The following is a 122075-nucleotide window of genomic DNA, read 5'->3' on the forward strand; positions in this document are numbered from 1 at the left end:
TAAAATATTAATATTTTATACTAAGTTAAAATATGTCATAAGTTTTTGTACTATTTGCAAATTTAAAATTTAGTCATTGTACTTCTATTTTGGGAATTTAGTCATACTTTTTATATTTCAAAATTCAGGTTCAGCTATTGACACTATTAAAAATATTTTTTTAAATTCAGGTTCATTACAAACATAATTTTTTAGTTACATGATTTCAAAGTGCGTATTTTTTATTTAAACATGTCACATCAACAAAATTACCAGAAAAAATGTTAATACTATAACAATCGAACTTGATTTTCAAATCTAAAATATAGAGGGATTAAATCTTTGATAATAAAAGTATAAATACTAAGTTTTAAATTTTTGAAGAGTATACAGACTTATGACATATTTTTAACATTTATACTATAAAACATTTAATATTAATATATTTATATTTGTTATATATATTTATTATTAATATATTAATATATGAAGGATATTATTTTAAATTATTATTTTTAAAATCTATTATTAAAATAAAATTATAATATTAAATAATTTATTAAAAAATAAATTATATTAATCATTTATAAATAAATTATTATATTATTAAATATAAATAATTAATATGTATGTTTAGTAATATTGAAAAGTATAATATTTTATATTAATATTTATATATTTTTAAAATTAAAATTAAAATTTTATTATTAATATAATAACATTAAGCTTGATTTAAGTTAAAGTTTATATAAAAATTAAATTACTCATAAATGATTTTTTTTCAGAATATGAGTTGTACTTTTAGATTTGTAAGTCATTTTTCGTTGACTAAATTGTCTTCCATGAAATAAATACAAGAAAATATCGAAAATATTTTCAGAGTGTTAATAGTTGAATCTGAATTTTAAAATTTGAAAAAGTAAATAGACTAAACTCAAAGAAATGAAAATACAGGGATTATATTCTAATTTTTTGAAAAGGATAGGGACTTGTGATATATTTGACCCTAATATTTGTTACTTTGTTTTTTTTTTTAACAATATTGGGATTGGGGATGAAAGTAACACAATATGAATGTATGTCTGATAAAAAATTTAATGACCGCTTCATACAAATTAGAATAATATTCCTTTGCTTTATAAAATAAATAAATTTTTAATAGTTTTACAACAGAATAAGAATTCCATTGATAAAATAACATTAATTTAATTAAATATTTAAATAATAGAATTGAGTGTGATGGATGTGGATCAAGTAAATTACATTGCCAATTGTCAACTCAAAAAAATAAAGGAAGAGAATATTTTTGAATCCATAGATTCTGTGATCTTAAAAGTCCAAATATTTTCTTTTAACTGAAAAAGTCTGAAATTATACAATTTATGGTTAATTTAAGTTTTTTTTTTCACTAAAAGAGAAAATAAAAACCAATACCCAAAAGGACTCTCCCACATTACATAAACCACAAGCTGTCTCATAAGAGCCGGCTCAACATACTTCTAATTCACCAAAAACTCCTTATTCAATAACACTACACCTCCCTCGTCAAGGGTGGGTATAATCGTCATTTAATAAATCCCAAATTTTCATTGCCGATCAAAACACAGAGAAAGGGGGGAACGCTTTCGACCTCCATGGCCATGTACGAACTTTCCCACTCTTCGATTTAGAGCTTTCAATCAAAATTACGTAAATAAAAAGCCAAAATTCGTATCCCTAATTCAAAGAAAAATTTTAATTATTTTCTTATAAAAAAGTATAGCCTCCGCCATCGAATCTTGTTTGTGATTCATTGAAGGTATATTATTTCTATATACTCACATTCTTTGATTACAAGCTCTAGGGTTTTCTTTTTTTAAAAATTGTTCTTCTGCGATTTTTTTTCTAATTGTTGTGGTTCGATTAATGAAGTATGATTGAGATGTAAAATCGTGGAGTTTAGAGGATTCGATTTTGAATTTTTTTTTTTTAGTTTAGAGTGACTTTTACTGTGTAAGATAGAGCATTTTTCGTCTGATGAAGCTGGGTTTTGTTGATTAGTTGAATAATGAAGCAATATTGTGGAAACTGAATTATTATTTTTTTCTTGGATTTCTATGTGACTGAATTTTAGATTGGGTTTGATTGAAGTAAGGAAAGTTAAGTTGAATGCAATTATATATGTTATCTCTGGCTTAGTCAAAAAAAAGGGAGAAACAGAAAAGCAATGTTGATTAGGAAATAATTAAAATGGAAATACTGCTATTACTGATTGCTATGTACTAGATGTCACTGGCAGCTGAAATCAAAGTTAGTTTCATTAGTTAAATAATGTTTGTCCTTCTAGATCTTATTTGGGTGAGATAGATATTTAGTGATATGATATATAGAATATTTTCAGCTGGAGCAGCTAGTTAAATAGTGGCAGCGTTCTTTGGTTCGAGTTTAATTAATTTGCTGAAATTGACCTGGGGCTAACTTTGCGAACTATGATTCTATCAGATAAAACAAGGTAAATTATTTAATATATATAATTTTTCATGATGAGGTGATGTGTGCACCCTCATGAATCAAGGTGAGATAGTTAATGAAGCCAGCCCCGTATTTTTACGATCATTTATTTTCTTTTCCATATTTGTTTAATTAGTTCTAATTTGATAATGTAAGGTTTTAAAAAATTTTCCAGCACTTACACTCTGATTTGTGTGTGTGCACAATCTATGATAAATGATACATGATGTGGCTGTTTTGCTACTTGCACTCCATAAAAGATTTATGGCACAGGCTGTTGAAGGTGATGAATGCCATTTTAGTTCCATGGCCAGTGATATTTCTTTATAACTACTGGGGATTACTTTACGACTTAATTTTAACCTACTGCTTCTAGTTGTACTTTTACATGTGCATTATGCATAAAAAAGCATGAATTTTGAAGTAGTATTCAGTGGATTTGGGATCTAATACAAAATTTATATGCTCATCTTCAGTTTTCTCTCCTTTGCAGATAGGCTGTTTTTGGTTCTTAAGAGTTTAAATCAGCCTTTATGTGCTGTTGTACGGCAAATTTGTCATGCACCACTTTATTTATTGGCCTTGTAAGATTGTGGATTTTCAAAACCTGATGCAATGGCAACGTCTAGCAAGTTTGATCTGCCTTCTGATAGCCCAGATAGGCCACTGTACACTAGTGGGCAGCGTGGAGCCCACTTAGCTGCTCAATTAGACAGATCAGGTAGCTTTCGTGAGACCTTGGATAATCAAATTCAATCTTCTCTGGCAAGTATGTCGAGGAGCACTTCCTTAGTAGCCCAAGGAGACGTATCCAACTTCTTCCAGTGCTTGCGTTTTGATCCCAAGGTGGTTGCTGCTGATCATAAGTCTAGTCGCCAAGGAGACTTTAAGCGGCACATTAATGCTGCTCTTGGCATTTCTGCTGATGAAGCTCCAACTCTGTTGTCAAAAGGCAAGCTGCTGCCTTCTCCCATACCTGAGGAAATCAAACGAGTTAAGACTGGTCTACGCGATTGCTCTGTCAAAGCGAGGTAGTTCTTTGTTATTTTTGTTTTTTGGATTGTAGTTGTCTTTAGTTTTTAATGTAATTGGTTAACAGGGAGCGCATGAAAACTTTCAATGAAGCCTTATCAGTCTTCAACAAGTTTTTCCCAACCATTCCATCTAAGAAGAGATCTCGATCAGAAAGCTTTAGTAGTGACCGGTCTAATGCTTTGTTATCTAGTGATCGGTCAGTCTTGGGGCCAAGTATTGGTAAGATGGGAATACATAATCATTCCATTGCTGGAGGTTTTGAATTTGAACAGCAGAAGTCAGAAGAAAGGCCTAAAAGTGCTTTTCCTAATAAACGTACTCGAACTTCTCTGCTGGATGTTAGGGTTTGTATCTTTTATATCTTTCATCTTTATGGATTTTCTGTCATGATGATATTATATCTTCTATTGTGCCTAGATACAATGTATTCAGTAAGTTTGTGCAATGGCTGTTTTACGTGCCATATTCAAGTATGATTGCAATCGAAGAGTGTCGTATCCTAGTGTGTAATTACTGCTGTCATTATTGCTTATTTTTTTCCTTCTCTCTAGCTTTCCCTTCAATTTTCTATATTAGTTCATTTCTTTTTTTTGTCCATTTGTCACTGAGTCAAACCTTGCTTCTTTCTCTCGATCCTGTGAGATGATGATAGGTGGTTTGTTCCCTTTACTGTTCCTTTTCAAAAGATTTTCTTATGTATTTCAGTTGTTGAGTTAGTACTTATATAAGTGATTGGAAAACCATTTCCTGTTACACAAGCCCACATAATATTCTGTTTTACACATGCTCTGGTATGAATTTGGTCTTTCATTGCATTTTCTTCTTACTTTTTTTGTGTAGTTTTTTTATCTTTGGTGTCATCTTGGTGCTTGGTGCCCAATTTACATGTGTGCGCCCTTTGTGCTTTGCTATCTCTTGTATAGAATATTTAACATTAGTTCTAATGAATCTAGATGGATATTGCAGAATAATTCTCTAGTCAGGCAGCCTGGTAATGCAGATAGGGATAGGGAAATGCTCAGAGTTTCAAATAGTGCTGCAGTTCAGGGTGAAGATCGAACTTTAGCCGGTGCTGTTGATGGATGGGAAAAGGCAAAGATGAAGAAAAAACGATCTGGGATAAAACCTGATGTATCCCCAAGTATGGTATCAGCTAAACCCATCGAAGGTTACCGGGAACCTAAACAGGGAATACAACAAAGACCTGTTTCTGATGCTCGATCAAGATTAAATAATGACTCCAATGAGTTCAGGTAGGTCTTCTGAAAGCTCTGCTATTGTGCATATGCCATGGTGATTGAATGGTTAGCTTAATAACCTCTGTTATAGTATTAAATAAGTTTAGGTGTTATTTTATTGACTTTTTGTAAGTTCTAAGAGTTGAACCCTTGACCACTTCCCATTTCAATTGATGGGTGAACCCATCGAGTAGAATGCGTGTTTGGTTTTTTCATAAAAAAAATTAATGCATGTTTTGGTTTAGTACACTGTATTTGATACTTATTTCATGCTTTTAGCATTAACATTAGAGCAGCAGGTTGAAAGACTTGCACCAGCAACCCTCCTGTTCAACCTCTGGTCTGATTATTAACATTGATATGATGGTATGATCGATATTTTCAGCCCACTGCCCAGAGAATTTTAGGAATAAGGGGCTTCAATCATAATTATGATGGCAGTAGCAGCTTTTTTTCAATATTACTGCATTCTTTGTTCCTTTGTTTTTAATTACCTTTGTTGTGGAGAATATAATGAATTACTGATATCAAGCTTGTATTTTGTGCTTCTGAGGTCCTTTTCTATTTCACTTCCTAGTTTTACATTTAATTTTTGAGGTTCTTATTCTATGTTGAGTATGGTATTAATGACACTATCTGCGTAACACTATGTTTATGGTAACCCTTGTACATTCTTGTATTAATTTATTTTGCTTTACTGAATTTTTATATTCCTTTGCTGTACTATCCTTATTTGGCATGCTGTTCTGCTTGAGATCTAAAATCACCTAGATGCGTGGTATGGAGCTTTTAGATTAAGCGAAATTGTTTCTGCCTTGGTGCTTTGGACATCTAACAAATTGCCTTAATTGATCTTGCATTTAATGTTTGAGAGGTAGAGTACTAGTCATGATTAGACCTAACCTATTGATTAAAGATCGAATCACATGATATTCTGACACATAAAGAAAGAACTTTTATTGGGGTCTTCGCCTCAGACTATAGATGGATGCTCTTTCCTTAATAGAGGATTATTGTGGTGGTTGTAGAGAATAGGGAAATTGTTTAGTACTTCAGTCCTGACCTGATCTCACCTTCTAAGTTCTGATTAAGATCCAAGCATATATCACTTTGAGAGATACAACGAAAGAATTTTTATAAGAGCCTTTGGATCAGACTATAGAGGGACGCACTTTCCATAACAGACAGTCATAACGGTGGCCGTAGGGAAATTGTGTTAGGGTCTTTCTTGAGTGCCTTTTCTTCAAATCTTGTATTTGGAATACTCCATGTATTGAACCTTGCCTTACATTTTTTAAACTTTTGATGCCTCCTATTCTTGATTTTCTATTAATAAATAAATTAACCTGTTATAGGTCAGGAATTTCTAATGGATCTGCTGGAGTTGGAAAATCAGAAGGTATCTCGCTGCCGACAGGCTTGGGTCCACGATCATCTGTCCCTAGGACTGATCTGGATAACAGTTCCCTTCGCAATGATAAGAGAGATCGTCCTGTTGCTTCTGATAAAGAGAGAGTGAATCGAAGAGCTGTTAACAAGTATGCATCGTTTTCCTAATACAGATTTGCATTTTTTGCCTAACTATTGCTGGCTCATTTCTATTTAAAATTTTTTCTGTGTCTTGGTGTGCTTCTTTTAGGATTTTTCTGCAGTATATGTACTTATTTGCATGCCTTTTGTTCTCTAAAATATGCAGGATGAGCTTTCGCGATGAGTTTAATTCAGCTAGTCCTACTTCAAACACCAAAATGAATGCATCTATTCGTGGTCCACGATCAGGTTCTGGAGTTGCCCCAAAGTTGTCACCAGTTGTTCATAGAACGGCATCAAATGACTGGGAGCTTTCTCACTGTACAAATAAACCACCCACTGCTGGTGGAGTGAATAATCGCAAGCGCACAATATCAACTCAGTCTTCATCACCACCTGTTGCTCACTGGGCCAGTCAGAGACCACAGAAGAGCTCCCGAAGTGCTAGACGAACAAATCTTGTTCCTGTTCTTTCACATAATGATGAAACTCCATTACTGGATACAGTATCTGATATGCCTGGAAACGAAATTGGTTCAGGATATTCTAGACGCTTGTCAAGCGGTTCTCCCCAACAAGTTAAACTAAAAGGTGATGCCTTATCTTCAGCTGCTCTTTCCGAGAGTGAGGAGTCTGGGGCTGCTGAAATTAAATGTAAAGGGAAGGTGACAAAGTTTGATGAAATAGATGAGAAAGCTGGACAGAATGTTCAAAAAGTTTCAAATTTGATCCTTCCATCAAGAAAGAATAAGCTGATAAATGGAGAAGACATTGGCGATGGTGTGCGTCGACAAGGGAGGACTGGGCGGGGTATTACTACTACAAGATCTCTTATGCCAATGACGGTTGAGAAGTATGGAAATGTGGGAACAGCTAAACAGCTCAGAAGTGCTAGGCTTGGCTTGGATAAGGCTGAGAGGTTAAATACTTCTTCCTACATGCCCACCTGTTACCTCTTTCACTAATAATATTTCTTTTGTTGTGGTCTTGAACAACCACCATTCCTTCTGATTGAAATCTCATATTTCGATGAATATTTTGCTCAGCAAGGCTGGTCGTCCTCCAACTAGGAAGCTCACTGACCGCAAGCCCTATGCTCGCCAGAAGCATGCAGCAATCAGTGCAGCTGCAGATCTTCTTGGTAGTTATACTTCAAGCTAACAAATTTAAATTTCCTTGGATTTTATATAACAATGCTTAACAAAATTTTCTGAATTTCTAAATCTCCTGCTACATGGTCGTGGCTTCTAATACATTTTGTACACTTTTCTTAGTTGGTTCAGAGGATGGACATGAAGAATTGGTGGCTGCTGTAAACGCTCTTACTAGTTCTGGTAGTGTATTCAGAAATCTTTAGTTTTTTTGGTTCAAAATCATGTTATTTTCTTTGGTTCAACATCTACCTTTTTGTGTTGGTTGATTTTACTGTCATTGCAGCTCGTGCCTTTCCGAATACCTTTTGGAGGCAGATGGAGCCTTTTCTTGGTTTCATATCTGATGCAGATATTGCCTATTTGAAGCAGCAGGTATTATTGCTTGTCTCTCCGATTAAGATTGATAGTTGCTGTTACCATAAGACCTTAGCATATTTTGATAATATCTTGTATGACTCTTAAAACCCCTTAAGGTATTCCCTTTTCGGGAGAAAGGATTATTGGAAATCATTTTAGATTAAATCTTTTATTGAAATGCTTTACACATGACTTATTGGTTGCCATTTGTGTTTTATTTTTGGTCAGTATAGGGTGATTTCTTTTCAACATGGTAGGATAAAAAGTGGAATTGAACCTAGACCTTGACCCTCCGTTGTCACTACAACAGGCATGGGTTATTGTTTTCATCAAAATCTTTTAAAACAAGGCATGAGATAAATGAATAAATTCTTGTTGTCTTGCTGATATATATTATATAAATGGCTGTCAAACCAAGTGACTAGTTTTCTAGAACTCATCTTATTATTTGATTTTGGAATTAATAGTTTGCAATCCTGTGCTACCATGCCAAATTTATATATTTAACAGTAAAAATAGTTAGGACTTGTGTTCAACCACACTTCTTCGTGACACTGCAACACAATTGTAAACATTTCAAAAAGTGGATGACAACAGAGTGCCTACACCTTCTTTGGATGCACTATTTTCATTGAAAATTGTAAAAGTAACTTAGTGAGGATGTACTTACAACACTGTTTCAGATTGAATTTCATAAAATGCTTTTTGTTACATTATGATTTAAGTTTTAGTCTCAAGAACTCATCTTTTTCATGAGTATATTAGTCCCTCTAAACTCTTTCCATATCTTTCAGGGAAATTACGAACTTAACAAATTGGGATCAACACCAGTTCCTTCTATTACAGATGGTTGTAGTACCCCCATCAATGGGTTTGAATTGCTTGAACATGAAAGAGATGTTGGAATCTGTGCTGTAGCATCAGTTGATGAAGTTCATTCACAACAGTTGCTCCTGGATACAAGGGACCATAATGTGATTCCCCTTTGTCAAAGGTTTCTATCAGCTTTAATTCCAGAAGAAGATATTGACAGTGGAAATGAAGACCTCCCATTTGATAGTTATGAAACTGGATTTGAGATGGATGGAGAATTGGGATGCAATGGTTTGACTCATATTAACTTCCAATCTACTGGGCATGCTTCTTTCGATGGTTATAGGATAACTGAGAAGCCAGAACATGATGATCCTGGAATTGATATGTTGGGAAACATAGGAACTAACTCAAATTTTAGTCATTCCCGGAATGGCAGTTTCCCAGACCAACAGATGCCCGGCATGGTTTGTTCAGAACTCCAGTATGCGAGTATGACTACAAATGAGAAACTCATTTTGGAGGCTCAGAGTATTGGAATTTTCTTAGAACCACTGGTTGGTCTTCTTCTCCATGTATATTTATATGAATTGCTGAATTGTCTGTTTTGTCACATAATATTATGAAATAGGCAGTTGATATCTTTCTCCCTTTCTCTTTGTTGTTTCAAAATCAATAACTATTATGATCTAGCGGTCTGGTCTGTGCTCCTATGTTATCTGAATTGTTGGTTGTCCAGTGGTTCATGTATGTCCAGTCTTATTATCTTGAAGGGCTATTTTTTTCATGTCTGTCATGGTTTACTTCAGATGCTTGTGTCTTTCTAGTTTCTTCTCTATCTCCCTTGACATTAAGGTTGTTAATGCATTTAACTTCATATGTTTCACTATTTTTCAGCCTGACATAGCACAGATGGGAGATGTTGAGATTCTTGAGGACATTAGTAAGCTAGAGGAGAAGCACAAGGAACTGGTACTTTCTTGATGGAATGATTGAAGCTCTTATACAATCTGATATTTCTTTCTCTTTTCTTCTTGCATTATTGTTTCCACCTTTCTGTCTCATGATAACTGTCATTAAATATTCAACAAGCTCTTTCTTCTTGGCTGTGCTAATTATTGTTGGATTTTCCATCATAAAGTTCAAAGCTTGTTCTGAGAAGTTCAACTTGTAATATTGTTGTGAATTGCATAGGTTTCAAAAAAGAAAGGCGTACTTGATAAACTGTTGAAAGCAGCCTCGGAAACAAGAACAATTCAGGAGAAGTACTGTTTTACCCTTTCTCTTCATGGAGTTTTGTATTCATTTGCCTTTTAACATAAAAATCTTTGGTGCCATGTGCATCTATAACCATATCGTTTTTTTATTTAGGGAATTTGAACAATGTGCTCTTGACAAACTTGTCACGATGGCTTATGAAAAGTATATGGTAATTTTCTTAATGCTCATTCTCCTTTTTGTTTTGGTTTTCAATTGCATGCACCTATTATCATAATGTTTAAATTTTTGGGTACCCAGAGCCAAGCATGTTTTTTGCCAAATTGATCTAGGGAATCCCTTTAGCATGAGAATGTAGAAACTAAGCTCTGGTCCAGAGGAAAAGTCAAAGGTATTCAAGGAATTAGTTGATTGTGTGGACTAAAACTTGCATAAAAATAGAAATAATCAGATGCAAATGGATAGGATAGCAATATTTTAATCTTAACCAACTGGTCCAAATATAAAGGAAAGTGCCAAAGTTGGTGAAAATCTTCAATGTCGTAGGAAAGAAATACCTCCTATTGGGCAGTTCAAACTCCTCATTTTATTCAGATAGTGAGGAGACACCATCTCAATGTAGACAAAGTCTTGGTTGCTCACTAAGTCCCAAATGGATGATGCTTCTGCAGTTCTCCTTGATCTTATATATGGAATCTGTTTCACCATGATCATAATGTGCTTATATGTTGCCTAATTTGAGGCTGGATATTTTGTCCTTCTCCTTTCTGGTACATATGCTTAGGTTTTCTCCTTGATGCTCTCAAGAAACAATCACATGTAACCTTTTGAGTCTCTGGGTTTTGATAGTGGAAAGTATTTAAAGCCTTGTGAAGAGTGGTCAACAGAGATTTTCATCTAATAACTCTTAGGTTTTTTTCTCATTTTTTTTCCCTTTAGTTGCATTAATGACAAGGGTAGTTAAAGTGGATAAGTAACAGGGTACTTTTCTTTTTGTTGCAAATTTTATATTGTAAATGGGATATTGTCTTGAAATTTGAGTTTTCTTCCCTAGTTTTCTCCAGAGCTTTATTTATAGGTGGATAAATCTGCTTGTTCCGTCTGTGTTACAGCTTTCCATTTTCCATTGAGAATTTTTAATTATCTAAGAACGCTTATTTACCCATTTCTTATCCTGTGCTGATATATTATGATATGATTCTGGAATTCTATTTTGATGATCTATTCATATTCTTTTAATAGACTTGTTGGGGTCCTAATGCTACTAAGGGTTCCAGCAACAAAATGATCAAGCAAGCTTCCTTGGCATTTGTTAAACGGACATTAGATCGATGTCATAAATTTGAAGATACAAGCAGGAGCTGTTTTGATGAGCCCATGCTTAGAGACATGTTTCTTTCTGGGTCTTCCCACCTAAATGGTGCGCAGTCAGTAGATTCGCCAACAGATACTGAATCTGGAAAGCCATGCACCAAAAGTTCAACCCGCTTTCTGGAAGCCAGAGCTTCAGGTATGCACTTGATTCCTATGGAGAGAGTGAAATTCCCACATGTAGTTGTGTCTGTGTTGATGTGTTTGATCCCATATAATGTATTCAACTGCCAAATGTTCTTGATGGTAATTTTTTGCAGTCTGTTGAACTTTCTCTATCCTCTCTCCTTTTTCTTTTTTTGGTCTTATGGTGCAAATTTAATAGTGGATTGTCACTTCTGGCAGGTCAAAATGGGGATAGCTATGCTGTTAATTTTTCTGATCTGCTTCTACCCTCAAATCGGTCATCCGATCAAACTACTGTTAAAGATGACTCATGGTCTAACAGGGGGAAAAGGAGAGAGTTATTGCTGGAGGATGTGGTTGGTGGTACTTCTAGTGCCCAGCCAGGCATTGGAAGTTCTTTGTCAAGTAGTACAAAAGGAAAGAGGAGTGAGAGAGATAGAGAAGGAAACGGACATGGTAGAGAGGTTTTATCTAGAAATGGAACTAATAAGATTGGTCGACCAGTATCCAATGCAAAGGGGGAAAGGAAATCAAAAACAAAGCCTAAGCAGAAAACAACTCAGCTATCTGCTTCTGTAAATGGCCTTCTTGGCAAGATGTCAGAACCCAAAACATCAACTTCTGTATCAAAGTCAAGTGAGATAACTGCAAATAATAATGCCAAAGATAAAGATGAGTTTGCCCTGGATGTATTGGATGACTTACAATTACCAGGACAAGATCTGGGTTCATGGTTGAACATTGACGATGATGGTTTACAAGATCATGACTTCATGGGCCTTGAAATCCCCATGGATGATCTTTCCGACTTGAATATGATGGTTTGAGTTGCTTTCTTTGTATAGTCTTGTTCATTATACGGTTAAAAACAAAAGCATAATCTCTGTCATCAAGAAATGACGGTACATGGATGGTTCTTTGGCTGTCCGGTCCCCAATTAGGTTACGATAGATTCTTTGTAGACTCATCCACAAGTTGACTTTTGAGTGAACCATTTGGACGTTTTGAATTTTTCTTTCAAGTTGGTGACTTCAGCTGTAAAGATCTTTTTTTGTTCCTACAAGTTTGTATGTCTTAGCAATTATATCTTAGTAAACACTGTATCCTGGCTGTAGCGTTTACAAATCTGAGAGCAATGTACATACATTTATATTCCGAATAAAATTAGTTTTTGTTCTGTGTAACTATTTATACTTGTGAACATAACAAAATAGGGTTCTCTTTCCTGGTTTCCCAGTTTATGGATCTTTATTTTCACTTTTCCAACTTCATCTGCAGTTAAAAATCGTACAGGTGTAGTAATTTCCCTGTGGTTTTTTCATGAAGAAGTTTCTTCTGAGACAAAGAGGTAAGAATGTTCAATGAAGATTTTGATACAATAAATTTGGCTATGTTTTTTCATTTAGAAAAGATGATTTTGGCACGAGTAGGTGCTATTAGCTCTGGATGTTCTCTGCTTTATTACATGAATTTGCTGGTTCAAACTTCAATGATCTCAGGAACTACAGTAAGATCTTTATCCACTGCATTTATTAACCTCATTCTAGAAAGTTGCATCAAATTCAAGCATCTTTTTGCTGTGTATCTGTACTAACTTCTTAGTGTCCTATTGATAAATGCTTATGGTTTTAACCTCATTCTAAGATGGTTGCAGGTAAAATTGCTCTCTTGTATTTTCTGATCTAGATCAAGCGCAATGCCACTTGTGACATTGTGATAAACTTGCATTACTTCTGAGGTAAATCCTGAATACCTTGTTCTAGTCTTAGATATAGACTTTTCCATGCATTTGTCGTTTGTTTACTATTATTTCTGAGAGAATATATTATACTAGGAAAAGCTTCACTTGTACAGTGTAGAATGCTTGGTAGCAAAGGCTCATGTCCTGTAATGTTCATCCACCACGATTTAAAGTTTACATTTGATTTAGTGTTTATGATTCTCAACTTGCTTTATATAAAAGATTTAACGTATAGAACAGGGCCTATCAAGAATCTTGTCTCGTTCATGTTGAGAGTTACTTCCCATATAATTTCTTCCTTAGAACATATTTTAGGCTCGAGTATACCTTTGCTTTTGTTGTTATCATCCTGGCCAAGGTCTTCAGTTTGGAACTCTAGAGCTATATCCTAATTACTTAATTCTTTTTCCCTGTTTTCATATTACAAAATTTTAATGCTCCATGACATTCCAAATATCCTTTGCCAAATAAGTGTTGGGTGTAGTAGTAATAAGGCACATTGCACTCCCAAAGAGAGAAAGCAAGTTCTCACTTTGGAGATAACATTGTTGAGAGGGACAACCACGAACCCTGAATATGGAAGATACCCAAAAGAAATAACATTTCAAATGTTCTCTGATGCTTCACTTCATGTAACAGGTTTGCATTTAATGCTTATGCTGGCTCTCTGCACAATGCTAGTCCTCAATTTGCATGTTATGAGAAAGAGTCGTGAATTTCGAATGAAATTTTTCAATGCTTAAACATCAGAATTTTGTATGTGTGTTATATACACACACACATATAGATAGGGATGACTGACTATTGTCTCTAATGAATTTTGTTTAGATTAGATTCTTGAGATAAATCCAGTGTGTTATGGTTCGAGAATCAAGCTGCAAAACAAAGGAATGAAATTATTAAGGTTGGTCTGTTTTTCTTCGATCATTTCAGTAGATAATTTGGAGACTGAGTGACTATCCTCCGTTTTGCATACTACACATATAGATATGGCTGACCTCGCCGGTCTGGTTGGTTTTGGATTAGGTTAATTTGGGTTGGATTTATATTTTTCAGTCATTGCAGGCTCAAATCATTTTGGGTTCGAGATAGTTTCAAGTTATTTCAGGGTTTCAGGTTTTCCGATTTGGGTAATTTCAGGTTCAAGTTAAGCAAGTTATGATTGTTGACAATTTATGGTTGACTCAGGTTAGAGATTCGGATTGGAATTTCTGAGTTTGGATCAAAATTGATAGATCCAATATATACATGCATATATACACACACAAGCATGCATGCATATATATACTGAAGCAAGCAAAATCATCTTGAAAATAGCATCATACTATGGCGCCATTAATTGTGAACCAGGGGTATTTCTTAATGCCATTTCAGGGTAAAACTTGAGCCATACAAATAGCATTATTTCATCTACATTTTAGTGTATTGAAAGTGCTTGGTTTCGAAACTGTATTTACTTCACTGTAACGAGTAATGTTGTAACACTAAGTTTATTACACTAAGTTCAGTACAACATTTGATAATAATCTAATTTACTTAAGCATACTAAGCATATTTGCAGTTTTAATTTTATATAGCCAATATTGTAAGATAAAAAATGAAACAAAATATAATAAAAAAATCCACAAAAAATGAAACTTGGAAGTCTGGTTTTTTGCTTTTTAACTGGTCTTTTAGTTCTTAGTTTTCGATTTTTTTGCCATTTCAAAATGCTTTTAATTATTTTTTATTATATGTCATCGATTAAATCAATTAAATCATCTTCTCATTTTCAACCAATTATTGTAATTATTGAACTCTCAAAATGTGAAAAATACAAGTACTCAACTCTAAAGGATTAATAGTTACATCTAGAACGGCAATTATCATAATTTAATGTATATCCAAATTCCTTAAACATCTATTTATTTTAAAATATCTAGTCTTTTCTTTTACAAGTTTATCTTATTGCCCAATCTCAAAGTAAATATAGAATAATAATAAAAATATTACAACTAAAAAATGGTCAACATTCACAAATAAAATTTCACATACAAATATCTTATCTCATATTGAAGCATTGCAAGCTAAAAGGCCACGTTTATTGAGATACAATACTTGCCATTTCCTTTTGTTTTTGAATTAAATGTGCAATTATTTAAATATTTGGGTAAATTACTCTAAGATCACTGAATTATTAATAAGTTTACATTTTAAAAAAATTATAGAGTAGCTATTAAATTATTCGAATATTTTTATTTAAGTCATTGATTGCTATGGGTTTCTTTTTTCTTTTTAAAGTCCAATTAGGGAGATCCAAGCAATGATTTGGTAATCTGTAGAGTGGATCAATATTTATCGACAAGTAGAAGATCTAAGTTGATTTGACTGTCCATGTCTAAAATTAGAGAAGAAAGTTGTTTTGGTTCAAATATTCATGACATTCCAAGCTGTATCATGAAAAAAAATATACTGAATTATAGAAGAAAAGAGGAAGAAGAGCTTGAAGAGCTTTCAATTGGTGCAGATGATGCAAACAGAAAAATTCATACATCAATACTTTTAATAGCTCAGTAACTTAAATGAAGATTTTAAGATAGTTCAATTACCATTTTGTAACTTTTTAAAATTATCTGATTAAAATATAAATTTATTAATAAATTATTAATAAAATACAGGAAAGTGTTAGCCAATAACATTTAAGGTCGTGTCCTGGCTGGTAACACATTAATTTATTATTTCAACATTACATCCAATAAATAATCTAATAGTAAAAAGAAAAAAGGAACTTTATAAAAAAACAAAAACACGTGGTGAGAAATAAGAGGGTGGCAAAAAAAATCAATTACGAAGAATCCAAGAAAAAAAAAAGACCTAATAGTAAAAAAAAAAAATAGGGTTTGTCAGTTCATGAATCCATTTATCAACCCTACCAAAAAAATTTAAAAATAATTAAACCCACCTTTGAATTTGATCTACATTCATCTCCCCACCCCCAATTTCTCTCTCTAAATTAAATAATTAAATAATAAATACAATAATATTTTTTGAGCCTAAAAAATAAAATAAAAATAAAAAATTCTAAAATACTAAACATAAACTTTGCACGTCACTCACTCTTTTCAATTTTTTAATTTTCTCTCTCTTTATCACTTTGTTCTTTGGTCACCAACCTGATTTTCCATATCTTTTTACGTGGCAAAATCCTGCATTGGACTTGTTCACTTTCACATGTTCTTTATTTTTTATTTTTTAAAAAAATTGTTTTAATTTAATTGCTACCAGACAATTACTTGATGCTTTTCTCTTTCTTTCAAACATTTAATGATAATATATTTAGTATTTAAATAATCTATTTAAGGGTTATTGTCACCAAAGGCTCCTGAATTGTGTGTAAATTCTAAATTGGCCCTTTAAATTTCAAAACTTTTCGATTGAATCCTTCAGTTAAAGTATCTGTCGGGTCTAGTTATGGTTTGAATCCCTTTGCTATATTAAATTTTGGGATTCGATCTCTTTAATTTGGCGTGATTTAATCCTTTAACTTTTATAACGTTATTAGTATGTTTAAATTGATAACGTCATTACTTATTTCTATTGAAGTGAAGACATGATTTTATTTTTAAAACAACAATTTTTTAGGGAATAAAAACAATTATCTTAAGCATAGATTGACATGAAATTTATTATTAATTGGACATGATTGATTGGATTTTCACTTGATCTTATATAATCGTTTTGTCCACAGTAGCTAAAGATATCATCAGCTTTAATCAACTAATAACATTATAAAATTAGAAGGACAAAACTATGCAAAATAAAAGATCAAATCTCAAATTTCAACACAACAATACTAAAATTGTAATTAGACTTATCATGCAAATCAAATGACTTTACCTATCTAAAAAATCAGTTTAAATATGATGCATTTTCTTTTTCTAACACATAAGAATTAATAACTATTCTCGAATACCTCAAAACTAAGTTAACATTACATATAAAAGGAAAAAAATCGAGCCATACATAAGATTCATGTAGAGGTGTTTATGGGTCGGGTCTTAATAGAATTTTAAGTCCCTTTTTTTAGACTCAACTCGATCTGAAAAATGGGTTTAAATTTTTTTTTAAGTACGGTCTGGATGAAAATGCTAAAATTTGAGCCTGGCCTGACCAGCCTGTACTAAATTTTTTTTATATTATTGTTTTTATATAAAAACAATTTAAAAAATATAATACAATAAAAAACATTAAAATAAATTTTTCCCAACAAATTAAAAATAAATTAAAAATTATTTATACTTAAATAACACTAATATAAATGCAACTTAGCAAGTAAATACATTTAAAATAGTAACAAAATTAACAATAAAACAAGAGTTATACAATATCCAGATAATAACAACAAAATAGTAACAATAGAATTGCGAAACGACACCAAAACAACACCAAAAAAAAATTGTTTTTTTTACAAATTCAAGCTGGATTGGGGCCGAAAAAGCTTATCCAAGACTCGACCCGTTAGAAAACGGATCCCATTTTTCGGGCCAAGTGGCTTAACCTATGATCAGGTCTAGTTTCATGATTCAATTGAAATATTTCAAAATTTAGTACCCAATCCAAAATTCAACCATAATTCAGAGGACTGTAATGAAAATAACCAATTTAAAATAATTGTTGGGGATATTTCAAACTTTTTATTTTTTCTTCATGAGCATACGTGTAGATTCTTTAGGTTAGTTTAATTCGTTTCTCTAACATTATCTAATGTTTCTTTGTCGACTAATATAGGACAGGTGTTCTTCTTCATTATGTTCTTCCTCCATTTTCTGGCATCCATCATTTTCACTTTCTTCTTTTTCTTTTATTTTTATATTTTTATATTTTTAATTTTTTTTTTTGGGTTTAAGCTCTGATATATTTCAGTGTTTCATACAATCAAGCAACTCTCACCTTCATAAACGCTTACAGTTTGTTTGTTCTTAAATTCTTTTACGTGTCCTTTGTGCTTTAAAAGAAATTTTCATCACAGGTGAAAAGATTAGTTAGTGACTCATCTTTGCTTTTTGGAGTGGAACGAAGGCTGACTTAGGCATAAGAAACACACCAAACCTTGCATGAGGCTGTTATGAATTGCCTTCCTTACAGGAAATGCAATTTTATTATTTTTTTCCCCCACTTTTTCATGATCTCTCGTCTGCTTTTTAGTTCTTTGAATTTGTTCAAAGTTAGGATTTAAAGAACTATTTTTTTTTTTGGATTTTTTCATCATATATTTCCCGTTGCATAGAGATCAAAGTCTTAAAAGATTTGGTAAAAAAAGAAGTCACCCACCATCTGTTCGATCTTTTTACTAAAAGGAAGTCCAGATATGAAAGTTGTATTTTTTAGAATATAGAGACATCCAACTTGTAGGTTTTTATAATTTCAATTTGTAATTTCATTCTTAGGGATTGTATATGATTGAATAAGAAAAGGGTGGTTAAAAGTGATGAGTAAATAAATTTGAATGATGGAAGAAGTATCTGGTCCTTGTGCTGTTAGTTTAGTTGAAGTGATTCGAAATAATTCGAGAACGACGACACGCGCCGCCGCCGTCGTTAATGGTTGTAAACTTGTTGCGGAGAAGGGGAGTTTGTTATCGGAAAACGAATCGGATCAAACTTGTAATAGAGGGGATGATAGGGTCGTTGAATTGGATCGAGTCAAGTCGGATGATAGTTGTATTTCTAGAGAATATAATCAAGGAAATGAGGAAGATGGATCTATATCATCTACTCAATTTGTAGCTAGTGATATTAGTAGTATATCTGTTGAGGAAAATTCTGGCTTAGAGGTTAATTCCGGCAACAAGTCCGACGAATCCGATAAGAAATCATCGGAATCGGACTCGTTCCTTGACGTACCGCAACAAAAGAAGGTAAGAAAAACAGAAACCAAGTGTCTGTTTGAATTAGGAAACATGCCCCTTTGGGGATTTACATCCATATGTGGTAGGAGACCAGAGATGGAAGATGATTTTGTGGCTATACCTCAATTTTTGCGAGTCCCTAGTCAAATCCTCAAAGCCGAAAGTGTAACAAACGGGATGAACCGTGACCTAACGGCTCATTTCTACGGTGTCTACGATGGACATGGAGGGTGTCAGGTATGCTTGGGTTTCTATCTATCTATGTATCTTGCACGTAATATGCATGTAGGAAATATGATCCATTGCTATATCGGAACTCTATGTGTTATTCTGAGTTGGTTGATCTAAAAGGAGACGATTTCTTGCATAGGTTGCGAACTATTGTCGTGAACGTATGCATTTGGCTTTAGCCGAGGAGATAGAAAAGGCGAAATCCTGTATCCGCGAGGGAAATATCAGGCACGATTGGCAGGAGCTATGGAAGAAAGCGTTCTCCAATTGCTTCATCAAAGTCGATGCTGAGATCGGAGGAGTTTGTAACGGTGTGAATGATACCGATAACAAACCTATTGCCCCCGAAACTGTCGGTTCAACCGCTGTAGTTGCGGTTGTTAGTCCAACTCATATAATCGTCGCCAATAGTGGCGATTCGAGGGCAGTTCTCTACAGGGGAAAACATCCGATGCCGTTATCAGTAGACCACAAAGTAAGGCATGCTTATTTCAAGTTATTTTTCCGCAAGACATACAATTTTCAAAGACATTGTTGTTTATATTGAGCCTTTTCTACAGCCTGATAGAGAAGATGAACATGCAAGGATAGAAGCTGCAGGAGGCAAGGTCATACAATGGAACGGATCTCGTGTTTTAGGTGTTCTAGCAATGTCAAGGTCCATTGGTACGTCTTTACTATCAATAAAAGTATCGTGGAAGCCCTAGTATTAAAAAAATGGACAAATTAGTCTTTGTACATTAGATCAAAGAGCAAATTAGTCTTTTTATTAAAAGTTTCATCCATTTCTATTGTTAAAAATTGGTTACTGTTTGATTATTCTATCAACTAAATTAGTTTTTAATTATAGAAATGGATGAAATTTTTAACAAAAAGGAGTAATTTGCTCTTTCAATTAACGTACAAGGACTAATTTGCTTTTTTTTAGTAGGAGGGGCAAAATTCAACCCAACTCCCAGTACAGGAGCTTTCATGATACTTTTTCCCCTTTCACTGGACTCAAAACATTTCGATTTCTAATTCCGAATCCTTTTTGTTCAGGTGATAGATACTTAAAACCATGGATAATTCCCAATCCAGAAGTAATGTTTGTCCCTCGAGTCAAAGAAGACGAGTGCCTTATCCTAGCCAGTGACGGGTTATGGGACGTAATAAGCAACGAGGAAGCTTGCGAAGTGGCTCGGAAACGGATCCTCCTTTGGCATAAAAAGAATGGTGATAAATTACCTGCAGAAAGAGGTGAAGGAATTGACCTTGCTGCTCAATCTGCAGCAGATTATCTCTCAAAGCTTGCTCTTAGTAAAGGAAGCAAAGACAATATTACAGTCATTGTCTTGGACTTAAAAGCACAGAGAAAATTTAAGAAGAAAACATGACGGCAAAAGGGTACATTAAAAATCTCAAAGACCCTTTTTGACACATATATATTGTTGTGTTCTATATCATAAGGCTTTTCTTTTGTTCAAATGATAGAAACAAATGCATATGATTTAAGCCAAATTAACCTTTTTACTTGGCTTATTTGTAATGTTAAAAATGTTTATCTTTGTATACTGAATCATGCAATATATATACTCAATTAACTTCTTAATGACCGGGAAAGTCAGGGTAGAGTTGGAAGTGTTGTAAGTGAATCGAGTTGAGTATATATATTCAAACAAAGATAAACTTTGTTAAAAAAAGTTAAGCATTTACTAAACGCTCCTTTGGATTTGCCTCTAATGTTTTGAATTTTTAAGTGAACATACAAGGTAAAGTACGGTAGAAAATTTTATATTAAAAGTTGGATTATATTTTGCTCTTTTAATTTAAAAATTATAGTTAGATTAAAGAGTAAAGTAATTATTTTGTTAAAATTTTATTTATTTCTACTATTAAAATTGATCTCTATATATCAAAATAAACTACATTCAAGCAAACTCAAATGATTAATGAGCTTGTTCAGTGTAATTGAGCTTTTACCGAGTTTTTTTTTAGATTTAGTTTTATTTTTTAGAATTTAAGTGAACATATGGGTAAAAATACAATATAGGCATTGTATTGAGTGTTGACTTACATTTTGCCTTCTTTACTAAAAAAAGGGGACAAATTAGTTATTGCATATTAAATCATAGAGCAAAATATTCATTTTTATTAAAATTTCATTCATTTCTACTATTAAACATTGGTATGGCTGATAGAATAACCAGATAGATACACTTGATGTGTCTTGTGTACTTTATTCTTACGTATAGATATCAACTTTTAACCATAAAAATTGATGGAAATTTTAACAAAATAATCATTTTACTCTTTGATCTAATATATAGAGATTAATTTACAATTTTTTTAATTAAGAGAGCAAAATACAATCCAAATCTTAATATAAAAGTTTCCATGATAGTTTTACCGAACATATGGATAGAAGAAAAGGCAAACAAAGGAACCAAATCAAGGGCCAAGTTGATTGGCATATAATACTATGGATTTGATGATTTATACATGTTTTGCAGTCAAGCAGCTCTTCGAGGTTAAAACCCTAAATCCTAACAATACATCCATACACATTGTTGCTACAGAGATTGTCAAATTTATTCTTCATCCAAGAATCAACCAGAATATGGCTAACACACAACATTATCTTTCAAATATGGGAATATTAACACACAGCAATAAGTTTTACCTCCGATCCGATATTCAACTCATCTGGCAATGGAACTTTTTTTATTTTCTTTGATGCTTAACTTCGGGCCTTGCCATCATGACGGCTGCTCGAATAAGTCCTGCACTTTAGTGACAACGAGAACTAAAAATCGTCCGTAGTTCTAAAACTTTGGGTTTTGTTGACATTCTTTCAGGCCCGATCGGCTATTTGTGCAGCCTGAACTCTGTCAAGAAGAAGGTAACTGTTGGTTTTGATTTGAACAGTTACTTGCAATCGAAGCATGAATAGCTCCTCTTGTTTTCCAAGCACAAAGATAAAATATTTAAAAAAAAAACCTTTTTAAGGGTAAAAATACTATGAAGCCCTTATACTAGAAGTTAAGTTGTATTTTATTCTTTTTACTTAAAAAATTGATAAAGTAATCATTATACATTAGATCAAAAAGTAAATTTGTCAGCTGGGGTAGCTAACAGAACAATAAAATAGTTTTACATGGCATGACATGTGTATCTTATTCTGATATATATGAACCAATTTTTAACAATAAAAATAAATAATTTTTTATAACAAGAGGACTAATTTGTTCTTTGATCTAATGTGGACTAATTTACTTTTTTTTTTTAGTAGAGGGGAAAAATGTAGTCCAATATTTAGTACAAGAGCCTCTAATATAACCCCTTTTAAGGGAAAAAAAGAATTAACAAGACTCAAACCCCCAGCCCCGGTTTAAAAGGCATGGAGCACTTTATCACCAATTTCATTATTTGTATCCTAAGCTAATACCATACATGTATGAAGCAAAGACAAGATAGTTTTCATTTCATCAAAGTGAAAACAAGTTCTTCAACAATAAGAAACGAAAGCCTTATGACCGGTTCCAGATCAAAGTATTTGAACTTTTAATTCCGAAGGCCGAGTCCTGAAGTAGAGGATAACAATCCCATATTTAGAAAATTTATACCATCAAACCTAAGCATAGACATACCACTTAAGTTCTAAAGTTGTGCGAGTGGCGATCCGGAGTTGTTGAAGTAAGACGAGAGGTCCACGTCCAAGTCATTGTACATGTTCAAGAATGGAAGTGCCTACATTCACATTGAAACTCACATGTAAACATATATGTAATGAATTTCTTGATGCTTGAAACAATGGTGTGCCATAGACGAATCCGGACGTTTAAATACCAGCAATTCGGGTGCCGACTTTCTTTCTTTCGGGTCCTTTCGTACACTGCCATGGATAAAAGAACCCCAAGGTCGGGTGATGTAAACTCGTATGGTAAAAAAATTCAATAAAATCCAAGTGAAAAAGAAAATAAACGAGCAAAATTCGGGAGAAACGATCTAACCATGCAGAAATAAACGAGCAAAACTCGGGAGAAAAATCATTTGAAGGTGCAGAAGGTGGTGGCTGTTGAACAATTTGTTCCATGAGCTCATAAAAATTGGTCCATCCTTCCGCCTGGTCGGGTGGGGAATACGGGAACTCACCAGTTGCACACTCAAGCAACACTAGCCCCAAGCTCCAAATATCACTTTTATTGCCATAATTACCGCCAATAATTCTCTCAGGCTAACAAATTAAGTATATTAGAAATTAACAAGCTAACATAAATTTTGAACAAATTATAGTAAAATAACATTATTGATCTACTAATAATTTGAATTAAGGAATAGATTTTAGAAGGATAAAAGTAATATGGAGATCTTTGTACTAGGGATTAAATTAAATTTTATCCCTTTACTAAAAAAAGAACAAATTAATTTATATACATTATATTAAAGAGCAAACTAGTCCTTTTAATTAAAAATTTCATCCATTTTTATTGTTAAAAATTAATATGATTGGTTGATAGAATAACCAAATAATTACACGTGACGTGCCATGTGTACCTCATTCTGACATATATAAACTAATTTTTAAGAATAAAAATTTTTAATTGAAATAACCAATTTACTCTTTAATATAATACACTCCATAATACTTTTACTATACTAAAAGCTTTAAATGATATCCTGTTCAATTGTAAGAATCAAGTTCATAACATTGTAAATGCTATCACACATACAATCGTATTCAATTTGATGGGATTTATTGATCTTAAAAGGTAAGTTACTTACCGACATATAGTTGTACGTTCCAACAAAAGAGCTTGCTAGTCCCGAGGTGCTTGTCATTATTGCACTAACACCAAAGTCAGTAATCTTGACTTCTCCTCTATGATTTATTAACAGGTTAGACGGCTTTAAGTCGCGATGGATAATGTGTTTTTCGTGATGAAGATAGATCAAGCCCTTGAGCACCTGCGTTAGCGAGAGCCATCTTCAAAATGCATACCGAAATAACTTGATATAGTTCGAAGTTTCGAGTGTACCAACCTGCTTACATATTGCAGCAAGATAGGGTTCGGGAATGGATTTAACATTTTTCAGAAAATCTGCTAAGGATCCTCCATCCATATACTCCAAGATGATCGAAATGGCACCGTTGTTAAAGAAAGACTTGTAACAAACAACAACATATGGACACTGAGAGGATTGGTTTATTTTCAGTTCTTTTGCTATCTGCTTGCGAGCCGACTCCTCGATATTCATTTGAATAACCTGATAACAATGGAACAACAATATCTGCTTCAAAAGAATGGCTTCTATGATATCAAGAATTCATAGCGGTAACAAAACCAACAACAGTTGCCTTTCTATAACAGGAAATACATCAATTCTGTAACCCAAATCACTCTACGTATTTTGCATCAATCCACTTCGAATGGTAGGTGCATGCTCACAGTTAAGTAGGACAATCGTGATAAATGCCTACTTCATCCGAACTGTAAGGACAATCGTGATAAATGCCTACTTCATCCGCCCTGTCGGACTTCTAAGATCACTATTTTACCCCTTATAATCTTTAAATGTATTTTTTATATATTTAGTATACATATATAAGAGTCATAGATATGTGAATATGTTAGACATACTTTATATATTTATATTATACATATATACTAAAAAATTATATATCAAAATTATGTTTATGAATAAATTAAAAATACATAATGCTGTTATGGATATATAAAAGAAAGGGTAATTTGTACTAGTAATCACCCAACTATTAATAAATTTCTTCTTTGATCATTTAATTATGAAAAATTACGAAATGATCATCAAATTATTCAATTTTTCTTTCTTGGTCACCCAAATTATACAATGTGTAAATGTTGAGGGTTAGATATTTTTAGAATTAAGATTAAATTGACACAATATATTAATGTTGAGGGTTAAAATTGCTATTATACCTATTTTAAAAGTTGCCCTATTAGTCAATTGGTGAAAAAAAGAAGAAGACAAAATTGAATAGTTGACCACCCATTTAATAACATTTCATAGTTCATAGTTGAGTGAATAAAAAAATATTTACTAATAACTGAGTGACTACTAGTGGAATCTACCTAAAAGAAATCTATGGACATGAATGCTTTCTATGCAAAACCAGGGCGGAGGTTAATGAAGCAATCCCTGCTTCACCTATCCCAAATTGAATTATATTGAAAGGGCAATAATTTTTGCTTCTAAAGAAACAAACATAAAGTGTTAAACCAGGCATTTTGACAAATACCTTTAATGCAAAGAACTGGAGAGTCCATTTGTGTTGGACCAATTGCACAATTCCACCATTACCTTTGCCAACAACTTTAATCGTATCCATATCTTCCAAATTCAACCGATTGTCATTTTCAGCTTCTGATGGCTTAATTAGCGAAGGCTTTGAAAAAGAAAGAAAGAAAAGAAAAAGTTACAAAATTTTGAAACCGGAAAATAACAAATCAAGCTTATGTAAAGCAACCCGGCAATACATTTAGAAAAAAATCTGAATAATAAAAATCTCTTTTTTAAAAGGTCAAGATGTGCTACTAGTCCCTGTACTTTGGTAAAGTTTAAGATTTAGTCCCTATACTTTTCTTTTAATTTAAAAAATTCTAATCCAATCAATTCATAAAAAAACATGGTAGCCTAATCAATGTCATTGACAAATTTTGATATAAATTATTAATAAGTTTGATAATTGAATTAAGATGTTTAAACAAAAAAAATAAGAGAATTTTTTTATTTTTTAAGTATAAGCCATGAGGAATAAATCTCAAATTTTGTAAAAAAGTAGAGGGAATAACAGCATATTTTAACCAAATTTCGTTTTGAAGAATCATACAAGTTCATGCTCGGATTGAGAGAGAATTCGAATTCCGTCCTTGTTGATGAGGAGATCACCGTCTTTGAACGTACCACTTTGTGTTCTGAAATGGAAAAAAAATCATCACCAAAATAATTTTTTTTAAAAAATAGTATCAAGTTTGAAAAAAAAATAAACAAATAAAAGGACGTCGTAATAATTAAATTAAGAGATTACAAGAATTTAGCGAAGGAATCGTCAGGTGGAGGAGGAGAAAGAGAGAGCTTCAAATTAGGGATTAAAATTCCCTTTCCTTTCTTCATCATTCCCGCCCCCTTTTTTTTTTCCTTTTCTGATTGCTCTTTGTTAGCTGAGGGGGTGACAATGAAGTCTTCCTTTCTTATAAATGATCTTAGATTTTACACGGAAGAGGAAAAAGAAAAAGAGAAAAATTAGTGTTTTGAAATTAAAATTATTTAAAAAAAATTAGAAGGTGGAGAGTGTATTCATGGTTGATGAAGAGGACCAGTCTCTACCTTAACATATAGAACATCCACGAGGAAGATGACTTGACTTCATTTTCCCTTTTACTTTTCTTTAATTTCCCCGCGCCTTTTTCTTCTTTTCTTTTTCTTTTAATTATCTTATCCTCAATATCATATATATAATTAAGGGTAAACTAAACTTTTAGTAAATTTATATTTTAGTTACTCAACTTCAAAAAGTTATAAAATGATCATTGTATTATTTAAAAGTTTTTATTTAAGTCACTGGGTTGTTAACTTTTTTAAAAAATTCAGCTGGTGAATACAAGCAACAACTCGACAATCGGTACGATGGATCAATACTCATCGACGAGTAGAAAAATATACCTTAGATCTAAGTCAATATGATGATCAGAGTCAGAGATTGGAGAAGAAAATTGTTTAGAGTTTGGTTTGTAGATTTGCGACATTCAAGATATTTCATAAAAAATGAATTTTAGAAGAGAATGGGAATAAGAGCTTTCATTGGTGCAGGCGATGTAAACAGCAAAGGCCATACAACAATGATTTTAACAATTTAGTAACTTAAATGAAAACTTTTAAATAGTTTAATGACCAAAACATGAACTTACTAATTGTTTAGTGACATTAAATATAATTTACCCTAATATATTTATTATATATATAAACTAGTTTTCTTTATTGTATGTATTAATTATATTATATTTAATTATTTCTTAAAAGTTTTCTTAAACCTTGTAGCCTCGGTTAAAAAATTAAAATATAATAATATATAATTTTAAATTTATAATATATAAAGAAAATACATGATAACTTTTTAAATCCGTTTTTTCTTTTTGGAGTTTTAAATATTTCAATTGGGAGGATTAGGTTAGTTTTGCTATTGAACTAGAGTTTTAAAATTTTTAAGTTTTTCGATTTGGATCATCTCAGATTTGGACCATTTCAAATTTGAGTCATTCGAGTTTTAGTTAAGAGTTTTAGATATGGTTGATTTGGATAATGTTAATTTGGTTTTAATTTTTTTGGTTCATTCCAGTTTGATTTAGTTTTTGAGTCGAGTTTTTGAGTCAAATCAATTCAGGTTCTAGTTACTTTGGATTGGATCATGAGTTAGTAATCGGGGTAATTTTGGGTTTGTGGTTTTCTTTTTGTATTTTCAAGTTCAAATTATTTTATTTTTGAATCTTTTTTCTGATCATTTTGAGTTCATGCCATTTTTAATTCAAGTCATTTTTATGTTCACATTGAGCGAATTAAAATTTATTAACTTTTGACTGTAGAATTAAATTGAATTAAATTTAAATTTATATTAATTGAGTTGACTCAAAATATATAACGTTGACTATGCCTTTTTTTTAATTATTTCTTGCAATTGTTTTAGAAAATCATTTCTATTCATATAAATTTAAATATTGAAAACTACTCCTCATAATTAGTTTAATCAATCCGATTGAACCAACAATTTAAGCTTTTTCACAAGTTTATAGTGTTTTGCACTATTTTCGATCATTTATCATTGGTCAAACCAATCGAATTATTAATTCTCGATTTAATAGGCCAATCGAATTTCATCCTAAAAACCTAAATAATGTTTTTTTCCTGAAAATAAATCCAATATAATTTGTTTACTACTTGTAATTTTTTAAAGCAAATATATTATAATTGTAAATGTGAAACACTATAAGTTATAAGTGTAAAACCAACCTTAAAAAAAGTCATAATGCATGCAAAGTAGTAGTTGAAAAGAACACAAATTTATTAAGTTGGATTATTATTATTATTATTATTATTATTATTATTATTATTATTATTATTATTCACATCGACTAAAGTCAGTAGAATCAAACATATGTTTGACAATAAAACCAATGGAAGACATAATTAGGTTAGCATTGCTGTCTTTTTACACAAAATTAGAATTATTTCCACAAAGATCAATTTGGCGAAAGGGAAATTAAAAAGAAAAAAAAATGGATTCCGGTACACGACAATAATTAATTAATTAATTAATTAATTCAGATCCTGAATATTTAAATAAATTAAATAATAGTTTAACTATTGAAATTGTTACGATTTTATGTTTTTGACAGAAAATATAAATAATATTAATAATTACGTGGTGTATTAATAATTAAATTTTGACAGAAAATATACATAATATTAATAATTAAGCTAATTTTTTAAAATAAAATAAAAAATTTAATTTGTTTAGAAATCTAAATACTTGTTAGCTGGCCCGCCTGTCCAAGTCAATAAAAGAAGAGGTTTGGATTTTTTAGGCTTTTTTTAAGTAAAAAGATGGTGGATGTCTTTGTCGTAGAAGTAGATTTATTTTACCTTTTTTTTTAAATTTGATAAATTAATATATGTACGTTAAATCAAATGATAGTATGATTATTTTGTTAAAACTTTTACTTATTTCTACAATTAAAAATTAGTTCATGTACATCACATGAGGTACATATGTCATGTCACATAGGGTCAGAGCTAGATATTTTAGATTTTAGGGTCAAATTTTTTAAAATTAAAACGTTTATAGTTGTAACAACCCGGTTTTGACCCTAATCAGAATAGTGGTTTCGGGACCACAAATCTGAATCAGAAAAATATTTTAATATTATTTTGTGTGTTTATTTTGTGTGCATTCGATGGTGTGAAATTTTCGTGTTTTAATTTCGTTGTTTAAGTGTCCGATTTAATTAAAGGGCTTAATCGCATAAAATAAAAATTTGATGGCTAAGTATGAAAGTGCTTAATTATTTTTATCTTTATAATTTGGAGGTTTCATGTTGAAATTTAGCCAATATTAATGGTAGTGGACGGCAATGATGGCTATTATATATATTATATATATATTAATTATAAAAGTAAATAACAATGATATAATATATTGAAAATAATAAAACTTAAAGATAAAAAAAAAAGCCATGCATGTTGTCTTTCTCATTGCCGAATATACAAAAGAAAAAGAAGAAAAAATAGCAAGCTAGGTTCGGCCCTTATTTTGCTTGATTAAGGTATGTTTTTGCTTCGGTTTTTGATGATTTTTACGTTTTTGAGATCGTTGCTTTAAATACTTCAAAATCCATGTCTTAATTTTGTGAATTGATGAATATTTTGAATTATGCCATTGATGAATATTTGTGTTTTGGGATGTTTGATGATGAATAATGGAAGATATGTCTTAGATTAACATGTTTTGTATTGGTATTTTTGATGAATTTGAGTATTTAGGGCTAAATTGTGAAAATAAATTTTTGAGGGACTAAAATGTGAAATAAATGCAATGTGTGGACTTGTATGAGAACCATGAATATTCGGCCCTTGTGTGTTATGGGCAAATTTTGTGTATTTTGTGTTTTGTGCAAAAAGGACTAAATTGCAAAAAGTGCAAAATGTTAGGGGCAAAATGGTAATTTTCCCATTTATGTATTGTTGGACTCAAATGAATGTTTTGATGAATAAAAAGGTTAAATTTGACTATGTTTAGATCAAGGAACGAAGAAAACGAATTTGGATCGGGGGAAGTCGAAGGTAATCGAATAGTCGATCGTGTTTGCTGTTATCCGAGGTAAGTCTATTAGCTATTTAATGTCATAAAATCAGTATATAAATAAGTATATGAGCTGTTTTTGGATGAATTATAATTAAAAATATGATAGTTGAAATAATTAAAAGTATGAGTGAATTATATATATTATGCAAATCTACATCTATATGTTCTCGTATTGAACTTAGGTATGCCATTTATACAAGTTTATAAGGGGTTCGACTATGCAACTATGCATGTATATGTTCTTGTGATAAATTTAAGTATGAAACTTATATATGAAAAAGGGAGATTCGATTAGGTATGTATGTTCTTGTAAAGGTTCTTGAACGGGGTTGAAGAGATGAAATTATTAGCTTGGATTATCTTAATGTGTTCGAAAGTACGATATTAATAGTATGCTTCAATGTGTTAAGTTATATATATATATATATATTCGGATGTATAATTTAGATATTGAGTTGAATTTGATGACTGAACTTTTTATACCGATGTGGGTTAAGGATATAGTTTATAAATTATTGAGCTGAATTTTATGTGAATTCTATATACCATTATGATATACAACTCCTATGAATAGAGATTCTTTTGTTAAAGCTCAGTATCATTCGGTTTATCGTTAGTGACATAATTCAGACTTTACGTCTAGCAGGCTTAATGCCGGTGAAATTATTCAGACTATAAGTCTAGCAGGCTTAATGCCGGTGACACATTTCAGACTATAAGTCTAGCAGGCTTAATGCCGGTGACACATTTCAGACTATAAGTCTAGCAGGCTTAATGCCGGTGACACATTTCGGACTATAAGTCTAGCAGGCTAAGAGCCGGTGTATTGAATCAGGTTTTAAAACCTAGCAGGCTAAATGCCGGTGAATCCGTTTAAAGCATGTGATAATATACAATTGATACCTCTATAATTTTGATTATATGAAATCGATGTATACATAAATGTTCAATCACATGATTTTAGTCATATTAACTTGATGAGCATATATATATACATATATTTGGTCTAAGCAATTGATAGATATGTATATATATATATATGTTGCATTCGGCATAGGTGGATATATTTATGTGTATGCATTCGGCATAGGTGAAAATAAGTGTATGTATCTATGCATTCGGCATAGATGGGTATAGATGCATATGTGCATTCGGCATTTATGGATGATAAGCATAAAAATTTGGCTTTTGATATATGTAGTTGAATAGTTGTATTTAAATGGATTCGATGAAGTGCGAACAATAAGTACTCTAGAAATCAGTATATGCTGTTAAGGATTATGCTAGTAACTTGATTATATGCTTATAATGTATATACATTTGTCCGTTTATGTGTATTAGATAAATATACATCCTTTTAGACTTAAACAAAATGACTCAATAAAGTAGTGTTTGATTAGTAATCATATTTGATGATTGTAATTTCAATAAATTTACTTAAAGAATTATATGATTCTTTTATATGTATTTTAGATATGCTGTAGACTTACTAAGCTATAAAAGCTTACTTTGTTTGCTTTCGTTCATTCGTTTTTATAGATTTTTTTTTGGAGACGCGTTACGAGCTCGGGGATCATCAGCACCGCCCATCACACTATCGACTTCTTTTGGTATTTTGTTAAATATTTGAACTCGATCTTATGGCATGTATAGGCTTGATAATGTTTTGGATAATTTTGAATCTTATTGTGTAAATAGCAATGCGAAAAGAGTTTAACTTCCATGCTTGAATTTGATTATATATGTTCATGAATTGGACTTGCATTTGGAATTAGATATTAAAGTTATGTTTATGTGAGCTTGGTTTCGTAATGCCTCGTAACCCTGATTCGGCGGCGGAGACGGGTTAGGGGTGTTACATTTTATTGGTATCAGAGCTACGGTTTAGTCGATTCTCGGAACTAGCGTAGCGTGTATGAGTCTAGCTATACATGCCATATTTTTTATATCGAGATAGTGTGATGACTGCTGACGTCTAAAAATGTGTTTTCGTATAGTAATGGATCCCGAACGAGCCGTAGCTGATGATGTTGAGAGTATAGCGCCTGCTCCCGCGCAAGGGACAGAGCCAGTAGATTCTCGACCAATCTCGAGTAACCAGGAGAGAGAGGCTAAACAAGCCTTCTACCAAATGATGAATGACTGGTTTACTCATTATGTCCGAACTAATCCGGTTACACAACAACCTCCACCCCCGACTAATCCATCTTCGATTCCTGTTATACCCCAAGTAAGTGATCCGATGAGATTACTTAAGCCTCCGGTTGACAAAATTCGAAAACACGGGGCCGAAGAGTTCAGAGCTACTGATGATGATGATGCTGAGCGAGCTGAATTCTGGCTTGATAATACTATTCGAGTGTTTGATGAGTTGTCTTGCACCCCTGATGAGTGCTTGAAATGTGCCATATCCTTGCTACGGGACACTGCATATCACTGGTGGAATACACTAGTATCGGTGGTTCCGAAAGAGCGAGTGACCTGGGAATTCTTTCAGACTGAGTTTCGTAAGAAATACATCAGCCAGAGATTTATTGATCAGAAACGTAAGGAATTTCTTGAACTGAAACAGGATCGTATGACAGTGACAGAATATGAACGGAAATTTGTGAGACTTAGTAGATATGCTCGAGAGTGTGTTTCAACTGAAGCTATCATGTGTAGAAGATTTGAAGATGGGCTGAATGAAGATATTAAACTGTTAGTTGGTATACTTGAGATAAAAGAGTTCGTAGTACTTGTTGAACGAGCTTGTAAAGCTGAGGAGCTCGGGAAAGAGAAGAGGAAAGCTGACTATGAAGCTCGAGATTCTCGTAAAAGATCATTCAGTAAATCATTTCAGTCGACCTCAGGGAAATTCAGAGCGGATCATAGCCAATCTAAAGCTACTGCAGGGTTTCCTAAGTATGATCGAGATCGACCCCCTGTGAGTTCACGAGCTACTTCAGTTGCTAGCGTTGGTAGTGTTCGACAAAATAGATCAGAGTGCAAGCATTGTGGGAAATGGCATCATGGGGATTGCAGATTCCATGATCGGTCTTGCTTCAAGTGTGGTTCAAAAGATCATTTCATTCGAGAGTGTCCGATGGTAGCTGAGCAAAACACTGTGCAGGATACCAGACCGAGTAATGTGCCAGTCCGAGGTAGACCGCCGAGACAATTGAGTAATGTAAGTGGTAGTCAGAGAGGAACCAGGGACACAACAATTCGATCTGAGGCCCGTGCACCTGCCAGAGCTTATGCCATCCGTGCTCGAGAGGAGGCTTCTTCTCCAGATGTTATTACTGGTACTTTCACTCTTTATGATACTAATGTTATTGCATTGATTGATCCTGGTTCGACTCATTCTTATGTGTGTGAGATTTTAGTATTCAGTAAGACTTTGCCTGTTGAGTCTACTGAGTTTGTAATTAAAGTATCGAACCCCCTGGGCCGGTGTGCTTTGGTTGACAAAGTGTGCAAGAATTGTCCGTTGATGATTCGAGATTTATGTTTTCCAGCTGATTTGATGTTGTTACCATTCGACGAGTTCGATATAATTCTGGGTATGGATTGGTTAACTCTGCATGATGCTATTGTAAACTGCAAACGGAAAACTATTGATCTACGGTGTTAGAATGATGAGATTATTCGGATCGAATCTAATGATCTGAATGGTTTATCAGTAATAATATCCTCGATGTCGGCTCAGAAGTATGTGAGAAGGGGTTGTGAAGCTTACCTTGCATTTGTTCTTGATAGTAAAGTGACCGAAAAGAAGATTGAATCTGTACCAGTAGTGTGTGAGTATTCAGACGTGTTTCCCGAAGAATTACCGGGTTTGCCACCTATTCGAGAGGTAGAGTTTGGTATTGAGTTAGTACCAGGGACGACTCCCATATCGATAGCTCCGTACCGTATGGCACCGACCGAATTAAAAGAATTGAAAGTACAGTTGCAAGAGCTGACTGATAAAGGTTTTGCACGACCGAGTTTCTCTCCTTGGGGTGCACCAGTTCTATTTGTGAGAAAGAAAGACGGAACGATGAGAATGTGCATTGATTACCGGCAACTCAATAAAGTGACTATAAAGAATAAGTATCCGTTACCACGGATTGATGATTTGTTCGATCAGTTGAAAGGGGCTACTGTGTTTTCAAAGATAGATCTGAGATCAGGCTACTATCAGTTGCGAGTTAAAGACTCTGATGTGCCAAAGACTGCTTTCCGAACGAGGTACGGACATTATGAGTTTCTTGTTATGCCTTTCGGACTTACTAATGCACCTGCTATTTTCATGGATTTGATGAATCGGATCTTTAGGAAGTATTTGGATCGGTTTGTGGTAGTATTTATTGATGACATTTTGATCTACTCTCGAGACGAAAATGAGCATGCTGAACACCTGAGACTTGTGTTACAAACTTTGCGAGATAAGCAGTTGTATGCAAAGTTTAGTAAATGTGAGTTCTGGTTACGTGAAGTCAGTTTTCTGGGCCATGTTGTATCAGCATCGGGTATTTGGGTTGATCCGAGTAAAATTTCAGCTATACTTGATTGGAAACCTCCGAGGAATGTTTCGAAAGTTCGAAGCTTTCTGGGGCTCGCTGGCTATTATAGACGTTTTGTGAAAGGGTTCTCTATGATTGCGACCCCGATGACAAGGCTACTACAAAAAGGCGTTAAGTTTGAGTGGTCAGAAAAGTGTCAGAAAAGTTTCGATCAGTTGAAAGCTCTTTTAACCAAAGCTCCAGTCCTAGTTCAACCCGAATCGGGTAAAGAGTTTGTTATCTATAGTGATGCATCTTTAAATGGTTTGGGCTGTGTATTGATGCAGGAAGGCAAAGTTGTAGCCTATGCCTCGAGACAGTTAAAGCCGCATGAAAAGAACTATCCGACGCATGATCTGGAATTGGCCGCTATTGTATTTGCGTTAAAAATATGGCGTCACTATCTGTTTGGCGAAAGATGTCATGTTTATTCCGATCATAAAAGCTTGAAATATTTGATGACTCAGAAAGATCTGAATTTGAGACAGCGTCGATGGTTAGAATTGTTGAAAGATTACGAGCTCGTGATTGACTATCATCCGGGAAAGGCTAATGTTGTTGCTAATGCCCTAAGTCGAAAATCACTGTTTGCTTTGCGTGCAATGAATGCACATATGGTTATGTCTGATGATGGTGCGATAGTAGCTGAGTTGAAAGCAAAACCGTTATTTGTTCAACAGATTTGTGAAGCTCAAAAAGCCGATGATGATTTAATTGCAAAACGAACTCAGTGTGACTTAAATGTTGATTCAGAGTTTCTAGTTGATACTGAGGATTGTTTGAGATTCAGAAACCGATTATGTGTTCCGAAAAATCCAGAGTTAATTCAGATGATTTTGAATGAAGCCCATAATAGTCGATTTTCTGTTCATCCGGGTAGCACGAAAATGTATAATGATCTGAAACAACACTATTGGTGGCATGGAATGAAACGAGACATTTCTGACTTTGTTTCGAAATGTTTAATATGTCAGCAAGTAAAAGCCGAGCATCAGGTACCTTCTGGATTGCTGCAGCCGATCATGATACCTGAATGGAAATGGGACAGAGTTACGATGGATTTTGTATCCGGTTTACCGTTAACACCCAGCAAGAAAGATGCAATTTGGGTTGTTGTTGATAGATTGACAAAATCGGCTCACTTTATTCCGGTTCGTATTGATTATTCGCTTGATAAACTTGCTGAATTGTACATTTCTCAGATTGTAAAATTGCACGGAGTGCCTATTTCTATTATTTCGGACAGAGACCCGAGATTTACATCGCGGTTTTGGAAGAAATTACAAGATGCTTTAGGTACGAAACTACATTTTAGCACAGCTTTCCATCCGCAAACAGATGGTCAATCGGAGCGAATTATACAGATACTTGAGGACATGTTGAGATGTTGCATTCTCGAGTTTGAAGGTACGTGGGAACGATATTTACCTTTGATTGAATTTGCTTATAATAACAGCTTTCAATCTAGTATTAAAATGGCACCTTATGAGGCTTTGTACGGTCGTAAATGTCGTACACCACTGTATTGGACCGAGCTCAGTGAAAATAGGATACACGGGGTTGATTTGATTAAAGAGACCGAACAGAAAGTGAAAGTGATTCGGGACAGCCTGAAATCAGCATCAGATCGTCAGAAATCTTATGCGGATTTGAGAAGAAAAGATATAGAATTTCAGATCGGCGATAAAGTGTTTTTGAAAGTCTCACCGTGGAAGAAAGTACTCAGATTCGGTCGTAAAGGCAAATTGAGTCCAAGATTCATTGGACCGTATGAGATTATAGAACGTGTCGGACCGGTTGCTTATAGATTGATGTTACCACCTGAGTTAGAAAAGATTCACAATGTATTTCATGTTTCGATGCTCCGTAGATACCGATCTGATCCTTCACATGTGATTTGTCCGACGGAGATTGAAATTAACCCTGATATGTCATATGAAGAAGAACCGATTAGCATTCTGGCTCGTGAGATCAAGGAATTACGAAATAAGAAAATTTCGTTAGTTAAAGTATTGTGACATAAACACGGAGTTGAAGAAGCAACTTGGGAGTCAGAGGATACAATGAAGGAGCGTTATCCAAACCTATTCACCGGTAAGATTTTCGTGGACGAAAATCCCTAAGGGGGGAGAGTTGTAACAACCCGGTTTTGACCCTAATCAGAATAGTGGTTTCGGGACCACAAATCTGAATCAGAAAAATATTTTAATATTATTTTGTGTGTTTATTTTGTGTGCATTCGATGGTGTGAAATTTTCGTGTTTTAATTTCGTTGTTTAAGTGTCCGATTTAATTAAAGGGCTTAATCGCATAAAATAAAAATTTGATGGCTAAGTATGAAAGTGCTTAATTATTTTTATCTTTATAATTTGGAGGTTTCATGTTGAAATTTAGTCAATATTAATGGTAGTGGACGGCAATGATGGCTATTATATATATTATATATATTAATTATAAAAGTAAAATAACAATGATATAATATATTGAAAATAATAAAACTTAAAGATAAAAAAAAAAGCGATGCATGTTGTCTTTCTCATTGCCGAATATACAAAAGAAAAAGAAGAAAAAAATAGCAAGCTAGGTTCGGCCCTTATTTTGCTTGATTAAGGTATGTTTTTGCTTCGGTTTTTGATGATTTTTACGTTTTTGAGATCGTTGCTTTGAATACTTCAAAACCCATGTCTTAATTTTGTGAATTGATGAATATTTTGAATTATGCCATTGATGAATATTTGTGTTTTGGGATGTTTGATGATGAATAATGGAAGATATGTCTTAGATTAACATGTTTTGTATTGGTATTTTTGATGAATTTGAGTATTTAGGGCTAAATTGTGAAAATAAATTTTTGAGGGACTAAAATGTGAAATAAATGCAATGTGTGGACTTGTATGAGAACCATGAATATTCGGCCCTTGTGTGTTATGGGCAAATTTTGTGTATTTTGTGTTTTGTGCAAAAAGGACTAAATTGCAAAAAGTGCAAAATGTTAGGGGCAAAATGGTAATTTTCCCATTTATGTATTGTTGGACTCAAATGAATGTTTTGATGAATAAAAAGGTTAAATTTGACTATGTTTAGATCAAGGAACGAAGAAAACGAATTTGGATCGGGGGAAGTCGAAGGTAATCGAATAGTCGATCGTGTTTGCTGTTATCCGAGGTAAGTCTATTAGCTATTTAATGTCATAAAATCAGTATATAAATAAGTATATGAGCTGTTTTTGGATGAATTATAATTAAAAATATGATAGTTGAAATAATTAAAAGTATGAGTGAATTATATATATTATGCAAATCTACATCTATATGTTCTCGTATTGAACTTAGGTATGCCATTTATACAAGTTTATAAGGGGTTCGACTATGCAACTATGCATGTATATGTTCTTGTGATAAATTTAAGTATGAAACTTATATATGAAAAAGGGAGATTCGATTAGGTATGTATGTTCTTGTAAAGGTTCTTGAACGGGGTTGAAGAGATGAAATTATTAGCTTGGATTATCTTAATGTGTTCGAAAGTACGATATTAATAGTATGCTTCAATGTGTTAAGTTATATATATATATATTCGGATGTATAATTTAGATATTGAGTTGAATTTGATGACTGAACTTTTTATACCGATGTGGGTTAAGGATATAGTTTATAAATTATTGAGCTGAATTTTTATGTGAATTCTATATACCATTATGATATACAACTCCTATGAATTGAGATTCTTTTGTTAAAGCTCAGTATCATTCGGTTTATCGTTAGTGACATAATTCAGACTTTACGTCTAGCAGGCTTAATGCCGGTGAAATTATTCAGACTATAAGTCTAGCAAGCTTAATGCCGGTGACACATTTCAGACTATAAGTCTAGCAGGCTTAATGCCGGTGACACATTTCAGACTATAAGTCTAGCAGGCTTAATGCCGGTGACACATTTCGGACTATAAGTCTAGCAGGCTAAGAGCCGGTGTATTGAATCAGGTTTTAAAACCTAGCAGGCTAAATACCGGTGAATCCGTTTAAAGCATGTGATAATATACAATTGATACCTCTATAATTTTGATTATATGAAATCGATGTATACATAAATGTTCAATCACATGATTTTAGTCATATTAACTTGATGAGCATATATATATACATATATTTGGTCTAAGCAATTGATAGATATGTATATATATATATATGTTGCATTCGGCATAGGTGGATATATTTATGTGTATGCATTCGGCATAGGTGAAAATAAGTGTATGTATCTATGCATTCGGCATAGATGGGTATAGGTGCATATGTGCATTCGGCATTTATGGATGATAAGCATAAAAATTTGGCTTTTGATATATGTAGTTGAATAGTTGTATTTAAATGGATTCGATGAAGTGCGAACAATAAGTACTCTAGAAATCAGTATATGCTGTTAAGGATTATGCTAGTAACTTGATTATATGCTTATAATGTATATACATTTGTCCGTTTATGTGTATTAGATAAATATACATCCTTTTAGACTTAAACAAAATGACTCAATAAAGTAGTGTTTGATTAGTAATCATATTTGATGATTGTAATTTCAATAAATTTACTTAAAGAATTATATGATTCTTTTATATGTATTTTAGATATGCTGTAGACTTACTAAGCTATAAAAGCTTACTTTGTTTGCTTTCGTTCATTCGTTTTTATAGATTTTTTTTTGGAGACGCGTTACGAGCTCGGGGATCATCAGCACCGCCCATCACACTATCGACTTCTTTTGGTATTTTGTTAAATATTTGAACTCGATCTTATGGCATGTATAGGCTTGATAATGTTTTGGATAATTTTGAATCCTATTGTGTAAATAGCAATGCGAAAAGAGTTTAACTTCCATGCTTGAATTTGATTATATATGTTCATGAATTGGACTTGCATTTGGAATTAGATATTAAAGTTATGTTTATGTGAGCTTGGTTTCGTAATGCCTCGTAACCCTGATTCGGCGGCGGAGACGGGTTAGGGGTGTTACAATAATAGACATATAATCTAATGTATAATATGTTTTTTTGTTCTTCTTCTACTTTACTGGTAAATTTTATTTTAAAATGTTTTCAAATTCCTATTAAAATATTTATAATAAATCTAATTCTTAAATGCATAAAACTATTTACAATGACTACATATAACTAGTAATTTTTTTTTCAAAAAAAAAGTAGTTAAGTGCTTTTTGGTGCCATGTGAATGCAATATATTATTTTTTTCAAGCACACTATTTACAATAATCACACTTGCAATAACAATTTCTGAATAAAAATACTAATTTTTTAATCAATATTTAAGCAATTCAAGATTATAAATACACTCAAACATAATTTTTTCAAGTATTTGTATTAATCAGCCTCTAAAAATTATTAATCAACGACAATATTAAGAATCTTATATAACATAAATGTTCCAAAATCATTCAATATATAAAAAACTAAATGTTACATAAAAATCCTAATCTATCGCGAGAAAAGCTATAATCCTAATTTTCTAAAGATTAATCAATAAAGTTTGAAAAATAAGAGTTATTTCCAAATTAGAGAGACCCATTTGAAAGTATTGAAAGATTGAACATCTATATTGAGAGTGTGAGAGAATAAGAAAAAATCGAAAATGAAAGTGATAAGTGTTGGAAGAAAATAAAAAAAGATTATGGATTTTTAGATTTTAGTAGGTGGAGAGAGTTTCATTTATTTTTATATAAAATAATTAATTTTCAAAGATTTTGACAATATTTTTTCAAAAGTTTTTGGGAATCAATTTTTTTATAAATCTATTTTTTAATATTTTATGGGATAAATACACTAATTATATATTTTTTAATATTTTTAAAATTTTCTTCGTCACACTTTATGTCGCTCCTTCACTGATGCCACATGTCATTGTCGGGTTATTTCGTTAGTTACCTAGATTTAAACAATACAAAGGGATGAAATTTTTAACAAAAAAAAATTAAATTGCTCTTTGATCTAATGTACAAAGACTAATTTACCCTTTTTAAAGTAGAATGGGCAAAATTCAATCTGATTCTTAGGACAGGGGCCTCCATGGTACTTTTACCCTATTTTAAATGGATTATAGTATGCACCTACAATGAAGGGTCACTACTGAATTAGATGTTTTTTTAAGGTAAGATTTCGAGTTTTATTTTTGTGAATGGAAAAATTAGTTGGGAGAGTTTTGCTACTATCTAAAAGTTCAATCGAATTCAACTCCATATTTAATCACAACCCAATATAACTACGGAGTACCAGAAGTTACATACTCTAGTTAAAATAAAATAAAAAGTTTAATACATCATTTGATATCTAAGTTTAACACTTTACTCTTACGTGGTACATGCATTTAGCACAAATTACATTAACTAATTCGAGTTGATATTGTTTAATTCGAGTTTAGGGTTAACTTGATGACAATTTATAATAACTAATAATATTAGTAATTAATTTTTATTAAATCAACTCTAAAACTCGAAAAAGTCAGAAAAAATAAAAAATAAAAATATTAATAATTAGCTTTCATAAAATGAATCATAAAATCTGAATTAAATACTAAAAAAATAATATGAATATTTTTAAATATCAATATGTATAACTTTTATCAAATACAAATATTACATAAGATAAACAAAAACTAATGTTTTCAAAATTGAACTGGTGATTAAATTGATTAAACTACTAATTTTTAATTCAACTAATTCAATCATCGATCAAATTTCAATTAAATAATTTATTCAAAACCGATGAAGTCGGATTTTGAATCAACTAGCTCTTTCCTTTACTCTAAATTGATATACCGATGGATTTCAACATCATTGCAAAAACTACAAATACTATCAAACTCGGAATCGGGCCAAGGATTAAGGAACTCTCGGTCAACAAGGGAAAGGTCATATTTATGGCCATTCACATGCTTGGGTCTTATTCTCATCTGTCAGAAAAAAAGGGCATTAGAGTTGGAAAGGGTACCTAGTGGCTGGCCCTGCTGCACCAACAGGGCTTAGCCGGCATTACTCCCCACCAGCTGGAGGTGGTACACCCGGTATTTAGTAGCTACACTTTTCTGTTTGGGTAAACTACAAAAGCAGTCACTTTTGTTTGCCTCATGTTACATTTTAGTCACTTATGTTTGAAATGTTACGTTTTAGTCACTTATGTTATTATTTTGTTACGAAGTGATCACTCTTCCGTTAAGTTCTGTTATCTCCCTAACGGTAATCCTACGTGGCAGTCCAACTAGATATTACTGAATCTGCTAATATATAATTCATCTGGAATGCATTATTAAAATTAAATTAAAATATTAAATAAGAAATAAAATTATAAAACAATATGTTTTTGGAAAATAACTATTATTGTAATGAGATACATGTTTTATTAGGTATAAGTATTTAAAATTTTGTTTTTGTAATGTGATACATGCGTAAATATATATATAATATCATATTAGTGAATCTGCTAATACATAGTTCATCCGAATGAAGTACGTATTAGCTGATTCAGTAATATCTAGTTGGACTGCCACGTAGGATTACCGTTAGGAAAATAACAAAACTTAACGGAAGAGTGATCACTTCGTAACAAAATAATAACATAAGTGACTAAAACGTAACATTTCAAACATTAGTGACTAAAATGTAACATGAGGCAAATAAAAGTGACTATTTTTATAGTTTACCCTTTTCTGATTACCCACAAATGGTGTAACATAAATGTTAAATCACATTTTTAACCTCAATTCTGTTTATAAATCACATTTTTTGGGCCCAAAACAAGGTGATATTGTTTTTTTACAAAGCCCAATTATGATAAAAAGCATCAATCCTAACTGAACTACCATTATCGGTTTCGGATATTTTGATTTTTATTCTCTACGATTTTGGTTTCAAAAATGAAAAACCGAATGAAGAGGTTCGATTCTATGTTTATCCAAAAAAACCGAATCAAATATACCCCTACATTGTACTTCCAACGGAAGAACGTATGTTTAAATTTTGAAAACAACATTGTTAGAAGGGATAGCTAAAAATCCCGAACATGACCCGTAAACAAACATGAAGAATACAAAAAAGAATATAGGTTAAAATGTGCCACAAGTCCCTATACTTTTCAAAATTTAGGAACTTAGGCCCTTTACTTTTATTTCATGAAATTTAGTCCCTCTACTTTTCAGATTTCAAAATTCAAGTTTAATTGTAAACACTGTTAACTTTTTTTGTTAAATTCAAGTTAATTACAAAGTCTTTTTTTAATTATATAGCTACCAAGTGAGTTTTTTTTAGAAAAAATATCACAACAACGAATTTAACAAGAAAAAAAATTGACAATGTTAACAGTTAAACTTGGATTTTGAAATCTAAAAAATAAATAAACTAAATTCCATTAAATATAAGCATAGAGACTAAATTTCTAACTTTTAAAAAGTACATAGACTTGTGGCATATTTTAACCAAGAGTATATTCAACCCTGACTTGATTTTCCTATCCCGTAATATGTGAATTTATGTATACAAGTTATGTAATTTATTTCATATGAAAACTAAAAGTATAATATTACATTAAATATTAAAAAATATATTATGTTTACAAATTTAATAAATAGAAAAATATTTGAAATTATTAATATTAAATAAAATCTAATATTTAAAATAAATATTAAAGAATTTAAATGGAGATTTAAGTTATTCAATTATAAATATAGAGTATTTGAACAAAATTTGAATTATATTTCAAATTGTACTTGATTTAAACAATTGTTTCGTTCAAAAAATTCATCTATTTAATTGATGAGCCATAAACCAATTCATGATTATAATAATATTATTATATATAAACTCAACTCAAATCCGATTTAACACGAAACATTGACTAATTTGCTTTTTAGCATAAAATATAGACATCCACAAAGGAGTTTAACCTGTATGCCAACATTGATTGCAACAATGATCACAAGGGAAAGAGAAATTAGTTATTCGAAATGGATTAGTTAAATCGAGTACTAATAAGTTGATTGTATTTTAAATAAAATTTTAGATCTGAGTCTTGTAAATAGAAAAAAAAAATTAAAGAGAGTTTATCTAAAGAAATTTAATATCTATCCCTTTAAATTCGAACCTAAACATAATTTTTTTGAAAACTTACAAGTACAAATACAGGTTTGAGCAACCATCGAATATAGAATCAAATTATTATAACACAAACAAATTAAAAACTTAGATAAATAATTAAATCATTACAACACAAATAAATTACAAACCGGAACAATCTAAACTACAAACTGATTAACTAAACTAAAACCCACACACGGCAACAACTTATGATGAAATTCAGAGGCCTACATATTTAATTGTGCATAGTGAATTTTGAGATCTAACTATTTAGGACCCAAAACTTTCATCTTTACCGATTCTCCCAAGACTCTCATTGACAATATAAAATTTTTTTTAAATCAAGCCAATTAAAACAATATACTTGAACATCAAAAATTAGTATAGTTTGAGCTTAATGTTATGTATTTCCTTTTGTAATATAAAACTATTATTTATATATATATATACACACACACAAACACAAGTGTTTTTTTTTTTTTGTATTTTCATGATAATTACAAAAAAACTTATAGCAGTTGCTGTACCTATAATGCCTTTATAATTTTGTTCCTATATATTCATATTCTAAATATCAATAATGTTGATGGAGTATTTGGACAGCAATTGTGGCACTCCTGATATTACCGGTCCATATGTCTACAAAAAAAAATCACAAGAAATATGGTGAAAATAAATTGTGATTTTAGTCCCTTGAATTATACTTAAATTTGATATTTAGTCCATATACTTTATTTTAACATAATTTAATATCTCTATTTTTATAATATTATTAGTTAAATTTCAAGATATGACATTGATTTTTTTATTTAAGAATACCCCATTCAACACAAAAAATCCAAATGGGCATAATGAGACTGAAGGGGTGTTTTTAAGAAAAATAATCTAGGTCAATATTTTAAAAATAATAGTTAATGTTGTTATTTATTGGGATAGAGTAATATTTAGTCTCTGAATTTTGCAAAATCCCATAGTAGTTCTGGACTATGACAATTTTTTTCAGTTTTGGCACGATATTATACCACGTCATCACCTAAAAAAGTATATTCTTTATAGTTGATGACATGGTATAATTTCAAAGTGCCACATCATAATAGGGACCAAATCTGGGGAAATTTGCTAAATTCCAAGAACAATATTGACCAAATAAAAGTTCAAGGACCAAGTTGTGAATAGATGCCAAATTCAGGGGCTAAATATTGTCTTATCCCTTAATTATTTGGATTAACTAATGATATAAAGTAAATAAAACAAGATATTGTCAAATTAAAATGCAATGACTAAATCTCGAATCCAAAAATTATAAATTAAAAATCGAATTTGGGGCAGGTCGGATGAAATTACGTAAAATAGTTGAGTCGGAGTTAGGCTCGAGTTTAAAATAAATCTGCTCCACTTTGAGATATTTATAAAAAAACCCCTTGTATATATAAATGTATGTATATTAAATTTTTGTTACACTAAATAAATGCATTTTAAGTTTTTAAGTATAAACTTAAAAAAATAATATTATTTTCTTCAATATAAAAATAAAATAATTAAAAAAGTTAATTTTATTTGCTTCAAGATTAAATATAAAATGATTAAATTAAATTTGAGTTAGGTTAAGTTGGGGTAGGACCTTCTATTAAATTTCAAGTTCGGGTTTGAGTAAAATTTTTTCTTAAGAGTTGGGGTCAGGTCAAGTCAGGTCGGATTGTTCAAGTTTCAAGTTGAGTTCGGAGTAAGCAAAAATCAGCCCTGTTGCCATCCCTAAGGCGGAGGGACATGTTCACTCCGAAAGTGAAAAACTTTCTATATAATCTCTTAAAATTTTAAAAAATCACAAATTAATAAAATAATAAAATTACTCTTTACTCCCGAAATTTATTATTAGTTTCTAGCCCTTAAATCAATCTTCTAGTTTCACCCCTTATGTTCAAGCACCAATTTAGAGTTACAATTTATAGTTTGAACCTCTTACCTTGTGATTTTCATGAACCTGGGACAACGGAACCGCAAGCAATTTTAGGTTTTCGGGTACGATAAATTTCCGACTCTCCGGCAACCGGACAAGAAAGAGTTTGGTGCACTCCTGCAATTAAAAAAAAAAAAAGAGATTCATCACTAAAAACTGAGAAAAAATACATTAAACATTGCATGCAATAAGGGCTGTGTAATAATGTAGTAACAAAATACCTTGGGCTTTTTAACAGTGGGTGGCAAGTAGGGACACAACAGTGTTTCGAAATCATGTCGCCACCACATGCCTAGACACTCTCCCATCTATAACATATTTAACAACATTTAGATTTTTTTCACGGCATATCCCAGTGGAAAAAGTAGTATTCAACAAATCACCTAATTATAAAAAGTTACAAAATTATTGTCTAACATTTTAAATTTAATTTTTTGTCATTTAATTATTTTAGATTTGGTGACTAAAAAAGACAAAATAGAATAGTTGAGTAATTATTTTTGTAATTTTTCATAATTGAGTGCTAAAAATAAAGATTATTAATTGTTGAGTAATCATTTTATAATTTTTCATAATTAGGTACCAAAAATAAAAATAAAATCATAAATGGTCACTAACAATGTAGTTTACCTATTTCAATAATGCTTTAATAAAGGGGGAATGGAGAACTGGTTTTATTATTGAAAATTTGTGAGCAGAAATGTAATCAATACGATATCATTCACGATTCAGAACATACAAAAAAATCACTTCATAAATAGGCATTAGCCTCCCTTAATTTGGTAAAAATTGTTTTTTAATCTCTTAAAATTTGTAAAATTATAACTAACAAAATGGTAAAATTTGAGTTTTTAGTAAAATTGCCTTTTAATATCTTAAAATTTGTAAAATTATAACTAATAAAATGGTAAAGTTTGTGTTTTAGCCCCCCAAAATTACAAATCCTCAAGGGAGCTAAAGGGGACATTGGCCCTCTCAAAATTTTTGTAAAATTATCATTATATCCTTTAAATTTCTTAAAAGTTTTTCGTTAGATCTCCTCAAAATTTTTATAAACTCTAATTGAGCCTTCAAAAATTTTTAAAATTTTAATTACTCTCCAAAAAATTTGAAAATTCTCATTAACCCTCTCAAAATTTAAAAAAAAAAAACTCCACTTTTTTTGGAAATTCTTGTTAAGCTTCTAATATTTTTGAAAATTTTAATTAAATCCTCTAGAATTTTTGAAAAATTTAAGTTTACCCTCAAAATTTAATGGCTCGTTCCACCCCTGCAAATCTTCCACACGAAAATATCATATATTTAAATTCATGTCAAATAAGTACATGACAAAAATTTTAAACATCATTCCATACAAGTCAGCACCGCAAAAAAAAAAAACTCTATTTATTAAGATTTCATAACTATGAAGTATATTTATACTTTATCAATAATATCAAATTTTAATAAAATCCAACTAAATATTATCAAGCACAATGTTAAATTTAGTCCTTAATGTTTGCACCTTTTGTTAATTTGACCCTTGTTATTTTTTATGCAAAATTTAGTCCTCAACTTTTTTAAAAGAATCAAATTACCTTTTTAATAAAAATACTGACCAAATTATTGATAATTTTTAATGATGTTAGCGTGGCAATCTAAGTGTACTTCATGTTGACACAATATTATTTGTTTTTAAAAATTATAAAAAAATCAAAATTGAAAAAAAAAATATATATATATAAGAAGTTTTTAAAAATTCAAAAAAATAGCATAAAGTACATGTGAATTGTCATGTGGGCTACAATTTTTTTTAGTTAATATTTCTATTAAAAAACAACAATTTGACTCTTTTTAAAATATTAATGGTTAAATTTGACTTTTTTTCTAAAGGTTGAGGCCAAATTTAGTTTGAAAAAAAATAAAGATTAAATTGACAAAAAAATATAAAAATTAGGGATTAATTTTAACATTATACCAATTACCAAATAAAACTGCAAAATTCAATATCTAATATTTACCTCCCATTCTGTTTCGTTGCCATCCCTGCTCGGGGAAAGCTTGTTGGAAAGCTTACGTCTTAGTCCATCAATATCTGCAAAATTCAGCTCAATTTTTTTGGCTCAATGAACCCTTAGAACATTGCCTTGTCGCCCAAGAAAGATTCACTCGATCAAAGTCAAGCTTCTGTTATATATATATATATATATATATATTAATATGTAGCAACTTACCTGATTCACCTGGCCTTAAACGACCACCAGGAAGCTTAAAGATGGAGTTATTAAGTTGGAGCAGCAACAAATGAGGGTGTTTGAACAACTCCACCTGATTCAACCCACTTTTGCTTAATACACTTGTCATAACAGAGCTACGCCTAGACCTCACCATGGTCATGTCATGACCCGATTTAAAAAAATTGAAGCCCAACCCTATTCTCAATATGTATTTAGGAATAACAACAAAGTATTTCATTAATGGAAATTACTAAAATTTGATAAAGATACTTATTTTAGAAATTAGATAACATTTTACCTTTTATGCATTACATCAAATGTAAATTAGTTATTTTATTAAAAAATTTATCCACTTATTGTGTTAAAAATTAGTAACTGATAGAATAAATTAAACAGTGATATGTAACATGTGATGTGTACCTTATGCTGATATATATCAACCAATTTTTAATTATATAAATGGATAGAATTTTTAATCAAAAACTTAGTTTTCTCTTTGTATAGAAACTAATACATGAACCTTTATTTTACTTTTAAATATAGGCGTTAAGTATTTCAACAAATCAACAAAATCATAACTTAACCTAATAAAAAACAGTAACCCAGAAAAAGAGTAGATAAAAAGAACCAACCAGAAGAACAGCTTCTACCGATGTCCTCAATCCATAAGCAGCATAACTGAGAACCAACAAAAAAAAAAAGAAAAGTTAAAAGCAAACCAAATGAACATATATATAAAGATGTGGGGGGAGGGAGGAAGAAGAAGTACTTGGATTTCATCCTAGTAATACGATCCGACACCGTTTCATCCTTGAAAACAATGGCTTCTTTAGATCCAAAATAGTAACAACTTAAAGGGTAAATATCCACCTCTTTCCTTCCTTCATCACTGCTACTATTATGTTCATCATCGTCTCCCATATTCTTAAATCTCCACAAAAGGAGTCATTTAGGGATCGTTTCTTTTATAAAGAAAAGAAACATGAAAACGACGGCGGATTATTATATTAATTGGAAGAGTGAAGAAGTTGGTGGAAATTTGTCGTAAAACTGGATAACGTTCATTTAACTGTTAGTTTGTCCGGTAATAAAAGGGGTGGGTTTGGTGTTGGAGCGTGGCGTTTTTGTATTTGAGAAACAACATTACAAGATGAGGTAAGTATGGTCGGTACGACAAAAGCTGACTAAAAATGTAGAAGACGATTGTGTACGTGGCGACATATGTATGGGCTTGGTTAGTTTATTTCTTAACCTATGGGCTAAGCTTCTCTAATAACGATCCGACGCATGGATTTTATCTTTAAAGTTGAAATATGAAATGGATTATGATCAAATAGTGCAAATTAATAGTTTTGACCATTATAAATTAATTTGTTTTGTTTAATCAAAAGATGGAGTTGAATTAAGAATTTTTGTTCATGTATATTTCTTTTATTTGAAAAAGAAATTATGTGTGACTTTGATTCATGGGATGTAAGATTATTTATGGTAATAAAATTATTGGAATGTAAATATGGGCCAAAGTTAGAAATTATTTTTGGGGTTGGAATTGAGTCGCTTAATTTTAAGAGAGTTAAAATGTGATTCTGTCATTGTATTAGCTTGTATCTTTATCATTTTTGAAGGACTAAATTAAAATTTTATCATTTTTGAGGGAGTCATATTATTGTGTTGATTAGATTATCTTATTTGCTTGGTTCATGAGATGTGATATTATTTATAGTAATAAGATTATCAAAATGTAAAGTTACTTAGCACAATATTACGCATGTTAAATTATCATGTTTGTATCATCTGATTAGAAATTAAGGGGGCTTTTTTGTGTTTAGTGTATAGAATGTAAAAAATCTAAAAGTACATTTTATTAAATTGTTCTCATAAAATTTGCTTCGTTTTTATTCTTTACTATGAAATTTATAATATTTTATTTTACTAACAAATGAATTCATTTATCTACTGAATTGATTTCACATCGCATTTCTTGAATAAATAAACTGCAATAGGAATGAGCAAGTTAAGACTCTCTTTTGGTCAAAGTAACAAGAAAAATAATAATAACGGTACATGTTATTCGAAGACTTGTTCAAGGGTTAATTATTTGACCAAATTTAAAGGTTTGCTTGAAATTTGTAAGGAATTGGATAAAAAAATTAAGTTCAAAAAATGAACTTAAGGCAAATATCAAGTTTATTTAAAATACGAGCAACTAATAAAAAATATAATTAAAATAAACAAGTAAATATTTTGATTCATTAATTATTATTATTTCATTTTCATTTACATGGAATAAATATAAATAGAAGTCATTAAGAATGATGGCAAAATTGTTAAAAATTTGACATTACCAAGGTATATAAGATTACTTAAGGAGGAGACATTATTAAGATTAACCCAAGGTAATGCAAGTTGATTAAATTTGATCAAGAGATCAGTGAGAAGGACGTGTTTGGACATTGCCAGGATCCTTATATCAACTAAGAGCGAAGCCAACATCCACTAAAAGGTTAAGGTCTCTTACAAGGGGAGTTAGTATTAGGGCTGAGAAAAAAATCGAGAAAATCGAGAAATCGATTCAAACTAATGTATTCGATTTGAATTTTGTATTGTTTGATTCAGTTCGGGTCGGTGTTATCACTCAAACCGCACGATTCAGTTTGGGTTCGATTTTTTCACATGAAACCAGTTTTATCCAAATCAAACCAAATGGAAAAAAAATCTATGTTTAAAGGATAGTTCTAATAGAATAATAAATTAGCCATTTCAATATTTATATGGACTAATTCATTTAACCCTATTATTATTAACTAAATATGATCATACAAAAATATAAAGTTATGGAAATATTTCATAAAAATGTAGTTTTATGTTAGAGTAAGTGAATAGTTTCTAAAATATAATAATTATAATTATAAGCATAATTATAATTTTTGGAAAATAGTTTATTAAACTTTATAATATTTTATTTATAAAAGAAATAACTTTTCACAATTATATATGTTTGATAGTTATGAATTTAATCAATTATATGGAATATTGTAATCACTCAGTTATAATGAATTAAACTAATAAAAATATGACACGGAAAAAAATTAAATATACTGATGATTCATGTATTAAATTTTCTTTTAACAACTTTTAATGATTTATCAATTTAATAGCTTAACTTAAAATGAATATTTAAATAGTCTTGTAGATTATTATGATATTAATTTAATTATTTAATTCACTTTATAAATATATAAATTAATCTAGAGCATATATTATGATGGTTGTGAAAAAAAAATAAGAATTGTAATATTAGAATTTTTTGAGCCAAAACAAGTTAATATTGTTTTTTTTTAACAAAGCCCAAAAGTGAAAAGAATCGTCGAATCAAAACTAATCGAACTACAATTATCAATTTTGAATATTTATGTTTTTATTCTATATAGTTACAGTTTCAAAAGTGAAAAATCGAATGGAACAATTTGATTTAATTATTGTCTAAAAATCGAACTGAACGTAACTGAATACATCTTTACTCAACACAATATCTTCTTTTTTTATCCATGTTAGTTGTTCTCAAATATAAATTGATTGACGATGATAGTCGACCCTGTGAGATGAAATGGGTAGAATTTAATAACCCGAATGACGCTTCAATTCCTAAAGGTGGGGCTTGTTTGGAGTTGGAGAAATTTTCATGGTATAACAATGTGAGGAAGGATGGCAATTGAGAGAAGTGAGAAGCAGATGTTGCCAAATTCACCATCGCTCTATATAGTTGGCATACTCTGTTTTACCACTCCTCTCACTCTATTATAAATATATAATTTTAAAAACTACTGCTATCTTTATGGATGTTGGATGCATCAATTTTCACCCTGCATCATTCCATTTTAATTTAATTTGTACTAGCTATTTTTAGTATTTTTGATAATTTTAAAGAGAAATAAATATTTAAACATAATATATATGAGTTTCTTTTATAACAAATTATTACAAATTTATTTTTGTAATAACTATATATATGGAAGAGTAAAATAGTAATTTTATACAGTACGGGTCGACGGAGCATGTCAAGCAATTTTAATTTCAAAAAATATATACATTTGTTTCATTTAGTGAAAAAGAAACTTTAGGGTTAAAAACTTGGAATATAATGCAGTCCAAGTCTAAGCAAAGGAAGTCCTCTCATATGCGTCCATCCTTAAATTATGGCGAGATATATTGTTTTGACGGACCAAAAGCAAATTCGTAGTGGACCCTCTTGCTTTATTATTTGGATTTATTTCCCTCATTTTCTTTTTCTTTTTTAATTATAAATTAATTTTGCAAATAATTAAATAACGATGGGCGGTGGGCTCCAACAAAACGTGTCTGCTTAGGGTTCTTTTCTCTTCCGTTCTCCGACAAATGGGTAGTTTAATGATGGATATTGTTCAACTTCTATTTGTAACGGGCCACCGATGCAATACACCGATACTGCGTATTTCAAGTTCAAGCCGGTTTTCGAGCCCATCTCATTGGTTTAAAATTTTATAAAATATTAAAATATATTTTTATTTGATATGTGATATATTTTATAATTAAATTTAAAATTTTAAAAAGTTAAAGTTGGATTCAAGCCAACTTAAAATCTAAGCCTGATTTGATTCAAGTCAGGCCATCGAGTTTAGTGGGTTGCTTAACCCTTGGACAGGTCTAAGTCCGAGTTTAAAGAGTTGATTCTAGAGTTTTAGGATTTGACAAAAGACGTTCTCGGGTGGATCTTCTTGAGATCCAATGATAATTTATGTTACTTCCTAGAATGATAAAATTTCATGCGGGTGAATTTTTTTTCGAGTTATTTAATCTACCAATATTTTTTTTATTAAAAGTGATAATGCACTCTTCTAAGCAAAGCAGGGTGGTAAGTAGATATATTCATGGATTGGATCAATGCTTGATTTAAAAAAATCTTGACCAAAGATTGAGTTCAACCAGCCTAAAAAACCATGTTTTACTAGTTATATATAACAATAATAATATATTTTTATTTAAATTTAATTATAAAAATATTTACATGAAATTCATTTTTATATTATTATAAATAACAAAACAATTCGAGTCAAGCTGATCAAGATTGAAAAGTATAAACTTAAGTACAACTATGAACTCCTCCAATGGTTATGTATGACAAAATTTAGAAATATTATTATCCAATAATTATTCCCTTAAAAACATAGGAAAAAAAAGGGCAGAAAAACAACAAATAGTTTATTGGTAGTTGGTACTATAAAATGCAATCATGGTCGGCATGGCAACAACTGGTCCATTTTGAAATTGATTGTATCTAAATTTATTTATGGGTATTGGATGGAATAGTGGGTGGGATTGAGTTTCGTCTTAAAATATTTTAGATAAATTATATTCAATATCACTAAAATATTAATAGATTTATGTTTTGATCACTTAATTTTAAAAAATTTATAAAATGGTCACTAAATTAATCGAATATTTTAATTTAAGCCATTCGACGGTAAAAGTATTATGGAGACTCTTATACTAGGAGTCAGATTACATTTTGATCTTTCTACTTAGAAAATGGGCAAATTAGTCTTTGTATGCTAAGGCAAAAAGCAAATCGATCATTTTGTTAAAAATTTTATCTATTTCTACTATTAAAAATTGGTCATTGTATATCAGCATGACGTACACGTGGCGTGCCACGTGTCACAATATGGTTATTCTATCAATCACGCTATTTTTTAATAGTATAAACGGATAAAATTTTTAACTGAAATGATCAATTTACTCTTTGATCTAATATACATCAGCTAATTTGCCCATTTTTTAGTAGAGGGGCCAAAATGCAATTTGACTCTTAGCACAGTTGTCTCCATGGTACTTTAATTGTTACCAAACTATTCGAAAGTTGTTATTTAAGTCATTAGGTTGTTAAGTTTTTTTTTTTTAAAGTCCGGCTAGTGAGTTTCAAGCAATGATTTAACGACCGGTACGGTGGATCAATACCCATTGACGATTAGAAAAACATATATTAGATTTTAGTTGATCTATTGGTTAGTATCGGAGATCAGAGAAGAAAGTTGTTTGGATTTTGGTTTACAAATTTGTGGTGTTCAGTTGTTTCATAAAAGAAATTAACTCGAACAAGTGGAAGAGGATAACTTTCGATTAGTGCGAGTGGTGAGAACAGAGAAAGTCATACAACAACAATTTTAATAGCTCAATGCCTTAAATGAAAACTTTTGAATAATTTAGTGACCACTTTGTAACTTTTTAAAGTTAAGTGGTCAAAACATAAACTTACTCATAGTTTGATGACCTTGGGTATAGTTTACACTCTAAAAATTTGGTTTATTTTTGGTAACATTTTTCACAATATTAAATTTTTTTTTCTTTCCTAAAAACCTATTTAATTAAATTGATTTCATAAATTAACTAAACAACAACTAAATCCGAAAAATACCAATAAGTGAAATTTATGTAAAAAAAAGTAATATATTAATAAAATTATATGTGTAATTTAATTTTTAAAAACAATAACTTTTAAAAATTGAACTCAAACACCCAATTATTTACCTTTTTTTATTATATTATCAATCATATTTTCAAAGTATTATTTAAATATTTTTATATTATTTTATATTTTTCACTCACCTAATGAATGTACTATAAATTTAATATAATTTAAATTAATATATAATACCTTAAATACGAATGTGATTTCCTAAAATATAGCAATATAAATACATGAAATTGTCAATTTTAATTTAGCCCTTAGATTTTAATAAACTTACTTTTATTTTTCAAATATAATAATACAATAAATTATTTATATTAACATTTCATAAAATTTAAATTTAAGTAAAAACATCCTTGTTAAACAAATACTATTTTTGTTGGTTTGTTCTAATAATATCACCTTTTAACTCTTATTGGTAAAAAAATTAAAATTTAACAAATTCTAATATGAAATTAAAAAAATATTTAAGATTTAATGATTATTTTTATTAAAGTTTTTAAAAATTAGTAAAGACAATTAATTGAAAAAACATAAAAGAAAAAGAGAGTAACCACAAATAATACCGGAGAATAGAGGAGTCAAATTATGAGATAAATCACACTTTAGTCCCTAAATTTGACATTTTTTATTAACTTGGTCCTGTACTTTTTTGTTTCAAATTAGGCTTGAAACTTGACAAACTTTCCCACTTTAGTGCTAATCATTGGATTTTTCTAAGTTATAATGACGTGACACTTTAAAATTATGATATATTATCACCTAAAATTTTATATAAAATCTATAAAAATACCAAAAAAATTTACAAAACAAAATTTAAATATTATAGTCAATTCTGCACTGGTTCTGACTGTTCTGGTGGAAGCGCACAATTCTAATAATAAACTGGTGCAACCAACTTCCTTTTCCACACCACTTAAAATTTCTATCCGTACCGGTCACACCGGTCTGTTCCGTTCAATTTTAATCACACTGGCTTGAACATTATACACTAGTTGATGCATAAATAATATTAAAAATGATAATAAATAATAAAAAATTTACCGAAACATTGTGCACCGACCAGTGCATATATATTTTATATTTGAATCTTAATTAATATAATTCATTTGAGGATTAAAAATATTTTTATACACGTTTAAAAAAATTGATACTAAAATATATTGATACTAGAATACACCAATTTCAATAATAATAATAATAAAACTACATATTTGTAGATGCGATAGTGAATACTTTGATTTGCATAGTAAAAATTCATCGTAGCTTAATAAAATTCAAATTTAAGGATTAAATTGAAAAACAACTGTGAAATTTCTAGATAAATAACAAATACAAAATAATTCAAGAAAAGGTGCACTAAAAGTTTCATTTATCCCTCCAATCAAGGGTTTAACTGTCATTTCACGGTAGCCATCGAACTGAGAAAATAAAAAAGAAATATTTAAAATATGTTTATTTTATTACAAGCAATGATAAGGATAAATAACAAATTAAGACAAGCGGCAAAAATAAAAAAATATATCTTTTTCCGTAATTTTCCACCATTATTACGGATTCAATGCCAAAAGACACAAACCAGAAGTCAAATTTTCGCTCTTCTTTTTCATTACAAAAAGTATAATTTTTCGGCCTTTGCTTGTCATCTCAAACACTCTTCATTTAAATTTACATTTCTTTTTTAATTTCTTCGATTGACATAAAGAATAATCGATCCAAAAAGCTTCACTCCAGTTCGAGTTCTTCGCAGGCAAGTTCCTCTCTTTCTTTTACTTTTTTATTTTTGGATTTTAGTGCTGATGATTTTTTTATTGTTAATCTTTTTTTCTTGTTCATCATTAGCTTGGGATTTATTTAGTAATTATTGATCCAATTAAAGCAAATTGGAGTAACGAATCATTGAAATATATTAGATTTGTAATCAATTTTTTTTGAGGGGGGTCAATTTTGTTTCTTTATTTTCCCCCAATTGATAAATATGTATATATATTCAGTTTATCGATGGATAATTTCCCAATTTTAGTTGAATTCATGAATTCTTAGGACTGATTACAGCGAAGTTTCCAAAAAAAAAACCTATGATTTTTGTTGTTTGAGAAATTCTAAGAACAAGTTGACTCTGATGAAAAAAATATATATATATTTTTTAATTTTTAATTTTTAGTTCTTAATTTGCTTTGGTGATAGTATAGCTAATTCGGAATTTTTTATATGATCCCGATAGTAGATCAAATGCCCGAACTCCCGAGCTCAAAGACATAGTCAAGCTTAGTGATAATGATAAAGATTTGCATGTGTCGACTGGGTTAAACCCGTCGGCACATGCGGTTATCATCATCACTCGAGCTCGGTTGTATTGGGCATTTGATAGGCTAGCCGGATTGCATCGAATTTTGACTGTTCTTGTAAATATGAAACAAAAACATGTGACTGAATAGGAGTTCTTTGTCATTTGAAGCAGGGAATTTGTCCTTTGGAGTGTACGCCGAGGAGTTTAAAGGCTCCGAACACATGGATCATGGTAATCTTCTTCATGTTTACTAAATTTATCTCCTAAATATGTTTTCTTTTTTTTTTTGTAAAAGTACAATGGAAGCCTGGGAGTCGGTTTTATTTTGTACCTTCTACTTAAAAAATGGGTAAATTAATCCACATAGGTTAGATCCTTGTACGTCAGCATATGACATGCCATGTATTATTGTTTGATTATTCCGTCTAGTTATGTCAGTTTTTAATGGTACAAATGGATGAAATTTTCAATAAAAGGGGTTAGTTTACTTTTTGATCTAACATGCAAAGGCTAATTTACTCATTTTTTGAGAAGAGAGGCCAAAATGCAATTTGACTCCTAGTATAGAGACTTGTATAATACTTTTATCCCACTGTTTTCATTTCTATTGGTGCAATGCTGTTCGATTATGTTCATTCCTCTTCTTTGAAAAAAGGTTGTCTTAACCTGTTATCGGAGACATTCCATCATGGCAATAGAAACGAGTAGTTCATGTGGATTTTAGAGAGAAAATAAAGCAAATGATTGAATCTATTAATTAGTTTCCTAACTACAACACTACCTCGTAATCTTGCAGGTGTTGCTGTCGAGGAGTCTGGGAGTCTGAGAAACAGCCTCGAGGTTACAAAATCACTTTCTGATAAACATCTTGATCTTTTAAGGCCGTCTGCTCGGTACTATTCGGTATTCAAAGGTATGAACTCCATTAAGCTAATCACATGTTCAATTGGGGATATTTTGACCTGTACTTGTAGCTTTATCTTAATGAATAAATCATGTTAGGGCAAGCACCCGATGCAGTGGGGAAAGGCAAGTACACGCTTATCAAAGACGAGGAAGACTTCCAAACGGGGATTTTCGACAAACCTCTTCCGTGTTTTGGTTGTGGGATTGGATGGTTTTCGTGAGTACTTTTCAACTCTTCTCTGTTTTCCTTTCTTCAGTGTTTTCCATTTTCTCATGTCGTCTCTATTTCTTAACAGCTTCCTTGTAGGATTTATGTGTCCATTAATGTGGTACTATGCTACGTTTCTCTATTTCGGAAATCATTACCGTAAAGATCCGAGAGAGAGAGCTGGCCTTGCCGCTTCTGCTATCGCTGTAAGTACATCCGACCATCACCTTTCCCTTTCTCCTCTCTTATAAATAACTTTTGTATTGATCAAACATGCGTGGTCCGACTTTGTTGTAGGCAATGGCGTGTTCTGTTGTAGTGTTGATCGTAATAGTTTTTGTTTTGTTTTCGACTTAATTATGCGGAACCGAAGTGCGTTCGTACATGTTGAAAATGCATGCAAAATCGAAAGCATCAAATGCATTAGGTGCAATGAACTGAATCAACATTGTGCCATTTGCTGAGAGGATCATTGTAAAGAAAACAAATATTTGAGACAACTGGGTTTGTTTGTTTATAGAAATTTATACAAGAAATTTATCATTGCCATTTTAGAGAACCGTGAAAATGTATGAGGCTATTTGTAAGTAATTTGATGAGTTTCATTAATGCAATAAAACTTGAATGGTTGATGGGTTTCGGTATTTATGGAGCTGTTTGTCTCATTTCCTTATATAAAATTATAATTTTACCCTTTTAAAAATTTAAAAAAATTTAATTGAATCGAATTCTATTAACTTTTAAATAATTTTTAATTTTAATTATTTGATTTATTAATTGATCAAATCAATAATTTGATTAATTCTAATCAATTCAACCACTAAACTAATTTAGAAAGCATTGTCAATTTGAGGATATTAACTATTTTTTTAAGAGTCATGTTCAAAAATATAATAGCTTTTAAAAGGATTGATTTTTAAAAAAAATGTAAGTAAAAATCAAATTAAAATGAGATCGAATGAATTTGGTGGCATTAATCCATAAACAAGGTACAAAAATTTAAAAAAAAAACAGTTTCTGAAGCATTTGCAACAATTACTAGATTAAGCCTCAACCGAAGGGCCAGCTACAAAGTTGATTCTCAAGCAAAACTTACTAATAAATTACTGGTTTTTTCATTAAAATGAGCAAAATTGAATGAATTGACAGCAAACCTGCCATCGAAACCGATTACTGGCGGCATTGCCATGCTTCACACACAAAAAGAGCTTTCATAAAAAGCTCGATTTTCAGTCTTTAGCAGCTAAACGGACGTAGTTGCCATCGATCAAAAATCTGTCGTTCGAAGTAATCTGCATTACAAGAGAAAAATGAAGATTGTGTTGTGATGAACGAAACAAGAGCCTCAACTCCTAACCAAATTCACATAAACGAGAACCCCAAATTGTGACTCATTGGTCAGGTGTCGCAAGAGTGTTGCCTACTGTGATGTGTGTGTTAGCAGTGATTTGCTCCAACCAAAGGTGCGTGAATTATACAAAGAAAAAAAAAAGGGGTACACTACAATAGAGGTTATTCAACTATGATTTTTTTTTTCTTTTTTGCTCACTAAATTATGAAAAGATACAAAATGATCACTTAACTATTCGATTTTATCTTTTTTTGTCACCAGCCGACTAACGTAAAAATGAAAACATCCAAAAATTTAAGATAGTTGGGTGACAGAAAGGACAAAATTGAATAGCTAAGTGATCATTTTATAACTTTTCACGGTTGGGTGACCATTTTGCAGCTTTTCATAGTTGGATGACAAAAAAAGAAAATAAAATATAGTTGGGTGACAACTAATGTAGTTTATGCAAAAAAAAAATCTCATAGAAGGACCCTTGACACAGAACCTCCTCTTACCTTGTGCTGCAATATTTCACTTAGTTGAGACTTGTCTTCATCTACACCGGATTCTCGGAGGGCCTTTAGAACCCGTGTTTCCAGCTTCTGCATCTTTAAAACTCCATCAGGACTCTGCCACATGCATCGAAAAGAAAGCATAAATGCAAATGCATGGACAAACTGAGGGAAAGATGGTTGTAAATATAATAAACATGAAACGACTTTGCATCAATGTGCCTCTGCTTAGTTCCCGATCATTCTTTCACTGTGTTTATCTTAACAAAGCTACGGTACGGATTTAAGCATAACAAGAAAAAAAGTATGAAATCAAATGAATCTTAATTAGGAGACGTACGGATTTCAAGGTGTCTTTGATCAACTTCTTCCACTTTATCTTCTTTTTCTTGTCTTCTTTCGTAGAGGCGGATTCTACTTTATCTTCTTTTACGACATTATGCTTGGATTTCTTTGCCTTTCCCTTTGCATCATTTACTTCTCCATTGCCCGTTTCAACAGAGCCGTCACCCGCACTAGTTTTTTCAGTACCATCCGTCACAGACGCATCAAGCTTTCTCTTTTTAGTTGAAGGTAAATCTCCTTTTGTTGCTTCTGAGTTGATTTGGGGTTGACCATCTTCAGGCAGATCCTGTGATTTGGCATCTCCAACAGATTTATTCTCCGGCAGCTCACCATTCTCTTTATTTTCAGCTGAAACCTTTGATTCCGGAGCGGATTCTTCCATCTGTTTAGGTTGTTGCTTAGCATGAAATGCCCGAGCTTTTGCCCTGTGCTTCTTTCCGTCGGCATGAAGAAGCAAGGTCTGCTGACTGGTAGCCTTGGTATTGCAAAGACTGCCAAATACATAGATAACGACGAGAACCTCCTCAGATCACGAGCCATAGAACGATAAATAACAAAAAGACAAGGATTAATACACAAGCAACATTTTACACTGTGATAGTGCTCGGACTATAGATCAAGAGCTCAAAACAAACTGCTCGAGAAATGAAATGTCAAAGTCACTATATTCGGCGATTAGCCAGAACATTATTAATCGATTCATCAAATGACACACCAAAGAAAATTCAATTCCAGTAAGTTTGGTGTTTTAAACTTAAAAAGATCAGATTCTTGAGTATTGGCCCTAGAAATATACTGCTAAAGGACAAAAACATTAACCGGAAACAAGAAAACCACAAGTCAACCACAGAGATGCATTATTCAAGAAAAATCTTTATTGCAAACTATAGGTTTGGAACTCTCTGCAATACTTATCAGGGCAGCAACTAGATAATTCAAAAATTGAAATCGTCTCCACCGGCATTCTAAGCTCTGAACCTATTCAGAAATCTACTGGCTTCAGGCTAGGCGCATTGCCTGTTCACTACCTAGGAATGCCACCGATTACTAGAAAGCTCCCTATGAAGGATCGTGAGCCTTTAAATCGAAAGGCGACTATCCTATGCTGGAATAATGCTACTTAACCAAGCGGCAGTCTTCAACTTACAAAACTATCGATGTCAAAACAGTTAAAGTACTTGGAAGGTCCCTGTATTATAAGGATATGATCAAATTAGTTTCTCTATTATTAAATGGATCAATTTAGTCTTTATACTATTAAAAAGAATCAAATAAGTCCAAATTGTAACAAAGGTAACTTTTACTATATACAAAATGTCTTGAAAATTATTTGTTTCAATTGCAATTTAATTCCAAACAAAAAATTTCATTTATATAGCCATAAAAACTTTAACAATAAATGATATTTTTTTTAACAATAAATGTTAATTCTATTCCAATTTGCCCCAATTTGATTCTTTTAATGGTATAGGGACTAAATTGATCCATTTAACAGTATAGGGACTAATTTGATCAGATCTCTATAATAGAGGGACCTCTCAGATACATTCACCGTGTCAAAACTATATCCTTCCCAAACAACGCATTAGTAGACATAATCAAATGAAGAACACTGATAACAATCGCTGCAAAATTAGAGCGGACAATATTAACATTGCACTTTGTAATCCGCCATGTTCACATAAATTGCTTGTTATTGTCGCTGATGATATTTACGGTAGCAATTAAAATGCTTCTTACTACTTATCCGAAGAAGAGAATTCTCCAAAATATACTTATAATTAAAGAAACACTCCCATTTTTTTCCTTCATTGTACAAAGCCATTTACGATTCTAATCTAACACCCTTCACAACTTTTCAGTTAGAATTGAGCTTATTTAAGTTAAATGTTTCTACCAACGGAAAACAAGCTGTCAACAAAGAGATTACAATACGATCCTAAGGAAATCTCTTGACTCATATAGTCCTCAACAATATCTTACATGTCAACATAATCAATATATATTCAATCATTTTAAACATAAAAAAAAAGTGTAAAAATTTACCTACAAAACCATGGAGGACGTTGAGATAACCCGACATTGATATCAATATCAGGTTTTTCCTTTGTTTGCTTGTTGGGTTTTGAATTTGAACCACTTGGTGTTTTCCCTTGTCCTTTAGGACCATATTTTTCCTGAATATAAAACCAAAAAAAAAAAATGTCAGTCAGATTACTTATCAGAAATTAATGTCTAATTATGGTTTTAGTCCCTCTACCATACAGAAACTCGAGATTTAAGCCATTACTTTAATTTGATATAATTTGGTCATTCATACTTTTTATAACTTTATTAGTAGGTCCAACTTGATAATAACGTGCCACCATTTAAGTAATGACGTAAATTTTTCTTTCATCCATTATTCAGTCAGACTATCAAAAAATGTTCAACCAATAATAAATTTTCATGTCAACTAAGTTTTTTTTTTTTCTCCATTTCCGTTTTACTGTCTATATTCAGATTTCATGAATGCTACTCCCAACAATGTTATCTCCGAAGTTCAAACCTACGTTGTTAAAAACAATTTGGACCTGCTACTAACATTATATAATAATAATGTATCAAATACTGTCAAAACAAAATAAATATTAAATCTTAAAATTTAACATAGTAAAGGGACTAAAACCATAATTACACCGGAATTAAATAAATAAGATTTTAAGGGATTAAGGAACTTACCATCTCAGTCATGCACTGTGTATGGCTTTGAACATTTTGCTGCCCAAAAATCACTCCACAATCAATGCATGAAAGCTAAAGAATCAACCGAAACAATAATGGGTTAGCCGAGAATTAGAGATTAACCAAAGAAAAAAAAATGATTTTCTAAACAAAGAAGAAGAAGACCTTTGAAGCAGAGCAAATCCTGAAGTGATTTGGTAACTTAGGTTTCTTCAAGTTCTCGCCGCAATCCTCGCATTGAAACCAGACCATCTTTCTTGTTAGGTACTTTTTCCTTCTTTATGTGATTTTCCGGGAAAATTTATGGGAAAAATAATCAGAAGGAAGATGATGGTTGTCTTTGTTAAGGGGTTTTAGGGTTTAGGGGTTTTCTTGTTTTGATTTCATTGTTGTTATGGAATATTCGAGATGATTTAGGAGCTAAAACGCAGCGTATGAGCTACTACTAAGACTAACGGTAAAATGGGCTTTTTAAATCAAAAGATGAGGCCTAGTTGAAATATGTAAATACGTAACGTTAAAATATGCTATAAGTGACTAGATTCTTAATTAATTTAGAATTTAGTTTTTTTTTAGAAATTTAATTTTTTTTATTTTTCGGATTTAAAAACTTAAGTTTAATTATTAATATTATTAAAATTTTATTGTAAATTTAAATTCATTACAACACTATTTTTTTCTTAATTTAGAATTTAGTCCACTTATTTTTACTTTTAAAATTTTAATCCTTCTGTTTTTTTATATTTAAAAATGTAAATTCAATTATTAATACTATTAAAATTCTTTTTCTAAATTCAGATCTAGCACAATATCATTTTTTTACATGATTACCAAGTGATTTTTTTAATTTCAAAAAATTACACTAACAAAATTGATAAAATAATTCTAACGATGCTAATAATTATATTTAAATTTTAAAATCCAAAAAATGTAGCTTTAAGTTGTTCACTAACATGGTTAAAATATTATCATATTTCTCTTCTTCTTTTTTTAAAGAGAAAAATAGTTAAATTCTAAAGGTTATGTGTTTTTTTTTAAATTTGTTTGGACCGTTTGAAAAGAGAGAATAACTAAATTTACTTGTAAAGTTAAAAATTTTCAATCGTAATCTATCAAATATTTTTAACTATGATAATAGACTCTTTTTAAAATGGAATTGTTTTGACAACAACATAACTCATCATTTATTTTCTTTTTCTTTTTTGCTTTTGCCAATAAGGGAACCAGAAATCATTAACTCCATTGTAATATCCTTCATTTAAGAATTAAGAGTTATACGTAGTTTAATCACTGTATAAAAAACTATTTAAGGTAAATTATAAATGTAGTCATAATTTAAATTAAATTTTTATCATCAAGTTTTAAAAAATTACTATACGGTCATTAATGTTATTAATTTGTTATGTTATGATTATTAAATTGTTAATTAATGTTAATGGTATAGCGGCAAACTAACATGACATCGTTAATAATGTTATATTTTTTCCCTTCCATTTCACGTGAATATTATTTTTTTCCCCTTATCCTTCTAATAGTTTCCATCTTCTCTTCTTCTTCTTCTTCTTCTTTTTTTTTGACTTCTCTTTTTTCAAAAAGTTTCCATCCTCTCCTATTTTCCCATCATAAAATCATAAATTAGTATATAAGATTTGAAAATTCAGTGATCAAAATATAATTCAAACTTATAATTTATTCAAATCTTATCTTTTGAGTATTTTTTATGTTTGTTTTAAATTTTATGTTCTAAGTTCGTGGATGCCTTTTCCAATAAGGTTGTCTTCAAAATTCGAACTTATATTATCTCCTCAAATATGAATATTTGCTTAAAATTACTAACCGTTGTCGTAGCGTAAAATGATTTACGAGGCTTCATCTTTTGTTAATATTTGCATAAAAATAATCTAACTTTACATGATAATACAATTTGTGTAAGATATGTTAACAATTTTTTAAAAAGTTACAATGAAAAGTTGTATCATAATGAATTTAATGAATATATTTTTCACATCAAATTTTAGAATTAGCAAAATTAATAAACTTAATAGCTATCATTTGGTCAATAATAAAATTTTAAAATCCTAAAAGTACAAGGACTAAAAATAACAAAATTAAATTATATGGATTAAATCCACAATTTATGCATAGTACAGGCACTAATAACAAAATTTAACCTACAAAAACAAAATATAGACTAAATTTAAATTTTAGCTAAAGTATAATGATCACTAGCAGAATTAGACCTCTTGAAAAGCAAAATTTCAAAACCCCAACAAAAACCCCAAACTTAACCAATAATTTCTATTTGTAATATCAAATCACAGATTGAGCTAGGGTTCTTAATTGTTACAAAGATGGCAAAATCAATGAAACTGGCAGGCCTAAAATCCGTTGAAAACGCCCACGACGAGTCGGTTTGGACGGCCACTTGGGTTCCCGCCACGGGCAGCCGCCCGCCGCTTCTTTTAACGGGCTCCCTCGACGAAACCGTTAAGGTGTGGAGGCCTGACGAGCTCGACCTCGTGCGCACTAACACTGGCCACTGCCTCGGCGTCGTTTCGGTGGCCGCTCATCCTTCCGGCGTGATCGCCGCCTCCGCCGCGCTCGACAGCTTTGTTCGCGTGTTCGACGTTGACACCAACGCTACCATCGCCACTCTTGAATCTCCTCCGTCTGAGGTCTGGCAAATGCAATTCGATCCCAAGGTAATACTTCTTGTTCGACTCTTTTTTTGGGAGGAAATTTAGGAGAATTCATTATAGCCGTGGAAAATCGATTAATTCATGTATTTGTCTAGATTTTTAAATGGAAAATATGCCATCCGTCCTTGTAAGTTGATAAAATTTGAGATTTAGTCCTTGTACTTAAATTCTAATTCAATTGTTGACAATATTAGTATTTTCTGTCAAAAATATGATTAGTGTACAAAGTTCATAATGATTTGTTTTTACAGTTAGTATGATTATTTGGGTGTATTGGTAGCAAATTTTGACAGAAAATAACCGTGTCAATGATTAGACTGCGATTTCTAAATTGAAAAGTATGAGGATTTAGTTTTAAACATTTCAAATATAAGGACTTAATCATAAATTTTATTCAAGTATAGAGACTGACTGCATATTTTAGCCAATTTTTAAAATCTGAAGGCCACTCATAAATGGTACTAAAGAGTTCATCGAAATGAAAGAAATTCGAATAAATCATGGATTCTTAATGTTAGATTAATTAAACTAATGAATTATATAGTTTTCCAACGCCTCAATTAGAATTATGTCGTTACCGCAAAAATAAGCATTTTTTTTTCCTTCATTTTTCCTTGCAATAAATGATATTTTGATTCTAGACTTTCTAGTAATGAAGCCAAGCTTGGCTAATTAAGCTCTCACCAAGAAGCACAAATCTCTAATCTCAGTTGGGACCCTTGCTATTGCAAGGAGGACATGAGTTTGAATGCGTTTTTCCTATGACTTAAGGGTTTGATGGGTTATGTGTAGAAGTAGGTATTGTATGAAAAAATTATTTAGGAGTTCAACTTTGCTACATTTCTTTTATTGGGGTAGTAGGTGTTTGGGGATTGAACCCAGGACTGTTGTGCAGGGACAAAATCAGAAGTTTACCTTTGGGGGAGTCAAAATTAAATTATAAAATTTGAAAGGGGTTAAAGTACAATTTTATGTTTGTATGTGCTTGTTACTTAGAATTTTAAAGGGATTAAATTTTTTTTAAAAAAGTCATCTTTGGGGGATCAAAGTATATTTTTACCATTAAATTAATAATTTTAAAACTTCAAGGGACTAAAACAATAATTTTCCATTTGGGGGGGGTGGGGGAGAAGGCCCCTGCCTGTCCCCCTTGGCGCCATCCCTGCTGTTGTGAACTAAGGATTTGAACATAAGTCTTTTGCTAGTTCACCTATGGCTCAATTGACCATCTTTGCTACATTCATTGTTATATAATGTATTTCCTCTTGTCTTCTTTGAAGAATCTCATGGGGACTCTGCTAATTTTCAAGTTGTAATCATGTTTTTTGTGAGTTCAGGGCTACATCTTATGATTATGATGAACTTGTTTGTGATTGTAATTTATGGTTTAAGGTGCTCGAATTTGTTTCAGTTGTGTTTCTAAAAGTAACTTCAAAATTTAGGGTACAACACTTGCGGTTGCCGGAGGGGGTAGTGCATCGATCAAGTTGTGGGACACTGCGACGTGGAGGTTGGTTGCAACTTTATCAATTCCTCGTCCTGAAGGATCCAAGCCTTCTGACAAAAGCGGCAGCAAGAAGTTCGTCCTATCTGTCGCATGGAGTCCCGATGGAAGGCGACTTGCTTGTGGCTCGATGGATGGTACAATTTCGGTTTTTGATGTAGCTCGTGCCAAATTTCTACATCACCTTGAAGGCCATTACATGCCTGTAAGGTCTCTTGTGTTTTCTCCTGAACATGATTCACGGAAGCTATATTCGGCCTCGGACGACGGTCATGTGCATATCCATGATGTTGAAGGGAAAGCTATAATCGGGGCCATGTCCGGTCATACTGGTTGGGTTTTAAGCGTAGATGTAAGTCCCGATGGGGAGGCTATTGCAACTGGCTCGAGTGACAAAACTGTTAGACTATGGGATTTTAAGATGAGAGCAGCTATACAAGTAATGAGCAAGCACACAGACCAGGTATGGGCAGTGGCGTTTCGACCTGGTGGGCGAGGAGGTCGCCTTGCTAGCGTGTCCGATGACAAGAGCATATCGTTGTATCATTGTTCTTGAGTGTTTCGCCGCTAGTTGAAATAAAAAACCAGTAAGGATATATTTGCATTACAAGATGTTACATTTTTAGCTATGGCTATTGATCCAATGAATATGAGACTTGGCTTTAGATTTGGTTCTGTTTACTTATGTTGCTTTTCAGAAATTTGTTATCTGAAAATGCAATCTATTCAATGGGAAATCTAGACTCATTAATTCTAACCTGAACCTAAAAATTTTATAGATCCAATTTGATTTGGTTATAACGTCAACAATTTAAACCTAAAATGATATGATTTTTAAATAATCCGAACATAAAATAATCCAAATGAATGACATAAAATAATCCAAATGAATGACTTGAAAAAATTTAGAATTGAAAAGGACTCAAATCTTGAATAACATCGAAAAATTTAAGGTTAATGGCATCAAATGTCCTAAATTATGGGTTGAATTCTAAATTGATCTTTAAATAAAATTAAAGCATAGTTTTAACTAAGTCATTTTATCAATCTTAGCTTTGACATTAAATGTCAATTTAAATATGATGTAGTTCATTTTTTAAACACATGAATTAATAAACATTTTTAAATACATCATATTTAAACCGACATTTAATGCCATAGCTGCAATTAAGCTAATCGAAAAACTTAATTGAAGTAATACTTTAATTCAAGCATTTAATTGAATTGTTTTAAAATTTAGACACTACTTTAAAATTTGACTCATAATTTAAAACATTTTGTATAATTAACCCAAAATTTAATGTATAAATATCTAAATAAAAATAAAGTAAGTTTATTTGCAAAATAATGGCCTAATGTTAGAGTAAATATTAATCACATTAGTGATTTTAGTTCCTTAAACCTGCATTTTAATTTAATAAAGGATTTTGGTTGAGATTTTAAGCAAAAGTAATGGCAAATGTTGAGTATATTCTCTGTGGCTTGGAGACTCCTTTTAAAGGATTTATTTAATTTAATCGGCTCCGACGCGATCTACATTGCTTTCATTACGTGTCAGCTTTTCACTGGCTTTCCTTCACATTCAATTTTTTTCTTAGCTCACCTTTCGCATTCAATTGAGACCCACAAAAAGCTTATACTTATGCATGTTTATTGAGTAGAAATGGTAACCAATGGGGTTATTCGTATAAGTTTAAAAGTTCATTTAAAAATTAAGAGAGTTTGAGTAAAAATATTAAGTCTAGAAAATAAATTTAGATAAAGTTAAATAAATTCATTTAAAATATAAATTAGGTTATTACTTACATATTTAATGCTCGAGCCTAGCTTAGCTTGAGCTGTTATTTAAGTTTGTAATGTTTTATATTATTTTATTTTTATATATTATGTAATTTATAACACGATAAAAGTACCATAGAGGCCTTTTGTACTAGGAGTTAGATTACTTTTTGCCCCATCTACTAAAAAATGGACAAATTAGACTCTGCATATTCAATTAAAGAGCAAATTGATCATTTTTATCAAAATTGCATCAATTTGTATTGTTAAAACTGACGTGACTGATAGAATAACTAGACCGTGACATGTGACATGCCATGTGTACCTCATGCTGTTGTACAAGGTCATTTTTAACAACAAAAATTGATGAAATTTTTAACAAAATGATCAATTTGCTATTTGATCTAACATACAATGACTATTTTTTCAATTTATAAGTAGAGAAGACGAATTACAATCTTGACTCCTAGTACAACGGCTCCATGGTACTTTTACCTTTATAACACATAAAAATTAAATCTACAATAATATATAATAATACTATAGTGTAACATTAAAAAATGTTAAGATAATTGTACATAAATTTTTAATAAATAAAAATATATTAAATTATTAAATATTAAACTAAAACTAAAATAAATATTAAAAATAAAAATAATACAGGTAGGGTTTGAGTTAGTCATTTACAAATATGGATGATCTTGAGCAAAATTTTAGGCTTATATTCTTAACTGGGCTGGTTTCGGCAAATATAAAATGTGTTAATATCATGATTAGACCCGATCCGACACCTAAACATATCTACTATTGAGCGGGTTGAGTTGATTATGAATAAAATTAAGAGATAAATATCAAAACTGCACATGAATTTTGGTCTAATGTGCAATGTTATATGCAAACTTTGATTTTGTGTAACTTTATACATAAATTTTTGATTCATAAATGATTGACACCATTATCAATGTAACATCATTTTACGTTTATGTGTTGCATACGCAAATAATTATATTTATCAAATATAAAAATAAATTGATATATTTATTTCTTTAAATGTATATAGTTGAATAAGAATCAAAGTTTCAAGTATATGTTTAAACCACAATCAAAGTTTCATGTGTATAATTGCACTAAATCAAAGTTGATGTATCAAATTACATATTGAATCAAAGTTCATGTACAATTTTTAGTTTTAACACTAAAATTAATTTTGTAAAACATATTGCAATCCCAAAGGGAGAACGTAGGTTTGAATATTTGAGACAATATTGTTAAGAGGGGCAATAATGAACCCCAAATATAAATGGTAAAAATGTACATAAAATTTTGATAACAAAATATAAAATAATTAAAAATCGTGGCATATTTGGTAGGGTCGAGTTGGAATCAATTATAATTTTTATTTTCGAGTGGAGATCAAGGCAAGTAAATTAATATTTAATTTCGAGCCAGTATCAAATGGGCAAAAAACCTGTGTTATCTTATCTTGTTGCCATCTCTAGGGCGGTCTTTACTAGCCCCGAGATTCATCTATGCTTGTTTGAGTCACAATAAATTATAAATTAGGGTTTAAATCAATTTAAGTTCGACTTATTAATTTTTGTAAAATAAAAATAGATTGGATCTAATTTGAGTTTAGATAAAATAGAATTTTCCATTTCAAGTCAAAATTGACTAGTCTAATTCAAATAGTTCCACGTAATGTAGTGAGATCATGCGGCCAGTGTCGGTTTGATAATCCAAGCATACCGTAAATTATTATGAGCGCATGACACAAGAAAAATATTCTCTCAATCGTGTATATAGCTAAAATATTTAGGCGCCAGCAAATGGTTGTTGGCGGATTTCGTTGTGTAATGTCCGAAAGCCGTCTTTTCCTTTTTGGGCGGAAAGTATTTTTTTTTCCTAATTTTCACTAAACTACTACATATTTTAACCTAAATTACAAAAATACCCTTTTTATTATGAAGCCTAAAAAGTGAAAAAAAAAATCAATTGAGGAAAAGAAGGAGAGAAAAGGCCAAACCAAATTATAGAGATAAATGCGATTATGATTTTTTTTCGTGTATTTATTACTTTCAATTTAAGATTAATTTTTAAAATTTTAATTTAACATAATTTAATCATTTTATGGTTATTAACGGGTTTAATTGTGATTTCAACCTTTTAATATGTTGAATTTAGGATCTTTGTTTTAATTTAATATCATTTGATCACTCTATTCTTGTAATATTATTAGTAGGTTTATATTGATAATATTTTTAATTGTTGCTATTAAAATGATGACGTGATTCTTGTTGCTGAACTTTTTTATAATATTTTACAATAACGATAGCTCAAATAGTTTTTTTACCGTAGAAATCTCTTATTACTTTAATGATAACAGTTAACAATGTTACCAAATTGGACCTACTAATAATATTATAAAAACAAAAGGATCAGATTATATAAAATTAGAGTAAAGAGATTAAATATTAAATTTCAGCATAGTGGAAGGATTAGAATTACAATGAGACTTTATTAATAGCATGTCTTAATTCAAATTATCAATGCAATTACAAATTTGATTAATCAGATGATATTAAGTGTCTATATTTGTTTGTAATAGTGGTCAGACCTCTCTGTCTAATACATAAATGACACGAGTTCAAATTTTGTTATCTCTTTTTCTATCTAATGATAAAAAAGAATCACTAAATTAAGCTGCACTTTATTTAAAATAAAAAAATAACTATTTTAATTGGTGGGAGAAATTTTGGGTTAAAAAAGTTAAAGAATTTAAAAATATAAATAGACTAATGAATTCTTTTTTAATAATGTTAATGATTTTCAATGATAATGGATTAAAATAAATAGACTAAAAACCATAATTTCACTCTTTTATGTAAAAGAGATAAATTTTAAAATTATATATGAATTTGATTTAATGTGTAATTGTATATACGAATTTTAATTTTGTGTAATTTTATACATAAATTTTCATTTGATCCAGTTCTCATAAATTATTGATGTAGCATCTAGGGGCGAATCCAGAAAAAAATTTAGGGGCTAAAATTAAATTGTCTATATCTTTATAATTTTTAAAAGATTAAATTAAAATTTTATCACTTTTAAATGGACAAAAGTATAATTGTACCTTTACTAATTTAAAATTTTTAAAATTTAAAGAGTCAAAATAACAAAATTTTTATTTTAAGGGGGGCTGAGGCCTTGCCAGCTCCCCTAAATCTGCCTCTAGTAGCATTATTTTATGTTTATATATTACATATAAAAATAATTATATTTATCAAATATAGAAATAAATTGATGTATTTATTTCTTTAAACATCTATGAATGAACTTAAATTAAAATTTTAAGTATAATCATACCGAATTAACGTTAATGTATCAAATTGCATATTAAATTAAAGTTTATATATAATTTTAATATTTATGGTAAAAATAGCCTTGAGACTCGAATAAATGGCAAACACCGTAAATACTAACAAAGTATAAGCCTTAAAACACCGAACGAAAAAACAACAAAAAAGGGCAAATTTTAGTCTAAGAAAACAATACTAATGTCGGTCTCAAAGTCCCAAAAATCCCAGTATTTGTGGCGACCACGAATTGTCCAACTAGACCCATCATCTTTGCCACCCCACGCTTTCGGACCCCAGCATACACACTGTTAACCCAATATTTTTATTAAATAAATTTAAAAAAATTCAAAAAAAAAAAACTTTTGAACTTTTTGCTTTGTATATAAGTCACCTTCGCCATTTCCATTTGCTTCGATTCTTAGCATTTTCATTTCGTAAAAAAAGAAAAAGAAAAAGAAGAGCAAAAATCGTGAGAAAAAAAATATAAATCTTTGCTTATTGTTGTTTATCGTTTTTGCTTGTGAATTCAACCGTCATTTCCAGTGTGTTTGGTTGAAGTTTTTCTTTGTTTGTTTGAGCTATATATCAGTTCATTGTTTATTTTTTGGTCCGATCTGACTCGTTGAGTTTGCTTTTCGTCGACTCGGTCGTGTGTATCGGATGAGTGGATAGAACGAAGATCGCTGTGTATAATCGTCATGGTACTCGAATGCTTTTAGTGTTTTTCTCTTTGGCTGAGTTGAATCGGTTGAACTTGCCAGCTTGTTAATTTGATTTCCACTTTACTTTTTCTTTTCCTTTTCAGTTACTTATTAGTTTCATTTTTGTTTTATTATGTATTATTTTTTTGTAGATTTTGAAATCTTGATATTAGATAGGAAAATTCTTTGTTGTATAAATCCATGCCATGGCATTTTTATTTTATTTTTTGAAAATGATGAATGTCATCTGAATTGTGGATTAAAAAGTTTTGAATATTTAAATTTCTAAAATAAGAAAATTTAAATATATTTGTTTACTTGATTCAAAAGAAAAAAAAAACACGAAATGCAGTGTAGATGTTTGATCGGTGAAGCTGATTTGAGGTGAACGAATCGAGTTAGAGTATAGGATCAATTTACAAGTAAAATGTAAATCATATTATATTTGTTTTTGGAATAACATGATTGAGATGTTACTAAACAAATAATTAGCTCTTGTTAGATGTTGAAGGTACTGATAAGATGGTAGAGAAATTAAGTTGAGCTAGAAAGAAGATTAATTGTTTTGTTTTAATGCCAAGTCAGTATCATAGGGCAATGAATGACTTTTAGTCTTTGGGGTTTTGAATGGTAAAAAGTTGGTGGTAGTTATTAGTACCATAATTAGATTTATGTTGGCAGTTGAAATGGAGGTTGAGGATGTCATGATAAGGCAATGTTACTATGCCGGTGAGTTTGATGAAATGCTATTGTCTGCCAAATTTATCATTGGATGATGCGGAACATATATGACAGACTGCAGAATTGGTTCATGACGAATTCATGTTCTTATGAAAGAATCTCGAGCTGTAATCATTGATGGAGTTTCATGTCATTGTTATGATATTGATTTTAAGCTCATTTGTCATTGGCATTGATTTAAAAAAAAAAAAATTTTCAACCACTTGTCATACTTCTAATTTTCACCTCGACAAACACTTAGTTTAATTCTTGTTCATCTTAAACTGATATGCTTTCTTTATGAACTAGATTGTCCTTTAATTTTCCATGTTGCTTTTTTTGGGAAACTTTCATTGATTGGAGACGAGAGATTAATTTATTCTTGTCTTTATTTGATTGAACTATTCTTTTGTGCGTACTTATTTCAGACAGTCATGACTGTGTTTGTAAACTTTGTTTCCTTTTTTGTATGGCTAATACTTCCATACATATGCAGGCTGCTCCTGTTAACATTATTGTAGGTTCTCATGTATGGGTCGAAGATCCTACACTTGCATGGATTGATGGAGAAGTTTTTAAAATCAGTGGTGAAGAAGTCCATGTCCAGACAACAAATGGAAAAACCGTGAGTTTATTTTTGCTTTCTGTTGGTATTTATCTAAGGAACATGAGCTACTTATGAGTTATATAGGCAGACAGGGCCACATCAAGCTGTTCATACATAGCTTAGCAGTTGGTCAATACAAGATGTCAGTGTATATTTCAGTGTGCAACCAAAGTTCATTTAGTCATGTCAAAGTGGAACTTTGATGTTTAAATCTACTATATTTTCTGCTATTTTTATTTATCCTTAGTTTTTTTCTGGGGGTGGGGGGATAGGTTGTACTCTTAACCGTCTTACTAATGAAACTGATTGCAGGCTGTGGAAAATATCTCAAAAGTTTTTCCAAAAGATACTGAAGCACCTCCCGGAGGTGTTGATGACATGACAAAGCTTTCATATTTGCATGAACCTGGAGTTCTGCATAACTTGGCTATGAGATATGAACTTAATGAAATCTATGTAAGATAACTTTTGTTCTCTCTCTGTTCACATGCTGGAGTGGATTTAGAGAAAAAAAAAAAAAAGATATATCTTTGAAGTCATCTAGTCTTGCATGCTGATGTGCTCTTCTTTGCCACTTTCCTCAGACATACACTGGCAATATCTTGATTGCTATAAATCCATTCCAAAGGTTACCACACCTGTATGACACTCACATGATGGAACAATATAAAGGGGCTGCATTTGGAGAGCTGAATCCTCATGTTTTTGCTGTTGCGGACGTTGCATACAGGTAAATACCCTATGTTCTACTGGACATCAGAATTTCCAGTGAATGTTGCCTCTGATTAATCATGTAAACAGGGCAATGATGAACGAGGGGAAAAGCAACTCAATTCTAGTTAGTGGAGAAAGTGGTGCTGGTAAGACTGAGACTACAAAGATGCTTATGCGTTACCTTGCATACCTTGGTGGTCGATCTGGAGTCGAAGGGCGAACAGTTGAACAACAAGTTCTAGAAGTAAGATGAATCTTAAACCTAACACCCTCATGGCCTCCAATGATGGGAACATTTTCCTGAGTTGGTACTTCTGGATGTTTAATTTTTGCAGTCAAATCCTGTTCTTGAAGCTTTTGGAAATGCAAAAACTGTTAGGAACAACAACTCAAGGTGAGTGTATGTTTGCTTTGGGATGTTAAAGTCACAACCTTCTTCAAACACGATAGCTTATTCTGCTCCTCATTTGTAATATCAAAGGCGAGTTCATGTTTCAGCCAATGGTATTTGGTTCTGGCTGGACTAATTTATTACAAAAACTATCATATCCAATTAATTATTTTATTTTTCTTTGAATTAGTTTTATGTGTCTTATCTGAGTTTCCCTTTTCTCTTGGTGCTATGCAGTCGTTTTGGTAAATTTGTTGAGCTTCAATTTGACAAGAGTGGGAGGATATCTGGGGCAGCTGTTCGTACATATTTGCTGGAACGGTCTCGAGTTTGCCAAATTTCAAATCCTGAAAGAAATTACCACTGCTTTTACCTTCTTTGTGCTGCACCGCCAGAGGTACTAAGACCTTGCTTTTATCATGAAATATTTCTGTTTTGGGCATAAATTTTCATGCGCATTTAGTCTTGGCTTTGATGCTAATAATGGGCAATCACTGATAATGTTCCCTGACAATTTTCAGGTTAAAGAAAAGTTTAAGTTGGGTGATCCTAAATCTTTCCATTACCTTAATCAATCAGACTGCTATGCATTGGATGGGGTAGACGATGCTCAGGAGTACATTGCAACTATAAGGGCCATGGATGTAGTTGGAATTAGTGAGGAAGAGCAGGTCAGTCTTTTCTTCTGCTAGTTTCAAGAAATAGTGCACTTCTTGTTGTATTCATATTTTCACAATGAATGATCCTTTCAGGAGGCAATTTTTGGTGTTGTGGCTGCCATTTTACATCTTGGGAATGTTGACTTTGCTAAGGGATCTGAGGTTGACTCTTCTGTTATCAAGGATGAGAAATCTAGGTTCAATCTTAATATGACGGCTGAGCTACTCAAGTATGAGCCATTTCTTAATTTCTTACCTTGCATATATTGTTTCTTTAATCCACTTGTCTTATAAACTATATTTATAACAGGTGTGATGTCAAGAGCTTGGAAGATGCGCTGGTAAAGCGTGTAATGGTTACCCCTGAAGAAATTATTAAAAGACCTCTGGATCCTGTTGCTGCTGTTGGTAGTAGGGATGCATTAGCCAAAACCATATATTCTCGCTTGTTTGATTGGTAAAGAAACTTCATCACTGCTTTGTATCCAACAATAGTGCATGAACTTCTGAATGTTTTCTTTATTTCAATCAGGCTTGTTGATAAGATCAATTCTTCAATTGGACAAGATCCAAACTCAAAGCAACTGATTGGAGTCCTTGATATTTATGGGTTCGAGAGCTTTAAGTTTAACAGGTCAGACATTTGCCTTTAAATACTATTAAATGGAATATTACTATTGTAGCTAACAAGGTTTTTTCTATTTTCTTGTATCTAAAGTTTTGAGCAGTTCTGCATCAATTTTACCAATGAAAAACTACAGCAACATTTCAATCAGGTTTGGTAAATTCTATTAGTTCTTTTCCCCTTCAGATGCTACCTTGGCCATGCTTATTCTGAAAATATGGTTACTTTGTCTTTCCAGCATGTGTTTAAAATGGAACAGGAGGAATACACGAAAGAAGAAATCAATTGGAGCTACATAGAATTTGTTGATAACCAGGATGTGTTGGATTTGATAGAAAAGGTTCAAGATTGTTGCTTGCCTGTTTCTTGTTAATTCATATGAGATAATCTTCCCAAGAACATGGCAGTTTTGTTTTTTGAAGTTTTAGCATCCGTCACTGGCTTCTCATGCATCTTGTTGCCTAATTACGATTACTTGCTCTATCTTTCTGCAGAAACCTGGAGGAATCATTGCACTTCTCGATGAAGCTTGGTATGCAGCTACTATTTTGCTCTATTCGATATGTTTCAATTCACTACTGCTTATATGCACGTGTATACATATTTAATGAAGAAGATACATGCATTGTCAGTCACTTTTTTACTATATTTTTGCTTTTGGTTGATTTCATGTTTACTTGACTGCTTTATACAGTATGTTTCCTAAGTCCACACATGAAACATTTGCTCAGAAGTTGTTCCAGACATTCAAAAACAACAAGCGTTTTATCAAACCGAAGCTATCTCGTACTAGTTTTACTATTTCTCACTATGCTGGGGAGGTAACATGTTTTGCTGTAGTATATCTACAAAATTTCTTTGACTATGAGAATAGCTCAAATGTATGTTATGTTGTCTTCTATCCAGGTTACTTATCTGGCTGATTTGTTCCTTGACAAGAACAAAGATTATGTCGTGGCTGAACATCAGGATCTTTTGACAGCCTCAACGTGCTCCTTTGTGGCTAGTTTGTTTCCTCCTCCGGCCGAGGAGTCTTCTAAATCATCTAAATTTTCGTCCATTGGATCACGATTTAAGGTATTACAGATCCATTTATTAACTTTGTCAAATTAACTGTGGTTCTTGTCAGAACGTGTCGAATGTGCCGACATGCTAGACACGGATATCAAAATAGGAAGTTGCCACTAACCAATTCTAGATTAGGTGTGGTTAGCGATCTATGAGTCTACTCATTTTAGAATTAACCTAGGGAAAACCTAAGGGAAATCCTAAAAGAACAAATTCGGTCTACTTTACCAGGTTTGGGTTAGAAGTACGGTTATGCCTAAGGAAAGGTTAACACTTTTAGGACGCTTGTCAAAAAATAGTATCGCCTTGATCTTGATGTTTTATTAGGGTTTTCATATTTTAATCATAAATGATCTACACCTAATGACTCCATAAAATATTAAACTATCTGAATCTTAAAAAAGAAAAAAATATTAAATTACTAATAATTAACTAAAATTGTAAAGAAAAAATAAAGACTAAAAAAACGCAAGCAAGCAAACGAACTTAAATACTTAAATAAATAATCAAAATAAAAAAAAAATAATTCTTTTGTTTTTGAAAACCAAATAAATAATTAAAATAAATAAAAACTAAATTAAATTTCAAGCAACAACAAAACATCTTGATCGGAAAGTTTCTTCCAATATTTCACTTTTTTTCCCTTTTATTTTGTCTTTTATTAATATTTCGAAAATAAAATTAATAAATACTAAATAAATAATATGATACAAATAATACAATAAATGGTGTTAAATGGTAATAAATACCGCTTTAACTCCCTTGACTCTCCCTTAAACCGATTGGACTTGGGCTTCTGACTTGACCCAATTTGAATTGAATTCAGACTTGGACTTGACCCGATTTGAACCTTAAGCTTCGGCTTGACCCAATTTGGATCAATTTAAATAAAATGGGTTTTTAGTGAAATATTTATTTAAAACCAAAGTCAATTTGGATCAATTTAAATAAAATGGGTTTTTAGTGAAATATTTATTTAAAACCAAACCCAAAATCAAAAATCATTTAAAAATAAAACCATTATTTACAAAATAAGAATAATTTTATTTAAAAATAATTTTTCTTCAAAAACTTTATATAGATATCCTAATATCCACCCATCATGCGGAATTTTCTAAAATTTAATTAAATTGAAATTAAACTTAAAAAAATAATCTCAAAATAAATTTAAGATAAATTTAAATCCAATCCCAATTTAATTGTAAAATTCAATTGAAGCCCAAAACTTGTAAAATCAGTTCGATTCAGTCTTCGTCTCAAAATCTAAGTTTTGATTTTAATGTTAAAGTTAATTTTACTTAACCTTAAAATAAAAATCAATTTTAGCTCTCGTCCAACGATCCTAGGGTCCAATTAACTCAGAATCGTAAGCCCGGACAAAATTAGGTGCCTACAGTTTTCAGCAGTGTTATTTAACTTTTTTTTTTCAAGTATGAAATCAATTGGTTGATTCCTATGTTACCCGGACTTGAGATGAGTGTTAGATATGGACGTCAGACACAAATATACTCAAAATTTTTTAAAGTTTGCAGATATTTTGAGAGCTATAAGCTCATACCCAAGTTCAAATATGTGTTGGATACAAGTGTTAAACATGAGTACTTTGGAAAAAATGAAGAGTTCGGGTAACATAGGTTCATCAGTTCCCATATGTTACAAAATGCAAACTAATGTTCATTGGAAAAGTGAAGCTTTCAAAATGCTTCAAACCTTCTTAAATAAAGGGGTTAAAAACCTCTTTGATCTCTAATTCAAAACATGACCCTATAACTAATGTTTTGGGCATCAGAGTAGTGTACTTGTTCCTTGTCAGACCAAACCAACCTTGATTCTGTATTGAGTAGCCTTCACGCATTAAGTCCTTACAAAAACTAAGGAAGCTCATACGCATTACAAAGCTTATAAAAACCATAAATCTGGTCGTTCTTATAAGAATCAGAATGATCTGCACCAAATTTGGATATAAGCTGATGGTCTTAAGTAATTTCTAGAGTCAGTGATATAGTGGTTGGTTCCTCTGATTCATTTGCAATTGCAACTACTGTCTTCTTAACTTGGAATTTTATATAATTTCTTACATGATGAGTGAAATTTGAAAATTGCAGCTTCAACTTCAATCTTTAATGGACACATTGAACTCAACAGAACCTCACTATATCAGATGTGTGAAGCCAAACAATGTACTCAAGCCTGCAATTTTTGAGAATGCCAATATAATTCAGCAACTACGATGTGGTGTGAGTATAATTATCTCTATTTATTTTTCTCCAAACAATCAAAATTGATCCTTTTGATGGCCATGGCAGTTGAATTTATCAGTCGTTTTATTTCTTAAAGGGTGTCCTTGAGGCAATTAGGATCAGCTGTGCTGGATATCCAACAAGAAGAACATTTTCTGAGTTTCTTAACCGTTTTGGTGTTCTTGCTCCAGAAATTTTGGAGGGAAAGTGAGTTGTAAATCCTATTATTTTGTAATTATAAATCTGTAATAAGTTTGGGGACAGAGATAGAGGTATTCCTTAAGTGGATGCTTACCTTGATAAGATATAAAATAAATGCTTCATAGTATCTTACTAATGTTAGGTTATGTTATAGATGCTCTGCATAAGATCCTTTCTCTTGAAGTGGTTGATACAGAACTTGAACATGCGCTTTTGAAATTTTTTAGCCAAAAGTTGGCCCACTGCACTATGTAGTGGCCCCTCTCATAGTATATTGGTTTATGTTGCTATTTGTGTAATATGTCTTTTGTGGCACCTAGTTTAATTTTCTCTACCGTTGAATATGATTTTACCATTTCTTTTGTGTGTTTTGTATGTGTAGTAATGATGACAAGGTTGCCTGTCAAATGATCCTGGATAAGATGGGGTTGAAAGGTTATCAGGTAACTGAAATACATCCTTAAAGCTTTTAATTTTAGTCATGGCATTTAGGGAAGGTCTTGTCTATCATAGAAATGTAATTTTACTTTCCTGTCCTAGTTCCATTCACAAGGACAAGGTCTGCTGAAATCTATCAGCTAAAATGGAGAAAAGCTGAAGGGTCACCTCATTTCTTGAACATCTTTTATGCTCCATGATTAAAGATTTTGTGTGATCATTCATACACAGCAATCAGTGTTCATTTATCAGTGAGTTTGTAATTTGTTTGCTAATCTTTGTTTAACACAATTTGCATGGCAGATAGGCAAGACCAAAGTTTTCCTTAGAGCTGGTCAGATGGCTGAGTTAGATGCTAGAAGAGCAGAAGTGCTTGGACATGCAGCCAGAACCATTCAAAGGCAAATTCGGACATATATTGCACGGAAGGAGTTCATTGCACTACGTAAAGCTGCCATCATGTTGCAATCTCATTGGCGAGGTATCCTTTTATTGTCATTAAAAGTTTTAAAAAAATGTATGAAGCTAATGATCTTCACAAGTAAAAGTATGGAAGTATTTTTTGAAATGCAATCATGGCTCTCGGATGCTTTTCTTTTTGGCCTAGAGCACAGTAAAATGTTCTTCTTATTTATGACCTGTATCCTTTCTTTTTCACTGCCAATAGGCATATTAGCCTGCAAATTGTATGAGCAATTGAGAAGGGAAGCAGCTGCTTTGAAGATCCAAAAGAACTTTAGGCGGCACACTGCCAGGGAATCTTATTTAACAGTAAGGTCGTCTACAATCACATTGCAGACTGGCTTAAGGGCAATGGCTGCTCGAAATGAATTCAGATTCAGAAAGCAAACTAAGGCTGCAATCATCATTCAGGTCCTACTAGAACTACTTGTACATGTTCTCTTAGTCTTTATAAAATTATTGTGATTTTGGGATGAAGGTTGCACACATCATTGCTGAAGAAGTAAAGGTATCAAACTCAATTCATAAAATTGAATGTTGACTTAATACCGATTTTCAACATTCAGGCTACTTTGCGTTGCCATGCATCATACTCTTATTATAAGAGTCTCCAGAAAGCTGCAATTACTACTCAATGTGGTTGGAGGAGAAGGGTTGCGAGGAGAGAGCTCAGAAAGCTTAAGATGGTTTGATCATATTCTTTAAGGACAACTTTGTTTATGCAGTTTGCATTTTATAGTCACATTATAACCATTACTCTAAATTTGTTTAGGCTGCCCGAGAAACAGGGGCTCTAAAAGAAGCAAAAGACAAACTGGAAAAGCGCGTGGAAGAGCTTACATGGCGCTTGCAATTGGAGAAACGTTTAAGGGTAATTTATGCCATAAATTACAATTGTTGCAGTCTTTGTAAAGCGTAGTCATCATCTGTTTTAACCAGTAAAACTTTTACTTTCTAAATTTATATCAGACTGATTTAGAAGAGGAGAAGGCACAAGAAATTGCCAAGTTACAGGAATCTTTGCAAGCAATGCAGTCACAAGTGGAAGAAGCAAATGCTAGAGTCAAGAAAGAGCAAGAAGCAGCTCGGAAAGCTATTGAGGAAGCTCCTCCAATCATTAAGGAGACTCCTGTTATAGTTCAGGACACTGAAAAGGTCAATTCCTTAACTGCAGAGGTAGAGAGTTTGAAGGTAAGAATTCTGACCTGCATGATTATGATCAGTTCTACACAATCTATCTAGTTCCATCCTACGATATTCTATGAGTAATTTAATTTGAATAGATGCAAAATAATTTTATTTACTTTGAAGTATATAATGATCCTGGCTGTTGCTCCATGTGCTGATATTATTATTGACAATCAAGATATGAATAAATGAAGCAATTAATGTTAATGAATCTATGAAGTTGCAGGATAAACATTAAGGGTGTCAACAAATCAATAATTATTTACTTATATGCATTTCCATTGTGTATAATATTTGATGCATAATGTGGACTGAATTCAACTTGCAAGATATTGCTGAGCAGTTAACTTAAATCTTGGCTTTCTATTATTATTATTATTGTCATCATCTTGGAGTCTTTAGAACTGAAAGTTTTCAAGAGAGCATTTAATGAAACTGTTCTGTCTTTTATTAACTAAACGACTGAATTTAAATAGAGAGAAAGAGTCCTAACCTAATTGGGAAAATAATTCCCTTATTCTAATAAACTACTAAAAGATAAGGAAAATAAAATATATGGGTTTCACATATTTCAACAATAACAGCAGGGATGAAATTTCATTTGTCTCTGCAGGCTTCATTGCAATCAGAAAGAAAAGCCACAGAGGAGGCTCGTAATGCTTGTACGGATGCTGAGGCCAGAAATGCAGAGCTGGTGAAGAAACTTGAAGATTCAGAGCGAAGAGTGGATCACCTTCAGGAATCTGTGCAGAGGTCCGTGTTGAAAAGAAACTTTGAGAACAAATTAGTACTACTTTGCATCAAAATGTTGAAAAAAATTAAAAGAGAAAGGGACCAAATCATCTCAAAGCTGATAAGTGACAATATTAATTCTCCCTTTTCCTATCCTGTCTGGTGTTAGTTTGTAATGACAATTCAATATCTGCCACACATTCTACTTAGTGCAGTGCTTTTTCTAAACACCTTTTCCCTGTCCCCATTTTTCTTCATCTCTCTTTTTCCCATGTCTAATTGAGAACCTTTTGATTTAATACCTTCATTCAATCTATTAAAAGTTGATTAATTCTATGCTTCAGATTGGAAGAGAAACTTTCCAATTCGCAATCTGAGATTCAAGTACTTCGTCAGCAGTCACTGGCAATATCACCGACAGGAAAATCTTTGACTGCAAGACAAAGAACAATGATTTTTCCGGTATAAATTAGATATTATTAGTTCATTTCACATCCTCATATTGTAAGTACAAGCTTAGAGACATATATCCTGAGTATTTGTTAATTAATTTGCAGAGGACACCCGAGAATGGAAATGTTACAAATGGAGAAACAAAGGTCTTATCGGTAGGGAATATCATGAGTGACAGTAGAAACTGAAAAAACGTAGGATATAACATGTTCTGTTATTTGTATAGTATATTGCTTACTGCTCCATATCTTCTCAGGACATGACTCTTTCCATATCTAATATACGTGAGCCTGAATCTGAGGAAAAACCTCAGAAATGCCTCAATGAAAAGCAGCAGGTTAGTGGCCGTTGGAATGCATGACACTAATATTAAACTCAATTCTCATATCTTAGCTGATACTTTTGTGTGGTGGTAGATTTGTATTCATATGGATGTACCATTCTTGATTTATTGCTTATAATCTTCCTTTTGTGTTGTAGGAGAACCAGGACATACTAATCAAGTGTATATTACAAAATTTGGGATTCTCTGGGAGCAAACCAATTGCTGCTTGTGTCATATACAAATGTCTTCTTCACTGGAGGTCATTCGAAGTGGAAAAAACTACAGTTTTTGACCGCATCATTCAAACAATAGCTTCTTCCATAGAGGTAAGCTACAGTTCCACTTTTAAAGTTTTCAGCATCATTAGCTAAAAAAATTCATCAGCTCTAGAAAGCTATTGCATTGAGAACAACTGCAAGTTGTCAGTGTCTTGTCTTCTAACTATTTTTGGGGTGAAAAGACTATTACTAATGTAAGCCATGTTTACCATACTGAAGGTCCAGGACAATAATGATGTCTTAGCATATTGGTTATCCAACTCATCGACATTATTGATGCTGCTCCAACGCACGCTTAAAGCAAGTGGAGCTGCAAGTTGGACACCACAAAGGCGAAGAACATCATCAGCTTCACTATTTGGGAGGATGTCCCAAGTAAGAAGCAATGGTTTTATCTTTGCTGAAAATTTCATCTCACCCTTTCCATATATTTAATTATTTTTTATTTTCCTTCTTTCTAGGGACTACGTTCATCTCCCCAGAGTGCTGGTCTTTCATTTCTTAATGGTCGTGGACTTAGTCGGCTAGATGACTTACGGCAAGTTGAGGCTAAGTACCCTGCATTATTGTTTAAGCAGCAACTTACTGCCTTCCTTGAGAAGATATATGGAATGATAAGAGACAATCTAAAGAAAGAGATCTCTCCACTGATCGGATTGTGTATTCAGGTTATTTCTACTTTTTTTTGTTCCTTTTTCGGTTTTTAAAACGAGACAATGAGAAATCTTTTACGAGTTGGGGATGTGTGGTCGTGTGGGTTATGAAGCTTGGTAACTTACTGCTAATACTTTTAGTAATTGCTTATTTATGGTGACTAGTGAAAATAATTAGTAAATATAGAGGCATCACATACAATTTACTTATTTTCAATAAAATGCAGGCTCCTAGGACATCACGGGCAAGTATGGTGAAGGGACGTTCGCATGCAAATGCTGTTGTTCAGAAAGCTTTAATTGCTCATTGGCAAAGTATTGTTAAAAGCGTGAACCGTTATTTGAATATAATGAAAGCAAACCATGTAAGATTTGAAACTTTGCTTGAAAATAAAGTTGTTACCGATTTTTATTCGAATCTCACTTTTCTGGTTCTGCAGGTACCTCCCTTCTTAGCTCATAAAGTGTTCACTCAGATATTCTCATTCATTAACGTTCAGCTATTCAACAGGTATCTCTCTCCGCACGTCTGTTCATGAATGTGTTAATACGAGGAAGTTAAAGTTTATGATTAATCCCTCTGTTAACTGTGTGGCATTGTTCGTAAACATTTGTGCAGTCTTCTTTTGCGACGTGAATGTTGCTCATTCAGTAATGGAGAGTATGTGAAAGCTGGTTTAGCTGAATTAGAACAATGGTGCAACGAGGCAACCGAGGAAGTAAACTCTCGGCGATCTTTAGTGACTGTTATACCCTTCCATTTTTTTTTTCTTTTGCTTGTTCATTTTCTCAAATTCCTCCTGTAAACAGTATGCAGGTTTGGCATGGGATGAACTGAAACACATAAGACAGGCTATAGGATTCCTGGTTAGATTAATCTTTATAGCATTTCTTGTTTCAATAACCGTTTCTAATAAATGATCTCATACGACCCACTGCTGGACCGTTTCTCTGTGACTCAGGTTATTCATCAGAAACCGAAAAAGACCTTGAATGAAATAACTAAAGAGCTTTGCCCGGTACATACCTTTCCCTTTCAGATAACAAACCCCTTTAACATTTTCCTTCATTAAATCTTCAACTTTCTTTTTCGTGTCACCATTTCTTCAGGTACTAAGCATACAGCAACTATATCGAATCAGCACAATGTACTGGGATGACAAATATGGAACACATAGTGTGTCATCAGATGTAAGTTCAAAGTTACAAAATACATAACGCTAACAGTACTGGCCCTTGTCGAATATTCAAATTCCCCCACTTTCAAGACATGCGGAATATTTATCGAAGAACTCTTTCGTTATACAGGTCATTGCAAATATGAGAGTTATGATGACTGAGGACACCAACAATGCCGTTAGTAGTTCGTTCCTATTAGAGGATGACTCAAGGTAAGTTTGTTCCTCCATTTAGCTTCACATAGATGAGTATTTAAACCCCATACGTCCTTTTCTGATTTATACATGTACAATCGATATGTCAATGCAGCATCCCGTTTACGGTTGATGACATCTCTAAGTCCCTACAGCAAATAGACATAGCCGACATCGATCCTCCGGCACTGATCCGCGAAAATTCCGGGTTCGGTTTCTTACTCCCACGTTCAGAATGATAATTACGATCACAATCTCACATATTATCGACACATCAAGATCACTGTACTAGTTTGTGCATATACCTACATCATGTCTATACTCTTTATTTCTGTTTTCATGGTTTTTTACGTCTTTGAGGGGTTTACGATAAGATTCTTTTTCCCCATGTTCCATAAACATGGGGTATATATTTCTTAAAAAGCCATTATCACCATTTTTGTGATAATGTGCAAATATAGAAATAGATTTGGTCTTGTACCCAAAAGGGGTATTTTCCTTCTTTTTTTCCATTTCTTTTCAATTTTCTTTTGGGGGCAAGGGGCTCCTTTGGTTTTTCGATTGGGGTTTGCTTGGCTTTTTATTTATTTTTTGGAGTGATTTTTTTGAGTGTAATTAGCTTACAATAGTTGCATTTTTTAGGTCATTATTTGTTGTTTTGAGATATTGGTGTAAATCCAATTGAGTTAAAAGCTTCTAATTGCATTTTTAGCTTCCAAATATTTGTTAATTTTATATATATATATATTAATAGTGTTTTCTTTAACGAAATTCAATTTTTTTACTAAAGAAAATAGGAAATCACTAGAATTGTTAGAATTGTAAATGAATAGAAGTTCGATAAATAATTTTTGAATAAATTAATTTTTATTTGTTTATGTTTGTTTATCAAATTAAATACACGAACATAAAATTTTGAGGTTTATTGATTAAATGAATTTAACATGAACAAAGCATATTGACTTTATTTATATTTATGAATAAATTTATTTATGTTATTATTTTATTTGTTTGTTTGTTATAGAAAAATTTTAAATAATAAATATGTTTATTCACTGTTTGTTTGTTATAGCATATTTTTAATTGTTTGTAAATATGTTTAATTATATGTTTATGAACATGTTAATCTAATGTTCATAAACAAATCCTTTTAATTTAGACAAATAAATATAAATACGTAATTTTAAATAAACAAACATAAATAAACTTAAAAATAAATAAACAAACATAAACAGAGGCTTGTTCATTCAAATTTGGTTTGTTTACAATCATAAATGTGATGGTGAAGGAATTTGTAAGGTTAGTAATTTTATTCAGATTTTAAGTTTAAAATATCACCACATAATTTTTTTTAGTTAATAAGAAGCAATGTTTTCAATATGGAGAACCAGAAAAATAAAATGACTCTGTTTGAGTGAGTTGATGTTATAAGTTAAGTACTGATCTAATTTAAAAATAATTAAAATACTTTTATATTTATAAATTAATAAATATTAATATAAGGGTGTTTTTGTCTTTTTATGTTTTTGACAAATTATTAATATATATACTGATATATATATACTGATATAATGTTTAGAATTATCTATAATCTCACCTCATTCCTTTAAAATGAGGATAAACATATTTGAGCGCATTTAACTTGATTCTAATTAAATTAATACTTTGTCGATCATAAATTATACTATAATTAAATTAAAATTGGGACGCTTAAATTTAAACTAAGGCATCACCTGTTTTTAATATAAAATTTTTATAAATGTATTTTTTAACGTACATCATAGTTGTGCCATATATGTATATATGCAAAGCTTGCCAAATACAAATTTTTTTATTATCGTCATCAAGTAAGTGAGAGAAAAAATTTACAAACACAGATATCAAAATTTGGACCCCGTGTCAATTAATTTCAAATCCACATTAAGTTTACCACTAAGCTAATGACGTGATGGCCAAATACAAATATAATGATAGTGCCAACAACTTGAAAGAACAGGCAACTGAAGTTTTGTGTTAGATATTTTAAGATTTTCAGTCTCTTTCAATTTTGAAATGAGTAAGTTGGTTCTTTTAAAAAAATTAAAGTAATTTAATTTTTGTTAATTTTAAAAGTGAGTAATTAAGAACAATTAATTGGTTATTAATGTTTTCTATTAATTATATATCATTTTGATTGGTATAATAACAAATTTAGTCTTCAAAATTTATACATTTCGTCAATTTGATCCTAATTTAACAAATTTATCTCGTAACATTTATGTAAATATGTAAACGTTGAGGCCGAATTTGTTAACTTTTTAGAATTAAAGCTAAAATAAAAAATATATATATAAATATTAAAAGCTAAATTTAATATTATACTAATCAAAATCATATACAGTTAATAAAAGATATTAACAACATAATTAACTGTCTTTATAAAATTCAAGTACGGACAATAACATCTCTCCTTTGTACCAAAAAGTAAAATAACATCGTATCAATAACAACATTGGCTTTATGTTGCCAGACACTATATGTCTATGTCACCCCACATCTTGTTGTGTACTCCAAATTCCATCCTTTGGTTTGATTAATAGGCTTCGAGTTTTCTTACAAAAATAAATATCGGATCAATAAAATTACCAAGGTAAATTACATTTAAAATAATTAATTATTAATAAATTTACGTTTTGATCATTTAAATTCTAAAAAGTTATAAAATAATCATTGAATTATTTGAAAGTTTTTATTTAAGTCACTAAACTATTCAAAAGTTTTTATTTAAGTTAGCAAATTGTTAAGTTTTTTTTTTTTAAGTCCATCTAACGAGCTCCGAACAATGATTCAACGATTGATACAGTAGATCAATACCCATCGATGAGTAGAATATACCTTAAATCTAAGTTATCTGACGGCCAATATCGAAAATATTTGTGATGCTTAAAGCAGTTTCATGAAAAAAAACTAAATTGTAGAAGAGAAGGGGAAATAAAACTTTTGATTTGTACAGATGATGCAAAGTTATATAACGACGATTTTAACAATCTAATGACTTAAATGAAAATTTTCGAATAATTCAATAATCATTTTATAAACTTTCGAAATTGAGTGACTAAAACATAAAATTGAATAAATAATTTAATGACTTTAGGTACCCAAAATATTAAAATAGAACATTTCGGATATGGTGCCTCTTCAACCGCATTGTTCTTCTACAACCCATAAAGCGCTTAATATTAAAAATAAAAAAAATAATAATAGCATTGAAAACACCAAAACTCTAAAACTGAATTGAAAATAAATCAAAATGATACTAAAATTAAATACTTATTATTTAATACACTGACGGTGAAAAACACAACTAAAAAGTGGCCATAGAGCCAAACAATAAAATCTCCAAAGTTTATAACAAATATAATGTACAATCTGCCACAATCATTTTACACTATGCATGAAAACCAAAGACTATAATTGATATATATATAAGCCAAGGATGAGTTGCCGACTTCTTGTCGCCCGTTTTCTGAAGTCGCCCGTTTTCTCACCGGACAAGCGAAGCACAGTTTTGTATTCCATTGCACGAACTGACCGCACGGCGAGATATGTCGCCACCATTGTTGGTGATACTTGAAATGTTGGAGCAGCTCGTACATGAACCACCGTATTCTGCCGTATGTGAGCAACGGCTCTCAAGTTCCGATCCATTATTATCCTTTTGGTCGAAGCAACCGATATCCAAGATGTAATTGGAGGTTGGATCGGACCATTGCGGTTTCTTTTTGCTAAGAAAACGTCCGCCGGATCCCCGAATTCGATTCATTGCATGAAGATGGCGAGATTCGTGAAGGTATGGCTGCATTAGCAAAATAATCTTATCAATGTTAACCATGATTTTAACCATGGCATATTTTAAATTTTAAAATAGAGAGACTAAAGTCCTAAAAATAAAAATACATAGACTAAATTTTAAATTTGAGAAGAGTACAGAGACCTATGGCATATTTTAACCATGATTAATACACGCAGTATTACTACGAAAAAAACAAAACCCCGAAACATGACAACTTGTAAATTTTGCATGGATTATACTAAAAACATTCCTTATAAATTTCTCAAGGACTAAAATTGTAATTTGACCACTTGTCTGGCCCCTTTTGATCTACCCCTTGTCAAGTAACCTCCAACTAATAGAATCATTTAAAAAAAAAACATACTAAATGTATTATCAAATAGAAATTAGATTAATATCTAACAGCCTTAGGTTACAACCATTGCAATGGGAGATCATTAAAAAGCAAATATGAAATCCGTATACCTTTCGAGATTTAACGAGTTTGATTCGCGTCTCGAGCTTTGCACGATGTCGCCTCCTCCTGAGAATCCCATGATATTGTTTCGGATTGACGTAAATGGGCTCGTCTTCTGCAAGATCAAGAGGCAGCGGAATTCGAGTTGGTGCAGTTCCGGTCATCTGGGCCTGAATACGATCAAAGTTTAAATCACGGGTTCAAAACATAAGAAAAACAGTCACAAGGTGGATTATATTTGCATAACAATGCCGAGCTATGATAATTCACGGATCGAGAGATCTTACAATAGTCTGTTGCCCATTCGGAGTAAATAGCCCGGTAAAGTAAGCATCGGTGTAAGGATATTGAGCACAAGCCTAAAATGGGATCAAGAAAATACTAAATTTAACACAAAACCAATTAAAATGAAGTTAATAAAGACTACCAAACATACCATTGAATGGTTATAGTTTGGATGAGAAGGGCTTAACAATGTGTTTGGGTTGTTAAGCAAGTAAACCGGCTTCGTTTGACCTTCGATGTCTTTCCTGCAACTTTCAACCTGACCTGATGCAAAAGAAAACAATTACGACACCTTTCCAGCTTGTTCAAGAACTAAAGCAAAGTACCAGGTTGGATTCAGGTAAATTCTATCGATTGAAGATTACTTGGTGCTTAGGTTTAGGATTTCTTGATGGTCAAGTACTAGATTTTGTAAATATACGATAGAAGTTAAACTTTTAAAATTACAGGAGATGTAATTCCTATGAGATCTCTGTACCAGAGACAGGTTTTTTGTATGAATGTGAGAAAGAGATCGGTAAAACATAGGGTATTTCCTGTATTTAAACCCTAGGAAGCATAAGAACTAGGTTAATTTCTAAGTTTATAGTGGGTTTTTTCTTTCATCTGTGATGGTAGGCAAACGATTGGTGAAAATGTTAGCCATTGAATATACCTACTTAGTAACAACATTGGTGAAAATGAGAAAAAGTAAATGATGCCAAACCGAAAATTTCCGATAAATAGCAGTTTCAGAAGCATCAAATACCAGATTCCGAAGAATTGCATTGCGAATTGTTCACTCCCGTGACACCTGCTTCAGCTAATGTTGGTTCGTGGTCTAGTAGTTGAAGATCGAAACGCTTTGCATTATGATATAGTTGAGAGCGATTTTCTGCTTTCTTCAAGCTCACATTCTGTGGTACAATCTCAACAAATTGCTGTTCGTTTGAATTACACCACGGTGGGCAACTAATAAGTAAATTTTCCTTCGGCAAGATTCGAACCCGACTAGCCATCCAAATTCAGCAATCCTCTTCAGTTCCGATGCAAATTCCGGAAGATCCTTATAAACAAATGTATTGTTTTTCTCCAAGATTAACCACTAAAATGAGAAAAAGAAGAACAATCAAATGAGCTATGGATGTCTAGGTCCGATTTAAGTATGTAAGTAAGCAACAATGTATGCAACCATAAAACCAAACAAGGCGTCATTACTCATATAATTCTATCGGTCAGAGATTATATTAATTAATTAAGAAACCTTGAGAAATAAGATTTCTTGGTGACCAAGTTAAAGTAAATCTTAACCTTTACGAGAGAAATCCATGTCGGAGATGGATTTTATAGTGATACCAGAAAGAGTTCGGTAAAACAACTAGGGAACATGGAATCGGGGTTTGTTTCGAGACTCCTAACACACACGATCGAAGGTGAAAGGTGTTCATCTGAATTCCATGAAGAATGATATTCAAAACCCAGATTCACAAACTCGTTGTCAAAGAAACCACAAAATTCACAATGAAGAGTAAAGCAACATATCATAAGATGCATACAATTGAGGGAATTCCTAGTGACATGCACTCATACAACATGAATCAACATATATAACAAAAGAAAGCAATAATAGCAATGGATTTGTGTCATTATCAAATGTTTAGTTAGTACGGGTCCGAGTCCAACCATGCGAAATGTGCATAGTTCGACTTATCAAACAATCGAGGATAAGGTTATGCTCATGCTCAGGCTTTTGATAGAGTCTGAAGACAAAACCTCGCTAGGGATAACAACAACTTGTTGAAGAGTCCATCGGCTATGGACGACCGACACTTCATAGATTTCTTTCCAAAGAATCGAAAATCCCCTCAACAAACACTTAATTCCGGGTTCAATCCCTTAACAACCCCTAACCCTTACCATATATACACACACACATATAACACAAGGAAAACAGATTTGAGAGCTTGGGATGTGAAACTAACCAATCAACAACACACAAAAAAAGAAAATTTGGATCACAAAGCAGAAATATAGTGTTTGGAAATTCAATATTCCAAGATTAAAGAAGCAGGTGAAGAAGAAGATATATATATATATAAGCTATTGTGTACGGACAATAATAGTTGTACGGACAAGATAAAACCCCTTTGAAGATAATTTAACCACCCCCCAAGCAACAACTAAAAATCTTAGATATGAAGTTAAAGAAATAAAAAAGTTAAAAAAAGAAAAAAAAAAAGGCACCCAAAATGCTAAAACAGCAGACAAAATAAAAAATAAATAAAATACCAAGAACATCATTTATAACAGTAGCAGCAGCCACTTTACCAAATAAAAGAACTTCAACGTATCATGAATCCAAGAAAATAAATAAAACCCTACTTTCTATATATATGTATGTATGTATGTATGTATGAATAAAGGAGTAAAAGAAAAGAGATGAAATGAGGGGAATAAGACAAAAGGGTTAACAGCTAAAGATTGGCGAAATAGAAAAGGAAAGAAAGAGGTATGGGATCTGATGAGGCACCAACATGAAGATGAAGAAGGAAGCAAAGGATTGTTATGTAGGGAATAAATTGGGCATGTCCCCTTCTCTTCAAAAACTCTTCAACTTCAAGTCTTCAACTACTCATTTCTCTTTTTCTCTTTAAATTTATACTATTTTTCTTTTATTTTCTTTCTTGTTCAAACATTTTCAGAATCTTGCCAAAATTTAATGGATTCTTTTGGAAAGTATGGGTCAAATTAGCGTTTTGGAGACACTACTATTGAAAATATTGAATTTTAATCCTCCTACTTTCTAATGTTTTGGAGACACCAACACTTTAACAATAATAATTAACTAATCATTTATCAAAAATAAAAGTATTAAATTAACTCAAATTTAAAATATAAGGACTAAATCATAAAATTTAACACGTAGTAAAACTATCAAAATCATAATTCAACCAAAAATTATAATGAAAATAAAATATCCAACCGATTCACTTCAACTGATCAACTATAAAGATTTTAATTAACATATTAAAATGACAACTGATTATTTGACTTATTCAACTCAAAATTTGATTTATTTCTTATTCCACCCACCACCATTAAAATCCAGTAGATTCCTTTGCTTGTATTTTATTTTTCAAGTTAATAATTTTCTTTTTCTTTTCCTTCTAGAACTTGGAAATTTGCCTAATTACCCCAAACTAATGGTTTTATATTCCAAATTGTCCCTATTATTGATTGATAGTTAAATGAGATATTTTATAGAAAAATAGATCAAATTAAACTCAAGCTATCCAACTACTCAAATTTTATTTAATTAATCCACAAGTTTTGTTTTTTATGTGATAATGAAAATTTTTAATCTAAACTCAAATTTTAATATAAAATAAATCAAAGATTAGATTTTTTTTTTCAAATTTAGTAAACCTTAAACAAAACAAACACTTATAATTTAGTATCTACTTAGATCTCACCATTAAATAATTAAATTAGATTTTTTTTTTCAAATTTTACCCTTTTTTTTTAAGTATCATCTTATTTTGTAGATAATATTGAAGTCCATCAATGACTGATCTAAGGGACTGGCAATACTCCGACCCCCTAAAATGAAAAATTTTCTATTCAAATATTTTTCTAATTTATAAAATTTTAAATTAGTAATGGTAAAATTACATTTTGACTCCCCAAAAATGATAAAAAATTAATTTAATCCTTTCAATTTATAAAGATATAGACTATTAAAATGACAAGATTACATTTTTACTGTCATAAAAATATATTATTTAATTCCGGCCCCCCAAAAAAATTTCTAACTTTGCTTCTAAAGTCAATGTTATAATTTAATTATTTAAAGGTAAATGGGTTTTAAAATTTTTGACATCTAGATTTAAATATCCTATAACGAAGAAAAAAAAGTACAAACAGGTTTAATGATAAAATTTTATTTGAGATTTTTTTAGAAATTTTGAAGTTTTAATTTAATACAATAGTAAAAATACGAGGATAATATTTTAATTTAATCATTTTAAAAATTTCAAATAGCAATTTAATACAATAATAAAATTGTACTTTGACCTTCTTAAAAATTTATAATTCAATTTAAACTTCCCTAAAATAATTTTTTTATCCCTCGGTTCAAGTTTTTGCATAGTGTCCAATTTTGAGCATGTAATAACCTTTTCTCTCTCATCCTTAAAATATAATGATAAATTACATTAGTAGTCATTCAATTATAGTTTTCTTTTCTTTTTCGGTCATTCAATTATAAAAAATTATAGAATAATCACTTAGCTATTCAGTTTTTTATTTTTTATCACTCAACTATCTTAGATTTTTAGGTATTTTTATTTTTGCGTTAGCTAGTTGGTGACCAAAAAAGACAAAATTAAATAATTATATAATTATTTTGTAACTTTTCATAATCAAGTAACTACGTAATTTACCCAATATATAATGTAAATTGTCATTTTCCCGAGGAAAAAAAAGTAGTAGTTGGGAAAGATGTGATGAGTTTTGACTCTCGTCTCACCGTCTTAAACAATTGGTTAAATTTAACTTAGTTGTTGTATCTTGCAAAAATTATGAATTTAATCTATTTACTTTAGTTTGGTCATTTTTAGTCCTTGTACTTTTTAAATTTTAAAATTTCAATCCTTACTAATTAATTACTGTTAAATTCATCAAGTTAAGTTTTACTATTTCTAAATTTTGACGTGATAAATATATTATCATATGTGTAATGCTATATATTATCATATGTGTAATGCCATGTCAATTTATTGTTTCCACATATTACTTACTAAAAATTCATTTAATAGATTAATGACTATCATCTACATCAAGATTGAAATTTTAATTTTTGAAAAGTGTAGAGACTTAGAATGATTCAATTGGAGAATATAGATGAAATCTAAAACTAATTAAATTTAACTACTACTATTTGGGTTGGGACTAGAATTTCAAAATACAAAAGTATAAGGACTAAACTGACTGATTCAAAAATTACAGGGATTAAAATTGATCAAATTAAAGTAAGAGACTAAATTCATGACTTTTACAAAGTACAGGAGTAATAGCAAAATTTAACCTAAATAATTTGACAAATCCACCACAATAAGACAAAAACAGAACTGTCCTTTTTCCTTTTTATCCACCAAAATAATATATGTATATATTTTCATTAAAAGCATCCTTTATGTCACCACTTGTTACTCATTACGTAACGGTGATAACGTCATGCTAATATATGTAAATATATATAATTGTTGGGTTCCAATTATTTTACGGGATTTTTATTCATTTAATTAGTAATTTTTTATCATTTAATTACAAAATAATTATTTAACTATTTAATTTTTTCATCAGTTGATTGGCAGTCGTAATTTTTAAAATAGACATAATAGAATGTGTCAATTTAGTTTTGATTCTAAAAAATTTAATTCTCACTTTGTATAATTTGATTTTTTTTACTCTTTCACATAAATTTAATTGACACAATGTATAAATATTAATAGTTAAAGTTATTATTATGTCAATTTTAAAAGCTGTCATAATTAGCACACTAAAACCAAGAAAAATAAAATTAAATTGTTGAATGATCAATTTGTAAATTTTCACAATTAAATTATTAAAAAAAATTATTTAATAAATTACCCTTTAAGCTATACATATTTTCCCAAATATATGCGTAAACTGTTTCTTCCCTTACCCGTTTAACACTAGACCTTAACGCCCTTGGTCCAAAAAAATTTTAGTCCAATCAGAAGCTGGAACGTCATCATCCACCTGTATTTTTTAAAACTTTACATGAAATTTAAAAAAATGGAAAAAAAAGTAAAATTTTATTTTTAATTAAATTTATATATAGATAACTTAATTTTTTTTAATGTTTATGTTATAATATTAATAAATTGTAAGCTTAAAAAATGAGATAGAATGAGTTAGATTGAGTCGAGCTCAAACTTTAAATATTTGCGCTTAAGGGCTAGTTTGGTAATACTTTTGAAAAGTGCTATAGAAAAGTGCTTTTAAAAAATTTGATTTAAAATTTGATTGTTTACATTGCTGTCAAAAAGTACTTTTGAAAAATAAAATGTCCATTTTAGACATGTTATTATCAAGTAACGAATATGCATTTAAATAAAATTTAAATTAGTTAACACTATTATATTTTAGTAAGGATATAAAAAATTTATTATAACTTGTTAATATTTTAATGTATAAAATATAAATTTTAAATATTTTTAAGTAATAAATATTAATTACTTATAAAATTTAATTAGAATATATAAACTACATTTTAAATATTGAAATATAACTATTAAATATTTGTAATTAGTATTTTAAAAAATATTTTTTATTTTTAATTAATGATTTTAACACATTTATAATTAAGCACCAGGAAAAAAAAATAAAAAGTACTATATTATTAGAGGGTGAAAAAGTACTTAAGCACTAAAAGTACTTTTGGGAGAGGAAAAATTAAAAATTTTAGCTTCTTCTTTTCAAAAATGTGTTTTAAAAGTAGTTCTAAAAAGTTAAAAATTTCAGCCAATATTTTAATCCAAAAGCAGCTTGTTCTGCATAACTTTTCTTCTAAAAATACTTTTAGAGCCAGAAGTACTTTTTTTAAATATAGAAGAACAGGCCCTAAGTTTAACCCATATTTTAAATAACTTTTTTTCTCCTCAAAATTATTTTTTAAACCTAATATTTTATTATAAATATTCTCAAATTTCAAATATTTTATTTTAATATTTTATTCGAACAGATTGGTATCTGGCCAACATGATTTATTCGGCATGTACAAGTCCATTGTTATTTTTTTTCATAGGCCTTCAACTAAGCCCATCAAATTTCTTCAATTGGGTCTTATCAACCACGCAATATCTAAACATGTAAAAAAATAAGAAAGTAAACTACATGTGATGTAGACTTCATCATGTATTGAATTATTTGTGCAAGTTTAAAAATTCTACTCAAAAAATGAGAGAGTTTAGATAAAATATAATATTTAGATAAAATTTAAAATATATTTTTTTATATGAATTGGGCCTTGAGTAAAATTTTTTGACCCAAATCTGACTTGACCCGAATATAATGTTATAAAATATATTATATTAATTATATATATTAATTAAGAATTATATATATTTATATTTAGATTAAATCACTAATCCGATAACAATTAAATTCATTACCCAAAATCTAAAAAAAAATTACTCAACTAAATAAACTCAACCTAAAATATAAAATTTTAAAATTTATATTTAATACAATAAATATTTATTTATATTTGTTTGTGTTTTTAATATAAAAACATTTATTATATTTGTGGTAGTGTTTTATATAAATATTTTTGATGTGTTAGAAAATTAATCTAAACAAAATTAAATATGGGCTGATCGAGTCGAGCCCTGATTTACCTTTTTAAAATTGGGTTGGGCTTGAAAAAAAAAGTGAACTTATTTTTTTACTGAGCCCGAACTTAGAAATTTGATCTAGATACATTGTATGAGTATGACTTAAACTCGACTCACCTTAATCATGAGTACCTTTAATTGAATGTCACTCTAAAATTCAATTTTAATAACTTTAGATGATTTTTTTAAAATTTAAACTCTTTAATTAAAATAATTATTTAAATTAATCACTATTATTAAAAATTTTATTAATTCACTGACGGATTATTAATATGAATATGAATTTATTGAGTGCTGGACACCAAGCATTTTATATTATTTTTTACTAAAGCTAGTTACCTTTCTATAATTAATCCGAAACGAGAAACCCGAACACAATGTCAGCCATCTTGCCACTCCCTGATGAGGGCCATCTCAAACCCATGTTGAAGCCGCCACCTTTTTCAGCTACCGGCGGTTGCTCCTTCTCTCTTTGCCTTCTCCCTCCCTGAAATCCTTGTACTTTCCTCGTGTAAGTTTCATCTTTGGTTTTCTTGTTTAAAAAATATGGTGTTTTAAGCTTAATAGAACAAGAAGTAAAGCTCTATGCTAAAGAACTTGAAGCCTCCTTTTAAACAACCATTTTTTCTATATTTCCTTTGAGTTAATCTTTGGTTCTTTTGTGTACCCTTTTTGAAGCTTATTGTTCTGTTATTGAAAATTTAGAAAAAAAAAATCTGGATTTTAATCCATGAATTGGCTTTTTCAGTTTAATTCTTAATTGGGTTTTCCTTAATTTTCTCTTTGGTTGTCTGTGGTTCTGGGTTTTCTTTATCGATAAATCTGGAATTTGAATTACTAAGATAGCATCTCAATCCCACAGGCATTGGTGCAGATGAAGAACTCCTTCACTCGCTTTCCAACAATTTTACAACATCGAAATGCTTAGGGGGAATATTCCCCATTCTGTTGGTTGTTATAATCAAGCTGCATTTTACTAAAAAAATTATTTTAGAAAATATTGTGATAATATTTTTAAAAAATATTATGATATTTAACGAATTCGGATATTCGAAGAAAATTTAATTAATTTGGATTAGGGTTTAAATAATAATACTCATATTTAGCGTGGATAATAAACGAATTTAAATTTTAAAATAGATTTATAGATTTAATTTTTACAAAAATTGTATATATTTGACCCATCATTGTTCTTATTCTCTTATTTAAGTAATAAAATTTCACTTTAGTGCTTAAAAAAATTTATTTAGTCCCTTTTAAAATGATGAGGAGCGTTCCGCCTTAGGAGAAGCACCCATATGAGTAAGAGTAGATAAAGCGAAAGTGAGAATATCAACTTAAGTAATGTAAATATTAATAAAAATCTAATTCCTCAAAAATTTAATGTTTATCCGCAAGATTCGTCCATGAAAGATAAGTTAAAGTCTAATATCAGGCCAAAATGCATAATCGATGGGCAATATCCTTGTACTACCCTTATTAGTTCCTAGGGACAGAGGAGGCTAAATTAGCCGAAAGATAATGACCGATTCAAGAACGCAAAATGCCTCAACTTTTTCAAGGTAAAAAGAAGTGGAAAAGAAGCTCCAAGCCAATGTGTACCAGGCGCTATAACATTGAAATAACCCATGCTATACTTCCAAAAAAAAAAGTTCGAACATTATAATAAAATTATATTTTAAATTCTAAAAAATTATAATTTAATTACTTACCTTAAATTTTTTTCTAATTTCATCCCAACATAATTCATAAAAAGCCACGATTAAATTTAAATAAAATTTTAATTATTCTAAATTCCCATTCCTTAGCCACTATAACGATACCGCGTAAAAGACTAAAAGCAAAAGAAAAAATTAAAATAAAAGTCGGTATTGGCTTCGAAGCAGAGCCATAAAATCACCTGTATTAAGCAATCTCTTCCTTAAATCCAACCATTAAAAACCCTCGTTTCTTAAACATCAGATCGGATCCTTGAAATCTCCATCGATTCATTTTTGGTACAGTTTTCGTAGTATCGATCAAACATGAGTTTCCTCTTTGGGAAGAGAAAAACTCCCGCAGGTACCTGGTTTTCTTTTTTCGTTTTTTTTTGGGATTAAATTATTAATTTTTTTATTAATTTCGAAAAAGGTTTTACGATTTTGGGTTTGATCGTTTCGTTTTTGGGTTTTTAAATTGATCTCAGAAAAAAAAAAGATTTTAGTGATTGGATGATATACGTGATAAAAAATAGCAGATTGCGTTTATTCGTGGAAATCGATTGACCGTTTTTTGTTATAATTCAGAATTTTGATGTCGAATGATAAATTGTGTTCATTTCAGGAATGATGTGAATTATGGTTTGGGTGCTATTTGTTTTTTTATTTGGTTTAGTTTTGGATTATAAGATCGGTCGTTTGCATGATTGCTTTTTCATATTTGTTTCGAATTTCGATAGGGTTTTACAAATTATTGAATTTTATGAATGATACAAGCTGAAAAGAATAGGTGGGTCATGAGTTTTCTTGGTGTATTATAAGTTATTGAATGGTTAAATGATTGTTTGTTTTGTATTAGTTTCGAATTTTCATTAATGTCTATGATTTTCGGTTCGGTTGTTGCGGTTTGGATTTTGTGAATTGATCCCCGATAAGGATTTTAGTAATTGGATAATATACCTGATCAAACTAGCAGGTGGAATTTATTTGTGGAAATCAATTGATTGCTTTTTGTTGTAATTCATAATTTTGATGTGGAATGCTAAAATTTGTGTTTGTTAGTTTGTTCTTATCTGTTTCGATTTTCAATAGGGTTTTACAATTTATTGAATTTTATGAAATATGCAAGCTGAAAGAATAGGTGGGTCATGCATTTTTATGGTGTACTGCAAATTACTGAATGGTTGTTTGTTTCATATTAGTTTCGGATTTTCATTAATGTCGAAAAAAGGGTCTATGATTTTCGTTTTGGTTGTTGCGATTTGGATTTTGTGGAGTGATCCCAGATAAGGATTTTAGTAATTGGATAATATACCTGATCAAAATAGCAGGTGGAGTTTATTTGTGGAAATCAGTTGATTGCTTTTTGTTGTAATTCAGAATTTTGATGTGGAATGATAAATTTTGTGTTTGTTTTAGAAATGTTTCTGAATTATGGTAATGCATTTTTTTTTGTTGGGGGAAGGTTGCTTTTTGTTTTTATTTGGTTTAGTTTTAGATTATAAGATCGATTGTTTGCATGGTTGTTTGTTCATATTTGTTTCAGATTTTGATAGGGTTTTATGAATTCTTGAATTTTATGAAAGATGCAAGCTGAAAAAATAGGCGGGTCATGCATTTTTATGGTGTATTGCAAATTATTGAATGGTTAACTGGTTGTTTGTTCATATTAGTTTCAAATCATTGAAGTGATCCCAAATAAGGATCTTAGTATTTGGATGATATTAATGATTAAAGTAGCAGTTGAGTGTATTTTTCTGGCAATGATTTGTGGAAATTGACTTTTTTTATTATTATTATAATTCAGAATTTTGATACGGAATGCTAAACATATATTAATTTTTGAAATGTTTGTGAATTATGATAAGAAATGCAATTTTTCTATGCTATTTGTTTATTCGTTTTTAGATAATGAGATTGATCACTTGTGTGGTTGTTTGTTCATATTTGTTTCAAATTTCAATAGGCTTTTATAAATTATCGAATGGAAAATGTTTGAATCCATGTTGTTTTTTCATAAAGATGCAAACTAAAAGAATCGGTAAGTCACGCATTTTATGGTGTGGGTTAAATGGTGTTGATGGTTCCTGTTGTTTCCAGGTTTTGGAGGTAGTTAGGCTGTGAATTTGGATGGTGTATATAAAATGATATCGTTGATTTCGTATTGAGAGTTTGTGTAATATCTGAAAATATTGATGTTTTTTTTTTTGGTTTCAGAGCTTCTGCGGGAGAATAAGAGGATGCTGGACAAATCTATTAGAGAGATAGAGAGGGAGAGGCAAGGTCTTCAGAACCAAGAGAAGAAACTGATTGCAGAGATAAAGAAAACTGCAAAGCAAGGGCAGATGGTAAATTATTTTTTTCCTACATCAATATTTTTCCTTTTTTTCATTTTTGCTGACTTTTTTATGATGCATGTCTTATTATATTTGTCTTAGAAGTAGTATGTATTGGGGTCAAGTGCTTATCTGCTCGACAAATTTCTTTTAAGGCAATCACGGGAAAAGAAATTTCTGCTTTTTGGCATATGCAAGTTTGCTTTTTCATTGATTTTGTGTAAATCTGATGTATTTCTGCACTAGATGACTGTCTTATGTGTTACGGCATGTTTTATCAGATGCATTTTACAATTTGTCTGAAAAGTTGATGTCCCATGTTCTTCTTCCCGATCTGTAAACAAAATGCATCGAATATATGTGTCAAGAGTTTGCATTCTTTGATTTTTTTATTTTTTTTTCACTTGGCTGCTTGATTGTGTGTATGTCTATTTTGTTTGACATTAGTGGGTTGATGTGGTCATTTATTTTTTCATTCGGCTTCAAGATTGTACTGTCCTCTCTCGTATTTGGGAGCTAGGTTTACTTTTAGAACCTATTATACATGATCTATGCGAAACATGAATCAGCTTTACACCTATGTAGCCTACAACCTCAAAATGTTCTGATTGATGGAAACTTTTTTCAGGGAGCTGTAAAGGTGATGGCGAAAGACCTTATCCGAACTCGACATCAAATTGAAAAGTTCTATAAGCTGAAATCACAGCTCCAAGGCGTATCTCTTCGAATTCAAGTATGTTTTTTATCTATACATTTATCTGTGTCAATTACTTGAAGTGTTAATTGTTCACATTAAAAATTATGGTCTCTTCTTGTGCGTGGTAAGTAGATGAAAGTTGGTAAGTACAACTCTTGAGAGGGCAATTATAGAAAATTTTGAAATATGTTCTGCTCAACCCTTACAGCTTGACTAATTTTCTGTACAACTTCCAGACATTGAAATCAACACAAGCAATGGGAGAAGCAATGAAAGGTGTGACAAAGGCAATGGGCCGGATGAACAGGCAGATGAACTTGCCGTCGTTGCAGAAAATTATGCAAGAATTTGAGATGCAGAACGAGAAGATGGAGATGGTTAGTGAGGTAATGGGTGACGCTATTGATGATGCTTTGGAAGGTGATGAAGAAGAGGAAGAAACAGAAGAACTTGTGAGCCAAGTTCTTGATGAAATCGGAATCGATATCAATCAAGAGGTTCTATTTTAACCGTTTCTTGCACAAAACATTAATAGCTTGTATTTCTTGCCCTAATACTAACTCTGCTTATTTGATTTAACTCGCAGCTTGTCAATGCACCATCAGCTGCTGTTTCTGCACCAGCTGCAAAGGGTAAGGTTGCGCAGGCAGAAGCAACCGGGAATGACGACGGTGGGATAGATAGTGACTTACAAGCAAGGCTAGACAATTTGAGAAGGATGTAGTAAGTATGCTTAATTACACTTGTATACAATATAAAAATTCCCTCCGTTGTGGAAGGCAAAAATACATTTGGATTGTAACATTTGGGAAAACTTGTGCCAGAGTTTATCGAGTGTCAGGGTATGGAAATACACAGTAACTATAATAAATTTACATATTTTGTAAATTTCTACATGCTTTGGCGGTAAATAGGTTGTGAATTCATTCTATTTGGACACATACCATTGCCTCACTTCTGTTTGATACTTTGCTGCATATTTCGTCGAGTTTATGTGTTTTGTGTTTGGAACATCATCGATGAATCTGTTTTGCTGGATTCTTGTGCTTGTCAGCTTGTCTTGTACTATTTACCTCGTTTTGGTTCGGTTTTTGACTTAAACTGCACTCCGAGCTTTGCTCATGCCTAATATGCATTGCAGTGTTTGTAGTCACATTATAGCACCCACCATAGCAGGCGCAAAACCGGAGATAGCTGGTTTGGTGGTGGTTACTCAGACTCTTCATTTTTCTTGGACTACTTTATATTTCAAACTTGGATATCGGGATATGGACGTCAAGGATCTTCACATATGTGAAAAAATGAAGAAAAAAATAACTACATAGATCACACTCACATCTGAACCCGAGTAAGGTATATGCTAAATAACAAAATACCCTGGCCCCATTTGAACGCTCAAAAATGAGCTGCACTGTATCCACATGGGCAGCTGGCTTTGTCAATTTTTAGTCATTTGTTAACATGGTCACGCATCTCATATGAGGCCCACCACATATATATTTTTTCAGACTATCCCTACCTTACCTCTAATCAATCAACAGAGAGACCCCCTCCCCCCAAAAAAATCAAACTAAAACTGGGACGCCTAGAACATCTTCTCCGGGATTCTGTGGTGAAACTTCCTCTGTTTGTCTTCGACGAATTGGAGAAGGCTCAGGATCCACTAAGGTACGGCACAGTGGACAATCGAAATGAGAATAGAGCCACATATCTATACAAGGAGCATGGAAAGAATGCTTGCACCTTGGTAGTTGCCTCACTTCATCTCCATCTTCAAAAACCGATAAACAAACTGCGCATTCATGTTCTCTGCCGGCTTCTTCAGACCCCATGTCGATGCTTCCCTTCTTGTACTTGAAACTCGACGACAATATGATCCTACTCTGGCTCTCGTAAGTCTGCCCGGCGGCCATTTCGGCAAGTCGGGTTTGTCTTTGCCTAGAATAATCAGGGCGCTGTGTACACCACCGGATGACGATAAGGTTGTATACAGCCAATACAACGGCAGCTGTTCCGACTAAAACGAGACCATAGTAAAGCATAGGTAAATTAGACTTTGAAGAAAGAGGAAGAGAAGAAGAAGAAGGGCCTTCAGTGTTTAAGTCTCCCATATTGAAAAAAAGGGGTTTTACAGATGAGTAAGGATTTTTACACAAGCAATGAAGTTTATAAGAGAGAGAGAAGCGCAAATGGGCAAATTGTGTATAATAAAAAAGAAAATATAATTGGTAGTTAATCTAAAAGCCGTGGTTGTTATGTAGTGGTGAAGAAAAAAATGTATTTGTATTAAATCTTCATTGGCCAAAAAAGAATGAAGACAAAACAAACGTACAATCATTAGACAGTGAATTAAAAGAATTAGCTGTGAAAATGTTTGGATTTTGTTGATAAGAAATTTCTCCTATTTTCTTCCTCTCTTCCTTTATATATGTAACTATGTACGTACTTGTCTTAATGTCAACTTGGGTCGGGCAGGATTTAGGCCAGTAGTTGAGCCATGAAATTGAGAGAGCCTGCAAAAAGGAAAAATGGATGAGCTGTGGGGGTGTCGGAGTTAGCACTTCAATACTAAAGCTAGTGCTTTTGTTCGGAGAGAATGAATGAAGGTAGGATATGACGAAATATTGGATGCGTCTATAAAGTATCCTTAAAAGCATTTTACCTCTCACGTGATAATCCTTTTAGGAGATAATCCTTTTAGCCTTGAAGTTTAATGTGCTTCGAGATTCGTTTATCCTCCTATTTCGTTTATTTTTTCTTTTTGTTTTATTTTAGTCATGTCAAGTTTTGTCTAGGCTCCGTCTTTTGTGCTGTTAGTGCCCTTTTGCTCCCCTATTTAAATTTTAAATGGGTTGCTTTGATCTTATCACTATTAAATTTTGACCTGATTTTAAAATAATCTAAATTAGAACTTAATTTTATCATAAAAAGTAAATAATTAAATTTATCTAATCTGAAAAATAATTAAATTTATCTAATTTAAACATAAAATTACTTGAACTCTAAGTAATTTGAATCCAAAACCACTTGAACCTTAAATGACAATAACAAATAACGATTCAATCCGACCAAAAAATTTCAAATTAAATTACGGAATGAAAATTTTAGAATCCAAATTTATTTGATCCAGAATCTAACACGAATGGTCTAAATATACTACTAATCCTTGAACTTCAATTTTGTATTTCTGTAAATATTATTTTTTGTTGTCTTCCTTCTCTTTAGTAATATAACATAAATATGTTTACAAGTAAATATTTAATAATAAAAAAGAGGTTCCGTTCAAAAAAAAATATAATAAAGAAAAAGAGATGGGCCAACAAGCCCAATTATAGCCCAAGATGTGGAAGACATAATAATAAAAATAAGCCTATTATAGAAATTTTAAAATTAAATCTAGAATGCATAAAAAAGGCCTATTGTAAAAAATGGGCTTAACCAGTCCATAATGTTTATTATATGGCAAAATCGATAAATCAAATCCAACTTTTTTCGATTCTATTCCATCGATTTTGTAATGTTGCTTGAATCAGATCAGATAGATTAAATTGGGAATAGGTTGGATACAAGTTCGATTAAAGGGCTAGATCGGTTAACTCACGAACTAGTATGGATCATTTAATATTTATTAATTAAATATATGGTTATTTCTAGAGGTGTTCATGGGAGGGGTCAATACAAGGTGTCAAGATTAATTTTTTAAGTTCGGGACTGATCCTACCCAAAAAATGGACTTACTTTTTGTCAAAGTCTAGTCTAATTTAAGAAAAGTAAACTCGGGCTCGACTCAGCCCGTGCATGTTAGATTTTTTATATTAGTTTTTTGTTTTAAAATGATTTTTTTAAAATATATAAAATACTAAATACACTAGAAATGTTTAAATAAAAGTTTTCAAACGCATTAAAAATGCTTTAAAAAGTAATTATATTAAAAAAACATTATCATAAATATAATAAATATTTTATTGCGGATCAAATGTTAGGGTATTCATGTGGATCACGTGGAAGTATAGACTTTTAACTAATGTGGAGCGTATAAGGAGGCATATGTCGAATGAAAGTCAATGCTCGAGATGTGGCAATGTCTATGAATTGGAGATCCATGCCGTTCGTGATTGCTTTTTTCTTAAGTCTATTTGGCGATCAGTTGTGCCAACTCATGCAAGGATAAGTTTTTTCGCTATGTCTATGAATGATTGGATGTTATGGAATTTAGAGAATGTTGGGGATTGTGGTAGTCGAGTTGTTGATGGTGTAGCTTTTTTCCTATAATATGTTGGTTGTTATGGAAGAACCAGAATACATTTGTGTTTACAAATTGCCATAGTAGCTCCCAGGAAATAATTGATAAGGGTGTTAGTTAGGCAAGGAATTATGCGAGGATATCTTATCTTGTGTTTCAGTATAGTCCTATGGTTACTGTTGCACATTGGTCAGAGCCGTTTAGAGGTTCGATTAAACTTAACATAGATGGGGCAATTTCGCCAAATGGATCTTATGCCGGGATTGGGGGAGTGTTTAGAGATGCTGATGCTAATTGGCTCTAGGGATTCTCAAGGCTGCTAGGTAAGGAAGCAATTTTTAAGATTGAAGCGAGAGCTATTTTGGAGGGGCTTCTTAGTTAGAAGTTGAAAGTGATAATGATCTTTTGATAGAGACGATTGTAAAGAGAGGTGCAACTGATAGTCAGATAATGGAACTACGCAGGATTCATCAAATGGTGTGTTGAGGGTGGAAGGTTTGCTTTCACCATGTTTCCAAAACTCACAATGTTGTCGCTGATCATATGGCAAAAGTTCTGGCAACAAGATTCACTAAGATCCAAGTTTTTGAGGTCCCACCCCATTCCGCATGGGACTTTGTTCAAGCAGATTATTTTAGATTTACAAGGGCAAATGAGCCCATTCATTAGTTTTGCTTAACACTGTTTTATTTTACCAAAAAATAAATTTATATTTTGAGTTGGGTTGGGTTATTTAGTTGAATAATTTTTTTTAAGATTTAAATAATGAGTTTAATTGTTATTGGATTATTGTTTTAATATAAATATATATAATTATTATTTAATATATATACTTAATATAATTAAATTTTATAACATAATATATTTGGGTCAAGCCTAATAAAAATAATCTTGCCCAAAGCCAACCAATACAGAAAATGAATCCTAAATTTTACTCAAGCCTATTTTCTTAGTCTCGTACTTTTGTCCAAACCTTCCGATGGAATTTGTGCTATCACACTTCTTATGCATGGTGGCTATCTGCTGAGTTTCTGATGTTGTTTCAGCTTTGGCTCCTCCTCTGTTGGATCCCGAGATAGTGATAGTGGTACCTCAGCGGGTTTCACGATGGGATGGCGCATGCATACCCAGGTGCAATGCTCTCGCGGGGTCCAAGTGCTATCCCTTCTTGCTTGGTGGTGACAAAAGAACAGCCTTAAGGTTTCTTTGGGGACTTTGAGTTTTGGACTCATTCGTGGGCTTTCTTGTCCGGCCCATTTAACAGTATCTAACTTTTTTATTATTAATGAATTTTTATTTATTGGGAAAAAATGATATTTTCTATCTAAAATTCCCAACCAAATTTCAAACTTTTATGTAGGATTGGACCAATAAGATAACCTTATCCTCCAAATCCCAACTTCAAAATCTACCACGTAACCCAAATTCCCACCTCTCAAATATTCCTCACCAATCTCTCAAAACCCCCAACATTTGCAACAATTCCCCCTCATCTTTGTTCCACAAACAGCACCAATGGCTTCCACTTCAGCTGTTTCAATGGCACTGCCACTTTCACCCACCACCCAGACCAAAGTCTCCATCCCCAACCCTTTCCTCAACCCACTTCCACTCAAGCATTCATCAATGGCTGCCACCCCAACTACAAGACCCAATGCAACAAAACTTGAAATCAAGGCTTCTTCTTCTTCAAACAAGGAGAAGGCAGTGACTATTTTGACAGCAGCTGCAATGACAACATCACTGATGGTCCCTGAAATAGCTCAAGCAGCTGATGGGGTTACCCCTTCTCTCAAGAACTTCTTGCTTAGCATTGCTGCTGGCGGTGTTGTGCTTGTCGCCATTATTGGAGCCGTCATTGGTGTCTCTAACTTTGACCCTGTTAAGCGAAGCTAAGGCCATTTAAATTGTTTACATGCTGTGATATTTACTTACCTCCTGAGTTTATTCATCTGTTTTTTATGTTTCCAGTTATAAATTTGGCATTTTTAAGTCCCTGCAATTTCTCAAATTTTCTTGTTTTCTTCACATAAATATTCAACATATACATTAGAAAGTTATGCCTCGTTACCATTATACTAATGATTTTTTATTTGATAATTACATTGAATCCGAGGAATTTTAAAATCGAAAGGAGGCTGGCTACAGAAAAATGACCACAATCTTAACTTTCATAGCATTCAATGCCTGCAACATATGATACATACAATCCAGACACGAAGACAGAGACGTAGTATAAATTCGACACAACAACACAGTAAAATTCCAAGTATAGGCTTGTTTTTGAGACAGCTTCACTCATAGACTCGTTTAACTATTTAGAAATTAATAAAATATATAAAATATATATTTGTACATTACTCAGGCTTCAGCTGAACGGACTCAAAATCCGTTTGAATAAAATATGCGGCATCTGTATCTTGATTATCAGCTGTTACCCGATTGAACTTCTGAGTCTTGAAATTATAAAAATACACACTCCAAATATCCTTCATAAGCAGAGTGTCAGCACTGTAAAACGAATGAAAACGAGTAAGATAACACTCTTTGTTCAAATTCATGGTGTGTTTTCTAATCCATATGTGTTCATAGTTTAAAACCCAAACATCCACCATCTGAGCTCTAGTTTTAAAAGAAACCTTTACTAACCCCAGGTTCCCTTCACACGACACAAGTGCTATCTGCTCAAAATATTCTTTTCGACGAAGTGAGTTCGGCAACGAAGCCATTGTCCATTCCTCTTTGTTACCGTCGAAAGATAATACGATGTCCTTGTCTTGTTCTCTGTTGGAAATAAGCCAATGGATACCGCCGCATGCAGAAACGCCTTGCTCGTTCTTGAAAAAGTCATCGTATGTCAACTTTAAATCGTCTGATTGTTTCCATTCCCAACTCTTGGAATCGAATATCTCGCAGTGCCATAATTTTTCATTGGAAACTACACGGTCATTAACTTCTTCGTCGGAATACTCCGAATCGAGGTCTGATTCGGAGTCTGATTCAGAGACTGATACGGAGTGTGTATCATCACTGCAGTCGGTGTCGGAGAGTCCGACGATTTTGAATCGTAAAGGGTTCGATCTGAGCACCAACATGCTTATCTTTGACCTACAAAATCGAGGATTTGGAGCCGGAATGAATTCCCACTTTTGAGTACTTGGTTTACAAATATAAAACCAGTTTTCTCCATATATTCTCGGGCTACATAAAACCAAACCTTCATTGACCGCTGCTACAATCTGAGCTTGTTCGGGTAAAAAATTAAGAACATTCCGAGTTAGTTTTGGCTCGATCCCTGAATTGGCTATTGACACAAAGTTGGAAGTAAATCGATCTCTCCAATCGTAAACAAAGATTTTCATACATTGAAGTAAATATCCCACCATTGTTGATGTCCTTTGAGAATGTAGCCCCATAAAGGTAGATTCGTAAGTGAGATCCTTGCACTCTTTCGAAAGGACCCTACACTTTTTCATTGTTTTCAAATCAGCCCTCGAGAAAATTTCTAATAAAACATCGTTGCTAAAATCATAAGACTCCATCAATCTATTGGGAAAAAGAAAGAAAGAAACAAAGAAATATGCAGTTAATCACAGTGAAGATTATCAATTAGGGTGTTTATATATATAGTAATTGGAAGAATTCGTCTTCTAGTTCGAATCATAGTAGAATTAGGGTTTTCGTTATTCAACTCAAACTAGGATTTTAAATAAAAATAAGTACTTGTCTTTATAAACTAATTATATAGCCATTTTATTATTTCATTAATTTATATAAACTATACGACTATATATAAAAGGAATCTCACAAATATATCTATTACACCTATATATACATTATCTACTATTAAAGTGGCAACGGATCTGACGTTGACTTCTGGTGAGACCAATGGGTGCCAGAATGTGAGAGCCGCTGGTAAGTCCTGTACCTGTAGAGAACATGCATGAAAAGCTACGTTGCATGGTTACAAGCAATTGAGATTGGTAAATTTCAGCATTTAGTCCCTGAGGAATTAGTTTCAAGGATTGCGGCCGTCAAAACTTAAACCCCCATGAATGGTATTTATCAACAGGCTTTTCCAACTTTTATCCCCAAACTTTCTCTTTCATTTTTTAATACCAAGTAGTCTTTGTTCATTGGTTTCAGTCGCCAGTGGTGGCCTTTGGGCCGGCCATTCCTTAGACCTTTCTCCCTTATCCTCTGTTCATCTTCCTTCTCTTTTGAAGACCTTTCATTTCCCATTGCCTTTTCTTTCGGCAAAATAACTCATCGCCCCTCCGTCCAGTGCGAGGCGGTGTCGCGTTTTCCCAAGGGGTGTTCTCCCTTCTTTTCTCTATCGGACCGACTTTGTTCTACCATTTGGTTATGTTTTTTTTTTTTTTCTCTTCTTTGTCCGTCCCCCTTGTTTTCGAAGCTCTTGCTCTTATATTGGAACTTCGACGTTAATGTCGGAGATTCGTCGGTGGTGATGTTTGATGGTGATCATGCATATCAATTTAAACCCATCCAAGATTGAAGAGATTGACTTGACTACAAAAAAAATTCAGAAAAGACCATCCAGCATAAGTTCATTCTAGGTGCCAAACTTAAAAACTACAAAATCTAAGACACTTAACATGCTCCAAATATCAAATAGATGACTATCATAACAATCATCATCGGCTTTAAGCCACTGGCGGAAGTTCATCTCGGTCGGCACAGGTGCTTCGATTAAAATATTTTTAAAATTTTAAATAAATCAAATTATTAATATAATAATATTAAATTTTCATATAAAAATAAAATTACTTATAGAGAAATTTTATTTCGGAAAATTATTTACCCTTTTCAAAAGGATAAATCAATTTATTAAAAAAATAACTTATTTTTCGTTGATTTATAAGTCATTTTCGATTAACCAAACTATTTTTCTTGAAACCAACATAAACAAATATAAAAAATATTTCTTGTAGATCATTTTCCATGAAACAACGTAACCTTAATTTAAGACCAAACCTTTTAAGTAATCAAATATCATCAAATAACTAATGTAAAATTAGGATTTATTAACTAAATATCATAACACTATATCATTATAATTATGATTATTAGAAAAGTAGTTTTACATTTATATAATATTATATAGTATATTTTATATAAAATAATTCTTCAATTATATTTATGTGAATTATTATGCTCAATTGATTGATTACTAAGAAAAAATAAAAATTGAACAGGAAATGCTATTAATTTAGATAACATTCAAATATATTATATATAAATTAAAAATGGAATGATGTTGTACTATTTTGAAGAATAGTAAAAAAATGATAAATTCCACAGTTATTTATTTAATTATATAAAATTTTCATTTTAAGCACTCAAAATAAAAAGTTTACTATTTAAGCATCTCACACTACATAATTCGATTATTTTGATCACTTTCGTTAAAATCACAAATAACAAGCTAAGGTGAAGTTAAAAAATGATATAATAACAAGTTTAGCACTCAATTTTTACATATTAATCAATTTAGTTATAATTTTTAAAAATTAACCCTCAAAATTTACAAATGATATCAAGTTGATACTAATTCTAATATATATAATTATTATTGTAGAATAAAATCTATACATCAGTAAACTTTTAGAACTAAAACATAATAAATCAATATATATTTATATATACTCAGGCTTCAGCTGAATGAGCTCAAAATCCGTTTGAATAAAATATGCGGCATCTATATTTTGATTACCAGCTGTTACCCGAACGAACTTTTGAGTCTTGAAATTATAAAAATACACACTCCACATATCCTTCATAACCAGAGTGTCAGCACTGTAAAATGAATGAAAACGAGTAAGATAACACTCTTTGTTCAAATTCATGGCGTGTTTTCTAATCCATATGTGTTCATAGTTTAAAACCCAAACATCCACCATCTGAGCTCTAGTTTTAAAAGAAACCTTTACTAACCCCAGGTTCCCTTCACACGACACAAGTGCTATCTGCTCACAATATTCTTTTCGACGAAGTGAGTTCGGCAACGAAGCCATTGTCCATTCCTCTTTGTTACCGTCGAAAGATAATACGATGTCCTTGTCTTGTTCTCTGTTGGAAATAAGCCAATGGATACCGCCGCATGCAGAAACGCCTTGCTCGTTCTTGAAAAAGTCATCGTATGTCAACTTTAAATCGTCTGATTGTTTCCATTCCCAACTCTTGGAATCGAATATCTCGCAGTGCCATAATTTTTCATTGGAAACTACACGGTCATTAACTTCTTCGTCGGAATACTCCGAATCGAGGTCCGATTCGGAGTCTGATTCAGAGACTGATACGGAATGTGTATCATCACTGCAGTCGGTGTCGGAGAGTCCGACGATTATGAATCGTAAAGGGTTCAATCTGAGCACCAACATGCTTATCTTTGACCTATAAAATCGAGGATTTGGAGCCGGAATGAATTCCCACTGTTGAGTACTTGGTTTACAAATATAAAACCAGTTTTCTCCATATATTCTCGGGCTACATAAAACCAAACCTTCATTGACCGCTGCTACAATCTGAGCTTGTTCGGGTAAAAAATTAAGAACATTCCGAGTTAGTTTTGGCTCGAGCCCTGAATTGGCTATTGACACAAAGTTGGAAGTAAATCGATCTCTCCAACCGTAAACAAAGATTTTCATACATTGAAGTAAATATCCCACCATTGTTGATGTCCTTTGAGAATGTGGCCGGATAAAGGTAGATTCGTAAGTGAGATCCTTGCACTCTTTCGAAAGGACCCTACACTTTTTCATTGTTTTCAAATCAGCCCTCGAGAAAATTTCTAATAAAACATCGTTGCTAAAATCATAAGACGCCATCAATCTATTGGTCAAAATAAAGAAATAAAGAAATAAGCAAAAAAGAATATGCAGTCAGTTGAAGTGAAGATTATCAATTAGGGTGTTTATATATATAGTAATTGGACGAATTTGTTTCCTGCAGGGACAGTAGCTTCTAGTTCGAATCATAGTAGAATTAGGGTTTTCGTTATTCAACTCAAACTAGGATTTTAAATAAAATAAGTACTTGTTTTTTAAGGTAAAATAATTAGTATATATATTAACTACATTATCTTATAAACTAATTATGTAGCCATGATAGACTGTATTTTTTCTATTATTTCATTAATTGATATAAACTATACAACTATATATATAAAAGGAATGTCACAGATATATCTATTACAACTATATATACATTATCTACTATTAAATTGGCAACGGATCCGTTGACTTCTGGTGAGACCAATGGGTGTCAGAATGTGAGCCGTTGGTAAGCCACTGTACCTTTAGGGAACATGCATGGAAAACTACGTTGCATGGTTACAAGTAATGGAGATTGGTAAATTTCAGCATTTAGTCCCTGAGGAATTAGCGTCAAGGATTGCGGCAGTTAAAAAACTTAGAACCCCTATGGAGCATGGAACATCATGACCTTCCAGGTTGGGCATTAACACATAATGGGGGAATAATAGTAGATTTTTTTTAATTTTAAAATATGGGAATTAATAGGAGAATTTTGATGGTATTAATAACTAAATCTGAATTTTTTTAAATCCAAAAAGTAAGACTAAATTTCAAACTTACAAAAAAATACAATTATAGCATATTTAAATTAAAATTGAATAGTAGGATTTCATAAAAAATCAAGTTTAATTTTAAAATTCAATGAAATAAAAGTGAAGTGACAAAATTCAATAAAGGTTAAAGTAGAGTGGTAAATTTACAAAAATAAAACTTTAAGTACAATGATAATTATCAACAGGCTTTTCCAACTTTTTTCCCAAAGCTTTCTCTTTCATTTGAGGAGCCTTTGTTCATTGGTTTCAGTCGCCAGTGGTGGCCTTTGGGCCGGCCATTCCTTCGACCTTTCTCCCTTATCCTCTGTTCATCTCCCTTCTCTTTTGAAGACCTTTCATTTCCCATTGCCTTTTCTTTCGGCTAAATAACTCAAGTCGCCCCTCCGTCCAGTGCGAGGCGGTGTCGCGTTTTCCCAAGGGGCATTCTCCCTTCTTTTCTCTATCGGGCCGACTTTGTTCTACCATTTGGTTATGGTTTTTCTTGCCTCTTCTTTGTTCGTCCCCCTCGTTATCGAAGCTCTTGCTCTTTGTGGTGGAACCTCGACGTTAATGTCGGAGATTCGTCGGTGGTGATGTTTGATGGTGATTGGTGCAATCGCATCCGGCCTTGCTTGGTGGCCATTATGGTTGGTCCATTGAGGGTATGACTCAGCCTTTGCTCCTCCGCTGTTTGATGATTTCCCTAGTGCCGCAACAACTCCGGCGAGTATTTGTGGGCTTTCAATTGCTGGCCTCTTCTAGAGATGTTGTTTCTCTGGCTGACTGAACTGTCCATTTCGCCCAACCTTGGTCCTCCCTCCCATTCCAAGTGCGCTAACGCTGTCCACGGTTGTTTAGGTCCCTAAGGTTTCTGTGTAACTTTGAGGGCTAAACCTTAAATTTTGTTATGTTCTTGTTTGGACTTTGACTCACCTCCTTTGTACCGGCTTTTACGTTGAATGAAGTTTCAGTTGAAAAAAAAAAAAAAACAACTATCAACAAAACTAAAACATAATGACAAATACTAAATAATTTGACCAAAGAAAAAAAAAATAACAAAATTCATACTCATATCATCGCAAAAAAAACCTTTAATAGCTACTCCGTGGTTACATATACATGTATAATATACGAACCAAATAATCACATGCAGAAGCCAAAAGGATGTCATGAATCTTAAAAAGGAATAAAAAATCCTTGAATAAAATTATCAAGTAATAAGTTTTAAGTATAACAAAATTTGAGAAACACCAAAGGAAAATTCATAAAAGAGCATCCAGCATAAGTTCATTTTAGGTGCCAAACTTAAAAACTACAAAATCTAAGACACTTGACATGCTCCAAATATCAAATAGATGACTATCATAACAGTCATCATCGGCTTTAAGCCACTGGCGGAAGTTCAATCTCGGTCGGCACGGGTGCTTCCACCTTGATAACTTCATCATCCTTGGGAGGGTGGATGGTGACAAGATCCGGAAGTGGAGTTGTTGGGCCTTGCTTACCCTTTGGATCCCAGTCAAGCATGATCTTCACCTTGATGCCCAGTACTCCCTGCGTTAACCCCAATGAATTCAATCAGAAACGGAAATTGAACAGGCCATAGCACTAAGAGTGGATAAATGGATAGCAAACCTGTCTCAGAAGAACATGTCGAACAGCAGAGTCAATGTACTCGTTCACTGGGTGACCAGAAGAAATCATGTATCCGTCTTTGAACTTCATGGATTTGGCACGTTGTGCCCTTAGCTTTCCACTAACAATAACCTGTAGCATAAAGGATGCAGAAATACAAGCTCAAAAATGAATCCAGATAAAGAACCCAGAATCATATGATGAATGAAATCTACTGGTATACAAACCTCGCAACCCTTGGCTCCACTCTCCATGACAAATCTAAGCACACCATAGCAGGCCCTATAAAAACCATTACAACATTTAGCTTGAACATACAGACAAGAATTGACAAACTTGTACAATATATAACATCAAGAAGCCAGCAAATTCAAAATCAAATCCGTAATGTACACACACAAATAGATTAAATAGCTGCACCGAAAATGATCAAGGAAAATGAGAACCATATGAATGTATCCTCCTAAATGTTACAGTCTGAAAACCACAGGATTTCAAACGGGATGATGGTAATGGAGGATTGGATTGATCTGGTCATCTTCCGACACAAAATCGGCATAAGAATAACCAACTTGCTTTATAGATGACAAAATCTAAAGCCAAAACATGTCAAAATAGAACCAAGTAAATCAAAAACATATACGCTGTATCAGTCCATTAAACATCAAAACAAAATCAAATCAATATCACAACGGGGAGTTAAAAATAAGAAAAATTTCACCATTGTTCCCTCTACTAATATTACTGCATGAAGATGAAATGCATTTCAGCAGGCTAATAAAACAGAGGAAATATAATATCTAATTACTTTTGTCACCTTCCGACACAAAAAATTGGTAGTGAAACACCAACCTGCTTTGTAGATGACGTTAATGAACAAATAAGTTTTGCATAAACAGACATTTCAGTAAAATGAATAACGAAATTGAGAACAGTTAACATGTAACCTCCAAAATGTTACAGTATGAAAACCTTTGGATTTCAAACAGGAAGATGTTAATAGAGGATTGGATGGATCTTGTCATCTTCCGACACAAAATCGGTATAAATAAACGCAAACATTCATTTTCAAAAAACGCATAGATCAGTCCATTTAACATCTCGGAGCTTATCACGTTCACATGCGTAATAAAACACATATCACAATAGAAAATTAAAAATAATAGATTAAACATAAAAAAATATAATGCATTTGAGCAAGCATTAATTGAACAGAGGAAATATGATCTAATTTCATATATCACACACGAAACAAATAAGATTTGCATAACAGGCTTCAAATCTGCAAAAAAAAACAAATCGATTTCGAGTATATACCTACGGACGGCGAGACCTCCGAGGAGCTTATAGCGAAGGGACTCAGCCTGAGCAATGGCACAAAGGCCTCTGTTATTGACCTTCTCAGCGTAAAGCTCCACGCTATTTTCAGGGAACTTGAATCGCTTTTGAACAACAGAGGTCAGTTCCCTAATCCTCCTCCCTTTCTCGCCTATAATCCACAATCAATTACAAATTAAAAAAGACCTAAAATTTAAAAATCAAAACCCATCATCAAAAAGTAATTTTTTTACAAAAAAATACCCAGAACATTTTGGGTACGAGTGGCTCTGATAATGATCTCAGTACGCATGGGAGTAACTCTGACTTCGACACCAGAGTATCCATCTTCGGCCAGTTCCCTAGTCAAGACTTCATTGAGTTCAGCGAAGAAGACTCCGTCAGCGACGAACTGAAATTTAAAAAAAAAGTAATCAGTTAAAGAAAGATTAAAGAAATGGAAGAAGAAATGGAAGGTGGAAAGGAAATACCTTTCGCTTTTTGCTGATTTGAGCTGCGGCCGCCATGGTTTTTTCTCTCTAAGGGAGTGAAATTGCAGAGAAGTGAGATGTGTGAAACGGCTGAAGCTCCGCAAACCCTAAAGATGAGAGGATCGAAAGTGTCTAAGATGGAGTAAAATATAGTGGATTGTGATTAGGGTTTTTTTAGTAAATGGGCTTTTTTTAGGGTTAGAGTTTGATTGTTATGGATTTGTTTTAAGGGTTTAAAATGGGTTGTTCATAAGATCCGATCCAAACTCAGTTTTTAAGGCCCAATTACACTCTTTGGATAAGCAAAGATGAATCCACCACTTTTTATACCAAGTGTGGGCTTAATTAGTAATTAAAATGGCTTAAATTAGTAATTAAATTTTAATTTTGTTAACATACCTTTATTTTAATAGTTAAATTTAAATAAAAATGTTAAATGATAAATAGTAATCAAGCCGGATATGAATTCGATGGAAATAGAAGATTGAGTGAGCTACCCAACCTTTGAACAAGTTCGACTGCATTATAAATTCGGCAACAAAATGATTCAATTTCTATTAAAAGGTTAACGTAGTTAGAGCCGAATAAATGGTTAGATAGTTAAATTTTCGAATCCCAAATTAATTGCTTTAATATCAAAATAATAAAAAAGTTAAGAAATTGATAATATATTTATTTAAAAAATCAAAGGTGAAATGAACGAAAACATAAAGAAAAAAATTTCAAAATCTATAATCGGTAAGGGTCATGCCTTTTATATATATATATATATTATTAATCAATGGTTAAATTTTAATTTTAACTTTTTAGATTAATAAAAATTATCAAATTTTAATTTTGGTCCTTATCATCCGCTTAAATTTGACTTTTAATCGTCATATTTTACTCTTTTTTTACATAATTTGGTATCTCAATGTTTATATTATCATTAATTTAAATATTTAATTCTAATTAAAATGTTGACTTGAATTTAAAAAATTATTAATATTCTTAAAATTCTCTATTAAACTCAAGTTCACTACAATGTCCTTTTTATTATATGGCTATTAAATGAGTTTTTTACAAAAAAAAAAAAAAGAACACTTGACACCGATAATTTTAACAATATTAATAAATACTACTTGTTGAGAGGGAGGGGGGGCGGGTTGGCTCCCTGGAGAAGTATTTGAAGTGTGCACAATAATAATTTTGGAGAAACCACCAACCAAGGCATTTGGGCCTTTACCTTGCAACCACCACTAGGGCTAGCCTTTTATTGTTGAGGGGGATTGACTCCTACTTCAAAATATCGTCCACCAAGCAACCGACACTAGCCTCAATAACTGAAGATATTATCCTCGTGTCGAGGTTTGTCCTTGTCCTCCAGGAGAGTTGTTGTATACTTCAAGAAAGAGGGGGAAAAAGCATTAGTTTTGTACACAATAATAATCATGGATAATGTGCGCCTAAGATTCAAACCACCAATCAAGACATATTTATGTGCACAATACTATTGCTTCTTCGTTGAGCTCTTGCAAAATCGTATCTTCACCAACTGAAGTATCCCTTCGTAAACCGTACAATATCCCCTTCGATTCTTAACTTTTAATATTATTGAGAATACATACTTATTATATAAAAAAAAGTATGAAATTTAAATGTCACAATCACATTCCAAAATCTAGCATTAGAAATGTAAGACTATGCAAATCAGACACTTTTATTATTATCAAAAGGGAGTTGACTTTTTTTTTTTTCAAAGGAACAAGATGACTCTAATCCTATCCTTTTCAAACACACAACAAAAAGGGAGAAAATAAACAAAGCCTTTCTTTAGTGTTAGGCACAAAAAGTGTCACTTATATCCATTTTGTTTAAGAATTTGTCCCATCAAAGTTACTTATTAGCACTAATTACAAATTATTTAATTATTATTAGATAAATATATTATCTTATTGAATAAACAATTTCCATTTGAAATGTTAAAAAAAAAACAAGTGCTTTTTCTTCAAGTGACCTGACAAAAGGTTTATTTAAAAAAAATAAAGAAAATCTTTTTTTAGAGAAAAATAGAAATCAATTATAGATTTATTTAAACGTCATTACACACGAGCTAATCATCCATCCGAATTTACTCAACTACTACCGTCGGAATCTCCTGAGAAGCTTTAAGGCCATAAGGGAGAACTCTCATCATCCCCGCCAATATATGTGCTGCTACATTGACTTCTGTTAAAGTCTTTTGTATATCCACCCGCCATTCTCTCCTACAAAAGTCCTAAATTCTTAAGACCAACTTCCTATTTAATTGCCCATTAAACTTATCTAAAATTGGACCAAAACCCATTTTTATGCCTCTTTTCAAAGACTAAATGAGCATATTACCATAAATTTTAATCAATTAATCAATGTCCATCATTTTCTAATAAAAAGAATATTATAATTGAAATGTAATTAGTCCATAAATGTAATCCCTTTTAAGGAAAATGTGGATTATTTTGATTGGATGATCCTTTAATTGGTCCAACTAATCATGTTTGCTAAACTAACCCAATTCATGAATCTACTTGTTTATTTTAAGGATAAGATTTGAAAACTTAGATTTGGCATTTAAAATCACATTCACCTTATTTTTGTTTAAGTTAAGGTTTGAGAGACATGACAAGTTTAGAATATACCTTTTAATTTTTTGAATTAAATTAATCTTTACATACATAACTAAATAAATAAATTATTAAATTAACCTTTAAATATAAAAATTATTTTATCATAACGAGTTTGAATAGATATTTTTAAGGAAAAAAATTTTCATTACTATTTTTATTATTAGCTGACTATCGAGTGATTTTTTTTTTAATTTCAAAATGTAACACTAGTGAATTCAATAGATAAATTTTAATAATGACAATAATTAGACTAAAATTTTTAATAAATGAACTAAATATTGATTGAAATAATAAAGTTAAAAATTTGAAATTTTTGTAGATCATATGTGGATAAATTAATCTAAGTTAGTTATTCGGTTAAGTGTTTTTAATTAGGATCATAGCTGAGATAAGTAGGGGTATTAGCACCCTGAGTAAATGGTATAATTACACTTTTAGTGCCTCGAAAGTAAATAATACAATTTAAATTTTCTCTAAGTATACAATATTTAATTTTGTCTCCTCTTGTTAAGAAATTCAGTTTAAATCATTTTTAATTAAAAAAATTTAACTTTGATCTCCCAAAGTTTTTAATTTTATCTTGACCTCATCACATAATTAATAATTAATTTTGATGGTAAATATTAATATAATTGTAAACTTTATTAAATTAAAATTTCAATTTAATTCTTACAATAATTAATTCTAATGATATTGTTGATTAGATGAAATAAGTGAAAAATAACATATATAAACATGGGCTTAAATTATAGATAAGATAATGAGAGACAAAAGAATAATATTAGATAAAAATGACTGATTGAAGAATGGACCTACGTATTGTGTTAAAAAGAACATATATAATCAAAATTTATAATGATATGGAGACACATATTACTAGTAGACATTGTAATGCAAAAGTTAACGAATTTGCTAACAAAAGGGTTTTATTAAAACAATATAATAATTTAAACACTTAATTTAGAAACTAATTTTAAAATTTAATGAATCATCAAAATAAATAAAAAATAAGGGAAAATTTTTAATTATATAAATAAATACAACAACAAAAAATTTCTTATTTTTAAAGAAAAAAATTTTATTATGGTCAAAAGCTCATCATCTCTCATACGAAATTATGTTCATATGGTGATGTGTGATTGGGATCCAAAAAGATTATTTAAAGCAACTTTCCCTTATTGCATACATTGTTGTTCGATTTTTTGAGTTGGAAAAAAAATCTAAGATACATGAAAACATAGGATATAATAAAAATAAAAAATCTGAGACACACTCAATTTTATTTGTGGAGTTTTTAATTACTCTCTATATAAAACTATTTTTTTTATTTTAAATATCAATTAAGTACATCCGATAGTTTCTTAAGTCAACTTTTGGTAAGGATGAAACTAAAATATGATTTAAGGGGACAAAAATAAATAATAATTTCTGGGAAGGGGCGAAGTATAAATTTGTCAATTATATTAATTTGCAATTGCATAAATTTTAAAAGTGATTAAAAAGATAATTTTACCGTATTAGGGGATCAAGACCACTGTCTAACCATTTGTATATGCTTTTTGCTTGTAGAGTTAAAAAACTTCA

At 31.5% G+C, this 122075-nt stretch overlaps 13 protein-coding genes across 22 annotated transcripts; 7 read left to right on the forward strand and 6 right to left on the reverse strand.

The window, feature by feature from the left end:
* Nucleotides 1–1390: 1390 nt before the first annotated feature.
* LOC107932234 (uncharacterized) lies at nt 1391–12495 on the forward strand. 2 transcript variants are annotated; one of them, XM_016864196.2, is made up of 15 exons: nt 1391–1621; nt 2963–3500; nt 3569–3848; nt 4471–4757; nt 6098–6280; nt 6439–7191; nt 7319–7413; nt 7547–7606; nt 7710–7798; nt 8578–9153; nt 9494–9568; nt 9791–9861; nt 9968–10025; nt 11057–11324; nt 11531–12495. In XM_016864196.2, the coding sequence occupies exons 2-15, from the start codon at nt 3085–3087 to the stop codon at nt 12136–12138; spliced, it is 3819 nt and encodes a 1272-aa protein (XP_016719685.2). In that variant the 5' UTR covers nt 1391–1621; nt 2963–3084; the 3' UTR covers nt 12139–12495. The 2 variants fall into 2 exon arrangements, with proteins under 2 accessions (XP_016719685.2, XP_016719684.2); XM_016864195.2 differs by having other exon boundaries at nt 1475–1777.
* Nucleotides 12496–17748: 5253 nt separating this feature from the next.
* Nucleotides 17749–20761, forward strand: LOC107932251 (protein phosphatase 2C 77). The gene is made up of 4 exons (XM_016864220.2): nt 17749–19176; nt 19310–19645; nt 19731–19836; nt 20212–20761. Exons 1-4 carry the CDS (start codon nt 18538–18540, stop codon nt 20544–20546), a joined length of 1416 nt encoding a protein of 471 aa, XP_016719709.2. The 5' UTR covers nt 17749–18537; the 3' UTR covers nt 20547–20761.
* Nucleotides 20762–21593: 832 nt separating this feature from the next.
* Nucleotides 21594–26612, reverse strand: LOC121231956 (mitogen-activated protein kinase kinase 2). Of its 2 annotated transcripts, none has more exons than XM_041117115.1 (10): nt 26518–26612; nt 26219–26392; nt 26021–26105; nt 25430–25576; nt 24193–24417; nt 23935–24117; nt 23163–23386; nt 22999–23044; nt 22800–22899; nt 21594–22030 (listed from the first exon to the last, which is right to left on the reverse strand). In XM_041117115.1, the coding sequence occupies exons 1-9, from the start codon at nt 26532–26534 to the stop codon at nt 22810–22812; spliced, it is 1191 nt and encodes a 396-aa protein (XP_040973049.1). In that variant the 5' UTR covers nt 26535–26612; the 3' UTR covers nt 21594–22030; nt 22800–22809. The 2 variants fall into 2 exon arrangements, with proteins under 2 accessions (XP_040973049.1, XP_040973048.1); XM_041117114.1 differs by having other exon boundaries at nt 21594–22037.
* A 17140-nt stretch (nt 26613–43752) lies between these two features.
* Nucleotides 43753–48983, reverse strand: LOC107929890 (pre-mRNA cleavage factor Im 25 kDa subunit 1). The gene is made up of 7 exons (XM_016861424.2): nt 48646–48983; nt 48509–48554; nt 47874–47967; nt 47661–47734; nt 45882–45968; nt 45667–45777; nt 43753–44342 (listed from the first exon to the last, which is right to left on the reverse strand). Exons 1-7 carry the CDS (start codon nt 48795–48797, stop codon nt 44271–44273), a joined length of 636 nt encoding a protein of 211 aa, XP_016716913.1. The 5' UTR covers nt 48798–48983; the 3' UTR covers nt 43753–44270.
* A 6885-nt stretch (nt 48984–55868) lies between these two features.
* On the forward strand, nt 55869–58417 carry LOC107929860 (uncharacterized). Its single transcript, XM_016861385.2, has 6 exons — nt 55869–56131; nt 56843–56902; nt 57468–57584; nt 57674–57794; nt 57874–57991; nt 58083–58417. Exons 2-6 carry the CDS (start codon nt 56893–56895, stop codon nt 58140–58142), a joined length of 426 nt encoding a protein of 141 aa, XP_016716874.1. The 5' UTR covers nt 55869–56131; nt 56843–56892; the 3' UTR covers nt 58143–58417.
* A 317-nt stretch (nt 58418–58734) lies between these two features.
* On the reverse strand, nt 58735–63065 carry LOC107929868 (UBP1-associated proteins 1C). Its single transcript, XM_016861401.2, has 6 exons — nt 62865–63065; nt 62697–62771; nt 62022–62152; nt 59971–60466; nt 59634–59747; nt 58735–59077 (listed from the first exon to the last, which is right to left on the reverse strand). Exons 1-6 carry the CDS (start codon nt 62949–62951, stop codon nt 59015–59017), a joined length of 966 nt encoding a protein of 321 aa, XP_016716890.2. The 5' UTR covers nt 62952–63065; the 3' UTR covers nt 58735–59014.
* On the forward strand, nt 62829–67567 carry LOC107929849 (WD repeat-containing protein VIP3). Its single transcript, XM_016861372.2, has 3 exons — nt 62829–62963; nt 65021–65401; nt 66841–67567. The coding sequence occupies exons 2-3, from the start codon at nt 65051–65053 to the stop codon at nt 67456–67458; spliced, it is 969 nt and encodes a 322-aa protein (XP_016716861.2). The 5' UTR covers nt 62829–62963; nt 65021–65050; the 3' UTR covers nt 67459–67567.
* A 4886-nt stretch (nt 67568–72453) lies between these two features.
* Nucleotides 72454–86634, forward strand: LOC107929942 (myosin-17). Of its 2 annotated transcripts, XM_016861490.2 has the most exons (39): nt 72454–72741; nt 73958–74086; nt 74381–74524; nt 74653–74798; nt 74870–75026; nt 75118–75176; nt 75411–75570; nt 75695–75844; nt 75926–76062; nt 76143–76289; nt 76365–76466; nt 76551–76608; nt 76696–76797; nt 76952–76989; nt 77152–77278; nt 77364–77534; nt 79631–79762; nt 79863–79972; nt 80349–80409; nt 80708–80885; nt 81072–81277; nt 81433–81552; nt 81639–81737; nt 81836–82057; nt 82668–82807; nt 83131–83248; nt 83344–83394; nt 83496–83576; nt 83720–83890; nt 84062–84217; nt 84304–84510; nt 84723–84860; nt 84936–85006; nt 85115–85214; nt 85306–85362; nt 85458–85514; nt 85606–85686; nt 85804–85886; nt 85984–86634. In XM_016861490.2, exons 1-39 carry the CDS (start codon nt 72739–72741, stop codon nt 86105–86107), a joined length of 4593 nt encoding a protein of 1530 aa, XP_016716979.1. In that variant the 5' UTR covers nt 72454–72738; the 3' UTR covers nt 86108–86634. The 2 variants fall into 2 exon arrangements, with proteins under 2 accessions (XP_016716979.1, XP_016716978.1); XM_016861489.2 differs by lacking the exon at nt 72454–72741 and having other exon boundaries at nt 73952–74086.
* Nucleotides 86635–89141: 2507 nt separating this feature from the next.
* LOC107929866 (nuclear transcription factor Y subunit A-5) lies at nt 89142–93111 on the reverse strand. 7 transcript variants are annotated; one of them, XM_041117116.1, is made up of 7 exons: nt 92956–93101; nt 91733–91869; nt 91191–91526; nt 90594–90706; nt 90445–90516; nt 90166–90327; nt 89142–89703 (listed from the first exon to the last, which is right to left on the reverse strand). In XM_041117116.1, the coding sequence occupies exons 3-7, from the start codon at nt 91438–91440 to the stop codon at nt 89392–89394; spliced, it is 909 nt and encodes a 302-aa protein (XP_040973050.1). In that variant the 5' UTR covers nt 91441–91526; nt 91733–91869; nt 92956–93101; the 3' UTR covers nt 89142–89391. The 7 variants fall into 7 exon arrangements, with proteins under 7 accessions (XP_040973050.1, XP_016716884.1, XP_016716887.1 ...); XM_016861395.2 differs by lacking the exon at nt 91733–91869 and having other exon boundaries at nt 92956–93111; XM_016861398.2 differs by lacking the exon at nt 91733–91869 and having other exon boundaries at nt 92750–93094.
* A 5034-nt stretch (nt 93112–98145) lies between these two features.
* LOC107929946 (vacuolar protein sorting-associated protein 2 homolog 1) lies at nt 98146–103513 on the forward strand. The gene is made up of 6 exons (XM_016861497.2): nt 98146–98353; nt 98705–99903; nt 101757–101887; nt 102504–102608; nt 102809–103069; nt 103159–103513. Exons 2-6 carry the CDS (start codon nt 99867–99869, stop codon nt 103294–103296), a joined length of 672 nt encoding a protein of 223 aa, XP_016716986.1. The 5' UTR covers nt 98146–98353; nt 98705–99866; the 3' UTR covers nt 103297–103513.
* LOC107929947 (RING-H2 finger protein ATL52) lies at nt 103301–104683 on the reverse strand. The gene has a single exon (XM_016861498.2). The coding sequence runs from the start codon at nt 104681–104683 to the stop codon at nt 104138–104140; it is 546 nt and encodes a 181-aa protein (XP_016716987.1). The 3' UTR covers nt 103301–104137.
* Nucleotides 104684–108166: 3483 nt separating this feature from the next.
* LOC107929880 (uncharacterized) lies at nt 108167–108810 on the forward strand. The gene has a single exon (XM_016861414.2). It carries the CDS (start codon nt 108331–108333, stop codon nt 108709–108711), a length of 381 nt encoding a protein of 126 aa, XP_016716903.1. The 5' UTR covers nt 108167–108330; the 3' UTR covers nt 108712–108810.
* A 6769-nt stretch (nt 108811–115579) lies between these two features.
* LOC107929954 (40S ribosomal protein S3-3) lies at nt 115580–118046 on the reverse strand. The gene is made up of 6 exons (XM_016861504.2): nt 117847–118046; nt 117620–117767; nt 117356–117527; nt 116266–116320; nt 116039–116170; nt 115580–115957 (listed from the first exon to the last, which is right to left on the reverse strand). The coding sequence occupies exons 1-6, from the start codon at nt 117880–117882 to the stop codon at nt 115787–115789; spliced, it is 714 nt and encodes a 237-aa protein (XP_016716993.2). The 5' UTR covers nt 117883–118046; the 3' UTR covers nt 115580–115786.
* Nucleotides 118047–122075: the final 4029 nt, after the last annotated feature.

This window comes from Gossypium hirsutum, chromosome A07 (genome assembly GCF_007990345.1).
Source record: "Gossypium hirsutum isolate 1008001.06 chromosome A07, Gossypium_hirsutum_v2.1, whole genome shotgun sequence".
Classification (NCBI taxonomy): Eukaryota; Viridiplantae; Streptophyta; class Magnoliopsida; order Malvales; family Malvaceae; genus Gossypium; species Gossypium hirsutum.

Excerpts from the sequence above, each read along its gene's own strand:
- LOC107929860 (XM_016861385.2), top strand. Across the intron at positions 57,795-57,873 it reads TGTGGGATTGGATGGTTTTC|CTTCCTTGTAGGATTTATGT; the intron begins GTGAGTACTTTT and ends ATTTCTTAACAG. Across the intron at positions 57,992-58,082 it reads TTGCCGCTTCTGCTATCGCT|GCAATGGCGTGTTCTGTTGT; the intron begins GTAAGTACATCC and ends ACTTTGTTGTAG.
- LOC107929868 (XM_016861401.2), bottom strand. The coding sequence starts at position 62,951 with ATGGTCTGGTTTCAATGCGAGGATTGCGGCGAGAACTTGAAGAAACCT. Across the intron at positions 62,772-62,864 it reads GGATTTGCTCTGCTTCAAAG|CTTTCATGCATTGATTGTGG; the intron begins GTCTTCTTCTTC and ends TTGATTCTTTAG. Across the intron at positions 59,748-59,970 it reads TCAAAGACACCTTGAAATCC|AGTCCTGATGGAGTTTTAAA; the intron begins GTACGTCTCCTA and ends TGCATGTGGCAG.
- LOC107929866 (XM_016861395.2), bottom strand. The coding sequence starts at position 91,440 with ATGGCTAGTCGGGTTCGAATCTTGCCGAAGGAAAATTTACTTATTAGT. Across the intron at positions 90,707-91,190 it reads ATGCAATTCTTCGGAATCTG|GTCAGGTTGAAAGTTGCAGG; the intron begins GTATTTGATGCT and ends CTTTTGCATCAG. Across the intron at positions 89,704-90,165 it reads AACTCGTTAAATCTCGAAAG|CCATACCTTCACGAATCTCG; the intron begins GTATACGGATTT and ends TTGCTAATGCAG.
- LOC107929849 (XM_016861372.2), top strand. The coding sequence starts at position 65,051 with ATGGCAAAATCAATGAAACTGGCAGGCCTAAAATCCGTTGAAAACGCC. Across the intron at positions 65,402-66,840 it reads AAATGCAATTCGATCCCAAG|GGTACAACACTTGCGGTTGC; the intron begins GTAATACTTCTT and ends TTCAAAATTTAG.
- LOC107929890 (XM_016861424.2), bottom strand. The coding sequence starts at position 48,797 with ATGGGAGACGATGATGAACATAATAGTAGCAGTGATGAAGGAAGGAAA. Across the intron at positions 48,555-48,645 it reads ATTACTAGGATGAAATCCAA|TTATGCTGCTTATGGATTGA; the intron begins GTACTTCTTCTT and ends GTTGGTTCTCAG. Across the intron at positions 47,735-47,873 it reads TTTAAGGCCAGGTGAATCAG|ATATTGATGGACTAAGACGT; the intron begins GTAAGTTGCTAC and ends TGAATTTTGCAG.
- LOC107929954 (XM_016861504.2), bottom strand. The coding sequence starts at position 117,882 with ATGGCGGCCGCAGCTCAAATCAGCAAAAAGCGAAAG. Across the intron at positions 117,768-117,846 it reads AAATCAGCAAAAAGCGAAAG|TTCGTCGCTGACGGAGTCTT; the intron begins GTATTTCCTTTC and ends TTTAAATTTCAG. Across the intron at positions 117,528-117,619 it reads TCGTACCCAAAATGTTCTGG|GCGAGAAAGGGAGGAGGATT; the intron begins GTATTTTTTTGT and ends TGTGGATTATAG.
- LOC107932251 (XM_016864220.2), top strand. The coding sequence starts at position 18,538 with ATGATGGAAGAAGTATCTGGTCCTTGTGCTGTTAGTTTAGTTGAAGTG. Across the intron at positions 19,177-19,309 it reads ATGGACATGGAGGGTGTCAG|GTTGCGAACTATTGTCGTGA; the intron begins GTATGCTTGGGT and ends TTTCTTGCATAG. Across the intron at positions 19,837-20,211 it reads AGCAATGTCAAGGTCCATTG|GTGATAGATACTTAAAACCA; the intron begins GTACGTCTTTAC and ends CTTTTTGTTCAG.
- LOC107929946 (XM_016861497.2), top strand. The coding sequence starts at position 99,867 with ATGAGTTTCCTCTTTGGGAAGAGAAAAACTCCCGCAG. Across the intron at positions 102,609-102,808 it reads GCGTATCTCTTCGAATTCAA|ACATTGAAATCAACACAAGC; the intron begins GTATGTTTTTTA and ends TACAACTTCCAG. Across the intron at positions 103,070-103,158 it reads GAATCGATATCAATCAAGAG|CTTGTCAATGCACCATCAGC; the intron begins GTTCTATTTTAA and ends TTTAACTCGCAG.
- LOC107932234 (XM_016864196.2), top strand. The coding sequence starts at position 3,085 with ATGGCAACGTCTAGCAAGTTTGATCTGCCTTCTGATAGCCCAGATAGG. Across the intron at positions 3,849-4,470 it reads CTTCTCTGCTGGATGTTAGG|AATAATTCTCTAGTCAGGCA; the intron begins GTTTGTATCTTT and ends TGGATATTGCAG. Across the intron at positions 9,862-9,967 it reads ACAAGAACAATTCAGGAGAA|GGAATTTGAACAATGTGCTC; the intron begins GTACTGTTTTAC and ends TTTTTTATTTAG.
- LOC107929880 (XM_016861414.2), top strand. The coding sequence starts at position 108,331 with ATGGCTTCCACTTCAGCTGTTTCAATGGCACTGCCACTTTCACCCACC.
- LOC107929947 (XM_016861498.2), bottom strand. The coding sequence starts at position 104,683 with ATGGGAGACTTAAACACTGAAGGCCCTTCTTCTTCTTCTCTTCCTCTT.
- LOC121231956 (XM_041117115.1), bottom strand. Across the intron at positions 24,118-24,192 it reads TTGCTGCAATATGTAAGCAG|GTGCTCAAGGGCTTGATCTA; the intron begins GTTGGTACACTC and ends TCGCTAACGCAG. Across the intron at positions 23,387-23,934 it reads GAACGTACAACTATATGTCG|CCTGAGAGAATTATTGGCGG; the intron begins GTAAGTAACTTA and ends TTAATTTGTTAG.
- LOC107929942 (XM_016861489.2), top strand. The coding sequence starts at position 73,952 with ATGCAGGCTGCTCCTGTTAACATTATTGTAGGTTCTCATGTATGGGTC. Across the intron at positions 82,808-83,130 it reads CTTCAGGAATCTGTGCAGAG|ATTGGAAGAGAAACTTTCCA; the intron begins GTCCGTGTTGAA and ends TCTATGCTTCAG. Across the intron at positions 83,249-83,343 it reads AAAGAACAATGATTTTTCCG|AGGACACCCGAGAATGGAAA; the intron begins GTATAAATTAGA and ends ATTAATTTGCAG.